This window comes from Oryctolagus cuniculus, chromosome 16, assembly GCF_964237555.1.
Source record: "Oryctolagus cuniculus chromosome 16, mOryCun1.1, whole genome shotgun sequence".
NCBI lineage: Eukaryota > Metazoa > Chordata > Mammalia > Lagomorpha > Leporidae > Oryctolagus > Oryctolagus cuniculus.
The window spans coordinates 48,015,993-48,160,171 of record NC_091447.1 but is presented as its reverse complement, the minus strand read 5'-3'; the positions used below and the strand labels follow the sequence as shown (position 1 = coordinate 48,160,171).

Sequence of the window (144,179 nt, the reverse complement as noted above, 5' to 3'; positions counted from 1 at the left end):
AAGACCTCTCTCTCTCTCTCTCTCTCTTTCTCTCTCTCTCTCTCTCTCTCTCTCTCTCTCTCTCTCTGCCTCTCCTTCTCTTTCTGTATAACTCTAACTTTCAGATAAATAGATAAATCTTTTTTAAAAATTAAAGGAAGAAATGAAAAGGAAGAAGGAGGGAGGGTAAGAAGGTGGATGGGAGGGAAGGTAGGGTGGGAAGTATTACTATGTTCCTAAATCTGTATACATAAAATGTGTTCACCTTAAAAATTTAACAATAAAAAACATTTTAAAAAGCCAGGCTTTTGAATGCTATCACATAGGACTGACTATATTATGACTCACAAAGATAACAACCACTAAGCAGCACAGGAGCAGAGTGTGTGTCTTTTCACATTGCTTTTTTGGGAAACATTCAGATTTCAAACATGCTAAAATTTGATAGATATGTAACTCTGATTGTTGAAGAGGAAATAATAATTGTACTCATTATGGAGTTCAGGTCCCAAATTGTGCCCATATTTCAAACAATACAGAAGTGAGACCTTTCAGTACTAAATTGATTGCTGTTCTCTGTTAACTATTTACAGCCTAAAACAGAAGATGAACTGTTTGATTAAAAAGAAACAAAAGTCATACATCTAATTCTAATATTATAAAATACATTATTTAAAATACTTTGTTTTTAACTGAATTTTTAACTGAATTTCTCTTCCCATATTTTTGTAAAGCTGGTATTACATCTACTGTCCTGTCCCAATTAGTTTTATCTTAAATATATCTGTAATGCTATTATTTCTTTGAGATATAAAAGGTCACTTTCCTTTTCTAAAACACAGAATTATTCAACACAGCTTAATAACTGCAGTGTTAATGTAATCCTTACTATGCCTCTGAGGGAAAATGCTTCTTGACATAGATTCAGACCAAGCTGGCATTTGTAATGTTAATGTATTTTGCCTGAGAAAGACTCATCTGTGTCTGTGTCCCATGTGTGAGACAGATCCTAATGAGCATCTGGTAATAGTAGCGAAAGACACATTCTCATTTTCCACCCTGATTCAGAAATAAAAATTACACCTGCCATTTGCATGTTCCTTTGGTAATTCTCTGATCCTTACCATTTGTAAAATAGGCCTTGAATTTTTATACCACCAATCCTGACTGGCATGTAATGATTCTGTTTCTTATTTAAATAAGATGGCCTAAGTCATTTATATGTATGTTCTGTTAAAGTATCATTACTTAAAAAAATAAAGTAACCAAAATTGCCTGAGCTAGAACGCGATCTACTTTTTCATTTTAAAATGAGAAAGAAAAAAATAGTAACTCAAATATTATATCCTCAGGATTACAACTTGGGCTTGAGTCTTATTCATAGATTGAAATATCACGATGTGACTTCAAACCTATTCAAAAGTTAGGTAAATTTTTTCTAAGCTATGGAAGATGTTGTATACAACTTTGACCCATCATCAGAAATGGAGATTATTAAAATCAGAAACTGAATAAGACATAATCTTTTACTTGCTTCTCACTCTCATACTTCAAGTTATTCTCAATTTTCCTCTGTTCATAACTGCCATAGTTCAACAGAATAAATGTTGATCCTACCATTAATCTCCCAGAAATGACATGGAATGTATAAAATTGAGATGCCTATGAGCCTATTAATAAATTGAATTATTATTGTTCTTAAAGATTACATCATATATACCATATTTTTAAACTTTTTATGGAAATTGATTTGATAAAATTGTTTATCTTATAAATAATATAAGCATATTATATGATAACATATCAAATAATAAACTAGTTCCCTTCCTAACTTCAGCTTGCTTAGCCTAGAATTCATGGCCTTTCAAGACATAGCCTCAATCCTGCTTTTCATTTGAATCATTAACCAATTCCCTAGGTCACCTACAATCCTGCCAGGTGCAGATACCTAAAGATACTCTTGGACTCCCGCACCCTTGCCCATGCTCTGTGTTCCTTCTACCAGGAATGACCTTTCACTCCTCTCTCCAGGGTTAGCCTGTGGATGCAGATCAAATGTCACCTCTTCAAAGTGCTTTGCTTAATTGCCCCAGTTGCGTAGGGGCATTTAATTTATACCATTTGGATTAAATTCGTCACATTTTTATAAAGACTTTGGAATCCAGGGAACTTTCAATGTACTTGTTGGTATCTTCTGTGATTAACACAGATGGTGTTATACCATATCATATAACAGAGTAAATATATATATATACCACATCATATAACAGAGTAAATATATATATATATACCATATCATATAACAGGGTAAATATATATATATACCACATCATATAACAGAGTAAATATATATATACCATATCATATAACAGAGTAAATATATATATATACCATATCATATAACAGAGTAAATATATATAGGTATATACCCCATATTATATAACAGAGTAAATATATATATACCATACCATATAACAGAGTAAAGATATATATATACACCATATCATATAACAGAGTAAATATATATATATATACCACATCATATAACAGAGTAAATATATATATACCATATCATATAACAGAGTAAATATATATAGGTATATACCCCATATTATATAACAGAGTAAATATATATATATACCATATCATATAACAGAGTAAATATATATATATACCACATCATATAACAGAGTAAATATATATAAATATACCACATCATATAACAGAGTAAAAATATATATATATATACCACATCATATAACAGAGTAAATATATATATACCATATCATATAACAGAGTAAATATATATACCATATCATATAACAGAGTAAATATATATATACCATACCATATAACAGAGTAAATATATATATATACCACATCATATAACAGAGTAAATATATATATATACCACATCATATAACAGAGTAAATATATATATATACCACATCATATAACAGAGTAAATATATATATATACCATATCATATAACAGAGTAAATATATATATATACCATATCATATAACAGAGTAAATATATATATACCATATCATATAACAGAGTAAATATATATATACCATATCATATAACAGAGTAAATATATATATATACCATATCATATAACAGAGTAAATATATATACCATATCATATAACAGAGTAAATATATATATATACCATATCATATAACAGAGTAAATATATATACACCATATCATATAACAGAGTAAATATATATATATATACACCATATCATATAACAGAGTAAATATATATATATATACACCATATCATATAACAGAGTAAATATATATGAGAGTAAATGGATAAAGGTCTGATCTATGATCTTTTTTTGACACTCTTATATTCATAAAGAATTCCCCCACATTCTTTCCACACTAATCTTAACTTTATAGGAGGAATAAATGATTTTCAAAAACTCTCTTTTGCATTACTATAACACACTTCCTGACCAACTCGTCAATTGAAAACAATTAAACAAATTATTTTTAAATACATTTATGTGTTAACAAGAAAGATCAGCCAGAAACGAAGCGGAATTGGGAATCTAGAGAGGTAAGCTAAGCTTGAATCTTTCACTTGAGGACATCTGCTCATGAAGGTGAACTTCGGCTTCTGTGTCTGCAGGTACCAGGAGATAAATCCTGGGAAGAACAGACCAGCCTAGGAAGCTAATAAGAGATGCCTTAATAAATCAGGAACCCCAAAGGCCTAAACCCTTGAGGTATACGTGAACTAGAAATAAATCCAGGGGACAGCAAGGAAAATTGCCTATTACAAAACATGGCATTGGGTGGAAAGAAACATAAAATTGCCCCCTTGGAATTCATATCCACAAGTTGGCCCTCACCTGAATTTGAGGCCCAATCTCATGCTCCCTGGGCATGTCAAAAATCACCTCAGACAACAAAACTGATGATGTTTCTGTGTTGGCAGAGTTCCCCTATTCCCGCCACTCCACCATGTTTGGCAGAAGCAAATGCCAATTAATACTCAATGGAAATATAAATTGTCAATATAGTCAAAATGATCAAACACATAAAATGTCAAAAAAATGAACTTGTTGAAATTCACAAGACAAATGAGGAAGTATGTCATCTGAAGTGAGAGATAACAGAAGGCAAAACAGCAGAGTTGGACATATGAGATTTCAGATGCTGAAATTATAAAATGCAGCAGGAAGGGAGAGAAGGAGGGAATGAAATAGAACATTTAGAAATTCAAGATATAATACTAATCAAAATTAAAAACTAAATACATTTTCCTTTACCATTCTCTTGATAATGTTTTTGATGAGTAAAATTCCTTTACCTGATGCACAAAACAACCACGACTGAACATGGCAGCGTTGAACTTAGTGATAAGAGCATTCCATTTGAGATATGGAAAATGATCAGAATGCCCACTTATTCAAACATGACTAGAACCGCTATTCAGTACCAAAAAGAAATACAATAAAATACACAATAGAAATAATGGAAAGGAAAAAATTAAACATTATTTGCAAATGATTTTTTTAAAATTTTTTTGAGAAGCAGAGTTAGGAGAGACCGACAGAATTCCCCTCTACTGGATCACCCCCCTAAATGCTCACAACAGGTAGGGCTGGGTCAGGGCAAAGGTTAGGAGCAAAGAGATAGAAACTCAAACCAGGTCTCCCACAGAGGTGACAGGAACCCAGTTACTAATGGAACCATCACTGCTGCACCCAGGGTCTGGACTGACGGGAAGCTGGAGTCAAAGCCAGAGCTGGGAATCAAACCCAGGCCTGCAATATGGGACGCAGGCATCTTAACTGCGAGGGTAACTCTGCCTCCTGACACAATTTTTTAAAATATTTTATCTGAGAGGCAGAGCTACAATGAGAGGGAGAAACAGAGAGAAAGGTCTTCCATCCACTGGTTCACTCTCCAAATGGCCGCAATGCCGAAGCTGAGGCAATCTGAAGCCAGGAGCCTGGAGCTTCTTCCAGGTCTCCCATCCAAATACAGGGGCCCAAGCATGTGGGCCATCTTCTACTGCTTTCCCAGACCATAGCAGAGAGCTGGATTGGAATAGGAGCAGCTGAAACTAGAACCGGCAGCCATATGGGATGCTGGCACCACAGGCGGAGGATTAACTCACTGTGCCACAGTGCCAGCCCCCTGATATAATTTTTAATTAAAAAAAATCCAACAGAATCTATAGTGTTTGGCCTACAGTTAAGATAATCACATTCCATATCAGAGAACCTGAATTCAAGTCCTGACTGCAGTCAGCATTCTAGCTACCCACCAATCCTGGGAGGCAGCAGTGATGGTTCAATTAGTTGGGTCACTGCCACCCATGTGGATAACATGGGTTGAGTTCCTGGATCCTGACTTCAGCCTGGCCCATTCTCAGCCATTTTGGGCATTCGGGGAATGAACCAGCAGATATGAACTAACTCTCTCTCTCTCTCTCTCTCTCTCTAGCAAATAATATTAAAAAAAAAAAAAAACAGGTTAGTAGGGGTCGGTGCTGTGGCTCACTTAATTAATCCTCTGCCTGCAGCGCGAGCATCCCATATGGGCACCAGGTTCTAGTGCCAGTTGCTCCTCTTCCAGTCCAGCTCTCTGCTGTGGCCTGGGAAGGCAGTAGAGGATGGCCCAAGTGTTTGGGCCCTGCACCCGCGTGGGAGACCAAGAGGGAGCACCTGGCTCCTGGCTTCGGATCAGTGCAGCACTGGCCATAGCGGCCATTTGGGGGTGAACCAATGGAAGGAAAACCTTTCTCTCTGTCTCTCTCTCTCTCACTGCCTAACTCTATCTGTCAAATAAATTTAAAAAAAAAAGTGATTAAATATACAGAGTAAAAAAATCTATATATAGAAACCTATACACAAGGAGCAGATATTTGGAAAAGGAAGTTTTTAAACTAAAATAACAATATATGGAATACTGAGATATAAATTTAGTAAAAATATACAAGACCATTATTGACAAAAATATAAAACCATACTGAAATACATTAAAGGAGACCTACATAAAGATTTATATAATTTCATGAATTAAAACACTGAATACCAAGAAGAAATTAAGTTATAATTGATATGTAAAGTAAATTTAGTGAAAATAAAAACTCCAACAGGATTATAAAATGCATGCATGTTTAGAAATTAACATGTTTAGTACAAAATTTTTATTGAGGCTAGAAGGCCAAAAATTGTGAAGATGTAATTCTATTGAGTAAGAAAAAAGTTATGAAGACCTTCTCTACTGTCAAGTTACATTATAACATTACAGAAGTTAAAATCAAATGGTATTGACATGATTGACAATTAGACAAATGGAACAGAATAAAGAGTTTAGAAATAGCAATATATTAATCATTTGATATATGATCATGATGGTATTGGAAACTGGTGGAAAATAAATGGACTTTATACTAGGGCTGGAACAACTGGGTATCCATAGGGGGAAAATGATATTGTATCCATCCCCACCTGATACTATAATAAACAATCAATTTCACTTTGGTTAAATATCTACATTCTACTGTAAAATCTATTATTAGAATATAATACAGGAAAATATTTCATATCCCCATTTTGGAAAAATTTCTTAAATAAAATGTACACACATAGAGGAAATTATTAATACTGAAAAATAAAATTAAGAACTTTTGTTCTTCAAAAGGTACCATAAAAAGATTACAAACAAACAAAAATACACAAATCAGAACAGCATATTCCTAGAAAAAGAGTTTGCATCCAGAATATATAACTAATTCTTTTGAAACACTAAGAATGAAAAAAAAACTATGAAGTCTTTGAACACACGTCCAACAGATTTAACTTATCGACTATATACAAATGCTTTCTAAATATCCTGCTCAGTGTCCTAGCCACATGTTTCAACTAACTTAGCACTGAAATCATCTTTTTCCTTAAACCATTCATCCCAGCTGAAAACTTACAGTTGCACTGGACATTCAACTTACTTTGCTTTCCATGTTCCGTTATTCACTGAGCAGTCAGTTCTCCTCGTAATTTCCATGTGCTATAATGATTCACAGCCTCATTTTCTTGAACCTCCGTTAAACTTCTAATCAGTTTCTCTGCCTCAAATGTTTATTCACGTCCTTCCTGCTTCCTGTTTAACAGGTCTATATCATCTCAACCATTATTTATGTTCAAATGAAAACGCGTTTTGTGGGGAGCAGGGCCCATCTCCTGTAACATGGCAGGGCCCGTCGCCCGGGAGACAAATAAGTACTGAGACTACGGACAAATAAGTACTGAGGTTACCGAGACTAGACTAAACTACTGGAACTGCTAAGACTAACTCTACGCATCTGATCTCCCACCATATGGCGCTGAGAGGGAGTAAACAACTTCCACACAGCTGCCTCACCAATTCGACTAACAAGCTGCAGGAGCTGATCCTGCCCCTGATTGGAGGAGAGCAGCGTGCTCAGCGCGTGGGGAGAGAACGCCAGCAGAGTTGGGATTGGTGGGAGAGGACTATAAAGGAGGAGAGAGACAATATGCAGGAGGAACATCTGAGGAACCCCTGAGAGAGCCGGCAGTGTGCCGCTCCTCCACTGAAGCGGGGGAAGCGGCAGCTAATCCAGGGAGGACCGGGGGAAGAAACAACAGCAAATCCTGTGGGGAGCAACCCGGACTAGACTAAGTTACTGGAATTAAGACTTATTCTATGCATCTGCTCTCCCACAATATGGCGCTGGGAGAGGAGGAAACAGCTTCTACACAGCTGCCTCCAGTTCAACCAATAAACAGCAGGAGCTGACTCTGATTGGAGGAGAGCAGCGTACTCGGCGTGTGGGCAGCCGAATTGGGTTTGGCGGAGGAGGACTATAAAAGAGGAGAGAGACGGCATGCACCAGGAACATCTGAGGGAACACCTGTGCAGCCCCCGAGAGAGCCGGCCGGCGGTGTGCCGCTCCCCCGCAGAAGTGGGGAATGTGGCAGGGGGAACCGCCCTTCCACGGAGGTGGAAGGGTCGGCAGCCAACCCGGGAAGAACCAGCAGCAAACCCGGGGAGGGCCGAGCAGACAAAAGAACAGCGCAGGGTCCTGTGTCGTTCCTCCACGAAGACGGGGAGCGACAAATCCGTTGCCGCTCCTCCGCGAGCCTGCGGAGCGAGCAACACGTTTAATCATAACCATATAATAAAATATTGTTAAATCTGATCTAGAAATAGAGAGTGGATTTTTAGTTATACAAGTCATGGTAACAATATACACCAGAGGAGCCGGCACCGTGGTGCAGTGGGTTAATCCTCCACCTGTGGCGCTGGCATCCCATATGGGCACCGGTTCTAGTCCCGGCTGCTCCACTTCCAGTCCAGCTCTCTGCTATAGCCTGGGAAAGCAGTGGAAGATGGCCCAAGTGCTTGGGCCCCTGCACCCACCTGGGAGACCTGGAAGAAGCTCCTGACTCCTGGCTTTGGATCAGTGCAGCTCCAACAGTTGCGGCCACTTGGAGGGTGAACCAACGGAAGGACGACCTTTCTCTCTGTCTCTCCCTCTCACTGTCAGTAACTCTACCTCTCAATAAATAAATGAATAAATAAAATCTTTATATATATATATATCAGAGTTAGAAGCCAAATTTAATGAGTATAATGGACTATAATGCACTACACAGGGACTACATTTAGTTAGCCACATAAAAAAATAAAATTATATACCTAAAACACCATATATGTTAAAAGGTGGGTGAATAAATACCTAAGAATAAAATATTTTTGAAAAAAAAAAAAAACAAGAAACTAAGTGGAAGGGGTTTCTTCATGAAGATAAAAGTATGTAAGAAAAGATGACAAACTTGACTGTATTCAATTCTTTTTTTTTTTTTTTTTTTTTTTTTTTGACAGGCAGAGTTAGACAGTGAGAGAGAGACAGAGAGAAAGGTCTTCCTTCCATTGGTACATTCCCCAAATGGCCTCCACGGCTGACGCTGCGTCAATCTGAAGCCAGGAGCCAGGTGCTTCTTACTGGTCTCCCATGTGGGTGCAGAGCCCAAGCACTTGGGCCATCCTCCACTGCCTTCCAGAGCCACAGCAGAGAGCTGGTCTGGAAGAGGAGCAAACAGGACAGAATCTGGTGCCCAACCAGGACTAGAACCCGGGGGGCCAGTGCCGCAGGCGGAGGATTAGCCTAGTAAGCCAGGGCACCGGCCGACTGTATTAAAATTTAATACTTGTGTTTACAAGCAATAATCTCTTCAAAAAATGAAAAAATAATACACAAAGTGAAAGAAAAAAGCTGGTATCACTAATTACTATCAAATGAGTAGTTTCCAGAACAAGACTTTTTTAAAGATCTATTTGTTCAAACCAATGATGTTAAAAAAAAGAAAAAAAGGATAAATAACCCAATGAAAATGGATAAGCGTCCTAGAAACTGACAGAAATGGGACCATGAATGACCTACAACTATGAGAACTCAGGGACAAACAAATTAAAGTGATGCCGAGCTCCCTGGATCGACAACAGCTAAAAAGTGACAATATCAAGTATAGGCTGTGGTTGTGAAGCAAATGGAAACACGGATGGCTGTTGGGATGTAAATTGGTACAACATTCTAAAAAAACACTATGATAAAGTTGGTGCACTTACACTATGACCCAAAAATTACACTCCTATGCATGCATGCCCTGCAGAACTATTTGCATGTGAGCACAACAATACTTGTGAAAGAATGTTCATACCAGCATTGCGCATTATAGAAAAAATATGGAAACAACTCACATGTTTGTCAGCCACACAAAGGAAAACCAAGTTACAGTATACACCATGGAGTTTCACACACAACAGTAAATATGAAAGAGCTATAGCAACACAAAGCAACATAATATTAATAGGTAGAACCCCAAGAACAGAATGTTAAACAGAAAAACAAGTTATAGATAATGCAAAAGTTATTCTATTTATATAAAATACAAATACAACGTGTTTACTGCACCACATGAAATTTTTTTTAGTATATCAATGTTGTGAGTTTGTCACATTCTGAAGCCTGGCAATTTATTTAGCTAGAAATTTAAAAATAATTGTATTACTTTATTATTTTCCTGGGGGTCAGCCAAGTAGTTCCATCAATCCTTTTTCAGAAACCAGTGAGGTATAAATTAAAAGGAAGGACAACAGAATGAAGCATGAATGCTAAGTGAAAGGTATGCTATTTTTTTCTGTGGTGACAAAATCAATACATTTCAATATTTCACCTTTATTTTCGCTTTTTAAAAAGTTCAAGCAAGCAATCTTTTATTTTTTCTTACATACCTTTATAAAATGGTCAAAATGTCTACCAGAGAATAGAACAATCAGTTATGTTAATAGCAGCATTACAGTGGAAAGCAATGAACCATGTCCAAAGGCCTGGTTTCTAGTTCCAGTTCCACAATTAGTTGTGTGTCCTTCAGGGAGTCACACAAGTTCACTGGGCTTCAGTTTTCCCTCTGTTAAAACAGAGATAATCATGCCTGCTTCAGAGCATCCCACTGAGAATTAAAATTATATATGCATATTTATATACATATATATACACACACATGCAGATATACACACACACAAATATACATTTTTTAAGTTCCTATGTGGTACCCAACCTACCGTAGGCATTCAACAAATAGCAATTCCCTGATACCGTAATTGTTTTACTTGATCATTGGGATCATTTAAAAATAATGTTTTCCTTTCTTATTTTCTTTTTGTTTGTTTGTTGGTTGGTTGGTTTTGTTTTGTTTTGTTTTGTTTTTTGACAGGCAGAGTAGACAGTGAGAGAGAGAGAGACAGAGAGAAAGGTCTTCCTTTGCCGTTGGTTCACCCTCCAATGGCCGCCGCGGCCGGTGTGCTGTGCTCCTGCTGATCCGAAGCCAGGAGCCAGGTGCTTCTCCTGGTCTCCCATGCGGGTGCAGGGCCCAAGCACTCAGGCCACCCTCCACTGCACTCCCGGGCCATAGCGTAGAGCTGGCCTGGAAGGGGGGCAACCGGGACAGAATCCGGCGCCCCGACCAGGACTAGAACCCGGTGTGCCGGCGCCGCTAGGTGGAGGATTAGCCTATTGAGCCGCGGCGCCGGACTCCTTTCTTATTTTCTATGACAGCCTTCTGTCAATTTGATGACATCATCATGTCCTGTCATTTGTTTCTTGTTATTTCATAGAGTTTCTCATGACCCAGATCCCAAAATCCTAATCCTGTTCACCTTTAGGCTGCCACTGACTGCTTACTATGTAGTATCTCTTTTATCAGCTTATGAAAATAATTGATCTGTACCAATTCCTGGTACTTCATAACTGCTACATTCAGATTCCTACAGTGTCCAGGATCACCTGCCTCTGGTGCTTCAACTGCTGAACACAAAGGACTGTCTGCAACTAGTACCAAGGATCAAGCCCAAAAACTGAACCCAGAAAATGTGTTAACCCATACATACAAAGAGTCTGCAAAAATTTCACAGAAATGAATTTAATGGAAAAACAATGCATTGATTTCATACTTTTGCATCAACAATAAACTTTCTCTTTAATTCCACTTTTCCACAACCTGTTTAGAGTCCCCTCATATGTCATAGTTTATGCATTATTCCTAGCAGTTAAATGTGTTCCTAATTTCTAAATAACTAACTCAGAATGGAGCATTGGGTGCAAACTATTACTAAATACTTTATTTAAACAGAATGAGTCCAAAAGACTTCTTGCCTTAATCAAATTTCTATATCCATCTACCAGAACTTTTGACTTCATTTTTACTTTCATAGTGTCCAATACAATGATATGCACCAAGCATACCTCTACTTCTAATGCACTACTTCTAATGAAATGAACTTCATCCCAAGAAAGCAAAAGCTCCTTTAGATGAACACCTAAGCTATCCTTGAAAATAGTTTCTCATCTACTCTGACTCTAACTTGTCAGTATAATTAAGATTTTGATTGTCCTGGTCAAGACCATATCTCTGTGTTACAAATGTCATGTAAGGGTGACCTTCCTAAGTATTAAATAATAAGAAACACAAGAATGAATTATCAATAGATAATTTGGCCAATACTTAGGGGATACCAAACAAATTTACTTCATCCTTAATAATTCCTAATTTCTGCTTATTCTAAAGCTATTATAGTAATAGCCAAGCTATGACTTCAGTTGACTCTGGTCACAATTTCTTCCATGATGTAAAAATATCCCTTTTACCTTAAAGGATTAGCTGTGAAACTTAGTGCTTATGGATCAGGGAGCTTGTGTGTTGGGAGGAAATTTTTCATGCACACCTCATGTTTATTTCCATCTTTGGAAGCAGGCACTGACAGCCTTTTACTTTAGACTATCGTTTCAAAGCTGGCTATGTAGAAATAAATCTCGGGGAATAGCAGCAGCATGCTCCTCTTGAGCCTGGGGTAGTTTCGCTGTGCATTCAAACAAAAATAATGTCCCCCTCTGGTTCAAAGTTTGTACAAGTTCATGAGCTTAGAGTTCCTCAGCTGTGACATACACTTTGAATACGATTTGGCCCCCCAAAATCATGCAACACTTTAAACCCCAAAGTCATAAATGAATGGTACTAAGAGAGTGGATATAGTGTTTAGAATTGGGGCCTAGTAGGAGTTCCTTAGGTCACTGAGGGCATCCCATCGGAAGTTCTTTCTCACGTGAAGGTTGTCATAAAAGCCCAAGTTTGGGCCCAGTCACCATGTGATTCTCCCTCTGCATGCTCAGCCATTGCCATCTACCACCCTCATCAGAGGCCAAACCAGTGGGACCATCTGATCCCAGATGTGAACCTCCAAAACTGTGAGCTAAATAAACCTTTTCTCTACATAGAGTTGGTTGCTCTGGGTATGTCATATAGCATCAGAAAGCTGAATAATACACCTGTTGTATAGGCAGCACCCATCTCAGGCCATCAGCATTGCTCCATGGGACTTGAATGATATAGGGAATGGGCACTAACATGAAGATAACCCTGGCTAAGGTGCCAACAGTAATAAAATCCTTAGTCTCTATTTGTTGGTCTCTCGTGTCTTCTTGCCTGTATCTCTGAAAATGTGACAAACTGAAGTTCTATAATTAACTTGAAAGCAGGGTAAAATCTCAGACCCCTCATATTTCTTGATAACATGATACAGGAGAAGTCCACTCCAAAAAGGAGGACAGAAAGAACCCACACCTGAATGTTCAGGGAGAATGCAGGAAATAGGAATGACGAGGAAATTGAAAAGTAAGACAAAATGTCTATACCTCTCCTTCCCCTCTGAGAGTGAAATACCTACACAGATCTGAGGGGAATGGAGATCAGTATAAATGTCCATAAGAGCAAGCAGGATCTCAAGGATGCCAATGTGGAGTCAAGACAAGCTGAAGGCTTGCTTCCCCGGGGCAGCAGATGCGGGGGTATGTCCCTCAGTTCTTTCCTTTAAGACTCAGACATTCATTTCCTCCAGCAGGTGAGTGTTGAGGTCTGAGAGTTCACAGCCACTATCTCTTAGGGAACTATTCTCAGCTAAAGAGTCACATCACTAAGGAAATGCCCTTTTCAGGTTGGGTTGGATTGAGAGGAGCGACTATCATCCAGTGATTTGTCAGTGCATGTGTAAAAATGTCCATCACTCTTGCTCTAAATAAGAACGACTTATGGTTCATTCCAGATTCAGAACTTAACCACAGCATTGGCTGAGCCTTTGCTGCTTTGCATCACAGCGCAGTCCTGCTTGCATCACTTCCACACAGGCATGGAACTGGGAGTCCTCCTTCATAGATTTCTGGAAGGAAATCTTCCTGTGAGTCTATCTCCTGGCAGTCTTACCTGAACACTCGGGCATACGCTGTGAGACTTCATGCCTCTGGAAGGAGTACCACATGCAGCCTCATCCAGCCTGATGCAGAAACCACATGCTTCCTGGTGTAAGACTGACAAGCCTGAAGCAGCAGAAATCAAGGGGCCCAAACGCTCCTACACGCCGTGATGAAGGGGCAGGAGTTGGCAAAAAAGCTGCAGGATCAGCCAAAGTGCAGATTTAGGAGTGTGGGGCCATCACATGCGACTCTTCATCTCTGGAAATGTACGACCAGGACCAGGGTACATGCCAGTATGATGTCAAAATGACCACCCAGGCCTACGTGCACTTCACTTGACTCTAGGTAGAATACCAGAATAGCAATCCACAGCAGAAGCCAGCTAAAATCCAGAGACTGCCACAACCTACAATTATGGTTCCTATAACCCTAAGCCTCAAAGATAGCCAGATACCAGCCGGTGCCGCGGCTCACTAGGCTAATCCTCTGCCTGCGGCGCTGGCACCCCGGGTTCTAGTCTCGGTCAGGGCGCCGGATTCTGTACCAGTTGCTCCTCTTCCAGTCCAGCTCTCTGCTGTGGCCAGGGAGTGCAGTGGAGGATGGCCCAAGTGCTTGGGCCCTGCACCCCAGGGGAGACCAGGAGAAGCACCTGGCTCCTGGCTTCGGGTCAGCATGGTGCACTGGCCACAGCGGCCATTGGGGGGTGAACTGATGGAAAAAGGAAGACCTTTCTCTCTCTCTCACTGTCCACTCTGCCTGTCAAAAAAAAAAAAATACCCAGCTACCATTTTGGAAAGGGTCAAATAAATTTAAAGTCTAAAGAATCTTAAATACTTGGAAGAGAATATTTTGAAAAGAAGATGCATATACTAGAAAGTTTTTGTCTTATTTCTTCCTCCCCCACTTAGGCTATAAGATGGAATAAGAAGCTTTAGCCTACATTCATTGGCAAACCACATACAACTAAAATAAGAAAAAAAACACAAATAAAAAATAAGATAAAACATAAAAAAATTTAAAAATTTTTTTAAAAATCAAAAAATTAAAAAAAACACATACAAGTAAATTTTCAACCATTGGTAAACATAAGTCCACAGCAATTCTGTGAAGAAAATTACAGTTTTAAATTCTAATATCAGGGTGGGGGACTGGCTGAGGTGTGGGGAGCAACTCGGACTAGACTAAGTTACTGGAATTAAGACTTATTCTATGCATCTGCTCTCCCACAATATGGCGCTGGGAGAGGAGTAAACAACTTCTACACAGCTGCCTCCAGTTCGACCAATAACCTGCAGGAGCTGATCCTGCTCCTGATTGGAGGAGAGCAGCGTACTTGGCGTGTGGGTAGCAGAGTTGGGATTGGTGGAAGAGGACTATAAAGGAGGAGAGAGACAACATGCACCGGGAACATCTAAGGGGAACATCCGGATAACATCTGAGCAGCCCCCGAAAGAGCTGGCCGGCGGTGTGCCACTCCCCCACGGAAGTGGGGAAAGTGGCAGGGGGAGCCGTCCTTCCACGGAAGTGGAAGGATCGGCAGCCAACCCGGGAAGAACCAGCAGCAAACCCGGGAAGGGCCAAGCAGACAAAAGAACAGCGCAGGGTCCTGTGTCATTCCTCCGCGAATGGGGGAGCAACACTGAGGGGAGATACTGTGGCATGGAGAGTAAAGCCACCACCTGTAGTGCATGCATCCCATATGGGCGCTAGTTTGAAACCTGGCTGCTCCACTTCCAATCCAGCTCTCTGCTATGGCCTGGGAAAGCAGTGGAAGATGGCCCAAGTGCTTGGGCCCCTGCACCTGCATGGGAGACCTGGAAGAAGCTCCTGGCTCCTGGCTTTGGATCAGCCCAACTCTGGCCATTGTGGCCATGCGGGGAGTGAACCAGTGGATGAAAGAACACTCTCTCTCTCTCTCTCTCTCTCTCCCCCTCTCTGTAACTGTGCTTTTCAAATAAAATAAATAAATCTTTAAAAAAATTCTAATATCTGTAAATGATAGTATCGACACAAAACAGTAGAATTTGTTTTTTTTTTCTTTTTTTGACAGGCAGAGTGGACAGTGAGAGAGAGAGAGACAGAGAGAAAGGTCTTCCTTTGCCGTTGGTTCACCCTCCAATGGCCGCCTCGGCCGGCGCACTGCAACCAGCGCACCGCACCGATCCGATGGCAGGAGCCAGGTACTTATCCTGGTCTCCCATGGGGTGCAGGGCCCAAGCACTTGGGCCATCCTCCACTGCACTCCCTGGCCACAGCAGAGAGCTGGCCTGGAAGAGGGGCAACCGGGACAGAATCCGGCGCCCCGACCAGGACTAGAACCCAGTGTGCCGGCGCCGCAAGGCGGAGGATTAGCCTAGTGAGCCACGGCGCCAGCTAAAACCGTAGAATTTGTATGAATGTTTTGGTGGTCATCTGATCCAATAATATTTTAAACTAAATATATAATTCTAAATTCAATTCCTTGAGAACTTTACTTACATTTGAATTCCTCCAGGAACTAGCATAGTGTAAGATGAATAACTATTTCAATTTCATCAGCCCACCATCAATCATTTTGGAATTTATAGTTCCACTTGGTGTCTAAGTTTTTTGATTTTCAAAAGCATTTAATAATACAAAAATAACCTCAAGAGGGTCATTTTATTAGCTCTTATTACGGAAGATGTTCTCAGGATTAGCCTAAGAGTGGGAGTAAGAGACGAGAGCAGAGCTCTGGGAAAGAAGAAATAGGTGAAGAGGGGAAATAATTAACAGATTAAATAAGCAATTTTGCATCACAATGTTACCTTGGGCCAGCCCTGAAACTGAGTATGCAATAAGTAATTTTACTCCTAACAAGGATATTATTAGTACAACAGATGAGGTAATAAACTAACATTAATGAGAAACAGCAAAAGGAAAACAGTATCTCCCCAGTGATGATGTGATTCACTCTTGATTTAGAGTACCTGTCATAGGTAGAAAGATGTACCTCTCTCCCCCAAAGATGTCCATATCTTAACCTCTGGAATTTGTGAATATGTTACCTCACATATCAAAGGAGACTTTGTGCTTGTGATTAGGTTAAAGACCATTCTGTAGGGTGGGAAGAATCACTGTGTTCTTAAATTTGTATTTATGAAATGCATGAAGTTTGTATACCTTAAATAAAAAGTTTATTGGGGGAAAAAACCATTCTGGATTATCCAGAGAGGGCCCAATGAAACCATAAAGGAAATTAAAGAAGGAAGAAGTGGAGAGAGGTGTCAGAGTCAGACGGAGGTGCTGTGAGAAAGACTTAGCAGGTAGCAGGCTATTGCTGGCTTTGAAGAAGGGAGGGGAAAGTGTTTTTCCCTGAGAAGTGGGAAAGGCATCTCTCCCACACCCTCGAGAAAGGAACACAGCCCTGTCAATGCCTTGAGTTTAGAAACCTGTGAGAACCATTGCAGACTTTCAACTTCTAAAACTATAAGACATGGTCTGTCTTGCTTTAAGCCACTAAATTTGAGGTCATTTGTTATAACATCAATGGGAAAATGTCTTCGCAGGAGACCTCTTAAGATGTAAACATAATCTTGAAGGGATCACTTAATCACTTAAGAAGAGAAACAAGTCTTAGGCCTGGCACTTTTTCAGGTGTCACAGCCACCAGGAAGCATCCCCATGTGGAATGTCCCCACCAGGGGCCAGTCTGACTGAGAAGCCACAGTGGAGTCCCTGGGGAAGATAAGAGGCCAGACAAGCACATGGTGTGGCTAAGGTCCTGAGATAGAGAAGGAGCCATGGAGCTTTTATATTTCCATTTCTGTGATAAATCTTTAAAATTACAAAGAGTGAAAAAGGAGCAGAGTAGTAAATACTCAGGCTTGTGGGATAATGAAAATAAAATAAATCATCTGCAACCAACTTCATTCCACAATGACTTTAATAATTTACAGAATAATGGCCTATCCTAGATATGAGTATGTTTCTTGAGTTTTGGAAAATACATACACTCTTACATTTCATAGAAAAAAAGGGGGCAGATGATAACTAATTATTTATTGACCAAATATTTCATAAATAGTAAATACGAAGCCAAGCTACAGACAACCAGAAAACAGTGAATATATCTATTTTTCTATTTTGCATTTTAAATTAAAATTAATGCCAAGAAAGAAATTGAGGCCTCAAACAAGGGAAGGAAGGCCTCCTCAAGTCTCTTCAAACACAGCAGGAAGAGTTCCCTGTGCAGCAAGGGAGGCTCTGAGAAACTCAGGAGTTCAAGATCCAGCTTTGTCTGAGACTACCCAGATCCCCCATCCCAAGTTTTCCCAATCAGTGTCCTAACTTTCAGTAATAGAGTAGCAAGTCTGTAAATTCAATCTGTAATCTTGCAACCTACACAATTAAATTCCAGAATAACCTACAAAATCAGACCAGTGGTGATGAGATAGATTCTTTTACGGTTACTTTAAAAACTCTCTGGTTCTCTGGCAGTGCTTCACATGAGAGCTGAAAGAACTGAAATTGTCATTTTCTCTCTTTAAGCTCTCCAGCACAATTAAAAGCAGTCAGCTTAATGCCTAGTTTGTGTGGTTTTCATTAGCGTACTACCAAAAAGACAGGACATGACACTTTATCTCCAAGAGATTTGCTTCAGGAAACACTTCATCACAATCAAACCATAAGAGATCATTAATTAATCATGATACCAATGCATGTCATGGATTATTTGGAACTCATTTTTTCTGGCAAGGAGTTGAGCAGTGCACTTAGGCTGAGCACATAAACAAACCATCTCAGAATTCCATCTTTCAGGGTGTGTTTCTAGGATCATTCCTATTACCGTGTACTGAGATCTAGTCAGGAAGACAGATACCAGAGTAGGTCCCTAAAAGAGATAATTAAACATAAGGAATCAGTTACACAGATGGTACTGAGCTAAATGAGCTACCTAGAAACACTGAGGTTATACAGAGATAGGTGAAGCTCCACCCTTTGGGCCAGACGAAAAAAAGAGAGTTATGAATGTCAGAACTGAAAAGCTCAGAAGAGGTGGGACCTGAAGAGGCAAATGAAGTTAGACAAGTGAGGTTTGGAATTCTGCAAGTTCCAAAAGAAGTTTACAATAAAATGCCAATGCTGGAGCCTCGCAGAAGGGATAACAATTAAACAGGATGAAAAGCCCTTCTTTACTCCCCCTAATTTATAACATCCCTTTTGGGCCACCACTGGCCGACCCTAACAAAGAATTCTGAAAAGGTAGTTTGCAGTCCCAGCTGCACTGTCACAGAGTCAAGATTTAGAGCAACAGGGAAACAGCAAAGTAATGGTGCACTGCCGAAAGATATTTCTCCTCTCTCTGTTGGCCAGAAGTTAGTCTCCTGGCCCCATCAGTCTCAGAGAAGGTGGGAGATCGTTATCTAATCCAGGATGTCATGTGTTGTTCTATAATGAACAGAAGAATGGATGTTGGGGACAGTTTGCTGTCTTTGTCAATAAAAGTGAAATCATAGCCTGTAGGAATGTTCTCCTCCTGAATATATCATACAGCAGGTTATTGGACGTTATTAAAATCCTTTAGCTCTTGCCTGAAAACAGGTTATGATTTACGCTGATGATGAATCTGATTTTTCTGAGTGGCTTCTAGTTATTCCATGCCAGGCACTATTTCCAAAACTTGGATCACTGCCTGTTAATAAATGTACATGGATTTTATGGATGACCAGATTGTTAGGCCATACCCAAATGGTTAGACACAGATTATGAGACTGAATCACAGAGAAAAAACACTTGTATTACAATGCAAATAAAGTCAAATGACAATTAAAGAATTGTAGAAAATATCAATAACCTGTATAATGTCAAGCAGGACTCAACATCCAGATAATGACCTCAATATAAAATCACCTTTTACAAGCACGCTTTAAAAGAGATGAAAACTTCAAAAAAGAAAATGCATAAAGGACATAAGTAGACAATTCATGAAATTAGTGAAATATTCAAACAATTAACTGATACCTAGGAAAAAGAGGAGCTTCAGTCAACCAATGGTAAAAGCAAAATTTTGTTAATTCAGTGATACATATCAAAACATGAAAGGTGAACATTTTGGCATAATAATTCCACTTCTAATAATTTACCTTAGGAAAATCATAAGTATATATATATAAAGATGTTCATTATGGTCTTGTATATATTAGTAAAACAGACATAGTTTCAATATTCTCTTGGTTAAACACATTAATTTATTTGGCTGCTATGGAACTATTAAAATTAATTTTTAGGGGCAGACAATTAAGACACCATCTGAAATGCCCCCAGCCCACATCACAGTGCATGGATTCAAGTCCTGGCTACTCCACTTCTGATCCAGCTTCCTGCTAACATGCACTTAAGGAGGCACTATAGAGATTTACTGTGAGCGACTGCAGAGTTCTGCTATGGTCTGAGTGTGTTCCCCAAAGCGCAAGTGTGGGAAGCTTAATCCCCAATGCAACAGTATTGAGAGGCAGGACCTTGAAGAGGTGACAAGACACAAGGGCTTTGCTGTCATGAATGCATCAATGTCATCGTCGCAGGAGTGAGTTTGTTATTAAGGGAGTGAGTTTGTTGTAAAAACAAGTTTGTCCTGCTCTTGCTCTCTCTTGTTGTCTCTTGATCTTCTGCCTTCCTCCATAGGATGATGCAGTAAGAACTGCATGAATGGATTAATATTGTTATCACAAGGGTAGGTTTGCTATGAAAGCTAACTCAGCTCTCTTTTGCTTTTTTTTTTTTTTTTTTTTTTTTTTTTGCCATGTAAAACCTTCTTCCATGTTATGACACACCAAGATGTGATCCCTCAATCTCAGACTTGCAAGCTTTGAGGGCCATGAGCCAAATTAACTTCGACTTTTTAAAATGTACCCAGTCTCAGGTATTCTGTTATAACAGAACAAAAAAGACAAAGACAAGTTCCTCAGCTGTGTTTTTTCCAAGGCTTAAATCATGTAGATTTTTCTTTTCTTCTCTCATCAAGACCTCTGTGCAGATGGTTGTTCAGAACGGAAGTTTGCAAGGATAGTAGATAAATAAGTAAAACGACAAATGTTTTTCACTATGATGTAATTTACTGACGTATTGAAGCTACTTAATGATGTACAATGGCTAGCAGAACTTGTGGGCTAACAACTAGAGCACTGCACAATGCTGTCCTCCGGCTGAGCAGAAGGGAAAGGAGGAATGAGAGAAAAAACTGTAAGTCCTTAGGATTTGCTCGAACCACTCAAAATGAGTGACCTGTGGCATCATTCCTTATTAATTAAAGGGACATGCAGGAAAGAGTAACAACATTCAGGAAGGAATAAAAAATGGGCCTATGCCCATGTTGTTTCTTTGTTACCATCTTCTTATGACAACATTAAATTAGAAAAGGTGGCCCTCAGGATTGGTGCTGTGGTGTAGCGGGTGAAGCCACTGCCTGCACTGCCGGCATCCCATATGGGTGCTGGTTTGAGTTCCAGCTGCTCCACTTCAGATCCAGCTCTCTGTTATGGCCCGGGAAAACAATAGAAGATGGCCCAAGTCCTTGGGCCCCTGTACCGCGTGGGAAATCTGGAAGAAGCTCCTGGCTCCTGGCTTTGGATCAGTGCAGCTCCAGCCATTGCAACCACTTGTGGGGTGAACTAGTAGATGGAAGACCTCCATCTCCCTCTTCCCCTCCCCCTTTCCCTCCCCCTCCCTTTCCCTCTCCCACTCTGCATTTCAAATAAATAAGTAAATCTTTAAAAGAGAGGTGGGGGGGGAGGGGAAAGGAGGGGAGGAGAAGGGGATCTTGGGAAAACTTTGTGTGATGTATCAAGGGATAGCCCACGATTACTCAATTACCTGGGCCACTCTGAGTTGTATAAGCTTTTCTGCCATTGAAGTCTAGCAATGTCATCCTTCAAATCATTCTTTCCAACTTCTTCAGAAAACTTTTTTTGTGGTATTTTCAGTATAGGAGAACGCAATGTCTCTACTTAAAATACTCTTCGTTCCCATTGATGATTCCTACTTAAACAACTTTTACAGTACCTGTGCTCCCTTTCTGCTACCCCACCATCTCTCAGTCCAGTTTTGGTAGAAACCTGAGATTTTTTTGTGTGTATTTAATTTGGATTATTTAACCACTTTCTAAAGTGATTTTCTGGTTCCTGTCACACACATATTTTGACTCAAAGTTCTCAGAAATGCATCATTTGTCTTTTAAGCCTTTTGGCAAAGGAGCATAGTTACTAAGACACTCTACGGAGAAGTACCTAGGACTGATGCTCAGCTCTGCTCCCAATGCCAGCCTCTTGCTAGTGGAGACAGCAGGAGGCAGTAGTGACGGCTCAAGTACCAGGGCTCCTGTCACCCACATGGGAGCCCTGGATTGAGTTCCCAGCTCCTGGCTCTGGGCCAGCCACTGGGGGTGTTTGGGGAGTGAATCAGTGGATGGGAACAAACTCTATTTCTCTCTCTCTCTCTCTCCCTCTCCCTCTGCCTCTCTCCCTCTCCCTCTCCCTCTCCCTCTCCCTCTCCCTCTCCCTCTCCCTCTCCCTCTCCCTCTCCCTCTCCCTCTCCCTCTATGTGTATGTATGTGTCTCTCTCTGCCTCTCAAATAATGTTTTAAATTTAGAACAATGTAAAATTATCTAAGCCAAAAACCTTTTAGAATTATTTTGGAGCTTTGAAATAAGCAAGAGAACATTTCCTTAATGTAACATTTTCTTCCTATGGAAAAGACAACTGCTCACTATGCAATGTGTTCTTTTCTGTTGTCTGCTTTGTGTCTGAAAGGATAGCTGCATCCAGGCTCAAAAAATAACCCCTTTATTCGAACAGTAGATACATCCTTGGACTATATTTTCTGAGCTCTTCTTACCTATAATAGGGCCATATCATTCAATCTACTCCAGTCTCCTTGAATTTTCACAGCTTTTCTCCCTTCCTTCTAGAAAAAAAGAGAAACAACTATCCATTTCCAAAGTGGAAACTGCTCAGTAAGATCGCATGTCCTAGGCTTCAAAAGAAAAAAAAAAAAAAAAACTTGATGTGCTAATAATCAACTACAAAGTTTTAATTATGATTCAACTTACAAAATTACATTTATAAGTTTTCAGTTTTTATTGGAAGGAATGCATCTATTATGATAGAAATAAGGTTCTGAACCTTCAGATCGTACCCTATCTACAGCAAACAAAATGATTAGTAACTTGCAAATCATTAACGTTCATAATCCATACTCTTTCTACCCCTTTTAAGAGAAATATGCGACATTTTCACTTAGTGAGGAAGAAATATTTTTTAAAAATACAGCAAATATCTTAGTGAAATTATGGCAATTTCTCCAAAGAAAAAATTAATAAGTGACTGCAGTGACCAGTAGCAGAACTAGCTTGCCATCCCATAGCATTCAAGTCTTTTCAAAGTCTTCTGTAATTCCACATAAAATAGACAAGGGTCTGACAGGTAGAATCTTTGGAACCATTACATAATTTAGTCTACTGTAATCATAGGAGCAGGTAGATTGAGGTTTTAAAAGAATTTGTATTAATATAAAGAGACTAGATTTCAGATGGTTGTGGTCTATTGATTGTGACAAATATACGAGTACAAGATGTTAATAATAGAAGAAGCTGGGTATGGCATATATTGGAACTCTTTGTACTGCTTCAGTTTTGGTTTTGTTAATTTAAAAATATTCTGAAATAAAGTTTTTTAAAAAATGGGGGGAAGGGAAAGTAGAGAAATCTCAGACCCAGATGAAAGGCAAATATTTTTAAGAGGTCCACTTGTAGGTGAAGAACCTGGCCACATTTCACTGTCACCTCACAGCTGAAAACTGCACTCACTACTATAAACTCTTCCATTAGTAAGCGCTGGGACATATGGAGGTACATGATTTTCATGTACAATCCTGAGATTTTGTCTTGGTTTAGAAGTGATGGGGGGGTGTCTCAGCCCGTGACCTCACTTCCTCTCTGGAATTCTGGTATCTCGCAGAATCTTAGCCATTGACACTGGGAAAAGACCCCAGACAGATCAGACCACTGCTGACATCACACCACCAAGGATATATTTCCTAGATCTCTACATTGCTTTCTCAAGAACTATCTAAGGAGTCAGCACTGTGGGGTAGCGGGTAAAGCCACCACCTGCAGTGCCGGCATCCCATATGGGCAATGGTTTGAGTCCCGGCTGCTCCTCTTCCAATCCAGCTCCCTGCTAAGGCCTGGGAAAGCAGTAGAAAATGGCCTAAGTTCTTGGGCCCCTGCATCTATGTGGGAGATCCAGAAGAAGCTCCTGGCTCCTGGCTGCTCGGCACAGCTCCGGCCATTGCAGCCAACTAGGGAGTGAACCAGCCGACGGAAGATCTCTCTCTCTCTCTCTCTGCCTCTCCTCTCTCTGTGTAACTCTTTCAAGTAAATAAATAAATCTTTTAAAAAAACTAGCTAAAAAGGAAAAAAATACATTATAAACAAATACCAAAATTTAATAAAAGCAATATTGAAAAATAAAAAATAGAGAAATACACACCAAGGTAGATTCAATATATGCCCTATGTTCAGACTTTGATTGCTTAAACTGAGTTCTAGCTTTCTACTTGCAAAAACTCTTCCAAAATGTAATCCAGATATATACAGGAGAAAATCCATCTGCTGCTCTACCCACCTTCTGCCATCTCCTTCCTTCTTCTCCCCAAGGGAAGGGGAATTGCAAACCAGATTGATAAGGCTCAAAATACTCATTTGGCCACATTTAGGAGTACAGGAATTCACTGTGCATTTAAAGTGCACACAGATTCTCTCTTGGCCTTCTTTCCTCTTGAGGCTGCGCATGAAAATCAACCTGGAACTTCCACCACGGAAGGGAAGACCCGGCCTAGGTCTGCAGGAGCTAATCATTGTTCTGACTACTGTCCCTGCAGCTGTCTAGAAGGCAGTTATGATATAAGATGAAGATTAGTGTTGAAAGAAGCAGATGAGTGGCCCTGCTTAGGTTTCAAAAATAAATATTTATGGGGTGGACATTTGGTACCCTTACGATGTCGCTTAGGATGCCCACACCTCAAATCAGAGTCCATGGTTCAAGTCCCTGCTCTTCTGCTTCTGACCCAGCTTCCTGCTAACATGCATGCTGGAAGGTGGCAGATAATAGCTCAGCACTTGAGTCCCTGCCACCCACATGGGCGACCTAGATTCTGTTGAGTTCTTGGCTTCAGCCTAGCCCAGTCCCAGCTGTTGCTGGTATTTGAGGAATGAACCAGTGGATAAGAGATTTTCTCTCTCTCTCTCTCTCTCTTTCTCTCTCTCTCTCCCTCCCCACCCCCCTTTCTCCTTCTCTTTCAAATAAAATTAAAATGAGTGAGAAAAGTTAAGATAATAAATAAAATTGATAAATTGGAGTATGTCCAGAGGAAGGTAACTCTGGAAAACACTAATGTGGGATACTTGAACCACATAAATTGCCCGGGGATAAGGGCTTTTCCCCCTTCTCATCTCTTCTCATTGAAAGATGAACAGTGGGTCAAGAAGGGAGCCAAGAAGGGTGAGGCAGGAATTAATTCTGCTGGCTAATCAGACCTGAATCCTCCATATGAGCATTCAGACCATACAAATGTACTCTTCTCACATGCAAAGCCCAGCCAGAAGCACTGTCTCTCTCTCACTCCCATGTAGGTTCTCTTGTTGCCATCAAGGTTATGTTCCTCATGATTCGAAAGCACAGATTGACAAGATTTGTGGCGCAGAGGAGGGGACACAGTATGATTTACCCTAGGCCCCATACCCTACAACCCCAGCTCAAGTGTTGCCCACTTCCTAGAACTAATTAGAAAAAACACAATTAATAACACGTTAGTCAGCCTTTGGAAATGCCTCATAGGTCAGCAGCCATGGGCCCTGCTGAGTTTTATGCTTGAGAAGTTGACTAACTTGACTTTTTTTCAAAAGGCAGCGTAGTAAGGGAAACACTTCTTTCTTTTCCAGGTAATGTATAATAATATCCCTTAGAGTAAGTCTGTAGCTAAAATAAGAAGTGCAAAGTTTTCTCCCTAATATTCGTCCAAATGATCTTCAAAAATCCTTGATTTATAATTCATTTTTTGGGTTGGTTTTTTTTTTTGCTTTTTTGTTTTTGTTTTTTTTTTTTTTTTCAACAGGCAGAGTGGACAGTGAGAGAGAGAGACAGAGAGAAAGGTCTTCCTTTTGCCGTTGGTTCACCCCCCCCCCCAATGGCCGCTACAGCCAGCGCGCTGCAGCTGGCGCACCGCGCTGATCCAAAGCAAGGAGCCAGGTGCTTCTCCTAGTCTCCCATGCAGGTGCAGGGCCCAAGGACCTGGGCCATCCTCCACTGCACTCCTGGGCCACAGCAGAGAGCTGGACTGGAAGAGGAGCAAGAAACTGACCCCATTAACATAAATTTCTTAGAATGTATGTATGTCCTCATAAAGAGTGAAGTTCGAAAAGTTCTCAAAAAATGGAATTAAATTATAAACTTCATTTGGGGCTGGCACTGTGGCATAGCAGGTTAAGCTGCCATCTGCAGTGCCAGCATCCCACATGGGCACCAGTTTGAGTCCCAGTTGTTCCACTTCCAATCCAGCTCCCTGCTAATGTATCTGGGAAAGCAGTGGAGGGTGGCCCAAGTGCTTGGGCCCCTGCACCCATGTAGGAGATCTGGAAGAAGTTCCTCACTCCAGGCTTCAGCCTGGCCCAGCCCTGGCCACTGTGGCCCTTTGGGGAGTGAACCAGCAGATGGAAGATTTCTCTTTCTCTCTGTCTCTCCCTCTCTCTGTGTAAACCTGACTTTCAAATAAATAAATATATTTTTAAAAAATAAAATAAAATTTAATTTATTGGGTACATTAGCTCCAAGTTTTCTAGTTGGTTCTTTTATGTGATCTCTGTCTGCTGAATTTCTCATTCATATCATGAATTGTCATCCTACTCTCATTGAATAGTCTGAATTTTCTAATATTTCAAAAACTATACTTCAAAGTACTCTTTTGAATTCTTTTTCAGGCAATTTGTCAATTTTCACTTGTTTGTTGTCTGTTGCTGGAGAGTTATTATGTTCCTTTACAGGCATCATATCAACCTTGTTTTTTCATGTTTCTTGTGTGCCTTTGAAGGTTTCTGTGCATCCAGTAGGTCAGTTTCATCTGTCATTGTTATAGGGTACTTTTGTAGCAAGACGTTCTACTGTCAATATATGTGTCCTTGGATGTTGGTTGGCTATGTTGTGTTGGCTCTGGTTCCAGACGGGTACTTTAATGTAGTGTCCATGTAGCCTCCTCATTTCTAATCATTGTTGGTGATGCCTACATGTGTCTCCATCACCTGCACTACAGGGATCGTGGGACTGCACTTTCAGTTGTAACGCACCTTCCTTAGGCAGGGCAGATTCACTGGAAGCTCTGTGTATGATGAAACCAACTGTGGGTTCAGGTATCACATCTGTTTCAGTTGGTTGTATGAAAGCAGGACCACCCCTATCAGCATAGGTGGATGTGGTGCAGCATAGTTAATAATGGTATGAAGGTGCCTGTTAGTATCTGAAGGCTGGACAGGTATCTTCACAGTATCTCTGGGGACCAACCTGCTCAGGGAAGTTCTGCCTGTCTCTTGAAGTCAAGGGTAGGTAGGCAAGGTCAAATACCTACTTCTCAAGGCTTCAGTAGGATGAACTGCTGTGAACAGGCTGCTCAATTCCCTTTCTGGGATGCAGGAAAATTGCTTGTTGCTTCCCAGAGAAGAAGATGGAAAATGGAAGTCCACTTGCTTCCCAGAGAACTTGGTGAGCCGAGCCACCTGGGAAATCCATTTTGTTACATTCCAGGGTTGTGATAACAGGTCTACTTGTCTGCTTCTCTGGGCCACTTAGGGCTAGTTGTCTTGTTGTTTCCTGGGGCCATTCAGCTACTTTCTGTAGACTGTTAAGGCTGAGCTCTCAGGGTAAGGCACTCAAGTTTTTCCAAGGGCTGTGGGAGGGTGGGCTGGGCCTCTTGGCATTCTCATAAGGCTGAGTCTGAAGAGTTGTAGGTAGGAGTTGCCTCACAGGATCCCAGGTAAGCAGTCTCAATATGGCTCCAGGCAACAAGATGGATGAGGGTACATCATGGGCTGGAATCCATCTCAGGAGCAACAAAGTGGTGTGGCAACCCAGGCATTTCCTAAACTGGGCACAGGGCCTACAGGGGCCCCAGGACTCTCCAGCAGTGAACAGAGATAATTAGTTTTTAATAATTAAATCAAATCTTCTTACCCAAGCATATGCTATACCTTTTAATTTGTTCATACTTTGGTTTTATGTTATATTTGCTATAGTTTTGTTCACATAGATCCTTCATTTGCTTTGTTAAAATTTTTGGTAAATTTAACTAGCAAAATTTTAGAAGCATACTATATTTTCCCATATCATGAAACTCGCTTTGGTCAAAAGAACAAGACAAAAGTGAGAACATGCTAGTTCCAAGGCCAGATCTCAATAGCCCTTTGCCACAGCCATGAAAAGAGCTTCCTTAAAACTGCTATGCCTTCAACTTGGAGACAGATCCTGTAGTATCACCATACAGTCAAGCTCAGCTAAAAATTATGGGTGAAAATACTTCACAAGACGGTCCATGCAAAGCTCCCATTGGCCATTCCCATCATCCTCTTGTGAGGAAAGTAGCCTCCTGTTACTTCTGACAAAGCTGTCATGATCTTTGCTACATGCTCAAGTACAACCAGCCCTGCTGTTTTGACCACAGCAGCTGGATCAGATACTCCTGTATATGCTAAAGACAGATATGATCTGCTTAACATTAGGAAAAGCTGATCTTTGAGAGGTAGAGGTAACACAGCAAAGAAGAGTGGTTCTCAAACTTGAGCCGGTATCAATATCATGATGAAGACAGCTTGCTAAAACAGATTCCTCAACATTTCTGATTTAGTAGATCTCGGTGGTACCCAAGAATTTGCATTTCTGACAAGTTGCTAAGGGATGCTGATGCTGCTGGCCTAGGGACCACAACTGAGACCCACTTCTACAGAAGCACAAAGGCCAGCTTTGGAGTCAGCTAGATGTAGTTCTCAGTCCCTTAACTTACAAGCTAAATGACATGAAGTTGTTATTTTACTTCTCTATTGTCTCGAAAGAATTTTTCAGTTTTCGGCTGGCACCACAGCTCAATAGGCTAATCCTCCGCCTGTGGTGCTGGCACACCAGGTTCTAGTCCCGGTCGGGGCACTGGATTCTGTCCCGGTTGCTCCTCTTCCAGTCCAGCTCTCTGCTGTGGCCCGGGAGTGCAGTGGAGGATGGCCCAAGTGCTTGGGCCCTGCACCCCATGGGAGACCAGGAGAAGCACCTGGCTCCTGACTTCGGATCAGCATGGTACTCCAGCACGCTGGCCACAGCGGCCATTGGGGGTGAACCAACGGAAAAGGAAGACCTTTCCCTCTGTCTCTCTCACTGTCCACTCTGCCTGTCCAAAAATTAAAAAAAAAAAGGAATTTTTCAGTTTTCTTCACTTGTAAAAGGGACACAACACACTGTTTCTAGCATATACTGCTCTCTTCTCTATTATACTGTAAATTTGGAAGGCAACAACAGTGCTTAGCACTGGTACCTGCTCCTATAGGTACTTCATATTTTGTTCCATGGGTAAAATTTTTGATGAAGAGTAACAAATTATGCATCTTGTCCCAGGATTTAAGTGAAATTGATGTTTGACATCTGCATTATCTACATACAAGCAATTATATTTCAATGTTCTTACCTTTAGAATCCAATTCTGGACTGTTAAATCCCTCAGTGCAAAATAGCTGTGCCTTTGTCTCCCATGACTCTCAAAATGAGTGCCATATGCTCCTGTATTACCATGAAGATAATATGGACAATGATGTTCAATTAGCTGCAGCAAATAGTAGATTATTATCTGAACAGATGAAAGAGGACACTCCAAATTTAATCCTTTTAAACTGAGAATTTTCAAGAGTTGGTGTAAAAAAATCATGAAAAGAAAAATAATACATTTTATAGGATATGAGATATACTTAAAACTCATTAAAAATCAAAAGTGGGTACAAATTTAATAAGCAGATGATTCTAAGTAGTAGTCCCATTATAATTCATAAATTGCTGAATGTTAGGATTGTTAATTCTCCTTTATTAGGGATAGCCCTATTGTTACAGACAACATAATAGAAATGGAATCTATCTATTTTTCATGAAGGCCCTTACTGTGATTTTTCACAAGCTTCTTTAGCTATGCATTAACACATAAATAATTACATGATTTGGATTCATAGAGTTCTCTCAGAAAGACTCCTATGTCCTGAAAAATTATATCCAAAGAGATCCTGAGTGATAAAAGATTTCCTACTACAAAAAAAATCCATCTCCAAAAGTAATTGGGAAATGAGAACCAACAATAAAACAAGAGGCAGATAAGATATGTCTTAATTAAATATAAATAGAGTCTTAAATATTTTACATGCCTTTTGAAGGACTTGTTTAAGAAGATGGTTATTTTTATTAAAACATATTCATGTGTTTGCACTGGGGCTTTCTGAAGGACATTTTAAAATGGGAATCTAGTTTGACTGAATCCAGACTATTAGAAAGAAGTAGCTCTGATTTAAGATGAATAAACAAAATTTTTAAAGACTGAGATAACAGGGGCCAGCACTGTGGTGCAGTAGGTTAAGGCCCCAGCCTGCAGCGCCGGCATCCTATATGGGTGCCAGTTCAAGTCCTAGCTGCTCCTCTTACAATCCAGCTCTCTGCTATAGCCTGGGAATGCAGTAGAAGATGGCCCAAGTCCTTGAGTCCCTGTACCCATATGGGAGACCTAGAAGAAGCTCCTATCTCTTGGCTTCAGACCAGCTTAGCTCTGGCTGTTGAGGTCCTTTGGGGAGTGAACCAACAGAATGTAAGACCTCTCTCTCTGGCTCTGCCTCTCTCTCTGTAACTCTGTCTTTCATATAAATAAAATAAATCTTAAAAAAAAATTTAAACTGCTTTGAGCCATCATGCAAAGACTTAAGATGGAGAAGTCCTGTTTAAAGCAAAAATGAAATGGACTGATTCAGGCCATCAGGGTTAATAATCCCTTTCCCTTGACTGTGGGCTGGATCTAGCAACCTGCTTCTAATGAACAGAAAAGGGCAAAAGTGACGACACATCTTAGATACTCTGTCTTACTATCTCACTCACTCCAAGCGAAGTCAACAATCATGATAAGAATAGCCTTCTGGAGAGCTTCACATAGCAAGGAACTGAGTGAGGGAGGCCAAAAGACAGCAAAGAACAGAAGCCCTCAACCCAATATCCCAAAGTAGCTGAATCCTGCCAGCCATGTGAATAAGCCTGGTACTATGTCTCCATCCTTTGAGCCCCAGATAAGACTGCTTCCCCATTCAGCAGTGTAACTGGAACCTCATAAGAGATCCACAGAGGCATCTAGCACCTGACACATAGAAAATGCAATCATAAGTGTTATTTATTTAAGGTACTGAGCTTTAGGAGTAATTTGTTAAGCAAAATTAAAGCAAGGGATGGTTTAGAATCCTAAAGAGAAGCTAAAATAGAACTCACAGCTGTAGCTTAGCACTGATTCAAAGGTTGAAAGGAAAACGCAATTTTGATGTGTGCAGCTCAAAGGATCAATCCTTAGATGAGAGAAAGATCTGAGACAAAGGAGTAATGGTGGCAGAAGAGAATGAAAAGGATGGATCCAAGTGCTATATCCTTCTCCAGTAACTCAGTAAAGTAAGAATTCACTGTTAATTTCATGTAAAGTGTTTGCTTTGAAATTCCTTTGTGAATTATGAACATTTAGCTGTGCCTTAGTATCAGCTGTTTGGATTATATTGAATAAAAGGCAGAGAGCGAAATGAGGACACAAAAGAAGAAAAGGCAGACTATGGACAGGTCTGCTCCAAAGAGCTTAGACTTTGAGAAAAAATCCCCTCCTTGGGCTTCATCCAGCAACAATCACAAGAACAACCACCACAAATCCACAGTAGTATTTATTCTGTTCTACAGCTACTGATAGTCTTTCTTCTGCACCAGACGATGAGAAACTTGGGTAAAAACTGGACCTTATTTATTTACAAAGGTTGTTAAAAGTTTCACAGAAAATGTGACTTATGAAAAAAAAAAAACTATGGATTTTCAAATTCTTCAAGTCCCCTTGCATGTTTTCCAGCACACTTTGTCAGAGTATAGGACATAGTAGGCATTCGAGTATTTTGTAAATAAGTGAATGGATGGGCCAGCGCCGCAGCTCACTAGGCTAATCCTCCACCTGTGGCACTGATACCCCAGGTTCTAGTCCCAGATAGGGCGCCGGATTCTGTCCCAGTTGCTCCTCTTCCAGTCCAGCTCTCTGCTATGGCCTGGGAAGGCAGTAGAGGATCGCCCAAGTGCTTGGGCCCTTCACCCGCATGGGAGACCAGGAAGAAGCTCCTGGCTCCTGGCTCCTGGCTCCTGGCTCCTGGCTTCTGGCTTCTGGCTCCTGGTTCCTGGCTCCCAGCTCCTGGCTCCCAGCTCCTGGTTCCTGGCTCCTGGCTCCTGGTTCCTGGCTCCCAGCTCCTGGCTCCTGGCTTCGGATCAGCGCAGTGCGCCAGCCATAGTGGCCAATTTGGGGGTGAACCAACAGAAGGAAGACCTTTCTCTCTGTCTCTCTCTCTCTCTCTCACTGTCTAACTCTGCCTGTCAAAAAAAAAATAAATAAGTGAATGATGTATTAGTAACTAGTGGATTAGGGTTCCTTCTATCACACTGTCATATTGAATGCATCAGATCACATAGGAATGGGATCTCTCAATTTAAGAGATAATATACTAGGAATTTCTGGGTCCATTTAAGATAGCATAATCCCACTGCACCCTAACTCTTCTTGTTGATTTACAACTCAAAAAAGCAACAGAGGACTCTGAAAACAGGTAAGAGCAGGCATGCCAAGGAATGAATCGAAAAATCAAAGAGCAACCCTTACAGCATTGATTTGCCCTGCTTACCCTTGAGGGCAGCCCAAATCCTGGAACTCTGCAGCAGCTGTGAACGAGAAAATCTCCAGGAGAAACATTCTCTCTGATCACAGGGCTGGGTTGGGTACTGCTCGAGTGTGTGGGAGAATACGCTTTCTTTTCTTTTTCTCTGTCCCTATCCTGCTCCCAATCAAGTCCCCATGTGATGGCAGTGACAGTGGTGGTCACAGGCTCCTAAAACCCTCAGAGAAAAGCCTTATTTCCAGCTGGAAGACTGGGAAAGAGCACACTCATACTCCAGAGTGTAAGAGAGGCCCAGGGTATTTCTTCCTCTCTTGCCACCGTGTCCCAGAAGAAGACCCAATTATGGGCCATGCCCAACAGTGTGGACAGGCTAAAACTCAGAGGGAAATTGCAGCTCTCTAACTAGAAGTCTGGGAGAAACAGATCCCTAAAAACCAGGGCGATCCAGGAGACATGCTAAAGGAGATTCTCTACATCTGTGTGCCTCTGTGTGCGTGGACACAAATGCCAGGCTCACTCCCCAGATGTGCGTGCTGAAGACAGACCCAAAGGGCATCTTGAAGGCTTTGCAACAGGACTACAGGATGGACACACCACATCCCAGACTGGCAGCCAGGGGCTCACCGTGGGGTGCCTCCAAACAACGGCACACTCTCCCAAATCTGACTCACTGCCCGTAGCAGGCAGACAGGGCTCATGGACTGAACCCCACTGGGCCGACTGCCTGCAACAACTACCAGAAAAACAAAATCAGCCGTTGCCAGAGGAGTTTCACATGATTTGGAGGTTTACATATTTACATAATACCCAGAAGGTTCAGGATAAAATCCAAAATCGCTTGGCATCCAAAGAACAAAGAAAATCTAAACAGCTCTGAAGAGAGACTGCAATCATCAAATGCCAAGCCCAGGATGCCAGATGTTAGGATGATCTGACAAGTATTTCAATGTGGTTTTTGTAATCATCTCTAAGATGTAGAGTTATCTTCTCTGGCTACTGGAATTGCTGAAATAAATACTTTTCGTCTTTCACCAAGAGGGCTTATGCTTTCCTGCTGGTACCTGTGACAGACAAACCTGTGAGCTTACAAGCAGAATAAAATCTCGGAGCTTCCACAATTCCTGACTTGACAGCTTAACAAACAACAAGAATGAAGAAGAAATAGCACTACAGATCCAACAGATAATTTAAAATAAACAAATGAAGGAACACTGCCAAACAATTATATGGCCACTGACTCAACAACTTACATGAAATGAACCCATTCTTGTGTTTTTCAAACAGAAAATATCCAGGAATACATAAAAAGGATAATACATCTAACCACATATATTTTCTCTCATCCTAGAAGTATCAGAATGCTCTAAAACTTGAAAATCAACAAGTGCAATTCATTGTATTAACAAAATAAAGAATAAAATACAGGCACAGGCATTTGGGCAGTTAAGATGCCACTTGGAACGTCTGAATCTCACATGGGAGTGCCTGAGATTGAGTCTAGGCCCTGCTTCTGACTCAGCTTCCTGCTAATGCACACCCTGGGAGCCAGCAGTGATGCCTCAAGTACTTGAGTCCCAGCAACCCAAGTAGGAGACATAGATTACTCAATTGTCTCCTGTCTTCGGGTGAACCAGTGGATGGGAGATCACCCTCTGTGTGTCTCTATGTCTGTCTGTCTATCTTTTCAAATAAGTCAAATAAATAAAAAAATTTTTAAAGAAAGCATATGTGATCCTCTCAATGGATAAAGGAAAGGCATTTTTACAAACTTTTACTAAAAATAAAATCCTATTTATCAAGAACAGTATGGGTTCCTTAAAGTGAATGGAAAGACTAAAGAGGTCTCCTTTAGATATTATATAATTTGTTTGATTATATGAATACACACCTTCAGAGACTAAGAACTATGGTTGGACTAATTTTAGATGAGAAATCTAGGTAAAAGTTGGAAGCCTTAGAAACCACTAGCACCTTAAAGTCTGCTCCGGGTACACTCACTCCACAGACACTGGCAACACAGGAAAGTAGTCAGAACCTAGCTCTGATGCCTGCCTGACTGTGGCTCATCCCAGCCCCAACATAAGTGCACTTGAGGATACACTTAGGTCACCTCTTGGTTTCTTAATTGTAGTGCCTACCTAAGGGGACTGATGAGGTTAAGGGAGTTAAAATGGACAAAGCTCTCGGAGCAAGTTGGCTGGAGACAAATAGACAGCTTACTCCCTTCTACTGCTTGTGGCCTCTTCCTCCTGCTCCCCTCCAGTCCCTCTAAATGTAGTGGACCTTACTGAGATCTACTATGCAGTAGGTGCTGCACTAAATGCTTCACATGCATCATTCCATTTAATATTCCAAATATTACTGTGAAACAGTCATTGTTTTCATTTTTCAAATAAAAAATATTGATTCATTTTATATATACAGACACACACACATCACCACCACCACCATCATCATCAATTAGGTTGCCATCATGTCTTCCTTCATTTGTATGAGTCTTTCTGTCTTTGTGGGTAATCTTTCCTAGGTCTGACCCATCCGTTATAGATCATACAGGTAAATTCACAAAGGTAAAATCTATTTCCCTTCTTTTAAAATTTCTTGGGTGGTGATCCACTGTTGCCCCCATATGCCATCTACCTGACTACCAACTATTTTTCCCTTTAAATATGTAATTTTATAGACTTCCTTTGAGGATAAAATCCTCCTCCGCCCCCAGGTCCAGTTACTTTTGCCTGAGGATGGATGTGTCATGGACAAGTGCAAAACTCTGGATCAGCACAGTATTTTCTGGATGCAGAAGTAGGCATTCTTAGAGCCAGTGTGCAGACAGTTTTCAGTAGCCATTTTACATATTAACAGCAGAGCCATGGCATCAGTGGGTAGATCAGACTCTCCCTGGTGTTTGGAAGCAGAATTGACTCTTTTGGAATGTTTTCTTAGAGAAAAGTTGATCAATTTTTCTGTCCTTTAAGCAATGGCTGTGTCAGCAGAGCTGTTTTGGAGCCTAATTTCATGATTTCATAGCTATTCTGGGAAAACATGAACATACTGGAAATAGAATGGGGGAGGGTATGCAAGTGATGACTGCAAAATAGAGACAAGCCAGACTGTTAATGATTTCTGTGCTGCTCAGTGGAAATGATCTCCCATGTAATCCATTGAAATAGCTTGAATCTAGGAATAACAGGTTTCCAAATTATGATTACTTGTCAAGTGATTATAAGACATAATCTCTTCCTGTCATTAAGAAAAATCTAAGGTCTACTTTAAAATAAATAATCATTATTCAACGTACATTTTTACTGACCAAATTTTTGCCATGGTCCCTATATTAAGAAAGTTGCAATTCATCTCACATAAGAATAAATTAGATGTACAGCTACCACAATCTCAGAAAGTCTTTCAAAATAAGCAGCAAGAAGAGGCAGACATTAGGGAGCAATGAGAGCAGAGCTGCTCATGATGGTTAACAGTTCAGAGCAATCATTTTAAGTGGCTCCTTCCCATACCAACATTTCCATTCATTTTTTTTCTACTACTTCTGTTCATATTTTTGGCTGGTTATCCAGAGTTACAAATAAATTTGACTTTTTAAAATATTTTATTACACGTATCCTTGAAATCTGAATTTCTCAAAATATTTTGTTTGTTTCCTATTTCCACCTACCTGCCCCCACACACACTGTTCAGCATTCCAGAATCTGGCTTCTGTCTCATCTTTATCATCATCATCACCAGTGAGCTCCACGTCACTGGTTCAACTGACATTTCTCAGTTTTTGGATTTCATTACTTGATTTCTCAAGGCCCTAAAAACATTGGACCAATTATTTGCTCTTTCCTTGGACACTTGGACTTCATACTCCCCTGTGATCCTCTTCTTTCTAAGTATTCCAGCTGGTGTCTTCTGTGCAGTCTTACCCTCTTCTACCTAGCCATTAAATGTTGGGATCCCCTCTGTCTAACTCCTCACTACTTTCTTCCCAGGAAATTTCACATTAACACAGTGGTTTGATACATCCTATCACACCAGCTCTTGCATGCAGATAAACTGAAAATTTATATCTTTGGTCTGGATATAAATCTGAGACCCATATCCTATTATCCAGCTGTCTAATTGTGGCACTGATTAGCACTGCTGAGACTCCATCTCCAAAAATCGCCCATCATCCAGTGGCAAAGAATGTGGTGAGCTCATAGCTTTTGGCTGTCGGTTGCGTCAGAGTCCACCACATTTTCAAGACAAAGTCATACTCTTCTCAGGAAGGCAATAGTAACAAAGCAACCTAGTGCAGTGCCAAGGCCTACTCACATCTGCACAGTGCAAGTCTCCTCTCAAGGACAATCCTTGTTCCACTACTACACACTGGGCTGACAGAGACTTTGTCAGCCATGTCTTCATGACCTGATGGCTCCTCCTGGCCAGTCCTGCTTCCTCCACCTTTCTTTCATAGATGTTGCTTCTCAATAAACATTTGAAATTTCCAACTCCACTTCAGCATCCACTTCCCAAAAAACTTAACATTTTAAGCCAGAATTTCTTCAAGAAAACCTACATGGATAGACACATAGGGAGTCCAAAGAATGAAGATCTTCGTGGCACATATTAATACCTTCTAGAAAGAATCCACTGTGGAAGAGGGGCTAAACACAGGCAAAACAAGTTGGCTGGCTCTTGTTAGACTTTCTGAGCAACCGGTTCAGTGCTGGCTGATAGCTGGCTGATGACAACGAGGTAGTCAGAGTAACAGAGATGTAGTCTGTGCATAGATCCTACAGCCTAGACTCCCATGTCTTCAACTAAACACCTTACTTGACAGCAACAGTAATCAGAGCTGAGCTCCGGTTACAGCACTATTCTTCAGAGAGATTGGTTACTTGGCAGCAAGTTGATGGTATTGGACCCCTTCCATTATAGAAGGCCAGTAGTTCTTTCTCATAGGAATAGCCTATGGATTTGCCTTTTTATCCTTCAAAGAATTAGCACCACTATGCCTAATTCACAGGCATGGAATCTCACACAGCATAGGTTCAGACAAGAAAACCCACTTTACAGCGAAGGAAATCTGGGGTGAGGCAATATCCACGGGAGACAGTGGTCAATAGCATACCTTACCACACAGAATCTGTCAGATAGTTTCCGGATATGACAGCCTTAGAAAGGCGTAGCTGAAGCATCAGTTTTCAGGAAGTACCTGTCGCTCCCCCTCTTCGTGGAGGAGCAACACTGAACCCTGCGCTGTTCTTTTTGTCTGCTCGGCCCTCCCCGGGTTTGCCGCTGGCTCCTCCCGGGCTGGCCACCATCCCCTCCACCTCCGTGGAAGGGCAGTTCCCCCTGGCCACATTCCCCACTTCCGCAGGGGAGCGGCACACCGCCGGCCGGCTCTTCTCGGGGGCTGCACAGGTGTTCCCCCAGATGTTCCCCTTAGATGTTCCCCATAGATGTTCCTGGTGCATGCCGTCTCTCTCCTCCTTTATAGTCCTCCTCTGCCAATCCTAACTCGGCTGCCCACACGCCGAGTACGCTGCTCTCCAATCAGGAGCAAGTCCTACAGTTTATTGGTTGAACTGGAGGCAGCTGTGCGGAAGCTGTTTACTTCTCTCCCAGCGCCATATTGTGGGAGAGCAGATGCATAGAATAAGTCTTAATTCCAGTAACTTAGTCCAGTCCGGATTGCTCCCCACAAGTACCCTGTTAAATGAGGCAACATGGGGCCCGTACTGTGGCATAGTGAGTTAAGCCACCATCTGCAGTGCCAGCATCCCCTATGGGCATGGGTTCAAGTCCCAGATGCTCCACTTTCAATACAGCTCCCTGTTAACACATTGGGAAACAAGTGGAAGGTGGTCCAAGTGTTTGGGCCCCTGTACCTACTTTGGAGACCCAGAAGAAACTCCTGACTCCTGGCTTCAGTCTGACCCGGCTCTGGCTATTGTTGCCATTTGGGGAGTGATTCATTCTCTCTCTCTCTCTCTCTCTCTCTCTCTCTCTCTCCTCTCTCTCTCTTTTTCTCTATCACCTCTCTCTCTCTCTCTCTCTCTCTCTCTCTTATGTGTGTGTGTCCTTCTCTCTCTGTAACTCTGCATTTCAAATAAATAAATTTTTTAAAAAAAGAATGAGGTGTCATTTTTTTAGGATACAGTATATACTTTGAGTAGAGACATTTCCGTGCTCCTGTGTCTTCAATAAGAATTCAGGAGTTCAGGAGCCAAGCATGGAAGAGATGGCCCAGCTTTCCAACACTCCCACTGATGCACTGAGGAACTCAGGCTGTCCAAACTCAACTCTGAATTCTGCGGGGAGCACACCCTCGCTGGGGCTACAGCAAAGATCCTATTGAACTAAAAGCTCCACAGCTTTTTGAGCTCTTTGTGTCTAGCTCTAGCTGGCAAGGTGAGAAGTTATAATATCATCACAGGCAAATGGCCATAATCAGTAGGACGTACAAGGCTTGATAACACAGTCACAGTGGGAAAGAATAAGCACAAAACTCAGGGGACCCACTTGGGTGCCTCTTGGCTTCTCTTTTCCCTATTTAATGAATGGAGATGTGCAACGACACTGGCCTGAGAAGAATATGACTACCAGGCTCTCTCTCCTTCAGGAAAGAGAAGGCTTACACCACCAGATAGCCCACCAAGAGCAGCAGAGATCTTAGTTGTGGTTGTAAAATAATTCCAGTAGAGAAAATCAGTGAAAGGATTGAGTCATCAAATGATAGGCATGCTAAATTTAAAAAAAAAAAAACTGGCACCGGCACTGTGGCATAGTGGGTAAAGCTGCCACCTGCAGTGCCAGCATCCCATATGGTGCCAGTTCCAGTCCTGGCTGCTCCAATTCCAATCCATCTCTCTGCTATGGCCTGGGAAAGCAGTAGAAGATGGCCCAAGTCCTTTGGCTCCTGCACCCACATGGGAGACCCAGAGGAAAACCCTGGTTCTTGGCTTCAGATCAGTGCAGCTCCAGCCATTGTGGCCAAGTGGGGAGTGAACCAGTGGATGAAAGACCTCTCTCTCTCCCTCTCTCTCTCTCTCTCTCTGCCTCTCCTTCTCTATTTGTGTAACTCAACTTTCAAATAAATAAATAAATCTTAAAATTAAAAAAACAGTGTCATAGGGTCCTTTGGGTTTAAAAAAATTTTTCAAAAAAAAAAAACCTGTACCATATGGGTCAGGACCATCTTTATGTTGCAAACAATTTACTTTGAGTAACAGAGCATTAAGTCTTGGTCATTTGAACTATTTAGTCTTGTTGGATTGTTTGTACTTAACTTGTAAATTTACCTTGGGTTTATAAATGTGCATTAAGCACATGCAAAAGCAGCTTAAACCAAGCTTTATGTTTGCATTTAAAGAGTAATATTCATCATCATTGATGGTCCATGAGAACTGGTTTCTTTGGGGGAGATCTATGTATACATTACTAGGGTTTTGAGAGAAAACACTACACAATAGTATTACTTGAGCAGCTGGCTAATTCTCCTTAAATTTTCTCTGATTCAGAATAGGGTCAGTATGGAGCCTGGGCTAAAACAACTCTCAAAGAGAAATTACATGGCTCTGGGGGCAGGCACCAGAGGGCCAAGAATGGCTCAGTGGGAAGCCATCATCAAATTTCTGCCCTACTGAGCTTTCTTAATCCCAGAATAACAAAAATAATATGTGACAATTTGTTACCCCTACATGATTGCCACTCATCATGAAAAGTTAAACTTTCTCTACATGAAAATCGGGTTTTTTTTCTTGCAGGTATCCCACATGGACTTCTTTCTCTCATGTTAGTGTTTTGGAGTTTCGTTTAACTCATTTCTAATAGGAAACCTGAGTGTAGTCTCCTGTATCACTTGGAATACAATATATTCAAAATTCCAAATAATGGATCAGGCATTGTGGGACAGCCAATTAAGTTGCCACGTGAGTTGCCCAAATCCCATATCAGAGTGCAGATTCAAGTCCTGGCTACTCTGTTCCTGATCCAGCTTCCTGCTAATGCACCCTTACAGGCAGCCAATCACGGCTCAAGTACTTGAACCCTGCCACTCACATGGGAGATCCTGATGGAGTTTCGGGTTCCTGACTTTGACTTGGCCCAGCCCTGGCTGTTGCAGGCATTTGGGGAGTAAAACCAGCAAATAGACGACATCTCTGCCTCTGTCTCCTTCTCTCTTCCCCTCCCCCTCTCCCTCTGTCACTCTTTCAAGTAGATGAAAATAAGTAAATATTTTTTTAAAAATCCAAATAATGCTATATAATCATCAATGAACTAATCCATCAAATATCCTATTTTGCAGTTAAGTTCCAAGAAATAGAAGCCTAAATGATATACTGTGATCATAACGTGTCACTCTGACTACCATGACAACAGAAACAAGCTAATTATATTTGAACAATCCATTAACAGTATAGACTGTATGACACTGAAGAGTTGAGGTGGTGACCTACATCAAAGGAATCAGTCTCAGTGACAAACAGCTGTGCCTGATTCAGATGTTTCCATGGAGAAAGGCTGAACAGAAGGGAACACCTAGGTTTCTCTCATCAGTACGGAATCAGGAAGTTAGAAAAACACAGGCCAGACTGCCTAACTAAAGTGAACAGACACATTAATTTCCTGTTTTCTCACCTGACTGTGTGAGAGAAAACCCAACTCCCATCCTAAATGGTAAACCACAGAAACCCTTGCTCAGAACAATACTTTTAAAATTAAGGGGAACAATAAACTTTAGAATCTGTGGACTGGAAGGGATGGAATGGTGTCATCTGACCCAACTCTCTTTTTCCCAAAAAGAAAATAAAAGAGCTATTTCAGAAAAATAGGTATTGGATTCTTTTTCTGAAACAAATAAAATCATTAATTAAATTACAATAACATTAAAAATAAATAACTTTCAAAGGACACCTGTTAGGAAATTCTTTTATCTAATTTCCTGTGTGTGGTCAGAGTATCTGGATGGTTCCTGATGATACTTTCTCACCACAATGGAGCCAGGAAGACTAGGGAAGTGTGTGGAGACTGGCATGCCACCGGTGCTGGCATGCTTGATCAACCTGAGTTACCTAAAGGAGAAAGCCATGATGGTCATCTGGAGGGAGCCAGTTGGATAAGCAGCTGCCAGCAGGGTGGGCACTGCTGCGAACCATCACAGGTCTGGCTCTCAGCTCTACAAGCTCATTGACCTAATCCACTCTGTGGTACCATGGAGCTTCTCACTACCCCAGATCACAGACTGACACACAAACTCAAATCCAAATATATTAATTTGCAGAGGAAATCATTTGCTGCCACTCATTCCAATGATCTACATCTTCTTTACCCATGGGAATACTTCACAGGAAGACAAATTATTATCAAAATATTCATTGGTAGCCATTATCATGGGGAATGAGTGGAGCAAATTTTTTTTAAAGATTTTTTTATTTACTTATTTGAGAGGTAGAGTTACAGACAGTGAGAGGGAGAGACAGAAAAAAGGTCTTCCTTCCTTTGGTTCACTCCCCAAATGACTGCAACGGTCGGAGCTGTGCCGGAGCTGTGCTGATCCGAAGCCAGGAGCCAGGTGCTTCTTCCTGGTCTCTCATGTGGGTGCAGGGGCCCAAGCACTTGGGCCATCTTCTACTGCTTTCCCAGGTCACAGCAGAGAGCCGGACTGGAAGAGGAGCAGCTGGGACTAGAACTGGCGCCCATATGGGATGCCGGCACCGCAGGCAGAGGATTAACCTACTGCTCCAGGGCGCCGGCCCTGTAGAGCAATTTTTTATGCTGTCTTTGGACCAAGGTATTCTCTTTCCATGATCTTTGTCTCTGTGAAGTTTCAGGGCTAGCCCAGTAGGCACCATTCCATCTGACATGTTCTTTCTTTAGCTACTAAATACATCGTGCAATATCAGGTTAGAGTTCAATGTTAGCTGCCAGGCAACCACTGTTCGTCTTTAGAGAAGATTTTGCTACTCTATTCTGAGATCCTGTTAACATTTTAACTCTGAACAGACAATCTGAAGTCTTTAAGAAGGAAAGGACTTCAGATATTAACACCACATAGTAATCTTGAATTTCAGAAATTCCTCTTTATTTAGTCATCTTTGTTTTTGGGAAATATGTTTTTTTCAGTAGCACTGCATTTTTAAGAAAGACATAGATAGTTAGGGAGTGCTAGTATTTGGATATTGGATACCAGTTTGCTTCTATAATTAGTACCCAGACTGATAGGTCAGAAGCTCAAAAACAAACGCAGATGCAAGATCAAGAAAAGCAAGAAGAACCAGAAACTTGAAAAGCAAACAGAAGTCATGATCATGAATAGTGAAAGCACCAACAGCGGGTTGTTTTGAAAACTGGGAACCAAAAAAATCAGAATAGGATTTGGGCCACGCCATTGCACAATTCCAAGGGGTACCTTTTATATCACTGTCTATTTGAATGATGGCTGCACACAGACAGTATTTCAAAGGTCCTAGGCATCAGAGTAAGATCAGAGGCCTAGCTAGTGAAGAATAAAGATGTAAGAGGAAGGGCAAAACAGGAAGACATAAGATGTGAGGCTATGGCACTAACAGGACTTTAAAAATTAGTTTGTCTTATTAGTCAGGAGGAGTTGCTCTACAGCTCTGCCAAGGAAGGAAATAGATTCTCCAAGTATGATTGGTTTGTGATACAAACTGAAGTGAGTTACATCCCCTGCTGCAGTGGGAACAGTTGGGTGAGGAAGATGACAAATTCCAATAGGAAGAGCTATTTATAATTAGAGTTTCATTCCAAGTTTCACACTTGATCCAGACTGTTTCCAAACACACATTCTGAACCAGCCTGAGGCACCATTGAAAAAGCTTCTGTGGCCAAGAAACGTTTGAGAAATGAGTATAAAGTATTCTCTGAGTGGGAATTCATAATTTTCAAAAATTTACAATTATTCATGCTTAAAAGGCTAATCCAGATTATTTGAATACGAGATACCTTTTAAAAATAATATTAATATTCTGTGGGATACCCTTTAGGAATTCGCAATGATTGTTACGTGGGACAACTACCGGATTCTCCCTTACAGGACTGATAGTACACTTAGGTTATACTGAACCACTAACCAGAAAAATTGAGGGGAAAGGAGATCGGGGGAAGTATACCAATTAGGAAATGGTTTGAGCAGCTGGGGCTCAACTATAATGACTTAAAACCATTAGGATTCCTCTCTGCTTCCCCTGAGAGTGCACACACACACACACACACACACACGCACTCTGGAGATATGTAGCTCAGGAATGCTCTCTGGTCCTACAAGATATGAGGACCGTGCGCTGTGTCTTTCTGCTTCACACTTCATAACTGTCCTCTCCTGGAGAACTCTGTCAATTGGAGTGGAGCTTGGGGTGCCCAGATTAAACATTATTTCTGGATGTGCCTGTGAGGGTGTTTGGGGTGAGATTACTGTTTTCAGGCAGCAGACTCAACCAAGCAGACTGCCCTTACCAAAGAGGGCAGGCATCGTCCACGCCACTGAGGGCCTGGATTGAACTGGGATTTATACTCTCAGTTTCCCTGGTTCTCAGACCTTTGGACCCAGAATGCGTCTACCCCTGGCTTTCCTGGGTCTCCAGCGTGCAAACAGCAGATCATGGAACATCTCAACTTCTTTAATCACATAAGCCAATTCCTCACAACAAATACATAGTAAGTTCCTATTGGTTCTTTTTCTCTGAAGAATCCTAATAAACATCACATTTTCACAATGGTTTTCAGGAAGAAGGAGCAAGATGAGGCATAAAAGCCTCTCCTCCAAGCTGAGTTTACCAAAAATGTAAATAGTGTACAGTGAAATATTCACATCTGGGGCCAGCACTGTGGCACAGCAGGTTAAGCCACTGTCTGCATTGCCAGCATCCCATATGGGTGCTGGTTCAAGTCCTGGCTGCTCCACTTCCAAACCTGCTCTGTGCTAATGCATCTGGGAAAGCAGTGGAACATGGTCCAAGTGCTGGACTCCTATACCTATATGGGAAACCCTGATGAAGCTCCTGGTTCCTGGCTTTGGCCTGGCCCAGCCCTGGCCATTACAGCTCTTTGTGAAGATGTGTGTGAAGTTCTGCTCACGGAGAGGGCCTGGGAACAGCAGCATTCCAATTATATGACCACATATACTACCCAGTTCTTTATTTCTAAATTACATTTTCTATTAAAAGGAAACCAGGACTTCTTGGAGAAATGACTGACTCAAGGGTCTATCAGAGAAAATACAATATGAGCCTGGAACAAGATGTTGACTCATTTATTTACTTATTTATTTTATAAACAACTATCTTACATTTTATTTTACAAAAATAAAAACCCATGATTCCATATTGAAGTAAATAATGAAGTAAATGTTCTATGAGAAATAGGATATTTAAATAGTCTGGAATCTCCCCCATAGAAGTTATTAATTACAGTAGGGAAAAATTAACTTTACAGTGGAGAAAACCAGCAGGTGCCACCTTCAAGTGGTGAAACCTTACCCAGACAGGGTAATGTGGGCAGATCATGTCCCCAGAATGTCCACATCCTTATTCCCAGAGTCCGCAACTTTGCTCCTTCCATGGCCAAAGGAACTTTGCGGACGGGATTGAGTCAAGGGTTTTGAGCTGGGGAGATGATCCTAGCCTCTCCACTGGGCTCAATGTCATCACCAAGGACAGCAGAAGCAGAAGAAGCAGTCGGAGAAGGAGACAGAATGAAAGCAGATCTTGGAGTGAGGTGACTGTTGGTTTTGAAGGGGGAGGGAGAAACTAGTCAAGAAATGACAGCGGCCAACAGAAGCTAAGAAAGGGAGGGAAACAGATTCTGCCCAGGGCTGCTGGAAGAAACGCACATGTACTAATACCTTGATTTTAGCCCCATGAAGTCAATTCAGGTTTCTGATCTCCACAAATGTAAGATAATGAGTTTAAGGTGTCCTAATCCATTAAATTTGTGCTAATTGGTTACAGCAGCAAGAAGGATTGATTACAGAGGGATGAATCAAAATCTTGGCCCATCCAATAGGATCCAGTGAGGGGAATTTGGCATTACTTCTACAATATTTCTGACAAAGTCCACGACTAAATTTAGTCGTGAGGAGACATTAGACAAATCCAAAGGGAGTGATATTTTGCCAAATAACTGGTCTGTAATTTTTCTGTGAAGGCTATGAAAGTCTAGAAAAACAGGGTTGACACTGTGGGGTAGCAGGTGCATCTGCCACCTGCATTGCTGGCATCTCCTATGGGCACCAGTGTAAATACCGGCTGCTGCACTTTTTTTTAAGATTTATTTATAGAATCACTATATTCCTAAAGTTGTACTTATGAAATTTGTACTCATTAAATAAAAGGTTTCTTGGGGAAAAAAAATTTATTTATTTATTTGAAAGACAGAGTTACAGAAAGGCAGAGGCAGAGAAAGAGAAAGGTCTTCCACCCGCTGGTTCACTCCCCAAATGGCTGCAACAGCTGGAACTGGGCTGATCAGAAGCCAGGAGCCAGGAGCTTCTTCGTGGGCTCCCACATGGGTGCAGGGGCCCACGAAATTTGGCCATCTGCTACTGCTTTCCCAGGCCATAACACAGAGCTGGATTGGAAGTGGAGCAGCTGGGTCTTGAACAGGAGCCCATAAGAGATGCTGGCACTGAAGGTGGTGACTTTACCAACTACGCCACAGCACCAGCACCTATGCTATACTTCTGATCTTGCTCCCTGTTAATATGCCTGGGAAAGCAGAAGACAGCCCAAGTACTTGGGCCCCTGTATCTATGTGGGAGACCCAGAAGAAATTCCTGGCTCCTGGCTTCAGCCTAGATCAGTCCTGAAAGCCCTGAGAGTGAAGCAGTGGTTGGAAAATTCCTCTGTTGCTATCTCTCTGTAACTCTGCCTTTCAAATAAATAAATCTTTAAAAAATAAAAGTCAAGAAAAGATGAAGGAACTCTTCCATATTGAAATAAAGACACACACATCTCAATGCAACACATGATTCTGGACTGGATTCTTTCTCTACAAGGGACATATTGGGTCAACTAGTGAAATTTGAATATCTGAGGATTAGAGGGTAGTAATATATTGATCAGAGTCATGTTGGGAAATGTCACCGTAGGAAATACACATTGAAGAATTCCTGGGTGATGGTATATCATGTTTGCAACTTATTCTCAAATGGCTTGAGGGAGAAAATTGATTATTCTGTTCTTGCAACTCTTCTTCTGCAAGTCTGAAGTTCATTCTATTTTATATAATAAAAAATAAAGCAAAATTAGGGGCGGCATAAACTTATGTGCAAGGACACTTCAAAAAGTTAATGGAAAATTAAAAGATCAGTTTATTTTGGTGGAAAAAAAGTTTAAATCCATGTATATTTTTAAAAGATTTACTTGAAAGTCAGAGTTACACAGAGAGAGAAGGAGAGGCAGAGAGAAAGCGAGGTCTTCCATCCAATGGCTCACTCTCCAAGTGGCCGAAACAGCCAGACCTGCACCGATCCGAAGCCAGGAGCCAGGAGCTTCTTGTGCGACTCCCACGTGAGAGCAGGGGCCCAAGCATTTGGGCCATCTTCTACTGCTTTCCCAGGCCATAGCAGAGAGCTGGATTGGAAGTGGAGCAGCCAGGACTTGAACCAGCACCCATATGGGCTGAGGGCACTGCAGGTTGTGGCTTAACCTGCTACACCACAGCGCCAGCCCCACCATGTATAATTTTATCATTAAAAAGTTTATGGAAAATGAGTAGTAATGAAAAAGCAATGTATGAATTTCAAATTTTTTGCACAAAAATAATCTTAATTCCATTTTCCACAAACTTTTATGTAGAGATTAAATTCTTCAGAACCCTATAAATAATAAAATTGACTTTCAGTGTGAATTAATTTGTCTAAGAGTAGGTAACTTGTAAGTGACAGAATTAACATTAAATAATGGACACAAATTTTTGGACTGGATTTTTTCCCTGTAGGAGGCTATTACATCATTTTAGGTCATTTTAAATTGTTCGCTTCTTCATTACAAAATTTTCAAGTATTTCTGTCTTCAAAGTTGAGTTTAAATCCAGTTTCTGATTCTATTTTCATTGTGTTGTTCAAAGCAGGCACATGGAGATCTTTGATCTCTTGAGGCTTTGGTCATCTAAATCCAGTCCTCCAGCAGTGGTGGGGAGAGGTTGGGGGCATGAGAAGGATGGGAAGCAGAGGAAGATTCCCTGTTTCTCCACTTTACCTCAGTCTCTGCTATTCACACCGCTCTTCCTACCTTCCGCTTGCCATCATTCTTCCCATGTGAAGACCCCAAGTGTGGTACCAAAATGCTTGAAAGGTAGAGAATACTGTAAAAAAAAAAAAAAAAAAGACAGACTATTACATTCCTTTCTTCTAAACCTAAGAAAGTACAATGAAAGGACCCATTTATCATTCTTTACTTGTTTCCAACAGTCTTTTTGAAAGTAATTTGCAGGGCCAGCATTGCGGTAGAGTGGGCTAAGCCTCCACCTGCAGCATCGGCATCCCACATGGGCGCCAGTTTGTGTCCTGGCTGCCCCTCTCCCAATCTGCTATTGCCTGGGAAAGCAGTGGATGATGGCCCAGGTGCTTGGGCCCCTGCACCCTCGTGGGAGACCTGGAAGAAGCTCCTGGCTTCAGATTGGCCCAGCTTCAGCCATTGCAGCCATTTGGGGAGTGAACCAGCAGATGGAAGACCTTTCTCTCTGTCTCTCCCTCTCTGTAACTCTACCTCTCAAATAAGTAATAACTAAAATCTTTTAAAAAATAATTTGCATGATGTCTTTTTACCCTTAAATATTCAAAGTACCGGTAATTCTACAGTATTCTCTGCTTGCACTCTGCAAAACTCAATTCTAATTTAATAGCCTTTTTTTTTGTCAACAGCTCATCTAAGTACTGACAGCTCAAACAAGCAGCATATGCTCTACATTCATTCCTATCTCAAATAATTATTTGAGCAAGCAATTACTAGTTACTAATTTGCCATTTGTCAGAAGCTATTTTTATTCATTTATTTAACTACCAAACTCCTGGTCTGGGGCTTATACTGAGATGTTATAACTTCTCCTAAGTGCCCTTTGGCTCATGTAACTAAAACTCCCGCCTCCCCACCTTCCACAGGCCTCAACCTCTGGCAAACGCTTTGATAGCTCCTTCCATTGCATTCTATTGCCTCTCTGTTCGACTGTGAAACTCTTTGCACTCAAACTTTTCTAAAAAGTGTTTTTCGGTCATAACAGGGTCAAAATCTGACTTTCATCTGATGGTATCTTTAGCCTTGAAACCTGCTATAATGGAATAATTCTTATTTTCTCCAATTCATATATAGAGGGTTAGGCCTTACCCTATTCCCACTGGCCCTTCAGCTGCCCTTATGCAACTTCCCCTTTGTGCCTCCTATGCCTTATGCCACTTACTCCTCCTACTTGTAAAGTCTGGCTTTCCAAGCTACATGATCCAGTTTTGGATCTCCATGATCTAGGCTATACCTAGGCCAATGATTATAAAACAGTGTCATGATAACTCTGGGCTTGCCCAAATTACCCTAGTTTGAACCACTATTACCTTGATGACTGGATTCCATTTTCCCTTTGTAAAATGTTCCCCAGTTAATTACAGAAGTATATGCCTACCATTCACTGTCTGCTATAATTACTGTACCACATCGTCTATATCCTTCTAGTTGTCCTTGTCTGGCTCTCTTTAGATGATATACAGAGTCCTTGAAGCTACATAAAGTTACAGTTCCTACCTAGGAAGTTTCTAAGGGGAAAATTCTAAGTCCCAACAGTCAAGGAAGGGTGGCAGTAGCACTTCATTACACTTGTAACCTACAAATTCCAACACTGTCCTACCTCCAGTGATTATTTTAGCTACATTTAGACTCTTCCCTCTCCTTGACAGTATTAACCTTTGACTTTGACATTTGTCCCTATTCATTCAATATTATGGTCTTATTTCTTGACCCCAAACTCTACCCCACCTCTATTCACCAAGACAACCATATCATAAAAGATGCCTTTTCCATTGCTAAAATTTCAGATTCTGAGTTTCATCTCACTGCTGCTTGTCTTCCACTCTCCCTACTCCATCATTATTCTCTACTCCCCAAGAGATTTTATATTCAGCTAGAAATATAATTACAGATGAAGAGGTCTCGAGATCTCTTCAAGATCAATTTATTTCTCCCTTGTATGAATCTTTGTAGCAGACTGAGACCTTAAAGGACAGAAACTACACATTTTTAAAAATTATTTATTTACTGTTTGTTTGTTTGTTTGAAAAGCCAAGGGACAGAAATGCAGAGACAAAGAGATTGAAACAAAGGATCTTTCATTCACTAGTTCACTCCCAAATGCCTGCAACAGCCAAGACTAGAAGAGGCCAAAGCCAAAATCCAGGAACTCAATCTGAGTCTCCCACATGGAAGGCAAGGACCCAAATACTTGAGTCATCACTTGCTGCCTCCAGGATATAGACTTTGGTTATTAATACTATACCCATATCGCCAGCGTCGCGGCTCACTAGGCTAATCCTCCACCTTGCCACGCCGGCACACCGGGTTCTAGTCCCGGTCGGGGCGCCAGATTCTGTCCTGGTTGCCCCTCTTCCAGGCCAGCTCTCTGCTGTGGCCAGGGAGTGCAGTGGAGGATGGCCCAAGTGCTTGGGCCCTGCACCCCATGGGAGACCAGGATAAGTACCTGGCTCCTGCCATCAGATCAACGCGGTGCGCCAGCCACAGCGCGCTGGCCGCAGTGGCCATTGGAGGGTGAACCAACGGCAAAGGAAGACCTTTCTCTCTGTCTCTCTCTCTCTCACTGTCCACTCTGCCTGTCAAAAAAAAAAAAAATACTATACCCATACGGACTCATTAAGCGTAACATTACATAGTAATGTAAGATGTTAGTAATAAGGGATACTGAGTGTGAGGCATATAAAAACTGTGTGTTATTTTCTTCATTTTTCTGTAAATCGAAAACTGCCCTAAGGAATAAAGCATTTATTTATTTTTTAAAAAAGTTTATTTGGGTAACATCTAGGGCTGGTCTCTATTTTTTTTTTTTTTAAGATTTATTTATTTACTTGAGAGGCAGAGTTACATAGAAAGGGAGAGACTAGAGAGAGAGGTCTTCCGCCCACTGGTTCACACCCCAGATGGCCACAAAAAACCTAGTCTCTAAGCCTGTGTACTTCTTTCTTCATCATATACCAATTACAAGCCCACATTTCTTAGCTTAGTATCCAAAGGGCTTGAGCATTGCAGTACAATGTCTTTGCCATTCTTGGAACGTTGCTACCTTATGAACAAGCCCATATCCTGCCAACTGCTGCAGCTGGAGTCAGCTGGAAGATCAGTAGAAAAAAAAAAAAAAAAACAGTGGAAAGATCAGTAGGAAAAAAAAAAAACTGTACAACTGCCTGCACCCAAGTTGCTAACCCATTAAGTAGTAAACTAAAAATAGTTTTAAGACACATCTCGTTATACAGCAAAGCAGTAAAGGCTAACTGATACATCTGTCCAATTACCCTACCTCACCCAAGTCATATTTACAACTGTTTTCTAGAATTCCCCTAGGCTCCACCCAAAATTTCACTCAAGAAATTTCCACCTGAAGTGACTTTACTCCCAATCTCTACTTAAGGAAATGTCATTCATGTTCTTCTTCCACATAAAGTTTCAAAGATAAATATAAAGAATGGGAGAAACTATAGCCCATATTATTTCCTCTTAGAGAGAGCACCATATACTTAAGAAATTCTGGGGGCTGACACTGTGGCATAGTAGGCTATACCTCTGCCTGTGGTACCAGCATCCCAAATGGGTGCCAGTTCATGTCCCCGCTGCTCCTCTTCTGACCCAGCTCCCTGCTATGGCTTGGGAAAGTAGCAAAAGATGGCCCAAGTGCCTGGGCTCCTGCACCCATGTGGGAGACCTGGAAGAAGCTCCTGTCTCCTGGCTTTGGATAGCCCCAGCTCCGGTCATTGCAGCCATTTGGGGAGTGAACCAGCAGATAGAAGACCTCTCTCTGTCTCTCCCTCTCTCTGTAACTCTGCCTCTTAAATAAATAAATAAAATCTTTAAAAGGAGGAGGAGGAGGAGGAGGAGGAGGAGGAGGAGGAGGAGGAGAAGGAGGAGAAGGAGGAGAAGGAGGAGGAGGAGGAGGAGGAGGAGGAGGAGAAGGAGGAGGAGGAGGAGGAGAAGGAGGAGGAGGAGGAGGAGGAGGAGGAGGAGGAGGAGGAGGAGGAGAAGGAGAAGGAGGAGAAGGAGGAGGAGGAGGAGGAGGAGGAGGAGGAGGAGAAGGAGAAGGAGGAGAAGGAGGAGGAGGAGGAGGAGGAGGAGGAGGAGGAGGAGGAGAAGGAGAAGGAGGAGAAGGAGGAGGAGGAGGAGGAGGAGGAGGAGGAGAAGGAGGAGGAGGAGGAGGAGGAGGAGAAGGAGAAGGAGGAGGAGGAGGAGGAGGAGGAGGAGGAGGAGGAGAAGGAGAAGGAGAAGGAGAAGGAGAAGGAGAAGGAGAAGGAGAAGGAGAAGGAGAAGGAGAAGGAGAAGGAGGAGAAGGAGAAGGAGAAGGAGAAGAAATAATCCTGGGAAGAGTGTTGTGCCACAGAAGGTTAAGTTGTTGTTTGGGATGCCCACATTCCATGGAGTGCCTGATTCAAGTCCCAGTTACTCTGCTTCCAACCTAGCCTCCTGCTAATATGCCTGGGAGACAGAAGATAATGGTATAAGTACCCGAGTCCCTGACACCTAAGCAGGAGCCCTGAATGGGGGATTCCTGGCTCCTGGCTTTGACCTGTATGAGCCCTAGCTGTTGCGGGCATTTGGGGAATGAACCAGTGAACAGAAAAAATCTCTCTCTCTCTCTCTCTCTCTCTCTCTCTCTCTCTCTACTTTCAAGTAAAGAAACAAATATTTTTGAAAGAAAAATTCTTAAGTTTGAAGGGCAAGAACCTGAAAGGCATGTATTAGTTATGACAGCAGCTCAACTGCAGAAACAGAAACTCAAAACGTAAATGGATTCAACAAGACAGACGTTTACCTCACTGTCATTTAAGAGTCAGAGCATAATTAGTAAAGGACAGGCATGAGGACTCCCTAGTGTCAGTCCCTCTTGCTGTTCCTGTCCCCCTCATCTGCAGTGCTAACAAGGTATCACTCCACCACAGTCGCATTACAGCCAGAAGGAAGAGGGAAAGTTCACATGCAGGGCAGGCTCATACCTTCAGGGAAAAAATAAATAAATAAATAAATAAACAGATGTTGTACATTTCAGTGATGCTCACGTCACACTGGCCAGAGCACAGTTAAACAATCATGCCAGGCTGTGCAGACAGCTAGGAAATGGAATTGTTGCCTTAGTGCTCAAATGTTCTACTATTACTATACAAGAAGGGATGAAAATCAATATAGTCACTATCACAAGTCAGCTGCAGTATATCAACCTGTTAAAATGCTTTCTTGCAGGTAGGAGATGGATTGGCTTTGTTCGTGAGAGGCAGGACAGAGAGCAGGAAAGGAGGAAACCAGGGCAATGGTGGGAAGCTATGAAACCTCTAAGTGCCCTATGAATTCATTCTAGATTCTTGGAAGGAGAAATGTTAAGGGAAGAGGAGAAGAGATTGCATTCTTCAAGCTCAAATAAAGTATATGTGGGATAAGAATGAGCGGGATTGTATGAAACTCTGAGAACCTGCCAAGGATAATGGAAAGCTTTGAGTGTGATGGACTTTAGAATTGGGCAGTTAAGAAAACTTAAATTAAAAAAAAAAAAAAACTTTATCTTGATTTCATGAGACAGCAGACAGGAGGCCCTCGCTGATTATCACCAGTTTCTTTAAAGCTTACAACATTTAAACAAACAAAGGTGGTTAAAAAAAAAGCAGCATTAAATAGAGATGGAAAAAACATGGTTTCTTTTAAAAAAAAAAAGTGTAGAGTTCCTAATTATGCCACGTATAGCAACTATAAAGTTAGCAACTTGAGAGCGCTTTAGTTGGGCTTTTCGTAGTGTTAGTTTTAGCTACTGAAAATAGACATGAAGTATGAATCACTTTCTTCACTGAAATGTAGGCTAAATGTAGCCATCACAGATTTTAAGAATATCACCTAAATTTCTTCTCAACTACATTTTGTATGCTGACACCAAGCGATCAGTACAGGAAACAGGATGACCTGGCCAATCTACAATTCTTCCAGAAAAGCTCAAGCAGACCATCATGTAGAAGGTCAGTGGAAACTACACAACAGATGGACAGCTGTGTGCTTCTCATGATTGCAAGATGCCTGATTACAAAATCATTCGTTGCTGAATAAGCCTCATTACCAGTAGATGCTCTCATGCAGCATCTGCATTAGAGCAACAGCAGTTAGACTTCAGTAAGCATAAACCAAGAGTCTTCAGAAAACTGTAGGTAAGCCTCAACGTCTCATTTTTCAAGAACATGATTTTCCAGACATTAGCCAGGTACAACACGAGATGGCCCTCTTGGAAGAAATTCCTTGTTCAACAAGTTCAGTTCTTTCTATTTTGCTGTGAGAGAAAATAAATTGAAAATATATCCTCAGCTAGAATATGCAGAACATCATTCCGTTCCATGAAGCTGTTAGTGGTACTTCAGTTTTCTGCCCAGAGACGCAGGTAACGTTGATGTCACTAATAAATGAAATATAGAATTTAGGCAATTCCCATATTTCACTGCATTAGCAATATAGTAAATACAGAAATGTCTATTATGCTGAGAACATTTCTGCACACACAATGGCTTGCAAGTGCTTATGTCAATTATATTTGGAAATACATTAGGGGTCAGGACGTTTGGAACAGAAGTTAAGATACTGCCTTGGATGTCCAAAGCCCATAGTAGAGTGCCTGGGCTTAAGTCCTGGCTCTGCTCCCAATTCAGGTTCCAGCTAATGTGCATCCTGAGAGGCCACAGGTGATAGCTCCTTGCCATCTACATGGGAGATTTAGGACTAGGTCACCATGAGGCACTGTGAAATTTAAAAGTCAGCCCAACAAAGAAGTATTTACTGAAGCAGAAGGCATTCCAAAGTAAGGTATCACAAAGCCAGGGAAAGGGGTAATCAAAAAGAGAGGCAATCATCTCAGGAGCAAATGCTGCTCATAAAGTAATTAAAATGATAATACAAAATTATTCATTGGATTTAGCAGTGGGGAGTCATTACCAATCTTTCACTGTATGTTTTGGGTAGAAACCAGGCTATAGTAGCTGAAAACATAAAAGATGGGGGCCAGCGCTGTGGCACAGCCAGTTAAAGCCCCGGCCTGAAGCACTGGCATCCCATATGGGTGCTGGTTCTAGTCCTGGCTGCTCCACTTCCAATCCAGCTTTTTGATATGGCCTGGGAAAGAAGTAAAAGATGGCCCAAGTCCTTGGGCCCCTGCACCCGCGTGGGAGACCCAGAAGAAGCTCCTGGCTCCTGGCTTCAGATCGGCACAGCTCCAGCCATTGCGGCCATCTGGGGAGTGAACCAGTGGATGGAAGACCTCTCTCTCTTTGTCTCTACCTCTATGTAACTCCATCTTTCAAATAGATAAAATAAATCTTTGAAAAAAAAAGAAAAGAAAACATAAAAGATGGAATAAGCATAGTCCTGGAAAGGGATGAGAACAAGAGTACAGAAGAAGGGATTCGGTTTGACTAGGAAAAAGAACATCTGTAGGATCGATAGGAAGGAGTTGAGGAGGAGTATAGGTAAGTGCATACATGAAGGGACAGACGATTGAGGGAGTTCACGCCCCCCAATCTCTACAAAGGTCACTTGTTGGAGAAACCCTTTTCAGGGTCTGAGAAGTACTCTGAAGGCCTATTACAGAGGCGAACGCAGGAACAGCCCTTCAAGCCGATAGGATATGGGCTATGACATTTAAGGGTTCACTGAAATCATTTTACTTTTTGCTTATAGAACAATAAAAGAAAACGGAAGCATTTTACTTTCTATTTAAAATCTAATGAAAACAAAGGATTTGTGGCTGGCGGTGTGGCACAGTGGGTTAAACCACTGCCTGCACTGCTGGAATCCCATCTGGATACCAGTTCGAGTCTTGGCTGCTGCACTTCTGATCTAGCTCCCTGCTAGTGCATCTGGGAAAGCAGTCTAAGATGTTCCAAATGTTTGGACCCCTCTACTCAATGGGAGACCCAGATGAAGCTCCTGGCTCCTGGATTCAGCCTGGCCCAGCCCTGGCTGCTGTGGCCATTTGGGGAGTGAAACAGTGGATGGAAGATTTCTCTCTCTGTAGCTCTTTCACACACACACACACACACACAAAAGATTTAAGAATGTCAGGTCTCAATACCAATTGAATATGGGAATGGTAGGCAAATTCTGGTTATTTATTGCATCCTACCATCAGTTATAAGATACCTACTCTAGGGAGATCAATTTTTATCATTTATTCAATTTATTACTTTATCAAAATGTTATTGCAATGAAAAAGACATACAAAACATTTAAAAGCAAAAGACTTCAAATTTGTTTCCAGTATCATCCATTGTGAGAGAGAGATTTCACATAGAAAACTCTATTTACTTTGACCTTTTCAAATAACATGGTCATTTATAATATGTGTGGGGACACTGTTTTATCATATATTTCTCCTATAATTGGTCTACACTGATAAAACAGCATGGAGTCCTGCTCCCAGAGAAATTTCTGTGAAAATTTATTATAGGCTCAAGATCATGGGTATTCTCAATGAACAATTCCATGGCAGATGGCTTTTTGGCAAGGGAAAAAAAAGACAGCCATATCATATGAAAATGGACTCCTGTTCCACAAAAATAGAGCTTGTCCAGTTGTAATGCAAATAGAGAAGGGAGACTCACCTTATTTCAGGCAATAATTTCATGTCTTGCTACACCAGACTGAAACAACATAGAACCTAATTCGGCATAAATGTAAGTATCTGGTAAGAAATAAATGGGGTGGGCATTTGGCACAGCAGTTAAGACACTACTTGGCCTGCCGGTGTCCTATATCCAAGTGTCGCTTCAGTTCAAGTCCTGGCTATGCTTCTGATTCCAGTTTCCTGCTAATGTACACTCTGGAAGGCAGCAGCAGCTGATGACTCAAGTAATTGGGTCCCTGCCACCCACAAGGGAGTCCCAGACTGTTCCTGGCTCCTGGCTTCAGTATAGCCCTGATCCAATGGCATTTCAGCAAGAGACCAGCAGATGGGAGTCCCTTAGTCTATGTTTCTCTCTGTCTTCAAAATAATTTTTGTAAAAAGAGATGTCAACAAACCTGAAAAAAGCTATTAGTAATACTATGACTGCTGTAGTCACGTCTTTTTTTTTTTTTTTTTTTTTTTTGACAGGCAGAGTTAGACAGTGAGAGAGAGAGACAGAGAGAAAGGTCTTCCTTTTCCATTGGTTCACCCCCCAAATGGCCGCTACAGCCAGCGTGCTGCGCCGATTCGAAGCCAGGAGCCAGGTGCTTCCTCCTGGCCTCCCATGCGGGTGCAGGGCCCAAGCACTTGGGCCATCCTCCACTGTACTCCTGGGCCACAGCAGAGAGCTGGACTGGAAGAGGAGCAACCGGGACAGAACTGGCGCCCCAACCGGGACTAGAACTTGGAGTGCCAGCGCCGCAGGTGGAGGATTAGCCTAGTGATCCACGGTGCTGGCCACATGTCTTCTCTACCCTAGGTTTGTTGGAATGAAACAGCAGGTAAGATATTTCCATCTATCACTGTATCTCAAATAAACAACACTAAGAAAACACTTAGTGTTTTGCCTTGAAGGCAAGGATCTTGTCTCTTGCTCTCCACCACACTACCTGTACATAGAACAGTAGTCAGCACAAAGTAGGTGCTCAGGAAGATCTGCTGAATGAAATGAATAAATTAGTACAGCACCAGTATGCAAACTCTTGAAAGTTAAAATAAAGGCTATAGGGATTCCTTGTTTCTTTGTCACTGCATATTTTGTGCAAGAGAATTAGGTATATATTGAAGAGCAGGGGATTAACTTGATGTAAATCTTTAAATGCTACAGGGCATGTTCATATTTGGATTTCAAAGTGTAATCCTTATCCCTGTGGTTTTATTACTGGTGAAATTTGTCCTTGGTCTACATAGCCTATCACTAGCAATGCAAGCCACAACATTTCCTACTACTCTTGAAACTGCTACTCTTCAAAGAAAAACAAGATCTTGTTGGACAACAGAGACATCTGCTGGTTGACAATGACATAATTCTGTCCTTAAACTACTGCATCCAGATGAAAATGTGAACAATAAAGTTTAGAGTAATACAGAATATGTTTTGTTGTTAAAATATGATAAAGTAACCTCTTTCCACTTGAATAACATGTAACTGCTTTATTCCAGAATTGCCCAAATAGTGATCTAAAAACCCCACTGTGTGCTTTCCTATACTCAGTATTTACTGCCAGTGAATAGAATTGGATAGCTTCTGGATCTTCTAGTTTAAGACACTTACTTGTCTTTAACATAAACATTTAAGTATATACTAAGTTAAGGGACTGTGTCATATGCTGGAAAGCCAATTCTGTGAAATGGCAGACGGCCCCTCATGCTCTGTCTGGTCTTAGAGGAGTAGGAATACTACTCAGCCCTTAAAAAGCAGCAAGTTCTGCAATCTGCAACATGGATGAAAGTCTGAGGACATCATGCTAAGTGAAATACATGAGTCACAGAAGCACAATTACTACCTGATTCCCCTCACATGAGGATTCTAACAGTCAAATTTGTGGAATCAAACTGTGGAATGGTGGTTAGGGGCTAGGCAGAGGGGCAAATGGGAAGTTACCAATCAACCTGCATAAGTTCCAAGCACAATGAACAAGTTTGGAGATCTGCTGAACCATACTGTACCTGAAGTCAACAAAAATGGACTATACACTTAAACTGTTATTAAGAAGGTAAGTCTCAAGTTAAGTTGGTTTTCCTACAATAGTTTTTTTTTTTTTTTAAATTCAGTTAACATCTGCAAGGAACTTAGCCTACCACCTGCCAGTGATGTACTTTCACTATTTATATATAATATATATATTATAATATGTATAATATATATTATATAGGCCAGCTGTGCCCTACAAACACACTTTCCCACGCTAGCTGGAAAGAAGTCCTCCACCCCCACCACCTATTATGATTTCTTCTCACTTTCAAGTCCCTTTTAAATATCATCTCAGAAAGGCCTACTCTGAACTCCCCATGTAAAGTTCAGCTTTAGAACACTCAGTTTGCGTCTTTCTTAGAACTTACAAAAAAATGACAATTTTTGATTGGCTCACTAATATATCATCCCCCTCCTTTCCACACCATACTATAAAGGAATGATCTTTGAGTCTGGCTCTAGATAGTCCATATTAATGAGGTAACCTCACTATTTTCTTTGGACACCAAAATGTAAAGGAAAGCACTTACCCTCACTGTCTTAGAGTATTTGAAGCCTAGCTCCCCACTTTCTTAACTGGAAGAGGAACCAATTTTTGCTAATTAAATTATTAAATTCCATTCAGTTCTCAGTAGAAATCTACTGCAAACAGAAAAGGCAGTGGAGAAGGTATGGTGAGGTGGTGACCAGGTGGAGGGATTACAGGGTGTGGAGAGGAGATAAGGACACCAAGTGGAGGACAGGAAAGTGTTCTAAGAGTACCAGAGACCCTGGAAGAAATTCTACAGGAAGAATCTGAGACAACAGATGGCCTGAAAAAGCCAGGTTGTGGTCTACCTAGGACAGTGTGCTAATTCCTCGACTAGCATAGGAATTCCCATCAGTTCTCCAGAAGTTGCTGAAGAATTTCCAGGCTATGCCCATCACCTGCATTCACAGAACCCAGAGACTGTAGCAAGAAAACTACTCTGTAACTGAATTTTCCTTTTACTAACAAAAGCCTTTATTAGCATCTTTTCCTGAGTCATACTATCCAGCACATGAGATGATAATGAAACAGAACTTGTTTCTCAGTAGTTAAAATAATTTCATAATATATCAGCCTTTCTTAAAAGATAATTTAATCATTATTCAATCACTGACAAGATTCATGAAAGTTAAAAAAAAACCTGGAGTTCAACAGTTAATCATAACTAGAAAGTAAATCAAATATCATGTACCTGTCCTATAAATATTTTTATAAATTCTGTCTCATGGTTTTTCTACAAAACACTCAATTCCTAAGTAAGTAAATCCTAGGTTAATACATAGAATCTCAAGCATTCCCTTATATACAAGTTGACTAAGTAGTGAAGAGGTGATAACTGCAGAAAGTTGCTGTGATTCAGATTGTGTTATAGTCAGTAAATTGATTACTCGTTACAGGCATACAGGTGTTACTATGAAAATAGAATTTAAATAATGTACTATGCTCATATTAAAATATAGCTGTCTTCCCAAGAATGACTAACTTTAGAAAAGAATATGAAGGAAACTAACCCAGAAAGGGATAATTTAATTATGAGGACAAAATTGACTTCTTATAGGGAATTAATATCAAGAGTACAGATTGATGTAAGGCTTTGCAGAAGAGAGTGGGCAGCTAGACTATAATTTATAAATATCACCATTTTATGCCTTGTGAAAAGAATACTGTATGGTTATACCTGATGAAAAATATGGCTCATTAAGAACTACTTCATCATAATTGTTAATATCAACAATTTTATGTATAAGTTATTACTTCATTAAAACTGTTGAGTAGTTTTATTGCTTTCTGGTTCCAGGGTTTATTAATTTTCATTTTTATTTTACTGCCCCTATTTTGCTAAGGTAAATGAAGCTTACAGAGGTGAAGTACCATACAGAATATTAAGCAACAGAGCCAAGATTCACATTCAGGTATGACCCCATGCATACCACAATAGTATCCTCAGTTTTGCTTACATAAATATTAGTTATGTATTCATTTAAAAATGGAGCATGTCATCACACATTGATAATAAAATGGCTAACACAATAAAATATTGCTTCCAGCATATTTGAAAATCAAATATGTTTCCCAGTTTTGAATCTGGAAACCAGTGGTAATAATTAGTTTCATTATGTGAAAACCAACGCCAGTTTATTGTGTGCACTAGAACAGAGTAGCTCAGAACATAGGCTCTGAAGTAGATTCTTCAATTCTGACTTTATCACTTAGTTTCTGCATACCTTTGGACATATTCCTTCACTTCTCTTTGGCTCTTACGTAAAACGGGATTCTTTGTAGTAATTGTAGTGACGCATGTGGCACTTACAAACATTAAATGAGCTTACTACAGGTAAAGAAAACTGACACATAAGCACTCAAGGAATGTTGGCTCACATTGCTCAAACCCACAGGTTTATGCAGCCCTCCCACACTTATTTTTTTTTTTTTTAATTAGACAGGCAGAGTTAGACAGTGAGAGAGAGACAAAGGTCTTCCTTCTGTTGGTTCACTCCCCAAATGGCTGCTACAGCCAGTGCGCTGTGCCAATTCGAAGCCAGGTGCTTCCTCCAGGTATCCCATGCAGGTGCAGGGGCCCAAGCACTTGGGCCATCCTCCACTGCCTTCCTGGGCCACAGCAGAGAGCTGGACTGGAAGAGGGGCAATCGGGACTAGAACCCAGCACCCATATGGGATGCAGGTGCTGCTGGCAGGAGAGTAACCAAGTGAGCCACGGCACCAGCACCCAACTTCTTTAAAAAAATTTTTTTTAATTTTTTTATTTTTTGGACAGGCAGAGTTAGACAATCAGAGGGAGAGACAGAGAGAAAGGTCTTCCTTCCATTGGTTCACCCCCATATGGCTGCTGTGGCCGGTGCACAGCGCTGATAGGAAGCCAGGAGCCAGGTGCTTCCTTCCTGGTCTCCCATGCAGGTGCAGGGCCCAAGGACTTGGGCCATCCTCCACTGCACTCCCAGGCCACAGCAGAGAGCTGGACTGGAAGAGGAGCAACCGAGACAGAATCTGGTGCCCAGACCAGGACTAGAACCCGGAGTGCCGGCACCGCAGGTGGAGGATTAGCCTAGTGAGCCGCGGTGCCGGGCTTAAAATTATTTTTGAAAGCAGTTTTAGGTCCACAGAAAAACTGAGTGGGAAGTATAGAATTACTCCTACTATCATCATTCCTCACCAGAATGGTACACCGGTTACCATGAAACTTCACTGACACTCCAAGAACAGCCAAAGTCCAAAGTTCACATTAGGGTTTATTCTTGGTGCTATACATTCTATGGGTTATGGTAAATCTATAATGGCATGTATCTAACATGAGGCATTTTGCTGCCCTAAAAGGCCTCAGTTCTCAGCATATTTACATATTTATATTATATATGCATTATATGTAAAGATATATCATATAAATTATCTCCTTTCCCCTAAATCCTAACAACCACTGATATTACCATCCCCATGGTTTTGCCCTTTCCTGAATTTCATACAACTGGAATTATACAGTATACATTTAAGATTCTCCCATGTCTTCTGATGATTCAACAGGCCACTTCTGGCCGGCGCCACAGCTCAACAGGCTAATCCTCTACCTGTGGCGCTGGCACACTGGGTTCTAGTTCCAGTCAGGGAGCCGGATTCTGTCCCGGTTGCTCCTCTTCCAGTCCAGCTCTCTGCTGTGGCCCAGGAAGGCAGTGGAGGATGGCCCAAGTGCTTGGGCCCTGCACCCCAGGGAGACCAGGAGAAGCACCTGGCTCCTGGCTTCGGATCAGTACTGGGCGCCTGCCACAGTGCGCCAGCCTCCGCTGCCATTGGGGATGAACCAAAGGAAAAGGAAGACCTTTCTGTCTCTCTCGCTCACTGTCTACTCTGCCTGTCAAAAAAAAAAAAAAAAGAAAAGAAAAAAAAGAAATAGTCCACTTCTTTTTAGCACTGAATAAAATTCCATCACATGAATGTACCAGTTTATCCATTCATCTACTGTAAGACATCTTGGTTAACTTCCAAGTTTCAACAATTATAAAAAAAGCTGCTGTGTATGTATATATAATGTGCTGGTTCTTGTGTGGAATTTTCACCTTATTTGAGTAAACAACAAAGAGCAATTTCTAGGTCATATGAAAACACAGGTTTTGTACAAATCTGCCAAACTGGATATACCATTTCGCATTCCCACCAACAGTTCATCAGAGTGCCTGTTGTTCCAAACTTGCCGGTATTTGGTATTGTCAGGGTTGTGGGTTTTAGCCATTCCAATAGATATGAAGTCAAAGTTCAATCCTTTGCCTGTGGTGCCGGCATTCTATTTGGGCGCCAGTTGTAGTCCTGGCTGCTCCTCTTCCAATCCAGCTCTCTGCTGTGGCCTGGGAGGGCAGTGGAAGTTGGCCCAAGTGACTGGGCCCTGTACCCGCGTGGGAGTCCCAGAGGAAGCCCCTGGCTCCTGGCTTCAGATCAGCTCAGCTCTCCACGTTGCAGCCATTTGGGGAGTGAACCAATGGATGGAAGACCTCTCTCACTGTCTGTAACTCTACCTCTCAAATAAATAAATAAAATCTTTAAAAAAAAAGTTTCGCTGCAAAAAAAAAATTTGAAATTCATTTTACACAATATGCATCTTTCATGAGCTTTTAGAATACTCCCCGTATGTACATTTGGCTGGAAATCCAAGCAAATCTTTATTTTTCTAAACTAATTTCAATGTGTAGTTTGCGTATTTTCACCCAGCGTTTTCTTTGATGAGTGTCACTTTACACTTGTATTCAAAAGAAACCAGGATTGCACAAGGCAACTGAAACTGCTAGTAGAGAAAAATAAACCACTGACTCTTAGCCTCAATTACTTACAATTGAGGAGGAACATTCACCCATTCCCCAGAGCCTCCACTTGACAACATCACAGCCAACGGATATTAATCAAGTCTAGAAGTGACTGCCGTGACCCACAGAATACACAGAACGTGGCATTTTATAAGTCAGTCAAGTGAGGCTGGAAGCAGAGGCAGAGCAAGCAGCAGGGCTCGACCAGTCTGGAAGTGCAGGGTCGGCGAGCAGCCGAGACCGGGGCGCACCCTGGGGGCAGGTCTTTCCTCCACCTCTCCAGGACACGGAGCAACTCAGAGCACGACGCTAGAGCACCTTCCCGGTCCGTCCAAGACCGAGCCCACGCTCGCAGCAGGCGCCCTTCACCGCGACGCGAGCGCGCCTCAGCCTCCGCGCAGCGGCAACGCGGGCCCAGCGGGAAGCCCCAGACTCGCGCGGACCCGGGTGCCCGCGCCACACGGGCGGCTCCCCTCGCCGCGAGCCACGGGGATCCACGCAACTCGGCCGGCGGGGCCTAACGTCCCCCGGAGCCACAGAAGGGCCTCCAGCCCGGCACAGCAGCGCAAGAACGGCTGCCGAGAAGCCCTAGCAGGAACCCGGGAGCAAGGAAGCCCAGCACCATGGCGGCGCAGCACAGCAGCGGAGCAGCCTGCCCCGGGACTTTTTTCGCGCGTCGACTTGGCCGGAAGTGACGCCAGCAGCCGGCGCGCGGGGCCGCCCCTCGGGAGAGGCGGGGGGCAGGGGGAACAGGCGGGGGCCGGGGGCGGGGCGCGGCCGTAGCTCCGTTTCCGGTGGCTCGTCGCGCTCGCTCACTCCAGCTGCAGCCACTCTCGCCCGTGGCTGCTTCCTCCATCCTGGTATTTTTTGGAGCCTCCATCCTGGTTCTTCCAAAGTGCCCGGACCCAAAACAGGAAGTAAGTGCGATGGAACCTTCAGGTCCCAACCGCCGCCAGGGCCGCTCCGCCCAGCGGAGCCTGTCCGGCCCCCTTGCTGCCCGCTCGCTGCCGTCGGCCGGCGCAAGCTGCGGGCGCCCAGGCACCGCGGGCGGGGTCGGAGCCGGGCCTTGGTGACGCGAAAGCTGCCGTCTCCGCACGCTCAGGCCGGAGCCTCCCTCTCGGGGCCCGGCCGGCGGCGGTGGCGGCTCGAGCTACAGAGCAGGGGGACGAGTGGCCGCCGCGACACGGCTGCGATCCGGCGGGGGCGGAAAATGGCGGCGGGTTCGGAAGAGCTAAATGGCGCCGGGACCCCTGGGGGGTGGGGTGGGCCGGGAGCTCGGGGGCAGAATTGGGCCGGGGAGCGGGCACGGGCAGCGAGCCTCGCTGGTTTTCCCGAGGTGGTCCTTTCTTGTTTCTTTGTTGCCTTTTCCGGTTTGGTTCTGGGGTGCGGAGGCGGAGCGGTGGGCTTGGGCAGGGATGAGGGGGTGGGGGCAGGTCTCGCCGTAACCCCCCCTCCCTTTTTTATTTTTTATTTATTTTTTTTTGTTTTTTTCCCCCTTTTATTTTTTGTGGGCATCTTGCACTGTTTTCGCCTTGGGGGTTCCGCCTGGCTCGGTGGTTGGCGGTCCAGACCGGAGACCCGGGGCCGCGGGTTCCTGTCAGCCGAGTCTCTGAGGAGAGCGGCGCGGGCTGCGGTGCGGGGAGGGTGCCGGGCTCCCAGGAAGTTTAAGAGAGAAGAGAGCACCGCCAGTCCGCTCGGGCCTGTGGACGGGGGCGTCGTGGTGCGGACCTCCGCGGGGACGCGGGTGCGGGTTTGCCTCCGTGCCCGGCGCGGCCCGGCGCGGGGGGCTGTCGGGGGCTGCGTTTTGGTGACAGAAAGGCTCGCCTGGGGAGGCAGGGGCGACGCCCCCTTCAGGTGTCGGCCTGGCCTCGCCCCTCTCCCCGGCCGGAGGCGAGGCCGCGCGTGCTGGGACGCCTGGGTGGCTGCAGGGGACGCTGGATTCTCCGGGGTTCCTTTCTGCTCGTGTGTCTTAAGCTCAAAACCAGTGCCATTTGGAACTCTATTCAGTTCGTAGGGGACAGTCTTGCTTGAAGCTTGTGAGTTCCAGTCCAAGTTAGGAAAATATTTTTCTCTCTATGTAGAAAGTTCTACAGACATAAAAACCCGTCTTTGTTTTTCAGCTGAGAGCCTTCGTATGCTTCAGTTACATCGAATTTCTTTCTGTAAGCTGATGGAAGTTTGTGTGTGAAGGTTGTTGGTTTTAGACCTTGACCACCACTTGAAAGACGGCCATGGTGGTACACCAGAATCTTAGCTTTTTGCTACGATGGTGTAGTCGTGAGAAGACTTAGTATATTTAAGATTTAGAAATTTAGTGCTTAGGAAAAAAGTAGGAGGTTAAAATTACATTCTCTAACATTACAAAAATTGTCCAGCTAAGAGAATACAGCTTGATGTGAGACTTAGGGTTTTTTCCTCCAGTCACAAAGCACAAAAAACAGCCTGTGTTTGGAGGGGGAAAAAAACTTGTTACAGTTATGAATGAAGAAAACACTTTCCATTATTTGTGATATTTAATGATTTTTAATTTCCATATATTGGGTGTTTTGTGTGCCACCAAACAAGCTAATTTTTTTCCCACTATTTTAGTTGATAGGCTCATCCCAAAATATGCTTTTTGGGACTGATCTAGAACCTGCATATTCTGCGTGAATATCTTTAATTGATTGCAGTTGAGCTAGATGGTGCAGCCAAAATGCTATTGCCTTGTCTTCAGCAACATTTAATCAGTAAGTACTGGGCATTCTGTACTTCTTAAGGATTTAAGTCCACATTTTTAGCATTTGCATGAATAAATATGTATTGTCCAAGCATTTTGCACTTAGTGCTCAGGATTTAGAAATATTTTGAGAGGAAGAAAGCACAAAGTTTTGAAGTTAGCATTTGAGAGTTTGAAAGCAGAGCATGACTGGGAAATGGTTGCCGATAGGAAAACCATATCAAAAGAAGCAGGTGTCCTCTTTAGTGGTTGTTTGCTTTAAGTTCTATTTCCAGGTTAAACCCCCCCCCCCTTCTTATTTTTTAAATTATTTTTTGGATGGAGAAAGGTTATCATTCTGTTCTAAGATTACTTTTAAGAGGCGGAAGCTGAGTGTATTTTGAGTATATTTAATAAGGTTGGTTAGAAAGCACCATGTAGTATTTAAAGAACAGAATACTACCCTTACTCACTTGATGCTTCTTTTTGTTTTTTTAGCTTCATTTATTTGCCCAACAGCTACAGACTTTTTTAAAATGATGTTCATGTTCTGAAAATAACATCATTGAACAATTGTTTTCATTATGCTCCAATAAGTACATAGGCTTAAACTAACAGCTGTGAAGATAGAATATAAAACAAATATCCCTAAGAATCCAGTCTGATGTTAATGTTGAAGGAGCTTAAAAATGTTTTTGACTTTTCACTTTTTATTTGTTGAGCTCTTTATTTGGTGGCTCCAATAGTCTTTGACTATGTAAATTTAAAATGTTAACTAAAAAAATAGTATTTTTAAAAACCACAAATGAACACACAGTTTAAACAGTTTTTGAAAGTGTTGAAGTTCTTGGCCGGCGCTGCGGCTCACTAGGCTAATCCTCCTCCGCCTTGCGGCGCCGGCACACCAGGTTCTAGTCCTGGTCGGGGCGCCGGATTCTGTCCCGGTTGCCCCTCTTCCAGGCCAGCTCTCTGCTGTGGCCAGGGAGTGCAGTGGAGGATGGCCCAAGTGCTTGGGCCCTGCACCCCCTGGGAGACCAGGAGAAGCACCTAGCTCCTGCCATCTGATCAGCAACACACCGGCCACGGCGGCCATTGGAGGGTGAACCAACGGTAAAGGAAGACCTTTCTCTCTCTCTCTCTCTCTCTCTCTCTCTCACTCTCTCACTCTCACTCTCTCACTGTCCACTGCCTGTCAAAAAATAAAAAAATTAAAGTATTTAAGTTCTAAATCATATTGGGGCTAGTGATCTGAATGCATGCTGCTCTGCTTCTGATCCAGCTCCCTGCTCATGCACCTGGAAAAAACAGCAGAGTACTTGGGCCCCTGCCATCTACATGGAAGCCTAGGGTGGCATTCTGGGCTCCTGGACCAGGCCTGATGAATTTGACCATTTGGAGAGTTAACCAGCGTATGGAAGACATCTGTCTGTGTGTGTGTGTGTGTGTCTCTGCCTTTCAAATAGATTAGTCTTGAAAATAAAAACACACATACATATCTCTGTTGCAGAGATCAAAACTTTAGAACAGCACATTCCACATAGCCTGTTTGACAGAGATGTTACCCTGCCTTCTCAAAATGAATTTTCTAGTAGTCTTTTACCATCACTTTCAGCATTGCTTTCTATTAAGAAAAGAAAAATTCCCTCAGACGAGGTACACTTTGAAATGCTTTACAGTTTCAATTCTAAAAGGTTTTTCTATTTCTTAAGTAATTTTAAGATCTGAGAAAGTGATAAACTTAGTGGCCAAGTGTGAAATACAGAATACATTATTAAAGGTGTGTGATACTTGTTTGCTTTCACATTATTTCTCCCTTTGTCTCTGTGGTAGTTTGTGAAGAGAAGTTTTGCAGTAGAAATTGTAAATGGGTTTTGATTACTTTGTTCCATAAAAGTACAAATAAAGAGGAACCTGTTTATCATGTCTGGTTGTTTTTTTTTTTTTTTTTTTTTTTTTTTTTTTTTTTTTCCAAGTTTATGGAAAGAGCCCATCTCATGACTGAATGCTAGAAATAAGTTACTGGGAGAAAACACCCTGTGGGTAGGTGTTTGGTATGGCTATTAAGATGTCACTTCAGAAACCCATATCCCGTATCAGAGTGCCTGGTTGTGAGTCCTGGCTCCAGTCCAGATTCAGCCTTCCTGCTAATGCACACCTTGGGAGGCAGCAAGTGATGTCTCAAGTACTTGAGTTCTGGCTCCTGACTTTGTCTTGGCCCTATCCTGGCTATTGCAGGTGTTCGGGGAGTAAACAGAGGGATGGGAGATCTGTTTGTCTACCTTTCAAATAAGTAGAAATTTTAAAGAATGCACTAGAAGGCTCTTTATGAACAATATTTTTGTTTTTCTAAGTCTTGTTTTTTAAGATGGCTTTTTGATTATGTACTATGTTAGATTATTCCAAGCACTAGTCAAAGCTAATTGTTTGTTTACCATCAGCAAAAGAAATACTCTGTTTATTTACTGCCTTGTGTATTTTTTTATTTAAAAAATTTTAGTATTTTTGAGTGACAGGCAAACACAGGGCACACATCTGCTGCATGAGTCAAGCTAAACTGATTTAGAAACTGAATTTAGGCCTCCCAAATAGGTGGCAGGGACCCAACCACTTGACACCCAGGATTCACCTTTGTAGGAAACTGGAAACAGTAATGATGGGAGTGAGTGTCCTAGCTGGACCAAATGCCTACTCCTGTGTGTTTTTTGGAATCTGCCATAGAAGTAGGCTTTAAAATTAACTTCAGAAGTCTGCATTTGGTGTGGTGGCTTAAGCTGCCACTTGGGACACTGCATTCCATATCAGAGTTCCTGGGTTTGAGTCTTGTCTCCTTCAGTTCCAGCTTCCTGCTGATGTATATCTGGGATGGGAGGTATTGTGATGATTACCCAATCACTTGGGTCTGTGTCACCCACATAGAGGGACCCAGGTAGGGTTCCAGGTTCCTGGTTTTAGCCTGGCCTACTCTAGTCTGTTAACAGGCACCTGAGAATGAAGCAGCAGATGAAAGACCTGTGCATGTGTGTGTGTCTGCCTTTCAAATTTTTAAAATTTTTTTTTAATTCATTGTAAATTAGGCGATTGTGATCTTAAGAGTTTTTGGTGGTGCCTTACATAGAAGTACTATTTAGAATGGATAGAATTCATAATCACAGACTGGGTGAAAAGTAAACCTTTCAATAAGCAATATGACTTTATTGCCAAACCAGGAATGAAATTCTGTGCCTTAAAATGACTCACCTTACTAAGTAATTATCTTTACTCAAATAATAGTGATGTTTTCAGTAGATAATTGAAGCCTACATTTTAAGCAGTAAGCCTTTTAGGATATATCATTAATTTTATTGACGTTTTATGGTCATATTTTATCATATTGAAACCAAGCAATAATAAACATTAGTTAAGTACTTTAATTCTTCTTGTTTTATGTTCATTTATAGCACTATTTCTTCACAAAGTTTACAGAGGCCCAAATCCCCAGGAACCTGGAACCATAGTCCAAAGCATTCTGCCTCAAGTGTGAAGTCTCCGTTTTCTTAACTTTGAATAAAATTGGTAGTCTTAATGATGTTAACTCTGGCCTTGTCTGCTTTTTTTCCCTCCCTCCCTGCCTTCCTTCCTTCAGTTACAGAGAGATAAAGAGAAAAGAGATCTGTCCACTGGTTCAGTCCCCAAATGGCCACAATAGCCACTACTGGGCCAGGCTGGAGCCAGGAGCCAGTAGCTCCATCTCAGTCTGCCATGTGGGTGGCAAAGGCTCAAGTACTTTGGCCATCTTCTGCTGCTTTCCCAGGTGCATTAGCAGGGAGGGAACTGAATCAGAAGTGGAGCAGCCAGGACTTGAACTGGTGGTGGTACAAGATGCTGGCATCTCAGGAGATGGCTAATTCACTTCACCACCCATGTTCAGCAAATAAGAATTGTTGTCAGTTACTTACCACTAAGATTTTCTGTTTAGCAGACTTTGATTCTTTCAGAATAAAAATACCTTAACAGATCTTTCAAATTCTTTCATATACATTATTAAGGCATTGCTTATGTGCAGTGGCAGGTATATTGATCAGTGTGCAATGTTTTCAGTAGTATAACCTCAACAAAATGTATAAATAATTAGTTGTTAAATAAATGCTATGACCCACTGAATATGTGGACCAAGTGGATTGGAAAATGCTTCTTATAGTGAGAACTTTATTTATAAATTTATAAATTAAATTTATAAGAGATAATAGTGTGATCTCAGTGTTTAAAAATATAGGTAAAAGGTTGGGAGGTAATCACAAGAATATCGGGTATAGATAATTTTTCTTACTTTGTTAGAAAATACATCTGAAAATTCCATATGTCCTTATTGTCTTATTAGTTGAATTATGTCAGAGACTACCTGTTAGCCAGTTGTTTGTCAACCTTTAATTCACCCAGTAAAACTGTGAAAAACATTCTGTAGTTTGCTAGGTTTCCCATTATAAGAAAATCTTACAGCACTGAATTTTTTTCATACCATATAGTCTCATCCAGTCTTCCAGTTTAGTATCATGACCCTGAAGCAGTTAGGATCTGCACATGCTAGATCCTGTGATTCTCCTTATCATCACTAATAGTATCTGTTCTACATTTGTGCTAGTGTTCTGCTTGGGAAAAGATAAGAATCTGGTTATACAATTAAGGCCCCCCCCCCAAAGTATCAAGAAATGCAACTTCTTTATTTTGTTTTTAGAGGTTATTCAGCACTTAGTTACCCAGAAAGTCAGGACAATATATTGGCTCAGTGGATGGAAATACCACCTAAGCTAATCTGTTGAAAAAGAACTTTACATCAGTGCTAGAATGGAGAGTATCATGAATGACTCATTTCTTTATTTAAACCATATTAAAAAATAGGTCCAAGAGTTATTTCATTATACTTGTCCCTTTTTATTCTAGGTTATTAAATAGGATCATTTTGTTCATTGGGAGTTATTAATGAAAACAAAATGTATTTTTAATATAAATATACAAGCTCCATTATAAGTTGGTGTTGTGCCACATTTCAGGAATCTTTTCTTAAATTTGTTGGGATTTTATTGCTATTTAAAGATACTCATCAAATGATGGGACATGGTAAAATACCACTTCTCCAATTAAAATGGCTATTAAAATTTATTTTTCTTCCATTTTGTCTTTTCATTTTTAGTGTTAATGGTGCATATAAACAACCTATTACAAAGGAGGAAGCCAAAATCAAAATGGGCTGTTTTATTTATTTACACCAGAAATTTGTTGGCAGAGTTGGAGGGCTTCATTACATTTCCCTGATAAACAAGTGGGGAAGAGTTCAAGAAGTTGTTCCTATTCTTATAAGCTGATTTATTCCTGAACATTTCTCAGTCTAACATCAGATGTAGTCTTCCAAGTAACAAATGTCTTGGCCCCACTTGATCTCTCATTCTACACAGTTTCAAAACTAAAGCTTTTGAAAGAAGCACCTGTGGATTTTTCCAACAATTCTGTGTATGCCAGTAGAGCTTCTATCCCCTATATGAAAACTTCCTAAGGTCATGCCAGTTGTTTTCTATTGTGCCACATCATACTATCAGCTTTTGATGCAGTTGACTACTTAATGCTCACGAAAAACACTCAGATTTTTCAGTTAACACTTAGTTTCCTTCCTATATAACATTAGCTAGTCCTCCTTAGTTTCCTTTGTTTTCCTCTTGACGTCTGAAAGTACTAAAAATAATCCAGGCTGTCTTCTGTAATCTCTAGATATTCTTTCAAAATAATTTGTATGCCATTAACTCAAGTATAGATCTAATACTGATCTGTTGAGATCAACTCGTGTCTATCAACTTGACATCTTCATTCAGTTGCCTGTATCTTATATTTCATTACTGATATTGGTATTAATTTTTACATTAAATTTATACCTTGATTTAAGTGCCTCAAAACTTTGTCAGCTATTCAAGCCCAGAGATGAGGCATCATCATTTTTTTTTTTTTTAAGATTGATTTATTTTACTTGCAAGTCAAAGTTACACAGAGGAGAGAAGCGGCAGAGAGAGAAAGAGAGGTCTTCCCTCTGATGGTTTCACTCCCCAGTTCGCCGCAACAGCCGGAGCTATGCCAGTCGGAAGCCGGGAGCCAGGTGCTTCCTCCAGGTCTCCCACGCGGGTGCAGGGGCCCCAGGATTTGGGCCATCTTCTGCTTTCCCAGGCCACAGCAGAGAGCTGGACAGAAGGTGGAGCAGCCACCCATATGGGACTTCAGGCCAGGGCGTTAACCCGCTGTGCCACAGTGCCAGCCCTAAGGAATCATCTTGAAACAGGTTCTGCACACAGTCACTATCATATCTTCATTCAAGTCCTGCCTCCAAATTCCAACCTCTGTCCAGCCTCTTTGCTTCCACTTTTCTAAACTATAAGAGATGTCTTAGACCTCAGATATTTATGTCTTAGTCCCTTACACATTATAGTCCCTTACACATTATATGTACAGCAGTCTGAGTGTTCTGTTAACAACGTAATTTGTATTCCACCGTTTAAAATCCTCCATGAGGGCCGGCGCCGCGGCTCCCTAGGCTAATCCTCCGCCTAGCGGCGCCGGCACACCGGGTTCTAGTCCCGGTCGGGGCGCCGGATTCTGTCCCAGTTGCCCCTCTTCCAGGCCAGCTCTCTGCTGTGGCCAGGAGTGCAGTGGAGGATGGCCCAGGTGCTTGGGCCCTGCACCCCATGGGAGACCAGGAGAAGCACCTGGCTCCTGCCAGATCAGCGTGGTACGCCGGCCGCGGCGGCCATTGGAGGGTGAACCAACGGCAAAGGAAGACCTTTGTCTCTCTCTCTCTCTCACTGTCCACTCTGCCTGTCAAAAAAAAAAAAAAAAAAAAAAAAATCCTCCATGAATGTTGAGGCCTTTTAGTATCTGTCCCTGTGCTCACCTTCCCTCATGCTCAAAAGCCTTTGCCATTCTGGTTGCCTTTTTCCCTTCCAGCAGGCCAAATCAGGTCCAGCATAGGGACTGTGCTGTTCTCCGCAGTAGTGTATCATCGTTTTGTGGTTGACAGTGTAAAAATAGCCACTAATCATACAGTTCTGTGTTTAATTTGCAAAGCAATGTAGAATTATTTACCAAACTCTCACTAGGGTTTCAGAACTTGTAAAAGGAGCCCAGATTGCTGACTTAAAGCTGTACATTTCATGAGATCACCTCTAATGAATGTAAGTTGTCCTGGATGAAATGGTTTCTTTCATCTAACTTCTTCAGACCCCTTTTCCGTTATACTTAGAATATCGGCCGACGCCGTGGCTCAATAGGCTAATCCTCCGCCTGCGGTGGCGGCACCCCAGGTTCTAGTCCTGGTCGCTCCTCTTCCTGCTAGCTCTCTGCTATGGCCTGGGACTGCAGTGGAGGATGACCCAAGTCCTTGGACCCTGCACCTGCATGGGAGACCAGGAGAAGCTCCTGGCTTCAGATCAGCACGGTGCACCGGCTGCAGCAGCCATTGGGGGGGTAAACTAACGGAAAAGGAAGACCTTTCTTTCTGTGTCTCTCACTGTCCACTCTACCTGTCAAAAAAATTTTTAAAAAAATAAAGAATATCAGCATATCTTTTCAAATCTACCTTTAGTTTTTCTTTTTTCCAAAATGTTAGATTTTAGGTCCTCATGATAATGCCAAGCGAGTAACCATTTTGCACCTATCAGATGAACAGGTGTTTTGTTTTTTGCTTGAAAATTTCTTTTCAGGTCAGCATCCTCTAGTTCACTCCCCAAATTTCTACAGCTGCTGTAGCTGGACCAGTCTGAAGGCATGAGCCAAGAAAAACTTCTGGGTCTCCCACATGGGTACAGGGGTCCAAGCACTTGAGCCATCTGCTGCTGCTTTCCCAGGCCATTAGCAGGGAGCCAGATTAGAAGTGGAGCAGCCAGGACTCGAACTGGCACCTATATGGGATGCCACCATTGCAGGCAGCATCTTTGCCAATATGCAACAATGCTTAATTTCTTTAAGAAAATTTAAAATTGGGGGCAACAAAAATGCCCAGCAATAGGGATTTATGAATATTGTCAACGTTCAATGCAGCATGATACAAAAGTCTTGTATTAAATGTCTAAGGTGATTTCCTTAATACTTTTCAATGTGAGTCGACTCTAAAAAGCAGTATATAAATTTGCACATAAACTGTAGCCTCACACAGTAAAGGATAAAATCAAAGGGAGCTATGCAAGAGAATGAAAATGCATGCTCATTTTTGTTTATGGATTTTAATCTTTTACATTTCCCCATGTTTTGCAGTAGATATTACTAACCAGCTTTATTTTTTAATGTAGTAAATTCAGAAATGAGAGAAGTATGAAATCTGATATCTAACTTGAGGTTTTTCTGGCAAGATGTATACCTTTTCCATTGCAGATTTATATATATGCAGCAGTTCTCAGTATTGAACTACCCTGGAGTGGTGTGGAGGGATGTTGCAAAAATGGAAACTTTAATCATTTTTGTTGAAACATCCCTTAGGAACCTCAAAACCTATACTTTTTCAGTTCTTTGGTTGAACTTTGCCCTGACAATGAGAAACCCATTGAAAGAAGCCTTTGAAAATGTAGTCATTTCAAATTTCTTAAGATTTCACATCATATTCAAGAACTTGGTTGTAATATACCTTTTCGTGCCTGATTGTTTATAAAGCTTGTTTTCCACAGATCCCTAGTAGGGTTGTTCACCTCAAAATGATTTCTGAGTGAATAAATAATGTATACTTTTTAATGCTTTAAGAGGAAATGTAGCATTAAAAAGAAGTTGATAAAAATTATAAAGAAACTATAGTTATTTGTAACATGTAAGATGGCATAGTTGACATACATAACCAGGTCATCTTGCCTAATGGTTCCAAGGTCTACTTCATAGAAGCACTAGCATAGCTTAGCCTATTTTTTCAGAGAATGACTACCTGGTGAAAGACAGCTTGGGTTGCAAGGAACTGGCCGTTAACCTAGTACACGATTGCAGTTCTATCCTTCATTCATTACAGAATACTTGCGCAGGCTAATTTCCAAAAGGTCTAATTAAAAGGACTCTGGTTTTGTCTTATTCTTCTAGAATGGAGACTTCATGGAAGCTTGAGAGTGTCATCACAATACACATTGCCAGCACTCAGTTTTTGCTCTTATTAAACCTTATTGCATAATGCTATTATTTTTTCAGGGTTTGTACAGATAGGAACATGGGGGAGAAACAGTTGGGATAACATGAAAGTGATGCTGGTGGCTAAGAGAAGGCGACTTGGTTCTGTGGGAAGGGCTGTACCTGCTCCATCCGTTGTCTAGGTAAGCCTGCCTTTGTTACAAAGACTACCTCATAAGTTGCCTTTTAGAAATAACTAAATTCTTGATTTCCATTTATCATTATTTTGAGAGTGGCATCACCATTGTAAAGTAAGTGATGTCCTTTTCCAACTGTTAATTTATATTGTAAAATCTTAATGAATTGTTGAATCTTTACCATGTAAATGTTAATATATTTAATTTTCTGCTGAAAGAAAAGCACTCATTTGGTAAATTCTGTGTATGAATTGACTAATGTATGGTGTATATGAGCCAAATAAATAGTGATTAATTAAATACACATCAAGGCTTATATGCTCTATTTTGCAACAAAGTATGTTGACCAAAAATTAGTGTTGTGGCAATAACTTTGTTAAGCACTTAAGGTGACTATGAAGACTTTAGCCAGACCACTGATGATAATCCATCACGTTTCCCCTTATGATCCATAAGATTCTGTGACCTAAGACTTTAATCAATCTGTCTGAACAAGAAAAGGTAATATGCTATGTATCTAAAATAGCAGGTAAATGCACAATTATGTATTTAGAAGTAGCACCTAACTATCAGAAAAATAGTTTGGTCAAAGAATCATTTTTAGTGTTTTATTTTTAAGCAATAGAACTTGACTACTGTAAACAGTACTGGAAACCATTTTTGAATCAAAATAACACTTATGATGTATCTTCTGGGGAATCAGAAGTTAAATGCCTATTTAAATGTCACAAGGCTGTGAGTAAAAGCATAACCAAAAAGAGTTTTGCTTATTTGACAAATGACTTTAAACAGGTCTTCTTTCATTGATTGTGATGAAACAACTCTTTTTTTTAACTAAATACTGTAAATTTTAAAAATCAGAGTAGTTTCTTAATTATGTCTGATTTTAAATGTATATAAATTTAATGAGACATTTCTGAAATCTGAACTCTGCAGTTTCACATAAAGAACAGTATAGTAATAAATTCATAAATTTGCAGGGTATTTGGTGGATGGAAGGTCTGAGAAGGCTATTTTTTATATTTGTATCTGGAAATAATTTTTAAAATTCTAATCTGGAGTCTGTTCTTATGCAGATTTGAGTATGAGCACAGTTGAAGAGGATTCTGACACAGTAACAGTAGAAACTGTGAACTCTGTGACTTTGACTCAGGATCCAGAAGGGAACCTCATTCTTCATTGCCCTCAGAATGGTAGGGGAGTTGCTGACATGAAATTGTGACTTTTTTTTTGGATTTTTTAATACCTTGTCACCTTTGACCTCTATTAAGGAGATGGTTTGGACTGGCACAATAGAAGAGGAAGTGATGTCTTTGGATCATAAATTCATCTTCATTTACATTTTAAAATATAGTTTTACATGTCTAAATTTATCATAAATGTCAGCTATTTGCAAATCTCATTGTTTATTTTATAAAGAGGGTCTGTTGAAGCTCAGAAGATGATGGTGAAGTAATTACAGCACACTTCTTTTATACCTTTTGGTGCCAGCAGTATATTTAACACATTGGAAACATAGACTTAATCCTGCCAGTACAAATAAATGTTTATTTTGTTGGAATCTGTTAGAATGTTTTATACAACTATTTGAATAGAATTTATTATTGACCATCTATAATACCTTCAGCTTTGAGATTATTTTGTTGCTTCTCTCTAAAAAAATTTTTACTTATTTATTAGTCAGAATTACAGAGAGAAAGGCAAAAAGAGATCTTCCATCTGGTTTACTCCCCAAATGGCCACAACAGCCAGGCTGAAACCAGGAGCCAGGAGTTTCTTCCAGGTATCCCACATGGATGTAGGGGCCCAAGCACTTGGATCATCCTCCACTGCTTTCCCAGGCACATTAGCAGGGAACTGGATCAAAAGTAGAGCCGCTGGGACTCAAACCGGTTCCCATCTGGAATGCCAGCACTGTAGATAGTGGCTTAACCTGCTGGGCCACAGCTCCCTTCTCCTCTCATCCCTCTCCCCATCCCTATTTCTGTATTCTTTAAATTCATCTTTACTCAATGTAGATTCTTTTTTTCATTTTGTATGTAACCCCCAGATTATTTCATTTAAATTTGTGATTTTAACTAGCACGCACCTTTAAAGATGACTCAAACTTCTTGTCTTTATTCTGCATTCTCAGTGCCTCTCATAGGCACCTTAAATTTATCATATCCAAAGCAATTTTTTCAGTTTCTAAAGCTAGTTTTCTATTTCATTTCTCAATTAGTTAATGTCCCAGATCGTAAGTATTCCTTATCTCCCTCATTATCTTCCTTTCATTCTATCATGAAAACTTGTTGATAGTATTACATTTTCAAATCCATTCCTTCCTCTCTTTAAGTCCCTCTTCCTTAGTTCAGATTCTCATTTCTCATTTTTCATCTGGGTGTCTCAGTCTCTTAAGTAATCTCCTATGTTTAATTCATTGAAACTACAGATGAAATTGATTATGATGCTCAATAGTATGAGAAGGGTTTTTTTTTTTTTTTAAGCTTCCTATTATTTTTAGAGTAAGTACTAGTTCTTAAATTTGGCTTGTAGGCGTCCCGTCATTTCAGCTTTCCTCATGGCTTCTCTACCTTCCACATCTCATATACCTGTGTTTCCGCAGTTCATAACTGTTTTTGTGTTTTATGTCTCAGTCTGCACATATTGCTGCTACTGTCTGGAAGAATAATAATTTCACCCTGACTTCCTTTCTCTTGCAAATTTAAGGCCTCTTCAGGAAATCTTCTATCACCTCTGGTATAAATTAAGTGCATCCCCTTTGTACTCTCTTAACAACCTCTTCATTTTTCCTTCATAACTCCTGTTACAGTGTGTTGAAATTGTTAGTCATCTCCACTACATTGGAAGCTCCTTTACTGAGTGTCCTTTATTGCTCTGTTCTTAGCACTTAGCATGTAGTAGGCATTTATTAAATATTTTTGAATGAATGAAATAACCAGGCTTGGTCTTCATATGTGAAATATTTGGAAAGCCAAATGTGATGGTTTCAAAAGCGGCACCTTTGTTCATAGCTGCTTGTCATAAGACTAGGAGCTAAGTATTACACTAAATGTAGTGAAGGCAATGACCTTTTGAATCGTGTTTGTACAAGTGAGTTAAGTTAGAAATGAGCAAGACAGTGCTATAGACTCATTAGTAGTTAGAGCTTTTGTTTTTTCCTTATTGGTTTTGAAGTTTTTGTTTGGTTTATTTTTTTCCCTTCTATTAGAAGCTGATGAAATAGACTCAGAAGATAGTACTGAACCTCCGCATAAGAGACTTTGTTTGTCCTCTGAGGATGATCAGAGTATTGATGATTCTGCTCCTTGCATATCAGTTGTTGCACTTCCACGTAAGTCACCATATATTAAAAATGCAGACTTCCCCCTTGGAAGTAAAATTTTAGCTTGTTAGAGATTCAGTTGGCCATTCTAGGTAGACTTGGACATGTTACTTTACATTTAGTGAAAAAAATAAATAAAACCTCTTAACCAGCAGTTAAGAAGTGCTTATTTGCCATCCATAACTCTAAATGCTGCTTTTATGTGTATTGCCCAATTTAACCTCAATCTATCATTATAGGTTCCATAAAGAGCCTTTCTAGAAATTTTTTTTCTGGTTCCAGTATTGTGGCGTGCTGCACATGTGGGTGGGTTTGAGGCCCATCTGCTCCTCTTCCCATCCAACTCCCTGCCAGTGTGCTTGGGAAAGCAGCAGAAGATGGCCCAAGTCCTTGGGCCCCTGCCATCTATGTGGGAGACCTGAAAAAAGCTCTTGGCTCCTGGCCTCTGGCTTTGGACCTGCCCTGTTCTGGCCATTGCAGCCATTTAGGGAGTGAACCATTAGATGGAAGATCTCTGTCTCTCCCCCCTTCTCTCTGTAAAACTCTGCCATTCAAATAAATAAATAAATAAATAAGAAAAAGAAAAGGTTTTTTTTCCCTGATTGTGCTCACCTCCAGGAAAATCTTTCCCAAAGTTTTTAAATGTACTGTATTTATGTCTTTGCTTATCCATAAAAAGAATGAGATTTTTTTAAATTACCTCCCCGCCCCCATCCATATTTATTCTCATTGGCCAAGCATGTTCTACAGTAGGTACTCTTTTATTATCCTTATTTTATAAATGAGGAAACCGAGGCACAGGGAAATATAATAACTTATTTAAGATCATATATTACGAAACATGTTATTTCAAGTGGAATACCATTGGCAGAGGGTTATAACAACCAGTGCAAGAAGAGAGTTAAGTTTTTGATTTGCTGAGCAAAACGTGGAATCTTATTGAAGGGTGCAAAGCTGAAATGAATGTCTCAGTATGTTAAAGATGGAGATGAGGCACAGTGTTGTTTGGTTACAATTAGCACAAAGCAAAATTTTGTCATATCACAGTTGATTTTTGCCCTGAGCATCAAGAAAAATCACATCTTCAATTAAGTCTATGTTTTTAACAGAGGAAGTCATTTCTTAAACATATAGACATGTGCCATGTATTTAGAGTTAGTAACTTGTTAAATTGAATAAAAGAGAAACTGCTGTATTTCAGTTTAATGTGACATCTATTGAAAAACAGTGTTAATGTTGATGTTAATGGTAATGGACAAGCATGCCGTAGTTCTAATTAATATTTCCTCCTAATGGTGACTCATGTTTTTTAAATTCTTCACTAATTTGGCTGTCATTATGTTGTGATTCCATTGTAAAACTTGATTGGCCTGTCAGAACTGATACAACCCTATGGACATTTTCTAAACTAGAATATTTTTGTAAGAGTATTTTTGTATTTATTTGAAAGGCAGAATCACAGAGGAGAGAGACATGAAGAAGGAGAGAGCGAGATCTTCAATCTACAGGTTCACTCCGCAGAGTAGTAACAGCCAGGTCTAGGCTGGGGCAGAAGCTGGGAGCTAGGAACTCCATCCTAGTCTCCCAAATGGGTGGCAGGGACCCAAGCACATGGACTGTCTCCCACTGCCTTCTCCGGCACAGTAGCAGGAGGCTGGATCAGAAGTGAAACAGTTATATGTGAAGCAGCACTCTAATATGGGATGCCAGCATCTCGAGGCTAGCTCAACCTGCTGTTCTACCATACCACCCACTAAACTAGAATGTTTGAACAATCATATTCATGGAAACTATGAGTCACTAATTAAGTAGACTATCTTGATCATGACCTTAGGTTCAAACTACATTTGACATTTTGTTGTGTTTCATGGCGTTAAAACTGACTTTGTGCTCTCATTCACTTAACCTGAGAAGATACTGATATGTTGACCTGAAAGCACATGAGCTACTTGATATTGGGTCATAGCATCATCACATATGGAACATATTCAGGAACCTAATATTTAGCAGTGAGACTGAATTTATGAAAAGTGGACTTTGAGGCATTTTCATGTTCCCTGGATCAGTAAATTAGTATGTTGATAAATGAGCTCAAGACAGTTTCTAAGGTTTTCAAGAAACATAGAAAAGCATGAAAAGTATGAAGTAAAATATTCAGTACCATCATCTGAGGCTGGACTTCATGGTGACAAATAGTTTTTAAAATATGTATATTTAGGGGGCCGGCGCCATGGCTCACTCAGTTAATCCTCCACCTGTGGTACCTGCATCCCATATGGGTGCTGGGTCCTAGTCCCAATTGCTCCTCTTCCAGTCCAGCTCTCTGCTGTGGCCTGGGAAGGCAGTGGAGGATGGCCCAAGTGCTTGGGCCCCTGCACCTGCATCGGAGACCAGGAGGAAGCACCTGGCTCCTGGCTTCGGATCGGCACGCCAGCCGTAGTGGCCATTTTGGGGGGGAACCAACGGAAGCAAGACCTTTTTCTCATTCTCTCTCACTATCTAAGTTTGCCTGTGAAATAAAAATAAATAAATAAATAAATATGTATATTTAATTTCAATATTCAAGTTTTTTCTAATTGTTTTATATAACTGATAAATTTTATCTCTGGGCCTTAAAAATCCTCTCAGCATCTTGCTTGAATTATCATATTAATCACTAACATTCTAATCTCTCTTTGCAGTTACATAACATTACATTTACCCTAGCCTCCATTCAGAGTTACAACTGTATGGTGATTAGGATATTCATTCAGGGATAGGGAGCCTTTGTTCTGCCAAGTTCCATTTGGATATTTATAACATTCACAGGCCACACAAAATTATTAACTTAAAAGTTAACCTGCTATAGATTTATTGAATTTCACGTCCCACCTGCAATTGCCTTGGTAGGACCTGATGCAGCCCTCAGGCTGTATGTTCCCCACCTTGTTACATGATTCTTTTAGAACCTTAGCCTGTTATTCCGTTACTCATTTTATATTCTTGCCTTTACTATTATTTAAGTCTTTTTTTTTTTTAATTATTTGACAGAGTTTACCTTCAAATCCTTTTTCATTCTTTCACTTCATTTTTGTTTAGTGAAACCATAACCCTATCTAAATCTATTTTTGCCAGTTTATCTCATTGCCAGTGCAGCTAATTGAGCAGGATTAGAAAAACAGCATGAGCAAGCTTTTTGGTTTCGTTCCTGATCATTAACCTGTACAGGACTCAGTGCTGCCTGCAGTCACATCATATTTATGTGTTCTTTCTCCCATTCTGAAATGACCATCTCATAGATCCTGAAACTGCCTCCTCCACCTCTCTTACTCTGAACTGATAACCTGTGAACATTGAACAAAGTGATTTCTGTTAAGTTCCCACTGTGAAACATGTACACCCACCTGGATCCCTGTCTGTATATTCCATTCTTATCCATTATCTCGCTCTTTTGTTTGCTACATTCTTTTCCCTTTTGCTTCTCAGGTTGTTAATAGTGCTTTCTCTTTGAATCATCAGTTGTTCATCCTCTACTGAACCATCCCTGTCTATATGACAAACATGTCCTTATTTTTCCTTTAAAATAAAATGTCCTGTTTGCCAACTTTTTCCATGCAATTAAAACAGAATACCTTGAAAAAGTTGCCTATATTTTCCTCTGTGTCTTATTTCATTTTTCTTTAAATGCACTCTGTTCAGGATTTCATCCTTTTACTAAAACTCTTTTCCAGTCCTCCAGAGATCTTCTGGTTGCCAAATCCAGTGATCTTTTTATTATTATTTTTAGTTTTGTGTTACTTGATGTGCCAGCAGCTTTTGACAATATTCGTCACTTCCTCCTCCCTGAAATAGTTTGTCGGTTCGCTCTGAAGAACACATTCCACTGGTTTTCTTCCTACTTTTCTTTCCATTCCATAGTCTCCTGTGCTGACTTAGGTACACCACCTGTAGCTGTAAATGTAGAACACCCAGTGACTCAATATAAGACTGCTTTTTTTTCTGTTTTTACTCATTTCCTAGCTGGTGTTAATCCAGGGTTTTAAATACTTTCTGTAGTACCTCCAGTTTTTTTTTTTTTTTCCTATGTCATACTTAAACTCTAGATATTCAGTAGATATCTCAAACTAATATATTAAAAACTGAGCTCCTGAAACTTCATAAATTCTTAAACTTACTTCTTCCTCATTTTATTAATGGTAAATGCATTATTCCAACAGTTTAAATTTTAAAAAAATGTATATGTTGTGTCATTGTTGACTTTTGAGTTCTTTTCCTATTTGGTTTACTTGAAAATCATATTGCTAATACTATCAAAATAGAACCGTAATTTGAATTAGTTACCAGTTGTCACTTGCCTTCAAGCTAGCGTAAGCCACTGACCTCTCATCTGGATTATCATAGTAGTCTCTTAACTGACCTCACTGCCTCTCAGACTGTTTTCCGTATAGCAGCCAAAGTGATCCTATTGAAATGAAAGGCAATTCAGAATCCACCAGTGATCATGGGAAACCCAGATAGGGAGGGTGCCAGGCTCCCAGTTTCGGCCTGGCCATTGGCACCATTTGGGGAATGCACCAGCAGATGGAAAGTCTCTTTCTTTGTCTTTCCCTCTTTCTCCTTCAAATAAAATATTTTAAAAAAAAAATCTGTCAGTGGTTTCTCACCTCAGGTTAAAACCTTTTACTGTGGCTTACCAGGTCCACATAGTCTCCGGTTCTTGTTGTCTGCTCTGGCCACACTGGCCTCCATGCCATTCACATGATCACTTCAAGCAGGCCACATTTCAGAACCTTTGCACTCAGCTGTCCTTGAAATGCTCTTACTTAGGATGCTTGCTTAACCAGCTTCCTTCCTTCCTTCCTTCCTTCCCTTGTTCCAAATCTAGATTCTTTTCTTAGCCTCCTATCTAAAATTTCAAACACCCTCTTCTACTTCTTGCTTTTTTTTTCCCTCCTGTCACTATGCAGCATAATACCTGTTTATTTTGTATCTTTCCCCACTAGAGTATAAGCTCCACAAAGGCAGATATTTTTTTTGCACGCTGTTGTATCCTCCACCCATGGCAACACCCTTAGTACATACCAAGTAAAAAATACCTCTTAAGCAGATGAATATATACATGTGAGGATGTAGTGACAAGGAGTGTGTTAGGAAATTAAATGGTCATGCTTCTCCCATAGATAATTCTTGAATAATTTGATCCTGCCATTATTATTCTGGTGATGAAATCTTCTCTTGCAGTTTCAGAAAATGATCAGAGCTTTGAGGTGACCATGACTGCAACTACAGAGGTGGCAGATGATGAAATCACTGAAGGGACTGTGACACAGATCCAGGTATAGTACATCATTCAGATGGCCTCAGGAGGATACTCCTTCACATGTTGCTTAGGTGGTAAGGTGTTGAAAACATGTTCGCCTGGCAAAGTAGAGAGAGGTAAGACTTAATTCAGGTTTCTAGTCCCCATATAAGTCTCGGTTCTAAGCAAAGATTCTTGTTTTAAAGTTTTTTGTTTTCTCTTCTCTCTGGTTCCTTCTCTAAATGCCCACACCAGCAGGAGGTGGGCCATGCTGCAGCCAGGAGCTGGGAATTAAATTTGTGTCTCCTACATGGGTGGCAGAGACCCAAGATGCATTTGGCAGGAAGCTGGATTGGAAACAGAGTAGCCAAAACTCGAATCAGGAACTTCAGTATGGGAATGGATGACCCATACTGCACCAAAGACAGATTTTAAAATGCATTCTATGTGGAGTGGTTTGCATCTGTTGGAGCAGGAGACAATACATGCGCATTTGTGTGCATTGATTTCCCTGGAGCTGTTGAGACCAGTTAGGACAGTAGTTACTGTTCAGTCTGGTACTTACAGGACTAGACACACACTGTCACGTGCTGAGAGGGTGGGTAGTAGTCAGCCTTTCTGTTTGTTGTGTGAACTACTTTGTGTCATGTAAGCCCTAGCTAAATGAATTTTCCCACAGTAATCAGAATTCTTTGCTTCTTAGCCTGAAGCTTAACTGTTTTACTTAAACATATACTCTGTGCATTTCTTTTTTAGTAGCTTTTTGTTTCATACATACATTTGGTAAAATATTATTTCTTGGAAGAGGGAATGACGGAGAGACAAAGTGATTTTCTGTCTGCTGGTGCAATCCCCAGATGGCCACAATGGCCCCACCCTGGCTGTAACCAGGACCTAAGAACTCCATTCTGGTCTCCTGTGTGGGTGGCAGGGACCCAAATATTTGGTCATCGTCCCCTGCTTTCCTAGGCACGTTAGCAAGGGGAGTTGGATGGGAAGCAGAGCCACCAAGACTCGAAATAGCATGCCATTATAGGATCTGGTGTGCCAGCATTGCAAGTGACAGTGTAATCTACCACAACACCAGCCCAGCATTTTTTCTTTCATGAAGCATCATATGTATGTATATATGTGTGTGTATATATATGTACACACACACACACACAGAGTACTTTTTGGTGACAAGAGATTTTCAATAGGTTGAATACTTGTTTTTAAATTTCTAAGCCCTGTATCTGTATTGCAGAATGAAATCCTCCAGCCAGTTCACTAAGACCTTAAAGAGTGACAGCAAACTAAATAAAGCCTGAGTAATTTTAAAAGATATATATATATTTAGGCCGGCGCCGCGGCTCACTAGGCTAATCCTCCGCCTAGCAGCACCGGCACACTGGGTTCTAGTCCCGGTCGGGGCGCCGGATTCTGTCCCAGTTGCCCCTCTTCCAGGCCAGCTCTCTGCTGTGGCCAGGGAGTGCAGTGGAGGATGGCCCAGGTGCTTGGGCCCTGCACCCCATGGGAGACCAGGAAAAGCACCTGGCTCCTGGCTCCTGCCATCGGATCAGCGCGGTGCGCCGGCCGCAGCAGCCATTGGAGGGTGAACCAACAGCAAAGGAGGACCTTTCTCTCTGTCTCTCTCTCTCACTGTCCACTCTGCCTGTCAAAAAATAAAAAAAAGATATATATATATTTAAAATAATAGCAGTTATTCAGCATGATAGCCTTATTTGTAAGGTTTGCAAAATGTGTTCTGCTAAATATATAGACCTCTTTTGGAAAGTGGTGATCCACCACTTTTATTTAACTTATTAAAAGATCATCCAAGGGTATTTTCTCCATTACAGTTCTTAAAAGTGGTATTGTATGTATGAAGGTCTTTTTGGTAGCCTTATGTTATACCTTTTACTGATATATAACTCCTGTGTCATATCTTACAGAATTTTGGCATTAAGAACACAATGGGGACTTAGACAACATCTAGTACATTGCATGCCTCAGCTTCATAAAGGTTTCTGTTAAAGATTCATTCATTCATTCATTCATTCAAAAGGTAGAGAGGGGAAGGGAATGAGAGAAGAATGGAAGGAGGGAGGGTGGGAGACAGTGGTTTACTCAGCTGTGGCTGGGCCAGGTCAAAGCCATGAGACAAGAACTCCTTCTTGGTCTCCCATGTGGGTCACAGAGACCCAAGTGCTTAGATTGTCTTCTCCTAGGTGCATTAGCGGAGAGCCACTGGTACTCAAACCAGCACTCCCATGTGGGATGAGGACTATGGGCTCACAAGGCAGCTTAACTCAGTGCACAACACTGGCCTCAAGGTTTCCCTTAAAAACAAAAAATCTAGGGGTCAGGCACTATGGCATGGTAGATTAAGCTTCTGCCTGAAGTGCTGACATCCCATATGGGCACCAGTTCAAGTCCCAGCTGCTCCACTTCCGATCAACTCCCTGTTAATGGCCTGGAAAACTGGTGGAGGATGCCCCAAATGCTTGGGCTGCTGCATCCACGTGGGAGACTGGAAGAAGCTCCTGGCTTTGGATCAACTCACCTCCGCTGTTGTGGCCATTTGGGGAATGAGCCATCAGATGGAAGACTTACTCTCACTCTCTCTAACTGTACCTCTCAAATAAATATATTTTTAAAAAATCTAAACATTTTATGCACAGATATAGGGCAGATTTGTCTCAGTGATTTCTTCCTCTTTGCCTATTTTATTAGCACTGTATAGGTATTCATAACAGTGTAAGAATAAGGCAACAATAGAGACAGGGATCTTCTCATTGTGCTTTAGTTGTTTGCCAACAGTTCATTGAGCTTTCCAAGTAAGATGGATTTCAGTTCTTAAGGTAGAAGTTCAGTTTCATGGAGCCGGCACTGTGGTGCAGTAGGTTAACGCCCTGGCCTGAAGCGCTGGCATCCCATATGGTTGCTGCTTCTAGTCCCAGCTGCTCCTCTTCCGATCCAGCTCTCTGCTATGGCCTCGGATAGCAGTAGAGGATGGCCCAAGTCCTTGGGCCCATGCACCTGCATGGGAGACCCAGAAGAAGCTCCTGGCTCCTGGCTTCGGATCGGTGCAGTTCCAGCTGTTGAGGCCAATTGGGGAGTGAACCATCGGACAGAAGACCTCTCTCTCTCTCTCTCTGTGTAACTCTGACTTTCAAATAAATAAATCTTCAAAAAAAAGTCCAGTGACATAGCTGACTAGTTTATCTCATCAGGAACTGAATTGGGTTGAGTGGTCACCAAGCCTGTGAGTCTAACCATGTCCTGGTCTGCCAGTGATAAGCTCATACCTTACATAATGGCACTGTTTAAGTCTTCCTCACTTAAACTATAGTTCTTTCCAAGGTCAACTCTGTTAAAAGCAGCTTTATTATATTAGGTATCTAGTCTGTAACATAAAAAGTTCCTAGTAAACGTTGCACAACAGACCACCTCAATTGCAATAGTAGTAGTAAGTGCACTTAGTAGCACCATGTGGTTCTTGGGAAAGTGCACTCATGAGGCTGTAAATCAGCTCTAGAGGTTAGCTGAAACAGTTGTTAGAAAACAACATGCAATTACATCTTCTGATTCAGCTTGTTAATCCTTTAAATTTAGCAAGAAATTGTGTTACAGATGATTGTGTATTTAGGCAACAAAGTACTTCTCAAAACATTAACAAATCATAACAGTCAACCCTTCTATTAACATCTGCTATCAGTTACAGCTCTGTGTCATCTCATTTTACACATATAAATACACAAATTACTTTGTTGACTTAAATACATGCTATAATACTTACATAAAATAGAAGCCTACCCAGTTACTTGCTTAAGTAAGTAAAGGTCATGTTAATGTAAATAGTTGTGTTATACTGCCATAATAAAAACAAGGAAATTTGTGTATGTGCAGATTGGATATATTTTTACTATATAAAGAAATGAATTCTATATTACTTTATTAAAGTTTTATAATGCTTAGCATTGGAGAAAGAGGTGATTCAGGTTGGCTGTTAAATCAAGTTGCTACCTTTTTCTTATTCTTACCTTTTCAAGATTTTACAGAATGAGCAACTAGATGAAATATCTCCCTTGGGTAACGAGGAAGTTTCAGCAGTTAGCCAAGCATGGTTTACCACTAAAGAAGATAAGGACTCTCTGACTAACAAAGGTAAGATACACTATGAATTTTAGTGTCCACTGGAAAAACTGAAGATAGAAACGCTTGCAGTCAGTTGGAATTTCATTGTTGATTGGGGAGTTCGAGTAATTGAGCTGCTCTAATTGAATTAAATTTGGCCCTGAATGATTTTGAATGAGACTAGGAAACGAAAATTGTTTTTCAGTGGTTAAAAGCTATCTTCCTCTTTCTGATTCAAAGTAGATTTTATCTTAAGTTTTGAACAAAAGTACAGTGGTGACATTTAAAAAGAAATTGCCATTGCCGGCTGGCACTGCGGCTCACTAGGCTAATCCTCCACTTGCGGTGCCGGCACCCCGGGTTTTAGTCCTGGTGGGGGCACCGGATTCTATCCCGGTTGCTCCTCTTCCAGTCCAGCTCTCTGCTGTGGCCCGGGAGTGCAGTGGAGGATGGCCCAGGTCCTTGGGCCCTGCACCCGCATGGAAGACCAGGAGGAGGCACCTGGCTCCTGGCTTCGGATCAGCGCAGCGCTTAAGGGGTGAACCAATGGCAAAAGGAAGATCTTTCTCTCTGTCTCTCTCTCACTAGGCTAATCCTTCGCCTTGTGGTGAAAGGAAGATCTTTCTCTCTGTCTCTCTCTCTCTCACTAGGCTAATCCTTCGCCTTGCGGTGCCAGCACACCGGGTTCTAGTCCTGGTCGGGGCACCGGATTCTATCCCGGTTGCCCCTCTTCCAGGCCAGCTCTCTGCTGTGGCCAGGGAGTGCAGTGGAGGATGGCCCAAGTACTTGGGCCCTGCACCCCATGGGAGACCAGGATAAGTACCTGGCTCCTGCCATCAGATCAGCACGGCGCGCCAGCCGCAGCGCACCTGCCGCGGTGGCAATTGGAGGGTGAACCAACGGCAAAGGAAGACCTTTCTCTCTGTCTCTCTCTCTCACTGTCCACTCTGTCAAAAAAAAAAAAGAAAAAAGAAAGAAAAAAAAAAGAAAAAGCAATAAAAAAGACATTGCCATTATTTCTTGTGAGAGCTGAGGTCAAACCTTTTCAGGAGTCTGCTAACTGTAGTCTAAGCAGTTTATAGGCTCAAAGTATAAGCGGTCTTCAAAAAGTTGGTGGAAGATGCAGTTATGAAAATAAATGAATTTCTTGCTCCAAATAAACTGGCCTTTTCCAGTTCTCAAGAATCTTTATGAAGGGCCCTTGTGACTTACACGCTTACAGTGTTGATGTGGTCAAAAGCATAACCAGGGAAGCTGCTACAAAACCTGTAAGGATTGTATATATTCCACACTGAAGTAAGGAAAGGAATCAGAAATAACTAAATAACTAAGTTGATTGGTTTCAACCATCATACAGTAAATACTCTTTAAGAAGACATTACTCATTTGATATACAGTGTGTTATTTACCTTGCCTTAGAAACTTTTGTAAATGTTCTTTTCCCATAAAGGTTATTTTTCGTTGCAAAGTGTTGCAGAAACTTTTGATCATGGTTTGGCTTTTTAAAGTCTGTTTTAGCAGTTTTACACTGCTGCTGCTGAAAGGATAAGAGAATATTTTTTGGAAATCTTTTAATTGCTATTGTCTCTTATGGTGAGATAGATTGTTACTTAAAAACCAGAGATTAGGGAACACTTACTTTGTTTTGCAGAATGAAGTGTTTCCCAACTCTAGATTTTTAGAAAAAAGTTACAAAAGTGATTTTTACTTGGTAATCTTTCCAGTTTACAGATGAACATGAAATTAGCCATGTTTTATTCTCCCAGATAATTTAATCAAAAAACAGATCTTTAGTGCTCTTCCCAAGGAAATAACTTCTTAAATAACAATGTTTCTTTTAAAGGGCATAAATGGAAGCAGGGGATGTGGTCCAAGGAAGAAATCGATATTTTGATGAACAATATTGAACGATATCTGAAGGTACCTTATGGCGTATTTTTGTTTTTCACCAATTTGTTTACTGCCAATTGTAAAAATGGCCATGCATCATGTTATACGTATTTAACAGGAACCTTTCATCAACTTTTGTTAGATGTTAACTAAGCTTAATAATTTAAAGTGTATGATTATAGTGTATTTTTAAACTAATTTTGAATTTTCAGTTTAGAATAATTCAAGATCTTGAAGCCTAATGTTTTCAGGCAATCTCTACAGTAGAGTTTAATTTATATTGTATGCATTCTAACTTACATATCTTTGAGTTTATGCTGTCCTACTAATATTTCCCTTTAAAAAAAAATTAGGGCCTGGCACTATGGCTCAGTGGGTTAAAGCTGTGACCTGCCATACCAACATCCCATATGTGCACCTATTCAAGTCCCAGCTCCTCCACTTCTGATCCAGCTCCCTGCTAATGCACCTAGGAAAGCAGTGGAAGGTGGCACAAGTGCTTAGGCCTCTGCACCCACATGGAAGACCCAGATGAAGCTCCTGGCTTCAACTTGGCCCAGTCCTGGCTGTTACGGCCATTTGGGGAGTAAACCAGCACATTGAAGGATCTCTCTCTCTCTCTCTAACTCAACCTTTAAAATAAATAAGCAAATGCAAATACATCTGGGGGGGGGGGGCGGTGGTATCAAAGGTGGATGTTTTTTGCAGTAGCTTAAGTAGCTGCTTGGGCCACCTACATCCCTTATTGGAGTGACTGGTTCAAGACATAGCTACACCACTTCCCATTCAGGTTCTTGTGTGCGTCCTGGGAGGAAAGCAAATGGTGGGTAATGTACTTGAGTGTCTGCCATCCTTGTCAGAGGCCCAGATGAAATAGTAGCCTCCTAGCTACAGTCTGGCCTAGTCAACTCTGGCTGTTGCAGGCATTTGGGGAATGAACCACTGGATGGAAGATCTGTGTGCCTGCCTTTAGTATAAAAGGAAAGTAAATTTTTAAAAATTAAGAGAATTTATTCATGTTCAGACTTGCTAGCTTCGTCTTCTTTGTTAAATAATGGTGATGCTGTGAGGTCTACCTAAGTTCTGAAAGGGAAGAACTTGTTCTCAGAATTAGGACAGTCAGGAAAACTTTTAGAACAGCAAGGATTTGAACTAAGTCTTAGAACTCGGACTGGAGTACACTAGAGTAGGCTACAGTATAAATGCATCAAGGCAAGGACTCAGAGATAAAAACCAGAGTGCATTAAATTGACCCCCCCTAAGTTGACCAGAAGAAATGGCCTCTAGAAAACTGGGCTGTGAAATCCAGGCCAAAGAGTTAGAACTCTGTCCTATAGGAAATGAGAAGCACTGAAGAATTTAAGAAGAGTTGATAGCTTAGTTAAATGTGAAACCCATGGTTAGATCTTAACTCTTCTCATGGAAATCTTTCCAGAGATGTGCTGACTGTCCCCGTAATGAGTTAGATGCAAATGGTGCATGTCTTGAGATTCAAATTTGTACACTGCTAGCATTGTTTGGGGAAGACAGGAGTCCAGTATGAGAATATTTCAAAAAGTTCATGGAAAAACATTTTTTAATTTTCCATGAACTTTTTGAAGTACCCTCATTTATTTAACCATTCTGCTGTTAGATACAGAGTTAACGATTTTGTTATAAATGAAGTGCTGCCTGAAATATACATTCTTAAGCTTAATTTTAATTGCAACCTTGCCAAGGTAAACCTTGTAAACTGTAAAAAGTTTTAAAATGTTTAACTCCTTTTTTTTTAAAGATTTATTTATTTATTTATTTATTTATTTGAAAGGCAGAGAGAGAGAGAGATCTTCATTCCTCTGGTTCATTCCCCAAATGGCCACCGCAGCCAGGCCTGGGCAAACTGAAGCCAGGGGCCCAGGGACTTGGTTCATGTTCTGCTGCCTCTCCCAGGTGCATTCAGCAGAGAACTGGATTAGAAGTGGAGCAGCTAGAACCAATGTCCATATGGAATGCCGGCACAGCAGGCGGTGGCATAACCTGCTGCACCACAGCTCTAGCCCCAAAACTTTTAAAACCGTCATTTCTGTACAATGAAAAAAGATCTTTTTCCATCAAGGGTAATGAAACAGAGAGAAACAGAAATAGTGATCATTGAAAATGTGTCCACAAGTTTGTTAAAGTTATCCACTAGTTACATATGCTTCGGTTAAAACTAGAAAATGTTGTGGGGTTAGATAGGCAGTAAAGAATGTAAGAACATTAAATTTTGGGGATTAAGATGGTTTCTTGTCTAGGATATTAGCATAGGTGATCTCCAAGGACAATTCCACCTCATGATTAATGGGCAGGAGTGTGACTAAGATGTGAAACCTTTCAGAGGAGCCAAAGCAGGCCAGTTGAGAATGGCAAAGACTGTTAAGCTCCAGTGGTAGATAGAAAGACAGGGAGAAACAGATAAGCCAGTAGCCTGTTAGAAAATCTGGTGACTGGGTGTTGGAGAAGAGAAAGGAAACAGTAAAAGCAGCTTATGAGTTTTTATTTTGAGTGATTGAGAGAATGATGATAGGATTGGCAGAAATAGGAAATGTCAAAAAAGTGCACTGCACTTGGAAAATAAAATTGATTTGTGACCAAGTTTTTATGTTATGGTATTCTTATAAAAACACTGCAGAAGTCATTTTTAAGCTTCAGAAAATGTCAGTTATATTTTCCAATCATATATTCCATATTTTGGGTTAAAAAAAAACTGCCAGGAGCTTTAAGAGAGGCAGAGGAAGCTTTGATTGCATTGTGCGATCACCCACCCACGTGGTGTCTGACATGTACAGGTCACGTATAGTATGGATTACTCATTCCACAGTTAATGGTACATGGGCTTCTTTTTAGTTTTTAGCTATTACTTTATATAAATCTGATGGGGTGAATAGCATTTCATTGTGATTTTATGTGTTTCTCCGATATTTTCATGTTCTTAATGGCAATTTGTGTTTTTTAAAGTTCTTATGTCTTACCAGTTTTTCTATGCAATTTTTTTTCTTTTATTAGACATTCTTAATGTATACCAGATACTGATGGTTTATTGGTCATTTGTGTTACAGATAATCTTGTCCTAGTAAGTGTAGAGTCTTGTTTCCTCTTTAGTTGTCATTTCAAGAACAAGGATTCTTAATCTGAATATCACACTCACCATTTTATGCATGCTGGTTAAGAAATCTTCCCATCTCAAAAACATGATAGTACTATCATATACTATCTTAGAAATAATTATAATTTTGCATTTCATGATTTTTCTTTCCCATTGAGTGAGAGATAGGGTTTCAGTTGTTGTTTTTTCTTTATGAATGACAATTGTCCCAACATTGTTCATGGACTTTTTTCCCAGTCTATCATAGTATCTATTCCATCCTAAATCAAGCATCTACAGATTTCTTTCTAGGTTTTGTAGACTTGTTTCCAGGTTCTTTTTATTAATACCTGCAGCAGTACAACACTGTCTATAAGTCCCACTATCTGATGGGGCAGGTCTCTTCATGAATATCTTAGTTATTCTTGACCCTTTACTCTTGTGTTAATAAATTTAGAATGAGCTTACGGAGAAAGAAAAATTGAAAGTATTATTGGGACTACATTGCAGCTGTACATCATTTTGGGGGAAACTAATACCTTTACATTACTTCATCTACCTATTGAAGAACTTGGTATTTTTACTTAGTTCCTCTTAATATTTTTCAAACTTTTCCTCCATGGAGGACTTTCACAGTGTGCCTGAAATTTAATCCAGGTGTTTTTAATATTGATATTCTTGTAAATGAGAACTTTAAAAATAGGTATGAGCTTTATATAGAAATAAATTGACTTTGTTGATTTTTGTATCCATCAACTTTGCTAAAATTTTTTTTAATCAAAAGATTTTTTTCATAGGTTTTTGGGTATCTATATGGAGGTACTTCAGAATTTTTATGGAATGTGGAATTAAAAGATGAGTTTATTTTGATACAAAAAATTAAAGTTAATACACAGTTTTTTCATAATATACATTTTTCCATAAACTTTGGAATGCCCAATGTAACATTATCTACAAATGATTCTTTCTCTGGTCTTGAGACTTTCTATATAATTTCTTTTATCAGGTTATCAGCAATTCCTAATTTTCTAAAAGTTTGATCATACTCATGTGACTTAAATTTTATGAAAGCTTTTGCTAAATCTATTGAAATTTTTACATTTTTTCACAAATGTTCTGATGTGATTAATTATCAGTGATTTTTTGTTCCTCCTCAAATTAATAAAGCTTATATTCCTGGGATAAATTCATTTTTTGCACTGCTGTATTAAAACTGTCTTTCTCTGGTTTTCTGTAGATGTTATGCTAGCCTGATAAAATGAGAAAGAAAGTATCCCCGTTACTTTTTTTTTTTTTTTTTTGTGATCAGAATTGTGTGTCTCTTGAGTAGGATTTACCAGTAAAGTCATGAGAACCTAGTGTTCTCATTGTGGGATATTAATAGCTAATTAAATTTTCTTGATGGTCTATGCCTATCTGATTTTATGTCTCTTCCAGAGTCAGTTTGGTAAGTTGACTTTTTCTATGAATTTATTCATTTTTAATCCAGCTTCAGATTTACTGTCAATATTCTTTAATTAGTTGTCTAATCTTTTCAGTATCTACTTAGTTCCCATTTTTTGTTTCTAATATTTGTTTTTAATTTATCAAAAGTTTATTTCAAATTTTATTGATTGATTTTTTCAAAGAATAGATTTCTAGATTTGTTTACTCTTTCTATGGTTTATTTGATTCTTGATTCCATTCATTTTGCTCCTTTGATTTGCTTCTTTCTTTAGATTTATTTTTAATTTCTTTAATTTATTGAGTTTGATAGCTGATAGCTTATTTTTGGAGTTTTTAAGTATCACTTTATTGTCTTGTAGCATTTTACGTTTGTATCTGACTTAATTAGTAATATATTATTTTAAGTGTCATGAAATTTAATGTTAAAGCAAATTTTAGAAGCATAGTATATCCATGTGCATTTTATCAGAAATCCCTAAATCAAAGAAATGTAACCCATTTAGGCACGCGGAATAAAAGATGCCACAGAAATCATCTTTGAGATGTCAAAAGACGAAAGAAAAGATTTCTACAGGACTATAGCATGGGGTCTGAACCGGCCTTTGTTTGCAGTTTATAGAAGAGTGCTTCGCATGTATGATGACAGAAACCATGTGGGAAAGTATGAAAACTTGTAATGCTGCATGTTTTCATGTAATTAGGGGAAATATTTAAAATATTTTTAAATGTCATTTTTTTAGAACAGTCATGATCAAGGCCTTAATTGGAGACAGCTATAAATTACTGCTAATATTTTCATCCAAGTCCATTAGAGAATGTGATGAAACTTCATTATAATAAGGCCTCCTTTAGAAATTTAAATCACCTTATGTTAGTAAGACTTAGCTGTAGTAAAGTAGCAAAGAATTGTGGTGGTTAAAGATTGAGATTTAGGTCAGTGACTTTTTCTTTCTTCTTTTTAAATAACCAGAATGGAAACGCAGTATTTCTGGAAATAGTGTGTGGATTTCTGTTGTAGGCAGCATGAGTGGGAAGGCAGTGAGGTGATCATGTAGTTGACTAGCATGTTGTTAACCCCTCTCTGGGATGCTGCCAGGTACTGGCGCCGCTTTTCCTCTGCCCCTTCAGCAGCCTGATCCTGGGAGCACACTGCAAAGCTCTGAAAGGAATTCTGTTTTTATAACTGGAAAAAGAGACTTTTTAAAATGGCATATGAATGACTTGTTAACTTTTCAGAAAATTTGCATGCAGTATAGCGGTTACAGAAAGAACAGACTTTCAAATAACTGCGACATGAACATTTCAAAAATACTATATTGGCTGTATTGAGTACTTGCCCACTGAAATAAAGAGCAAGAGTATGGCAGAAGTCCATGCTAGATAGAGGAAACTGAGAAAAATTTTTGTTTTTTTTTGTTTGTTTGTTTTGGTTTTTTTTGTACCTTCAGAGGTATAAAAATTTGAGATTTTATTTCTAGCTTACAGTGTCATCCATAAGTCTTTGGGAATACTTAGAATTTCAGAGTACTTAATCCTGATTTTGCAATAACGGAAGAATTAGGCAGCATAAGAGTAAATATATGCTTTAAATAGTGAAGTTTCCTATAGAAAAATTGTATAGTATTTACCTTCATTTTAATTGAGTGTTTGGGTTTTTTTTCTTTTAAGAAAATAGAAGCATTTGTTACTTTTATTAATCTACTTTTAAAATGAGTTACTTTAGAAATATCAGTGTGCTACATGATTTGACATTAAATTCCCTAAATAAAATTAATTTATGACTAAGTTTTTAGCATTCTTTAATTATCTTTTTAATGTCCCTTAATTTCCAGATATACACCTGAAGAAATTGAGAAGCTCAAGGAGTAAGTTTTAAGTTATTTTTCCATTAATTCTAATTGTTTTTTATGTCTTTTTTTTAGTTTTAATTTGAAAATTTGAAGAGATTTTTGGCAGACTGGTATAATTTAATCCTCATAGTTGACCATAAGGAAAGTTCATCAGGTCTATCCTTGAACGAAGTAACCCATGCCCATAATATAGAAATTGAGTTTTCTTGTTGTCAGTCACCAGAACCTTCCTCACACCACTGCCAGGGGTTCTAGAAGAGCTTATAGATGGCCATATTGGGCAGCCTGAAGACCAAATTTAGGGACTCAAACCAAACTTGTGCTACATTCAGTTTATAATGATGATTTGTCAAATTATTTTGCTGAGAGTCTGGGCTGTCCCTACCTTATAAAGGCTATTGAATCTCAAGGAACAGAATTTTGCTTTATTGAATTAGGGCCATAAAATATGGTTTTAATGGATTATTTCAATCATAAAGAAAATTAAAGGTAGATCCTGTTGATAATGATGAATTTTTCTGATGTCTGAAGAAGAGCTTGTTCAATGTATGCTCAAAAGGGAGAGATTTGGGGCTTGCCTGGGGAGATTGTGTCAATAACCTGAGGGGAAATCTGGTCTTTTTGAACACATATCCAAGTTACTTATTTCTTCTCTGACCCAGGAAAAAGGCAATTGCTGCCTGTTTTTTTTTCACCCACAGACAACTGTGGACCCCCAAAAAAGGCCACACTTTCAAACTTTGGCTCTCAAAGTATTGCTGCCCACAACTTCCAAACCAGTCAAATGGGAAGAAGAAGAATGAAGAATAAATGATGAAATTAAAAGGGAGAAAACAGTTGAACCAAATGCTGATTGGCAGACTCTTGTTTTAGGCTCCGGATAAAGCATGGCAATGACTGGGCAACAATAGGGGCGGCGCTAGGAAGAAGTGCATCTTCCGTCAAAGATCGGTGCCGACTGATGAAGGATACTTGCAACACAGGTACTGTGAGTGCTCCTGGTGGCATTTCCTGTCACCATTTGAGCCTCCTGCCCCTTCAAATACTGTCCTCTCTTCTAGGAAAATTTTTAGGTCCTTCACCTCAGTTCAGGTTTCATTTTCTGGTCTTCCCTTTTTCTCCAGCCTACTAAAATAAACCCAACTTATCTTTGTTTTTGTGCTTTTGTGTAAGATGATACTGTACACAAGGACACAGTATCTCCTTGGTTCCAAGAGGATTTAAGTCTAGTGTATTTCAGTTTTGTAACAGTTCAGAATTGCTCCTGTCAAGAAAGTATTTAAGACATACAAGGGTACTTCATAAAATTAATAGAAAGTGGAATTAAAAGATGTGCATAGTTTTTTCATGATGCATGTTTTCCATGAATTTTTTGAAGACTACCAGAATTTAGCCCTATCAGATTAACTAATGTGAATAACAGCTTATTAACTCATGTTTGTGAACAACTTCAGTTGCAGGAAAGTCTCAAATTAGGAATAAGTAGTGCTCAAAAGGTTGTATGCATTTTACTTATTTCAACTCAGGGTATATTTTTCCATATGTAAAATTTTTAATTGGTATTTCAGTCCCCAGGCCAGAATACAAATACCCCTTAAGGTACACACATGTACTGAAGATACTATTAAACCTAAGCTTTGTAATCAAGAACAGTGTACAGGCTCTGCCATTAACTGTCACTAAACCTTTCTGAGTCCCACTTTGTTCTGTAAAGAGGTGAGAATACATGATCTTCTAGTTCACTTTTAACCCTAATATTCTTGCAAGAATCCACAATCTGTGTTCAGTCTTTGGATAGTTCTCAAGCTGAACTTCAGATTCTAAAGCATGCATTTTTTTATCCTTAACCACCTTATTCTTCTAAAGTCAAGAATGTTTCCTTCATACCTATTCTATCACTATTAATAACAAGACAGTAAGAACATAGATTTCAACTGTAAAATTCTGTGTTATGGCCAATGTAATAAACAAAGTAGGAATGGAAGCTTCAGATTTGGGTAGGACCCCATCGGTTCCATGTTTAAGATATTGTGAGTCCAAAACTCACAACTTGGAAAGAGACTGCTATTCCCTGATTGCCAGCCTGAGAGATTAATCTGCCTGCTTCCTGTTCACGATGCAACATATGGCTTCTGATGACTTTGTTTTATCCTGTGTGCCATACCATGGAACAGCAGTGTCATTTTTCTGTTCTTTCATATTATGCTAAGAAAGCAAAGCCTTGGTCTTGAATTCATCCACAGCATAGAGAGCTGTATCAAGCCCAAAATAAATACTCAGTATTTGTGAATGAATGGATCCTGGAAGCAAGCACATGGTCTTTTTGAGTTTTTCTAAAAGTTTTCAACTATTAGTAAAATGAAAACAGGCTTTTTAAAAGTTCTTTTATTTTCCTGCTTAAGTTCCATAACATAAAGACAAAGATGAATTTCAGATTTTATGGGTTCATGGGTTTGATATTTAGGCTTATAAGTGCAAAAAATCCAGGGATACAAATATGTATGAATAGTATTGTCAGATTTTATTGTGTTTTGGTTGGTTTTTGTTTGTTTTTTCATTTTTTTCATCACAGTAGCTTTTGGAGTTGGGCTAATTAGGAAAACGAGACAATATAAACCTAGTTTTTACTAAAATAGATGAGAACCCAGAGATATCCCACTTGTTTCTCATCTTTAATTCCTAAAGGTAATGGCTTTTTGAAATTATCCTCTTCTACCAAGCAGGGAATCCTAGGTGAGAGTAAGGGAAAAAAAAAAAAAAAAAAAGCACAAGCTTCTGTGTCCCATGAAGCTACCACTAAGTCTTCCTGGCTCATTGTTTGTAAAGTACTTGGTGTAACTTGAGAAGACATAACCCTTTATAGTATGTTTTGGCTACTTTTCCTTTCCTTAATGAAAAGGTCAGTACTTTCCATCAGGAATCTATTTTCTTTTATACTGGGCTGGTAAAATGCAGCTTAGTGGGGCCAGTCGGAAACAGACCTCAGTACTACTGCATACTTCCTGTCAGTCCTTGAAAATACTGGGCAGAATCAGATTTGTCAAAGGAGAAGTTAGCAGTGGTAGTCCGGATGATTTCCTTCTTTCAGGGAAGTGGACAGAAGAAGAAGAAAAGAGACTTGCAGAGGTGGTCCATGAATTGACGAGCACTGAACCTGGCGATATAGTTACACAGGGTGTGTCATGGGCAGCCGTGGCTGAACGAGTGGGTACTCGCTCAGAAAAACAGTGTCGCTCTAAATGGCTCAACTACCTGAACTGGAAACAGAGTGGGGGTACTGAATGGACCAAGGAAGATGAAATCAATCTCATCCTCAGGTTTGTTTCCTAAAGCTTTTAATGACCAAAACTGCTAAGTTTAATGGCTGTGACTGTCATGATTGACTTTCCTCCTTTGGTTTCCTTAGTTGCCTAATATCTGGAAAGCATCCTTCCCATAGAATGCCACTGTTTAAGATCCTTGGTATTTCATATTGAGCTCTTGTTTGTTTTGTGTTTGTTCTTTTTAGTGCGTTTAGTTCCCTGGTTCACCAGATTGAAGGTGTGGAGACTGAAGTCCTGTCTATATCCACAGAACAGGTATGGCACAGGCCGCGGCAGTGCAGCTTTTCCACTGTCCCACCAATGTGCCTCTGTCTGAGTTAGCCTAAGGGGAACATGGCTAGGGTAAGAGGGCTGTTCAGTCTCCACACCCTTCAATCTTTGGCTGCTGTGCTAAGATTGCCAGGAAGGAGACTCCCATTCTACAGTTACCCCACATATTCGAAATGGACCAAATTGAGTACTTTAATTTCATACAAATACAAAAATCACTTTAATAATACCAAGTTTATTTTTTTTTAATCAGTTGGTTTAAACATGAAGAAAATCTGTAAAATTACCCGTAAGAAATTATTTATGACCCTAAAATAAGAGACTGTCATTGTGGCTGTTCTCTACTGAAAATCAAAAGCTTCATAATTAAAAGCTAGAAGACACCAAACAAGCTTTTTTTTTTTTTTTTAAGATTTACTTATTTGAAAGACAGTTACAGAGAGGCAGAGAGAGGTCATCCATCTGTTGGTTCACTCCCCAGATGGCCTGGCTGTCGCTCTGAAGCCAGGAGCATCTTCCAGGTCTCCCATGTGGGTACAGGGGCCCAAGAACTTGGGCCATCTTCTTCTGCTTCCCCAGGCCATAGCAAAGAGCTGGATCGGAAATGGAGCAGCCGGGACTAGATGGCCAAACAGGGTTTGTTTTTGTTTTTGTTTTTTTGACAGGCAGAGTGGACAGTGAGAGAGAGAGACAGAGAGAAAGGTCTTCCTTTGCCGTTGGTTCACCCTCCAATGGCTACCGCGGCCTGCGCGCTGCAGCTGGCGCACCGCGCCGATCCGAAGGCAGGAGCCAGGTGCTTCTCCTGGTATCCCCTGGGGTGCAGGGCCCAAGCACTTGGGCCATCCTCCATTGCACTCCCGGGCCACAGCAGAGAGCTGGACTGGAAGAGGGGCTACTGGGACAGAATCCGGCACCCCAACCGGGACTAGAACCTGGGGTGCTGGCGCCGCAGGCGGAGGATTAGCCTAGTGAGCCGTGGTGCCGGCCCAAACAGGCTTTTAAAATCTGAGATTTTATTGCACAATTATGTTGGTTACTTTTTGGTTGCTACTTTGTTTTTGTCCATTGTCATTGTATTGGAGTTTAGCTTTTAATCTTTTTTTTCAACTAGCCATCTTTATAAGTAGCTCATTTCTAAAATTTTTTTTTTTATAAGTGGAAGGCTCAGATTCAGGAAATAGCTAATGTCATAAAAGCCGCACTATAAAACACTGCAGAATACTTTACAACTAAACCTGTTTTTACTGTTTTTAACTCCCTTTCTTTTACAGTTCTTCATCTGGTTCTAACCATTTACAATTCAGTCCTTGTTTGTACCTTTAACAAAAGATTGTTGATAGTGGTGTTTCTCAGCTCTTAGCTTTGAAAGCAGTTCTGTTCTGGAATCCTTCCCCATGTGCATTAACATAGTATCCCACTGGCATAGCTTCCCAGTGCCATCATCACCTGTGGTCAGAGGAGAGTTCATATGGAGAAATAAATTTAACATCTGATACATGTTTATTTTTTTAATCTGTAGGATAGCGGAGCTTGATGTGGCTGATGAAAATGACATAAACTGGGATCTATTAGCTGAGGGATGGAGCAGTGTCCGTTCACCACAGTGGCTTCGAAGCAAATGGTGGACCATCAAAAGGCAAATTGCAAACCATAAGGATGTTTCATTCCCTGGTAATGTATTATTTGCTAAGTCCTCCCCTCCTCAGCATACTTACTCATTAAGAATTAGGGGTTAGAAGTTCTTACCTCAAGTAAAGAGCAAGCTCAGCAAATGCATTAAAACTTGGGAAATTATCTTTTATTCCCAAGAAAAAGGTTCATAATTATTGTTCATAATTGTTGTTTTACACAATCCTTGTTCCTCCACATGAATTATGAATCAAAAATTTCATGTTTTCATTTTATACAAAGATGTTTACAAAACTTAAGTTACTATGATTTTAATTATCTAGAGAAATTCTGTGGCAATTTATTTCGTAAAACAAAGCTTCTACAAATTGCTAATTTAAGGTAAATCTAGCACTCTTAAATTGGATTTGCTTAAAGTGAGGTATAACATGCTTTTCATTATGTTGCCTGTTTGGAATTCAGACACGTATAACACTACAGTTTCCATTTTTCCAAAGTAAAATTAAATGGTCTGATTAAATGAAAACTTTGATGTGATGAAAATGTGACTCTTAAAAATTAAATATCCAGTTATAGATAGTGAATTTATCATGAATAGAGAGAATAGTGTAGAGTACCTCGGTGTGCAAGAACTGCAAGTGGTTGCATATTCCTGTTTGGAAAAGGTCGGCTGCTACCTCTAGGAGTTGTGAGGAGACCCACAGTTAAGTGCCTAAGAGTTCCTAGAGAAAATCATCTACACTGGTCATTTAAAAACTAAAGATGCTTAAGCATTAAGGCTATAATAAGACTTTCATCAAGAAGGTCTAGAACATAGCATGTTCTTCACAAGGTCCACTGGTATTTTTTCTCTATTAATAAATTATAGATGGCAAGAACACTATTGAAATTTTTTTTTTTTAAGGATTTTTTTATTTGAAAGAGTTACAGAGAGAGTTAACAGAGAGGTCTTCCATCTGCTGGTTCACTCCCCAGATGGCCACAATGGCCAGAGCTGCACTGATCTGAAGCCAGGTGCCAGGAGTTTCTTCTGGGTCTCCCATGTGGGTGCTGGGGCCCAAGGACTTGGGCCATCTTCTGCTGTCCCAGGCCATAGCAGAGAGCTGGATAGGAAGAGGAGCAGCCGGGACTAGAACTGGCACACATATGGGATGCCGGTGCTTCAGGCCAGGGCATTAACCCACTGCACCACAGCGCCGGCCCCCTGAATTCTTTAAATATTATAATGGGTAGTGTTTCTAAAAATTTCAGGATACATTATTTTTTTTTTAAGTATTTTTTCATTGTTATCTTGATAAGCTCTTATATCCAATATACAATTATTTATTACAAATAACTCCCTTCTTACCCCCACCCCCCCTCCCTTGTTGCTTAGATGGTGATCTGTCAGAGAATCAATGTTCATTTTGTCTACCCATCTCCCTTCAGTCCTAATAAAAGGTCTTAAACAGTTACATGAAAACCAAAAAAACAACCCAACGCTTTTGGAGAATAAATCAGGATCCGCAGTTCCCAACAGTAATTCCAGTTCCAGTGTACAGCATGTTCAGATCAGAGTCGCCCGCCTGGATGATAATGCAGCCATCTCTCCAGGTCCCATGACAGCGTTGCAGATTCCAGTCCAGATCACCCATGTCTGTAAGTGTTTGAAGCACAACACTTTTTGCCATTTGACCCTTTAGGATTTTGGTGGGTGGCTCTGTCATCTTTCAGTCACTTAGAATGTTGATAGAAATTTACCATAACTCAATTGCAGGCTAAGGTATTTTATGTTTGGCTTAGTTAATATGTACACAAAGAGTGAATATGTGACATGGATTACTTAGAACCAACTGTCCAGCCATTATAAACCATCCTTCTAATTTTTATAATTAATGATTTAATAGAAAAGTGAAGCAAACAAACAGAGTTCACAAAGTAGCACATCATTGGTAGAAATTTCACCAGAAGACAAATTGGAGATGGATTTGAGATAACATGAAGAAATGAGTTTTGGCAAGCTTTAAAAGATTTGCTTCTGGGCCGGCGCAGCAGCTCAATACGCTAATCCTCCACCTAGCGGCGCCGGCACACCGGGTTCTAGTCCTGGTCGGGGCGCCGGATTCTGTCCCAGTTGCCCCTCTTCCAGGCCAGCTCTCTGCTGTGGCCAGGGAGTGCAATGGAGGATGGCCCCAGCGCTTGGGCCCTGCACTCCATGGGAGACCAGGAGAAGCACCTGGCTCCTGCCTTCGGATCGGCGCGGTGCGCCAGCTGCAGCGCGCAGGCCGCGGTAGCCATTGGAGGGTGAACCAACGGCAAAGGAAGACCTTTCTCTCTGTCTCTCTCTCTCACTATCCACTCTGTCAAAAAATAAATAAATAAATAAAAGATTTGCTTCTGGAAAGAAAGGGCTCGTTTCCTATGGGAAAATTTTGTATTCTTCTGTATTAACCTCTGACAATTTTGTCTTTAATGAGATTATGGGAAGCCAGCATAGTTTTAATCATGTACCTTTATCTTTTTTTGGTCTGCATAAACTGTTTGCCTTTTAAAAGGCCATTACACAAGATTATGGTGATCTGTTTGTGATTCTCACCCAGCCAACTGAGGCATTTGTAGTGAGACAGATCATTACAGGGACTACCCTTGACATTATAGGATGCTCAGTGTCCACCAATTTCACCCACTAAATGTCAGTAGTGTCATTTTGACAAATAACACCGCACATTTCCAATTGTATTCTTAATCTCCTCGTTGAGAATTACTGGGACACCTATGAGTGATGTTAATACCAACCATCAATATTTGCATTGACTGTCAGAGTCACCTTGGAGACATCTGAACTAATCGTGCCTCTCAAAATGCTAATTTGAGTTTGGTTATTTGCTTTATCTTTCTACAGTATAATAAAGTATGAAGAATTTATTTTCTTTGGCCCTGCTTGTCTTTGTTTCAGAAGTCAGAATTGGAAAGCACCTCAAATTACTAGTATGATAGCTAGTAGCCATAAATGGATAGTGCATGAAGATTGCCAGTGTTTTCCCTAGCTGTTAGGTTGACAGTACTGACTGGGAATACAGCAGACCTTTTTATAATGTGGGTTTAGTAAGAATTCTACAACCCACCCATTATTAACTTTTGGAATATAATCTCTTGATTCTTGTTTTTTTTAGGTTAGGAGACAGGAATCGACAAATTTTTTCTTTATGTAAAAGGTCAGATAGTAAAAATGACTGACCCTTTGCAGGTCCACATACCTGTGGAACATTGTATTTTTAAAAAGCCCTTTTAAAATGCAAAAGCCATTCTTAGCTTTGAGCCACATTGGTCTTTGACCATAGTTTTGCTCACCTTGATTTAGTTTGCTTATGTGGAATTACCTGAAATTATTGAGAATGATGTTAAGAATCCAGCATAGTAAGAGAAGTAACAATAATCCAGTGGTAAGGGTGTTAGCTTCTTTTTAATGAGAAATGTTATGGTCAGAATATAAATAACAATAAGCACTATATATTAAAACTCATTTCCAAATCATTTTGGGGTTTTACGTACATATATGACTACAAGTGTTATTACTAGTCTTTTTTTTTTTTTTTTTTTTTTTTTTTTTTTTTTTTTTTGACAGGCAGAGTGGACAGTAAGAGAGAGAGACACAGAGAAAGGTCTTCCTTTGCCGTTGGTTCACCCTCCAATGGCTGCCATGGCTGGCGCACTGCAGCCGGCGCACCGCGCTAATCCAAAGGCACTGCGCTGATCCGATGGCAGGAGCCAGGTGCTTCTCCTGGTCTTCCATCGGGTGCAGGGCCCAAGCACTTGGGCCATCCTCCACTGCACTCCCTGGCCACAGCAGAGAGCTGGCCTGGAAGAGGGGCAGCCGGGAAAGAATCCGGCGCCCTGACCAGGACTAGAACCCGGTGTGTCGGTGCTGCTAGGTGGAGGATTAGCCTATTGAGCCACGGCGCTGGCCCATTACTAGTCTTAATCATTTTATAACCTTGAACATTCATCAAGTCTGAGCCTGGATTGATACTCCAGGCTGATCTGATCTCAGTGCTGTTCAATTCCCCAAATGTGATCTAAATTAATAGCATCTTCCATTTCCTATGAAAGGTCAGATAATAAAATGTTTTGGGCTTTTACAAACCTCATGTTGTTTGTGACAAGGACTAACCACAGTTAAAGTGTGAAAGCAACCATAGGAAAAAATGGCATGGCCATGTCCCAGAATTGGCAGTGGGCCATCGGTGGCTGATCTGTATGACATCTCATATAAATCCATTAGCTTTTTTATTTCTCATAAGAAATTTAAACAACTTCATGTTTCCAGGCAGATTTTAAAATTGAGACAGTTAAATACACTGGAAAAACTTCAATTTATGAAGCATCTTACTGTCCTCATTCTTAATTACAGCTTCAACAGACTCCCCTGCTGCTACTGTTGACTCAGAAACAATAACACTAAACAGTGGAACACTACAGACATTTGAGATTCTTCCAGTGAGTAATACTCATGAAATAGATATTAGCCATTTTTTTGTATTTTAGAAAATGAAGTGTTATTTTCAGAAATGCTGTTACATAAGCAGTTGAAATAGTTTGAGTCAGATGGATATTTGACTAGACATAAACCACACTTTCACTTTTATAACTTAATCTTCCCTCATCTGTGTATAACTCATTATGTCTTTTTATATATGAAAATGACAGTGCTATATTAGGGATTTGTACTGAGTCATAAATTTGTAACCAGAAATGTTTTTTACTTGAGAGAAAGTTTGTGTATAAATCATGAGCTATTGAAAAGTCCCAGTCGTAAGTCATTAGCCACTTGGGAAAATTCTTTAGATTCCTAAAAAAGTAGGTTAAACAGGGTCAACAAACAATCCACAAATTCTACTTACAAGTTACCTAAGAGAAATGAAAACGTGTCCACATAAAAATTTTTGTATGAATGTTCATAGCATTCATAGTATCTGAAAGATGAAAACAACCCAAATGTCTGAAAGCAGATAAATGGAAATTATTTTCATATAAACAACATTGAGCTCAAAGGAATGAAATACTGGTGTATCTACAAGATAAAGATGAGCCTTGAAAACACAATGTTAAGGACCCTAGAAACAAAATTAGTACATTCAGTCCTCAGTTTTGAGTTTTGAGAAAACAACATGCATTCAATTGCAAGTGTACTTGGAATTCTGAATATGATGTGCACTGGGTCAGCGTCACATGGTGCAGTCCTCTGTCATGCTGCAATGCATAATGACAGGGTGAACAACAGATGCTGGACAGGGTGCTGTGTTGCTAAACTGGTGTTTGGTAGGTTGAGTACTAAATGCATTTTTCTTAAAGTATTTTCTACTTATGATGGGCTTATTTGGATATTAACCCTATCATAGTCAAGGAACATCTGTATGTGACTCCTATGTAGGTGAAATTCCCAGAACAGGCAAATCTGCAGATAGAGAAAGTAGATCCCCCTCTGGCTAGGGAAAATGAGGCATCGGCTGTTAATGTATGTGGGTTTCTTCTGTCCCTTTTCTAAAATAAGAATTAAGTTTACTTTGTACCTTTGTAATGAAATATAAATATTTTCTAAGTTAAATTGAGATTTATTTATTGTGAAGAACATCAGTCTCCTTCCATCCCCCTGTAAGCAACATATTTGGAATATACAGACTAAGTATACTAAGTTACATATATAACATACATGTACATATAAACTACTTCAAATGCCTGACCCATGTATGATTAATACATGCAACCTTTAGCAAAATGATTAGCTTTTGCTTTTACAGAAAAGGAAAGAAATTGAGTCCCCTCTGGGTACTAGGTACTTTTATAATCATTTCTAAGCCTAATAGCCCTTTCCATGAAAGGCAGTTATCCCCACCTGTATTCAAAGATTCAGTACATAGGAAAGTTTTTTGGCTGAGTCCATAAGATTACATTGGAATGAAAAACAGCCTACATGATTTTAACCTTTATCCCTATTTAAATACAAAACAGGGTGGCAGGACAGTGTTCTTGTATAGGGGATTAAGCTGGTTTGTGTCCTGGCTGCTGCACTTCCCATCCAGCTCCCTGACAATGCACCCAGGAGAGCCATGAAAGATGATCCCAGTGCTTGAGCGCTTGAATTTCTAGGCTTCTGGCTTCTGCCTGGCCAAGCCCTGGCCATTGTGGCCATTTGTGGAGTGAACCAACACATGGAAGATAATTCTCACTCTGCCTTTCAAGTAAATAAAATAACCTTTTAAAACAATTAAAAAATTTTTAATAAAAATTTTCTTCTGTACATCAGAATGACCCTAACTCAGATTATTGTATTTATAGTTGTGAAAGGTTTATCAGTGAATAATTGTTATATTTTTTAAATTTCAAGATTAGTAGTTGACCAGTAGTATTATCAGCTAATCAGTTTTTCAAGTCAGAATCTGTTTTTCTTCAGAACACTGCTGTTATTTCTGTACATCTCCCCTTAATATAAAAAATACTTCTTGAAATTAAAAATGTTCAAAGTAAACACTGCTGATATTGAAGGTCTCCCCCCAACTGGGAGGCTGCCACTTTTTATGTGCTAAAGAGAGGTGACTGGGTGTGCTGGGTTATTGTGGCTCCTGTGGCTGTCTTGGTGCCCTGAAACAGTTGAGACTAAACCATGGGAACAAAGGGCTGAGCCCAGCAGGTTATGTATATTTGTTTTTCAATACAGAGACAAACCAGCAATCTGCTGCAACTCTTTTATTTTTCTTTTTCCTTTAGTCTTTCCATTTACAGCCCACTGGCACTCCAGGCACCTACCTACTTCAGACAAGCTCAAGTCAAGGCCTTCCCTTGACTCTGACCGCTAGTCCCACAGTAACCCTGACAGCTGCTGCTCCTGCTTCTCCTGAACAGATCATCGTTCATGCTTTATCCGTATGTTACAAAAATTACTTGACTTTGAATGTCTTTTACAGACTTGGATTACTTGATAGCAAACATAAGCACCAGAAATACAAGGTCATTATCTAAACAATTCTTCCTGCTACTATTGTCCTAGGTATAGTGTTTTGCACCATCACTTTTCCTTCACTGGGATATGTCTCTCTTCTGACTCGCCTTATGAGAGAAGGATGTACATTAGAATAAGGGATTTAGGAGAGCAAGAATGGATAAATAACTGGTTCTAGAAAAACAGTGATTAAAAATACTGTAGTTCCAGAGGTGAAGGGGACAGTGAGAATGCCATCTATGAATGTCATTTGTTGATTAACTTTAATCCAGTGAGTGCTTTTTAATTTTGTCATAATTTTCCTCAACATTTTCCAGCCAGAGCATTTGTTGAACACAAGTGACAATGTCACACTACAGTGTCACACGCCAAGAGTCATCATTCAGACTGTTGCTACCGAGGACCTAGCTTCTTCCATATCCCAAACAGAACTGACAGTAGATGGTGATATTCAGTCATCTGATTTTCCTGAGCCTCCAGATGCACTAGAAGCAGACACCTTCCCTGATGAAATCCATCAGCCTAAAATGACTGTGGAGCCGTCATTTAATGATGGTCACGTATCCAAATTCAGTGACCAAAATAGCACAGAACTGATGAACAGTGTTATGGTCAGAACAGAAGAAATCTTGGACACCGACCTTAAACAGGAGGAGGAATCTCCCTCTCACTTAGCCAGTGCGTATGTTACTGAGGTAAGTTAAGCTGCACCTGAAAGAACAGCCTGTTGCAGGCATCCCTTGAGCCTCAAATCTGCAGTCTAGAAAAAGCTCTGCAAATATTTAAGACATTTTGAGATACCTTTCTTTGTTCTTTAGACTCAAAGCACAAATCCCTACCCTCCAACACCACAAATTATCAGTGAACCAGTAGTGTTGTTGCTAACAAAAGTGGGCAAAATTGTCTTGTCACAGTCAAGGTGATTAGTACCATGCTGTCATGTTCCTCACTAACACCTTGCCCCTCTCCACCCTGCAGCAGATTGAGAAATGTTTACAGAAACCTACTCCTGAGAGTGGTCAGGAACAGACTTTGATTGGCTTGGGGGACGACCATCCACAACGATGTAAAAAGAATTGGTTCTGATAAGGTCCTTTTTGTTAACATTTGTTTTACTATGAGATTATTACGGTTACTTTGTCCACTTTTTCAAGGTAGTAACCATTGTTTATATTGTATTTTTAAATGGGATATATTCGAGAGTAAGTCGTGTCAAACTCAGATGTGCTTGAGATCTTTCTTAGGGAAACTAATGAGGAATATGAGTTAGAATCTTTTTTTTTTTTTTAATATTGTTTAGGATTTAGAGTCTCCCACCATAGAACAAGTTGATCAAACAACAATTGATGATGAAACAATACTTATTGTTCCTTCACCACATGGCTTTATCCAGGCATCTGATGCGATAGATACAGAATGTGTCTTGCCTTTGACAACACTAACAGGTACTGTAATATGATTGTAACTATGTGCCTGATATGTTAAAAAGAAATCAAGCAATCAGAAATTTATAATTCTTCTTTTGATCCAACAATATATTAGTCTTATATAAGACTAACTGGAAACTTAACTCATTACAGATCCCATACTGCATCATCATCAGGAAGAATCAAATATCATTGGATCATCTCTGGGCAGTCCTGTTTCAGAAGACTCAAAGGATGTTGAGGATTTGGTAAACTGTCATTAGGTAATTCTTAGAAACAGATAGTTGAAGCAAAGAAGCTACACTGTCAATTACCATATCTTTAAAGGAGCAGGAGCAACTCCCACAAGGCTTCATACACCATTCCTCTGGCTTTTCAATAGCTACAGTGCTTAAGCCATGCACACTGTTGCTGCTGTGACCTTTTTACCTCCTTTAAATGTACCATCTGAGGTCTGGTTTTATGACAGTGTGTAAGCTGGAGTATGTGAGTCTTAACTGCACAGATTCCCATGTTTATTAAGAGGGAATTTCATTTACTCAGCTCCTGAGAAAAGTTTCTCACCAGAGCTTAACTGCTCTGGTTTAAAAGCAGTAAGGGCACTCTATCCAGCTTCAAAGTAAGCCTGGTTGTATGTTGGAGAACTCATTATCAACATGGTCTGGAACTTACTATTAGCTTGATATTAGACCAGCAATCAAATACAGAAACCTAGGAGGTGACTGTATGGCAGTTATTAGCCCATTGCTGGCAGTGGGAGCTGGTTTAGGCAGGGTATAGAGGAAAGCATTAAAGAGTCAAGAAAATTCACTACACGTTTTTATTACTTTTAAAACAAATATGGGTAAGAGTAGTTAACAAACCCACCGGAAACTTAGCAGTTTCCAGCCCCTGCTAAGAAACCACTGTTATTAGTTCAAAAAGTAATTTTACCACTTTGAAGTAAAACTAAATTAAATGGGGGAGAGAAGTAATGTTGCCTGTCCTTGATACCATGACTGTTTATTATTACTTGTTTTGCTATATAAATTACCCCTGAAAATAGGTGGGGGTGGGCACTAGAGTTTACAATTAATTTAGTGCATTAACTGGTTGGGAGTATGGTATAACTTCTCCCTCTCAGGCAGTTTCAAAACACAAAATTTGCTTCTATTAACAAAAGGAAACAAAGCAAGAGTCATTCCTACACTAGAAAAAAGTTAAGCCAAATTAGCCTCTAGGGCTTTAATGAGTATGACCCCTATAGAAAAGTCACAAAAATCTTGTATAAATTATTTTATTTATTATTGTAATTAGATCTTCACAATCAAAGTTGTCTTTTCACCGTCTGTGTTTTGTTAATGTGAAATTGTAGTTTAAGCAAAAGTTGGTTGCCTAGGGAACAATAATTGTATATTCAGTTTAACAGAAATAAAAGAATATTTGTCCTAAAAATGATTGTTTGTTACATAGCCTTTTGCCATGCATTTACATTGTATGTAAAAAAATCTTAATTTCAGAAGTGAAAATTGTGCTATCGAAGCTTTAAGGGCTGGAATGTTTACGTGCAACATTTCTGAAAGAAAAAGCAAAGTGATCTGTGTGTCTCCCTTGCAATAGGGAATTTAGATTTACAGTTAACATGAAAATCATGTATCAGATTTAGAGGAGATCTTCAGCATACCTTCTCCAGCTATTTTTCACTGTCCTAATACACAGTTTTGAAGAGTCCTGGTAGGTATTTCTCCTTGGCAGCCTCACCTTCCCACATCATGGAAGTACAGGTTCGCACATATACATAACATGATGATAGAAAATAAGATGTAGTAAATTAGATTTCTAAATTTCGGTTCTAAATCTCCTTGTCGATACCAGTAGATCTAAAAGAAGAATTAAATAGAAGTTTTAAGTTAATAGTTATTAGGCCAACTTTTTATCTGTATTTATTTCCCTAAATCTTAGCCAGAATTTAATTCTTATTCCTTGTAATTCAAGCAGTACTACCTGAATTTCCACACCCAGGAATCATACTCATTCCTACTTTGTCAGTTTATTCTGTTCAAACCCATACAGACAACCTGTTACATGGTAGGAGAAGCTACCCTCTTAAATGTATTGCAAGGGAAGACAACTTTTAAAGTTGATATTAGGCAGAACAAAATAGGGATTAACATAGTATATATTTAAAGTAACTCAGTGTTAATCACACAGAAGGGAATAGGAAGGCTCCCAGAATAGGATGCACCAGTTCTTCAGGTTGGAGGGATGTGGTAGGATCAGTGAATTACCACATTCGGAAATACCTCCTAGTATAACTTTAACTCAAAGTAGCTAACTACTATTAGGAGTTAAACCCTATGTAAGTCAAAACACTTGTTTTTAAGAGTTTCTTGTTTTGATTATTTTCAAAAGGGATATGAAGTAATGGTCAACTAGTGGATGCACGAACACGTTTACACCACTACTATCTTGTGTTTCTTTGCATTAAAGGGTCTATTTGTAGTAAAAATCAAGCATTATTGTGACAAACACAGCTGGCAGCTTTATGTTTCCCAGGAAATTTTGGTATTGGTAAATACACATTAAGATGTGTTACTTTAGAGATCTAGAATGCTTTCCCCTTAGGAACAATAAATGGCATTTCCTACAGCCTGTTAAGCCAGCACAAGGGAACACATGTTTGGAGTTAAGAGAATGAAAACTCAGATTTCAAAAAGTAGCGTGCAGTCAATAATAAAGAACTGGAACATCCTTTGGCAAAGGGGGACAACTGGGGTTCAGTGCTGGGACTCTGTCCTAAAGCACATTGTACTTAAATTGTAAATAATACTCACAAGTATGCAGGCAGTAATACTGCTCAAAGAGATGCATACAGCAAAAAATATATTCAGCGGTTTTGGAGGTAGCTGCGGGAAAACAAATGCGCTGATCAGCGTTACCTGTAGGGTAAAGTTACATGAGGTCACCAAGGGTGTTCCCAGAAATTACTTAGCTGAGGTTTAGGCAAGGCAACACTGCAGAACGCTTCACCGTGTAAAACTATATCTGGACAAGGTTTGCTTTCTGGAATGTTAATATAATTTTATTAAATTTTCAGATATACCTCATTTTGTACTACTTACTCTTTGAGATAAAAAATATCCATAAAACTAGTTAATTAGCAAAAAAATAATTTAAATCACAATCCCTGGATTAATGACTATACTTGAAAAAGCCATAACCATTTGTTATTTTGCATGCTCCTACCAAAAAATGAATATAGTCAAAGCTGGTGGTGTTTAATAGGATAAATACTAGATGATGGGTTTCTAATACCCTATATAGCTCTGTCTACCAGATTTCAGCATTGAAACCCTTTAAGAAGTAATGGGGGAAAGTAAAATGCTCTTAAATGTAATGAAAATGTACCTACCAGCCAAATGTCATTATCATCAAACAATGGGAAATCAGCTGTTTTTATATTACTAGGAGACCATCCAGCTCTGTTACAGTACACAAGATGAAACATTACTAGACAGTAACCCATTCCTTTTTCAACTTAACCAAAAAGTAATGAATGTTGTTTAAGACCAACTTCACAAATTAACACCAATGGGGAGTCATGCTGGGTTTACAACAGGAGCTGCTGGTGCCAAGAATATTTTTACAAATTTATTAAGCAAGCAAACATGGCCAGCTCAGTTCATTGAAAGCCCAGTTACCTGACTTGCACTACTTCACAAAATGTACTGGGGAGCAGCAGTGAAAATCAAATCAGCCACTCCAGTTGTCGGTTGCGGTTTTGTGCTAATGACATGGAAAGCATTCATACCGACTCTGACTAGAATGCTTCACACACTCAAGTATTTGCCCCTCACAAATTGATCTGAAACTTAACCACAATTCTCAAAATTTTGACCGAGAACCTGGGTGAAGCACAAAAGATACTTACAAGAATCAGTAAGGATGTTAAGCTGCCAACAACTAAATGGATGATTCGATCCTGAAAGAGAAAAGAGTTTAAGCTTCATGAATTGGATCCATGGCAGAATAGTATAATGACAGGCAGTAGGATGGTTTATAATGAAGATATCAGCATCCTATGCTCTGCGCTAACATGCTGGACAAGGAAAAGTGAACTGAGCTTTATGGTCAGGGGGGCTGGCACTATGGTGTAATAGGTTGAGTTTCCACCTACAGTGCGAGCATCCTAAATGGCCACTGGTTTGTGTCCTGGCTGCTCTTCCAATCCAGCTCTCTGCTGATGGCCTGGGAAATCGATGGAAGATGGCCCAAGCGCTTGAGTCCCTGCACCCAAGTGGGAAGACCTGGAAGAAGCCTCTGGCTCCTGGCTTTGGATCAGCCCAGCTCTAGCAGTTGCATGAGCAGAAAGAACGGCACAGAGGCACTTGGTGCCAGAGCCTTGGTGAAAAGTATCAGGAACCATACCTGATAAAAAGTACCATGATCAGTTTGGATCTGTATTTGGGATACAGCTTAGATGTCCTTGGTAAAAACCATACAGCAAGTTAGAAGCAGCACTGAAGCCAGGGGTTCTAAATCTAAATCACCAGTTTCTGGTGCAGGACTAAAAAATCTGGGTTCGTAATAGTTATTTCCAAAGGGGCAGGCGTGTGGCTCTGTAGTTAAGATGCTTCTGGGAATACCTGAATCCCACATCAGAATGCCAAGTTTAAGTCCCAGCTCCTGTTCTGATTCCAGCCTCCTGCTCCCACACACTGGTACAGGCATAGCTCAGTTCCTGTGCCCTGCCACCCATGTGGGAAACCCTAATTAAGTTCCAGGCTCCCACTTTTGACATGACCTAGCCTGGCTATTGCAGCCATTTGGCGAGTGAAACAGCAGATGAAGATCTCTGTCTCCCTTGTTAAAAAAAATTCTTTACAGAACTTCAGAACAAGGTAAAGGTTTAAGACCTGACTCAAACATACTGTAATAAAATTTGAATACAAGTGGTTGTATTTCTGAGGAGTCAAATTTGAGTCTTCAAAGAAAGGCTGTTTTGTTAACAGATCAGGAAACAACTTCAAGATATGGGAAAGGCACAGGGAGGATCACATAACAGCAATGAACCTTCATTTCCAAGTCAAGCAGGCAAACTGGAAAGCTAAGTATGTGTAGGGTGTGCCTGATGTAACCCAGGGCAAACCACACTCTGCACACCAAGGCCACTGAAATGCAAAGATTAGAGAATAAAAAAACAATTCCAGCCACACCCTTCTTAAACATAGCAGGCTGAGCAGACCATAACCGTGGCCTTAGCCAGAGACACCTGCATGGCCCACAGGAGGCTGAAATGAGAACCATTTGTTAGAGACCCAGAGGAAAGGCTCTGCTCATTTTTCCCCACACAGGACAAAGTAGTGTGTATAAAATAAACATGCTATCTCAAAGTTGAAACAAACTCTATGGGAGACCTTTATTTTCACCTTGTGCAAAAGGATCAACTATATTTTCTGCTGGCCTCAGAATCAAGAATGTGTGTTCTCCCAACACATGTCTGGCATGGCAGGTTAAGGTCCAGTTTGGGAACCCAACATCCCATATCCAAATGTCTGGTTTGAGTCCAGCTTCCTGCTAATGCACACGCTAGGAGACAGCAGGAGATGGCTCCAGTATTTGGGGAGGTCTCAACAATGTGAGAAAAACTGAAATTGAGGCTTCTGGCTTTGGCCTGGGGGCACTTTGGAAGTACACAAACAGATGGAAGACGTGTGTGCCCGCCACCCCCACCCCAACTCTATCTGACTCTCAGTTTTCTAAATCCTGGGATGTAATGGTATATGACTACTTTACAGACAGCAAGAGGCTCAAGGAAGTTGAGACCTTGTCCAAGGTCTCAATACCACTAAGTGCTATAGACAGGATTCAGTACCAGCCCAGCATTCCCCAACAGAGAAGACTCCATATTTTCTTCTCACTGAAGAGCAGCCTAGAATGCTACTCCAAGCCTAAAGATGGCAAGTGGCAGATGGCATCTCACAAAGTGTTGACAAGTAAGTGGTTTTAAGAATGAAGATTTGGATTCTGTCCCGGTTGCCCCTCTTCCAGGCCAGCCCTCTGCTGTGGCCAGGGAGTACAGTGGAGGATGGCCCAGGTGCTTGGGCCCTGCACCCCATGGGAGACCAGGAAAAGCACCTGGCTCCTGGCTCCTGCCATCGGATCTGCGCGGTGCGCCGGCTGCGGCGCACCGGCCACGGCGGCCATTGGAGGGTGAACCAACGGCAAAAGGAAGACCTTTCTTTTTCTCTCTCTCTCACTGTCCACTCTGCCTGTCAAAAAAAAAAAAAAAAAAAAAAAAAAAAAAAAAAAAAAAAAGAATGAAGATTTCCTTGGGGCCAGTGCTGTGGCAGGTCAAAGCCCCACCTGCAGTGCTGGCATCCCATATAGGTGCTGGTTTGAGTCCCGGCTGCTCCACTTCCCATTCAGCTCTCGGCTATGGCCTGGGAAAGCAGTGGAAGATGGCCCAAGTCCTTGGGCCCCTGCCCCTGTATGGGAGACCCGGTGGAAGCCCCTGGCTCCTGGCTTTGGATTGGGCCAGCTCACGCCATTGCGGCCAGTTGGGGAGTGAACCAGCGGATGGAAGACCTCTCTCTGCCTCTCCTCCTCTCTGTAACTATGACTTTCAAATAAGTAAATAAATCTTTAAAGAAAAAGAATAAGAATGAAGTCTTTCCTTAGATTATTTTTTCCAGGTTGCTGTATTTATCCAAGTAAGCATGACTGGTTTTAACTATTCTGATGAAAATATATCTAAACTTAGCAAGTTCTTTCCTGCCTTCTAGAGAGTCTGACAAAATTTTCAGGTCATCTACATGAGTATCCATAATTCTACTGTTTTATTGCCATCACCAGTGATCCCCCTCTGAGGCTCCCAAGATACAATGCATGATTTAGGAAACACAAAATGATTCTTGCGCTATTTTCTTTCTACAAGATAAGGCTTTTGCTTCTGGCTTTCTACCAAGGTAACCATGATTTAAGAGAAACAAAGGAATAACAGAATTAATTGTGGAAAACCTCCCACTCCTAATGCTTTCTTCTGAAGTCCTGCTACTCAAAAGTACTGTCTGTGGCCAGCAGCATCAGCCTCACCAGGAGCCTGTGTGAAAAGCAAGAGCTGGCCCTTTGCCCCAGACCTGCTCAAGCACAGTAGGCACTTGAACAAGTTCTAGTAATCTGTTCACCTTTCATGAAAAGCACTGTTCTGAAGTTTAAAGTCTGACTGAACTATTTTGGGTTGTAATATTCAAATTCATAGGGTGGAGAACCTTCTCTGAGCTCAAAGATTATTTTTCAGGCCTTCAGCAGCAATGCCAGCTCCAGCCTCCAAGGGGATAGCAGAATAATTAAATAGTTAATCAGCATTTCAAAGGACAGTCTGGGGTTTAATATGCTCCAAATGAGAACCAGAGTACACAGAAAAGTGGATATTACATTTAAACTTGGCTGTTTCCACAGCTAGTCTGTTTATTCAGTTACTTCTCAGAAAAACTATCTCCTCCCAGTTTTGTTTTCTTTTTTTTTTAACCCTAGTTCCACCTTCCAAAAGGGTGCTCCTGTAAACCTTGTACAGTAGCTCATTTTCACTCCCAAAGCAAGCTGGCCAAGTTAAGAATCAGCTTGGATTCTTTTTCAGGTTCATTTATTTTCATTTACTTGAAAGCCAGAGTGACAGATCTCTTGATTTGCTGGTTCACTTCCCAACTGCCCGCAACACCCAGGGCTGAGCCAGACTAAAGTCCGAAGGCTAGAGTTCCATCCAGGTCTCCCACATGAGTGGCAGGGTCCCAGGCACTTCCGCGATGCATTAGCAGGAAGCTTGACTGGAAACAGAGGTGTCAAGACTGCAACAACACAAGCTGTACAACACCCACCCGGAGCCTGGTTTCTTAACTGCTGACAAGACATGATACAGAGTTAGGATGCCCCTCCCAAAGACAAAATATTCGGCAGCAAGCTTAATCTTCGTATACATACACACATGCATAAAAATAAAATATGTATGTATATGAGATTGCTTCAAAAAGAAAAAAATGGAGTTAAGGTTTATTTTGGTTCAAAATAGGCATTTTCCATGAACATCTGAAGACCCCTCATATATACTAGAAACAAATTTCACATATTACTTATAAATCATTTAATAATTTGAACACCTGCTATAACTCAGATGCAACAATGAGTAGAACCACCTCTTCTCCAGAGCTCAGGAGGCCACTATGGAGAAAAGAGGGAGGTATCTTGGGGAAGCAGGGACAGATTACAAGTCAAAACCTGAAGGAGGACTAGCAGATGCGGAAGAAGGGAGGGAGGCACTCCACGGGGACCCACGGGAGAACACAACCACTGCTGTTTGGGGCAAAATAAATACTTCCATGAGCTGGGATGCAGCACACAGTGACATCAGCCTGAGCCTGAGGGAGTCACATCTTTGTCTTCCTTTAAATTGGGGGAAATGGACAAATGATTTGCATCTGGGATAGGAGAGAATAAGCCCAAGAAGCAAACAAGGGATTCTTTGTTTTCATTTGCCGATAGGGAACTAGGCTTATCAGAAGAGTTGCCCAACATCACACAGTAAGGTGGGTTCTATGTCTCCCATCTAATGCTTGCTTTGGCAGCACATACACTAAAATTCTCCTATCTGATGGTCTTTGTAACAGACAAACCTGATGAGCAGTACAAACGGCCCAAGGATCCTTCAGCTAATACCTATGAGCCTGAATTTACAACCAGAGACCAAGGTTCTCAGGGCATTCTGCTAGCTGGCTAGCTAGCTATGTGTTCTCAATTCCTCGCCCCATCTGGGCGTACCAAACGAGAAGATGGGGCTAAATGAGAGCTGGTCCCCTACAGTTCTGGATCGTCAGCTTTGGGGTGCACTTACACCAAAGAAGCAAGACCACTCCTCTTGTGATCACAACATGCTGGGTGGGGGTCCTACCTGGTCAGCCATTGGGCAGCACCTTGGCACCGAACAGAGAACCCCACACTCGTTTCAAATGCTCAGGCACAAGGATGGCTCTGGGAGGAAACTCAAAAGCCAGCTTTTGACCCCAGCTCCTTGGAAATAGGCTGCTCTAGAGTTCAGAATGCTAGCAAGTAGAAACAATGTACTCAACCTTCCATTTCCATGGCAATTTATATTTTGCCTACTTCCAAAACAGACTTGAGGGACTTGGTGCTACCATAATCCATTTAAGCAACAACAAAGACCAAAGCAAAATTTCTAAAGGGGTTTGGAGAGTACACATTTAATTAGAAAAAATTTAGCTGAAGAAACTACTTGTGATCCAAAGACCAATGTTAGGGGCCAGTGCTGTGGCATAGCGAGTGAAGCTGCCACCTGCAGTGCTGGCATCCCACATGGGCACCAGTTCAAGTCCCGGCCTGCTCCTCTTCCAATCCAGCTCTCTGCTGTGGCCTGGGAAACCAGCAGAAGATGGCCCATGTCCTTGGGCCCCTGCACCCTCATGGGAGACCCAGAAGAAGCTCCTGGCTCCTGGCTTCAGACTGGCACAGCTCCAGCCATTGCAGCCATCTGGGGAGTGAACCTGCAGGTGGAAGTTCGTTCTCTCTGTCTCTCTGCCTCTCTGTAACTCTGCCTTTCAAATAAATTAATTTAAAAAAAAAAAAAAAGTCCAACATTAGAACAGTAGTCCTTCCAAACTGTGGTTCTGCTTTCTGTGGTTTCACTGACGTGCGGTTAAGCGACCCAGAAATATTATGTAGAGAGTTCCAGAAATAACTTGTTTTACAGGTTATTTGCAGGCGAAGGCAGGTGTTTGGCCTAACAGTTAAGATGTCATATGGGACGCCACATGCCCATTAGAGTCCCCTGAGTTCTGCTTTCAGCTCCTCCTAATATGTGCCCTGAGAAGCGGCGTGACAGTTCCAGTATCTGGGTCCATGTTGCCCACATGGGAAACCTGATTGAGTTCCTGGCCCCACAGCCCTGAGTGCTGTGGGTATTTGGGGAGTAAACCAGCACACGAGAGGTTTCTCAGTCCATCTGTCTGTCTCCAGGGTGGAAAACATGTCACAAAAGCTCTGGAAATGGCCCACCAAGAACCCTGACAGACAGCCCTCAGAGACTAGACAACAGGATGTGACACATGGGAGGGGGCTGCTCCAGGCCCTGTCCAGGTATTTAACTGGGTTCCACCAGAGCTGCATGGAAGCACCTAAACAAGAGTTTCCCCTTGTGCTGTCACCAGAGAGAGCCAGAGGGACAGAACACACACAGGTGGGAAGCACGCAGACAGCCTGGCTGCACCAGCCAGCTCTGGGGTAGAGTGAACTCTGACCTTAGGTTTGCTGTTCTGACATGTCCCAGAAAACCCGGGACTTTGGACTCTCCAAGAGCACAGGCTGCACCAGAAAGGACTGGGAGGCGCACCCACCCTCCACATCCCCCTGGCTGGGACCTCCACTCACACGTGGCTCTGCGTACCCACCTGCCCCCCATTCCTACCCACACAAAGTTAATGCGCAGATACTTGTTAATTTCCCTTTATTTCACAGATTCACATTCAAGATTCGCATCTTGCAGTTATGAATATTTTTATACATGTATCCCACCAGATTCTTCTCACAGATGTATTTTCATTGAAGCACCAGTTATGGATATCAGGACAGCAAAAGCAGAAACGAACCCATGTCACGTGTTTAAGGGGAAAATAACCCCTGGAGATGGTACCCAGAGGAATCAACATAACTTAATCTGCTCCAAGCCTCAGAACAGGAGGCGCAGCTCGAAGACCATGAGTTCAGAGCCCCAAAGTTCTGACTTACGCTCCTGCACGCACTTGCTGTGGCCTTGGCTAAGTCAATGAACCCCTATGCCCCAGATTCCAAGGTCACGCAATGGTCTAACATGCAGAATCGCTCAAGGATTAGGAAATAATGCGTGTAAAGGCCTTCAACATCCACTAGGGGTCAGTAAATGGTAGCTATTATGGTACCGCTGGTATTTCTACCCTATCTACTGGAGAGCCTTACAGCTTACTGGGAGTTGAGCTAGCTCCGTGCCTGGCCCCAATTTCTAGAGTAACCCCAAAATCAAAAGCATTTCATCACTCCCAGAGGGACACTCAGGTTTGGCAACACACATGTTCCTGTAAGGCTCAGAAAATAGTCACCATACCTATACACAACCTATGGGCTGATCATAAGGAAGAAATGAGTCAATTCTATTACTCCAGACCAGCAAAAATTATGTCTACAGAGAGGAAAACTCTAGACCATCAACTTTGAAGAGGCCAGGCTTCAGTTTACGTTTTCTTTCCAATACTGTGCTGCACACTCACTACCCTCTTGGCTTTACATAGTGCAGAGGGAGAGCAAAGGAAGCACTTTCAACCCAGGAGAGCTTGAACACCACTTCCTGTTTTGATCAGCAGCGTGCCCTGGCTCCTAAACGCCAGTTTCAGCCTTCTATTGGTTCAAAATGCCCCAAGATACAGGTTACTTTTTCGCGATCCTAAACTCTCACTTCACGTAAAACTGAAAATACATAAAAATTAAGAACTGGATAAGGCACTATGCCTATTGCTGAGAAGGCTACAGAGATGTGGAAACAGGCTCATACTCCCGAGACAAGATCTAGCCAAGTCCCTCACTGCACAAAGAGGAAGCGCCAGGGCACATCTGACAGCCAGGCTCACAGGAGAAAGGTTCTAAAGGGGAGAGCCAGGCAGAGCGGAGAAGAGAGGGCGCTACACAAAGAACAGCAGTTGCAAAGAACAGGGAGGCAGCTAAAGGAAAGGCATCCGTGGAGAGGCGCCGGCCTCACGGAGCAAGGGAGCCAGTGGACTGCAGCCCTCCCTCTGTACTGAAATCCCCTGGTTGTCCAGAAACACTGTGCCTGGGTGTGAGCCCCACGCCCAGACACTCCAAGTCCACTGCTCTGCGGTGGGGAGAGAGAGAAAGCCTCCAGACGAGGATGGAAACAAGTCGTGTGCTTATTTGTCCCGAGCAGCTTCTCTCACTCAAGTAGTCTCGAGATAGGCTGAGAGGAGACAACTGTCTCTAGTCCCTTCCACTGGGAAGCTCCGTCAGAAGGGAAACCAGAAGCCTGCACTCACCAGAAACCAGCCTTAGGGGCCTGGGGCACAGAGACAGGAATCGGAATCACAGCTTTGTTCTTAATTAAGCAGCAGAAAGCTAAAATAATAAAGGAATAGAGCAGCACTCAAATCTGTGCTACTGGCCGGCGCCGCGGCTCACTAGGCTAATCCTCCGCCTTGCGGCGCCGGCACACCGGGTTCTAGTCCCGGTCGGGGCACCGGATTCTGTCCCGGTTGCCCCTCTTCCAGGCCAGCTCTCTGCTGTGGCCAGGGAGTGCAGTGGAGGATGGCCCAAGTGCTTGGGCCCTGCACCCCATGGGAGAATAGGAGAAGCACCTGGCTCCTGCCATCGGATCAGCGCGGTGCGCCGGCCACAGCGGCCATTGGAGGGTGAACCAACGGCAAAAGGAAGACCTTTCTCTCTCTCTCTCTCTCACTGTCCACTCTGCCTGTCAAAAAAAAAAAAAAAATCTGTGCTATTATTTACACGAGCTAAATGCTCCAAGTATGAATTGTTTGACTAGGTCCACCTGTCATGAAAAGACCTTGTCTTCCACCAGTTTTGCTTGCTTACTGGGGGAGGGGAATGCAGGATGTTTTAGCTTTGGGAACCCATGATCTGAGTCTCATCCTCTGTCATCTGCTGGTAGCTCAGCGCCTGCACCTCCTCCCAAGTCACTCTCTCCTCCTCCATCACCTCCAGTAAGAAACAGACAAAAACCCTCACCACCTTCTCAGAGGAGGCATCACCTCTTTGTTATGTGACCACTGAACACCAGCAGAGTAGGCTGACCCAGAAACCGTTCTCACTACAAACCCAGCTTTTCCCCTGGCACAAGCTAGGACAGGCTTTGCTTTCTTCTGAGATAACCACCCCACCCTCAGATCACCAGGCTACAGGGGCCGAAACTGACTCCAGACCAGCAGGCAGCCAGCTGGCAAGTCCAGAGATCGGGACGGACTCACATGCCCCGAGAGTAACTCCAACGCCCTTGCAGAGAGTGCCCAAGCTCTGCTGTGCTCCCGCAAACTTACAGGCGGCTGTGGAGAGACAGGGTGGAGTGGGGAGACAGACGTCCAGGTTTTAGGGCACACCAGGGGAAAAGAGGAAGAAAACTCCTCGGGCCACATTTCCCAGAGGGTTTTCTGTAAAACTTGGCCTTGTGAGTGCTACTGTAGGGGAAGTTAGAGCCCAGTAAGGCCTTGTGCTAGGGCTAAGAAAGCCACACCATGGAAACTGCTAAGAACTACTCGCCCTCACCAACAGCCACAATGAAAACGGGCACACTTAAGTTTCTCAAAGTCTCACAGTGAAGAACATTTCACAGACATGACTACAAAACCCTAAGAAGGGGTCGGCGCTGTGGCGCAGTGGGTAAAGCCGCCGCCTGCAGTGCCGGCATCCCATATGGGTGCCGCTTCAAGTCCCGGCTGCTCCACTTCCCATCCAGCTCTCTGCTATGGCCTTGGGACTGCAGTAGAAGATGGCCCAAGTCCTTGGGCCCCTGCACCTGAGTAGGAGACCTGGAAGAAGCTCCTGGCTCCTGGTTTCGGATCAGCGCAGCGCAGTGGCCATTGTGGTCATCTGAGTAGTGAACCAGCGGACAGAAGACCTCTCTCTCTCTCTCTCTGCCTCTCCTTCTCTGTGTAACTCTGACTTTCAAATAAATAAGTAAATCTTTAAAAAAAAAAACCCTAAGAAGTCACTTCCATTAGACTCTCACAGTGTGGGCCAGCACTGTGGCATAGTAGGCTCAGCCTTTGCCTGCAGTGCTGGCATCCCATATGGGCAGCCGTTCTAGTTCCAGCTGCTCCTCTTCTGACCCAGCTCTCTGCTATGGCCTGGGAAAGCAGTGGAAGCCCTTGGGCCCCTGCACCAACATAGAACCCAGAAGATCTAGGCTCCTGGCTTCGGATCAGCTCAGCTCCAGTCATTGCGGCCATTTAGGGAGTGAATCCACGGATGGGAAGACTTTTCATTCTGTTTCTCCCTCTCTTTCTCTCTAATTCTACCTCTCAAATAAATAAATGAAATCTTTTTTTAAAAAAAATCTTATGGTGCAGGCCGGTGCCGCAGCTCACTTGGCTAATCCTCCGCCTGTGGCACTGGCATCCCAGGTTCTAGTCCTGGTCGGGGCGCCGAATTCTGTCCCGGTTGCTCCTCTTCCAGTCCAGCTCTCTGCTGTGGCCCGGAGTGCAGTGGAGGATGGCCCAAGTGCTTGGGCCCTGCACTCGCATGGGAGACCAGGAGAAGCACCTGGCTCCTGGCTTCGGATCAGCGCAGCGCACTGGCTGTAGCGACCATTGGAGGGTGAACCAATGGAAAAAGGAAGATCTTTCTTTCTGTCTCTCTCTCTTTCACTGTCTAACTCTGCCTGTCAAAAAAAAAAAAAAAAAAATCTTATGGTGCAAAACGGTAGCACCAGCCATATGTGGTTACTGGGCACCTGCAATGTAGCCAACTGACCTGAGATGGGCTGTAAGTGTAAAACACTGGCTTTCAAAGGCTTAGTAGGAAAAGCTGAAATGACAGTATTTCACACAGATGAGATTAAACATAACTATTAAAATTAATTTCACCTGTTTCTGTATACTTTTTAAAACAGCTACTAGAAAATTTTAAAATATATATATATTTACATTTACACACACACACATATATATAAATAAAATGTGAATACAGAAAACACAGGCTTAGAGACTTCAGGAGTTTCTTATTAACTTGGTACCTGTACCACCAAAATAAACTTGTAAACTTTTCACCCGAAAGACTCGAACAATAACACCGAACTTGGGAATGGTTGAAAACATGAAAAAAAATCTGGAGTTGTCAGCCAGAGCCATGTGACAGCTAACTAGCAACTGAGACGAACACCTTTTGTGTCCGTCAGCGAGCCCTTCGACACTGTAACCGAAGAGCTGTTCCACGCCGCCTTTCGCTCTGCAGCTCGGTCTCTCATCATTCCTAAGTATCTTGCTTAAAGGCTGGATAAACGTGGGGGTTTGGTAAGTCAATCACCATGTGCGCCCCCAGTACAGGCGAAGACAGCAGTTCCTCAGGGACTGCCCACCGGGCACAGCACAAGGCCCACTGGACCTATGCAAGGTCTTCACATCTTCACAGAAAACGTGTGGTATGAAACACTGTGTGTGGATTTCCAATTTTCTGCACCCAAATACACTTGTAATCCCATTTCTCCACAGCCTTTGCCTGCGCTCACAGACTGACTGCTCTGGGTGGAGTTCAGTCAGCAGCTCTTGCCCAGTACACGAAGTGGGGCAGACCACCTCATCAGCTCCTCCCGTGAACGGGCCATCGGCGTGGGCCCCCAGCGGCAAGCGCCAGACTGCACCGGGAAGGCGCCGCCACTCCACGGGCTGCCCGCGGGAAGGGACGTGCCTAGGGGAGAACCACTCATGCAACTCAACAAGGCCCTTCTGTGAGGTTCCGCTTCTGGTTGTGAACAGAACAACGTCCGTCTCAGAAAGGAACGTGGTGATGGAACACGGAGAGCCCAGACCCGGCCCACTGCCCCGCACTGAGGACAGTGTCTCCCCAGACGCTTCTGCTGGGGGGGGGGGGGCGGGGGGGCTTCTTGCCATGAAAGGTACAGGCCGCACCCAGTGCGTGCAGGCTCAACTCTCAGCAGCTATAAAAACAAGGAAAAGCTCAGACCCCCACGTGCCCACCACAGGAAGGGCGCTTTCTGCTCAGAAGTGGTGGTCACCACGCCCAAGTCCCCGCTGTCGAGTGGCTCTCAGAGCCCCGGCACCTGAAAGGGAGCAAGCTGGAGACACAAGGTACCAGGGCCACTGAGGGGATCCCAGGGCCCCCAGGAATCCACTGCCCTAGCAGTCACTGCCCTCTGTGGGAAGGGCTCCAATGCCGCACCAACTCTCCTCCCACCACTGAGGTCCATCCTGCGCCCTGTTCACTTCCGGCCCTGGGCGCCTCTCCTCCCTGGCGTTCGGCAGCTGGTCAGTAAGGAGCCGGCCCACCTTCAGACCTTTCTAAACCGTGGAGAAATCACTCTGCCGGCCTCCCACAGAGAGCCACGCCAGCAATTATACCTCATTCTTCACTTTGTTCTCTAAGTAGCTTTACCTACTGTTCTCAAACTGCCCAAGTAATAAGGAGGTTGGACTAAACAGGCAACAGAGACAGATCTGCAATGGTAAAAGTCTCAGATGGGTTTCAGATGGACCTTAGGTAACAGAAAACAAAGCCGCTGGGCATCGTGGCCCTAGGTTCAGAAAGCAGCCGTGCTTGGCAGCGTCTGCATCAGTCAACAGGTCCATTCCCAAGTCCTGCACCTGTTACCACGGCGGCTACAGGGCTAAAAGAAAGCAGGTTTTGATCACTAGGAATCCAATCTGTGCGCCAATGCCCGTGGAGGAGATGCTGAACCTGCTCTTGGCACAGGGGACAAACCTCAGGCTTAAAAGTGACCAGCTGGCTGGCGCCGCGGCTCACTAGGCTAATCCTCCGCCTTGCAGCGCCGGCACACCGGGTTCTAGTCCCGGTCGGGGCGCCGGATTCTGTCCCGGTTGCCCCTCTTCCAGGCCAGCTCTCTGCTGTGGCCAGGGAGTGCAGTGGAGGATGGCCCAAGTGCTTGGGCCCTGCACCCCATGGGAGACCAGGAGAAGCACCTGGCTCCTGGCTTTGGATCAGCGCAGTGCGCCGGCCATTGGAGGGTGAACCAACGGCAAAGGAGGACCTTTCTCTCTCTCTCTCACTGTCCACTCTGCCTGTCAAAAAAAAAAAAAAAAAATGACCAGCCGCTCCTCTGCACAGCCCTGCCCCAACCCCACCAACGTGTGCCTATCATCCCCATCTAACGCATTCCTGGGATTCCCAGGCTGAGCTCAGCCACGGCTGCAGAAAACCAGCATCTGGACCAGGGCCAGCTCCTCAGGAGCACGTGGTGCCGACCAGGCAAAGCCAGGAGAGCACAGGTGCACCTTCCTGGACATCAACCTGAAACGTTTTCTTACCAACACACTCGGAGAAAGCGAAACCCACGTGGATTTCAACAAATGAAGGAATCCAGCGGCAGGCTGGCAGCTTTCAAATTCAGACCTGTGCCCCAGACTGTGCAAGTCCCCATCCCGTGAGCCTGAGGCGTCTGCCGGGGCTAAGAGATGCCGGCGGCTCCAGACTCGGGCCTCTCCAGAGGCCCGAACGCACTTCACCGCGGGAGGCGGCACAGAGCAGCAAGGCCACTTTCCAGACAGGGGGTCGGGGGCAGCCAGGCACAGGCAAACTCTGCCCAAACCACTCACAAAGTTAAGAGGGCACAAGAAGCGTTCTCCCGGCCTGCTGGCCGGGGGCATGACAAATTGTGAAGTCAAAGGCGAAAGCTCTCAGAAGCCTGGAGTACTGTGAGGTTGGCTTGCCCGGCCCCAAGGACCCTTTGATCTCGGGCCACTTCCCGGAATCCAGGCCATCTTCAAAGAGGCCCTCGGTGCACGGGAACCCCTCGAGGACGCTGTGTACACACGGCCCGGAACTTTCCCAAGTCCACCCCAGTCCGCAGGGCTCGCGGCCCAACCCGAGGGCAGGCCGGACGTCTCGAGCGGGCACTCGGCTGGCTGGCGGCAGCGGCTCTTCCCGCCCTCGAGCGCCCCAGGGGGCCCGCGGGGACCCCCGCACGGCCCCGCGGACACGCACTCACCTTGGCAGACGTCTCCCCGAACAGAGGTCTGTTGTCCAGGCCACTGGTGCCGTAGGTCCTGGCGGAGAAGTCCTCCATTTTGGGGCTTCCTCGCTCTCCCCAAGCCACTCAGCAGCGAGCCGGCATCGCTTCCCGAGGCCTCACGGCGCCCGCATGGCGGAAGCCCCCGGGGGTCCTCACGCGCGCGAGTTGCGGCCGCTCCGCCCGAGCGCCGCCGTCCTCCTCCTCATCCCGAGCGGCTGCCGCACAAGGGAAGGAAACACACACGCGTGGCCGCGCCGGCCGGGGCGCCCCCGCCCGCACCTCCCGGCCCGGGGCACGGCTCCCGCCCGTTCTCCACCCTCTCCGCCCAGGGAAAGTTCTCGCAGCCCCTGCGCCGCCCCAGCCCTCCGCTCCCGGGCCCCCGCACGAGTCGAGTTGCCCGCGCGCGCCGAGCAGGCTCGGGTCGCCGCCGGGACCGCACCTTGCACCTTGCACCCGTCCCGCGCGGCTGTAGCGTCTTCTTCCCGGGAGCACGGCCCGGGCCTGCCCAGCCCGCCCGCCCGCGCCCGCAGGCCGGACCTCGGCGCCCCCCAGCCGCCCGCACGCTGGGGAGTCCCGGCCGCCCCGCCGTCGGGGTTCGCGGCCCAGGCTCGGGGACGCCGCGGGACGCGCGCGGCAGGACAGAGCCGGCGCCGCTCTGGGTCCCGCTCAGCCGCCCCGGCCGGGACCCGCGGCCACCGTCGCCGACCGGCCCGGCCCGCCCAGGCCGCGTCACCGGCGAGGCGGCCAATCCCGCGGGCCGGGGCGCCGCATTGGCTGCGGAGCTTCCGAGGCGCCGGCCCGTTCCCCGCAGCGACGCGGCCCGCGGGCCCGGAGGGCTCAGGCGCCCGTGGCCGCGAGCGCCCCTCAAACGGCCGGGGCGCGGCGGGGGGCGGCGGCCTCCTGGGCTGCCTGGACGCGTGTCTGGCGTTGTTCTGTCACAGGGAGACTTTGTGTGCGAGAGCGGCGGCGAGGTGCTGGTGCTCGGTCCTCCTGCGCCTCGCGCGCTCAGTCCGCCGGCGACGGCGCTGACTCAGCGCGTTCCGGCGGCCGAGAAGGGCGCTGGACAGGCCAGGAAGGGGAACGCGGCGGCGCTTGCCGCTCGGGTCATCTCTAAATATTCCGAAAGAAAGCGTGAGGAGCGGAGCGCCCGGTTCGCGGTTGTGCGCAGGGAGAGTGCTGGGGCCGCTGCCGCCGGCGCCCCGGTGCTCGGGACGAGGGCTGCACCGGGAACCACGCGGGTTTGTGGACCACACCTGGCACCTGGGGACGGTGCGTGTCTGCCCTACTAGTTAAAGTGTTCGCTCCGAGGGCTGCGTTCAAACAGCCCCCACCCAGTTCTATTAAAAGTCTGATTAGGGGCCCGCGTTGTGGGTCGCTTCCGATGCAGCCCCCCGCCAACGCCCCTGGGTTGGAAGAAGACCCAAGTGCTGGGACCCCTGCACCCACGGGGGAGACCAGGATCAAGCTCCTGGCTCGGGCTTGGGTCAGCGCTGGCTGTGCGGCCAAGCCTAAACCTGTGGAAGATGTCTCTGTTTCTCCTCTGTATCTCTGCCTCTCTCTCTCTCTCTCTCTCTCTCTATATATATATATGTATGTATATATATATTATACTTATTATATTAATGTTTATTATTATATATAAATAATTTATTTGACAGAATTATAGACAGACAGAGAGAAAGGTCTTCCTTCCGTTGGTTCACTCCCCAAATGGCCGCTATGGCCCGCACTGTGCCGATCCAAAGCCAGGAGCCAGGTGCTTCCTCCTGGTCTCCCATGTGGGTGCAGGGCCCAAGCACTTGGGCCATCCTCCACTGCCCTCCAGGGCCACAGCAGAGAGCCAGACAGGAGGAGGAACAACGGGGACTAGAACCAGCGCCCATGTGGGATGCTGGTGCTGCAGGCAGATTAACCAAGTGAGCCACCGCGTCGGCCCCAGCTCTGCCTGTCAAATACATAAATCTTAAAAAAGTTTGATTAGGCCTACAGATAACTTTATTCACTCACATTCAGCCATATTCAACAAAATTCTTAGGAGTATCTGCTGTTAGCCAGGATAATAGAGGGATGGGGTACTACAGTGATAGAGATGGGTTTGGGCTGCATTCCCAAACACAAGTCCCAAGACCATATTACTGAAACATTAAGATCCAGAAAAATAAAATTTGGGGAAATATAATTCTGTACTTTAAAAATTATTTTAAAGACATTTACTCACATTTTTTAAAGAGGACTTATATTTGAGAAACATAGTAATGGGACAGAACACCACGTAGGCCACTTGATACAACAGGCATGGAATATACGTATTTTTTGCAAGCATAAACCGATATACCATCAACCTTCACACAGGTATAGCAGTTATGAGCAGATAAATGTATTCATAAATGGAAAAAAGTAAAATTGTAAATGCATGTCATTACGGTTGGTGATTGTGTGCGCCCAGCCTGGTAACTGCAATCGTGTGGAATTCCACGAGAAGCAGCCTAAGGCTCTGTCCAGATCACTAGAAAACCGTGATGGGGGAGGGAGCAGGCACTCCCTTAAGTGAGAGCATGCCATTTGGGAGTAGCTGGTTTTGATGCTTGGTTTCCTGTTACTTCAGAACCTGAGAGGCAACTGTGATGGCTCAGGTAACTCGGCTCCTGCCACTCACGTGGAAGACCTGAATGGAGTTCCTGGCTTGGCCCTAGCCATCATGTCCATCTGGGGAGTGAATCAGCAGATGGAAGACATATCTACCTATCTCCATGACCCCCACCTCTCTCCCTCCCTCCCTCTCCTTTCAGATAAAATCAAATTAAAAAAAAAAAAAAAAAAAAAAAAAAAACAGTAGGCACTCAAATGGTGGCTTCCTGTATGGTTACAAAGCGGTGAATGGGACACTGCTGGTGCAATGGGGATCCATGGGAAGGTCTCTCTAGCCTCAGAAGCCTTGTTGAGGAAGCTTCTAAGTCAGGGCTCACAAGGAGAACAAGTCAGCCAGGCCAGAGAGGCCAGCTATTGGTGTAAAGCGAATTTGAGCAGGAAGGTCGAGTCAGATAGTGACCTTCTTAGTCTAGAGCTGCTTATCCTCTTGTGTCAATAATTTTCTTTGCCTCTGCTGCATTTTTCCTAAAACCCACCTCCTCATGATTACTACCTCCCATCCCCCCAAAGTCCCACTTGCTATGGCCTTGGCTTGCTTTGGCACCAGACTTGGGGGAAAAGGACCGTGCAGCCCCAGTGCCCACCACTGCGTATCAGGCTCAGTCTCTGTTACACCATTGAGAGGCTCACAGAGAAGTTTTGAGTGATTCTGAGCTGTACTAAGCTGTCCGCCCCAGCCAGCCTACAGGCAGGACCACTTTTAAGTTCCGCTGCTTTCTGCAGAGTGGAGCACAGGACTGGTGAAAGAAGACCACGTATGCAAGTCAATGGCAGGTTAACCAAGGTCCTTGCTACTCAGGGTGTGGGTAGACCCGCAGCATTAACACCACCTGGCAGCTTGTCAGAAATGCAGAATTTCAGGCCTCATCCAAGATCTGCTAAACCATAATCTGCTGTTTATGGATCCTCAGGAGATTCATACGCCCACTGAAGTTTGCAAAGTACTTTTCATGTACCTCTATTTTTGCACACTGAAGCAATGTGATATAATTGACCCTTCCACTTTTTATTCTCTATTTTCCTTTCTTCAAATCTCTGCATGTTCATTCTGCTTTAAGCCCTCCTTCCCACTGCACATTTTGGATTTGTCCACACCCAGAGCTTTATCGTGTTTGAAATCAGTCCACACAGACCCTTTGGTAAGACCACCTTCCAGCCCTTTGCTTCTCTCACTTGCGCCCCTAACACAGCCCTTTAGGGATTGCAGTGTTTCCGGTCCTTGGTCTCTTGACTTTGTGCTGGTGGGTCTCCTCCCCTGTTTTCACTTCTCCTAATTTTCCCCCTAATTCAGACTCTATGTCCTGTCGCCACAGTGCCTCCTTAGAATTTCCAGTTCCCTTGCCCACTTATTTATCACGTCTGTGCAGAAAGTCCTCTGAGGTGTTAATCTTTCTTCCTTCTCAACACCTGTGACCAAGTTGAGGGAGGGGAACCATAAATGCCCAACTGGAGTAATCTTAAACCAAGGCCAGCCAATTCAGCTGCACCCTTAAAGCCGCTTGGAAATCCTGGGGTGCCTGGGCAGTTCTCGCCCTGTTGTCTCTTCCCTCCAGCTCAGCAGATGACTCGGCCTGCACTTTCCAGGGAGAGACAGCAGCCATCGGTGGGAATTCCCTCAACTCCCCAGCAAGCCTGTACGTGCACCCATGCCTATCCTCTCTCGTTTCTGCTTCCCGCCAGTTGGAGTGGAAGAGATGTGGGTTCAGCTCAGATTTCACAGCCCACTGCACCCCACAGTCACAGAGGGATCATTCTTTTATGAAAAGAACTTAAACAAGGGCAGGCATTGTGGCCCAGCAGGTGAAGTAGCCGCCTGCAACACAGGCGTCCTGATATGGGTGCTGGTTCAAATCCCGGCTGCTCCATTTTCATCCAGCTCTCTGCTAATGTGCCTGAGAAAGTGGAGGATGGTCCAAGTACTTGGACCCCTGCCACCCACACAGGAGACCCTGATGAAGCTCCTGGCTCCTGGCTCCAACTCTGGCCTGGCCCAGCCCTGGCCATTGCAGCTATTTGGAGAGTGAACCAATGGATGGGAGATTCTCTGTATGTGTCTCTCTTTCTCTCTAATTCTTCCATTGAAATAAATATTTTTTGAAAAGCACTTAAACATATTTGGTTTCAATCTTTTTTTTTTTTTTTTTTTTTTTTTTTTTTTTTTTTGGACAGGCAGAGTGGACAGTGAGAGAGAGAGAGACAGAGAGAAAGGTCTTTCTTCCTTTTGCCGTTGGTTCACCTTCCAATGGCCACCGCAGCTGCCGCATCACACTGATCCAAAGCCAGGAGCCAGGTGCTTCTCCTGGTCTCCCATGCGGGTGCAGGGCCCAAGCACTTGGGCCATCCTCCACTGCACTTCCGGGCCATAGCAGAGAGCTGGCCTGGAAGAGGGGCAACCTGGACAGAATCCGGCGCCCCGACTGGGATTAGAACCCGGTGTGCCGGCGCTGCAAGGCGGAGGATTAGCCTAGTGAGCCACGGCACTGGCCAGGTTTCAATCTTGTTAAAGTAGAAACCTTGCACTAAGCCTGTGTCTCCTTTGGCCACCATGCTCTCTGCACACCCCCTGTGGGACTCTTGGCTGCCTGTACAGCCATCTTTCTCGTCCTTCATCCTTGAAAACACCAGAGGTTCACTTTCAGAGACGCCCTTGCAGCTGGAGAGGGGATGAGAGGGTTTATGCCGAGGAGTCTCAAGGGTGAGGCAGCAGGGCTTGTGGAACGTTTCCCTGACAAAAGAAGAGAGACACGTGAGGACAGCGAACCTTCCAGATGTTTCTGTGCAAGGACATGGTCTTCGAACATGTTCCCAGCACCTAGTGGCCTTGGGGAGTGGCCAAGAGTGTCCTGGAGAAGCCAACAAGTGTCTACACCTGGAAACAGCCCACCTCTGGCTTCTCCTTGTGTATCACATGTGTGTTGAGCAGACAAGGAAGAAGGGCTGTATACTGCAAGTCACTTTAATTTGAGGTAGTCCCATGCTTAGAGCTGAAAACACATCAATAACATTTTTTAAAGTAAAAATGCTGTAGACAATCCGTGTGGATTGTCTCCACCCTCTTGCCTCCTACTCTGCCCCAACCCCCTGCAGTCTGGTTTACTCACAGGAGGGTCCAGTGAGGGCTGCTTGCCGTGTCCAGCGGACACGTTTCAGTCCTTGTCCCACGTGGCCTCTTGGCAGCAATTAGCATTAAACATCCTGCCAAACGCTTTTACAACAGCAGTTCCTCTGCTCTCCATCTGCACACCTCTTAAATATGAGCCCCCAGGGTCCTCTTGCCTTTCCCACCACATGTTCTGGAGGGACTAACCACCTACATCTGTGGCCTCCATTAATAACTATGCCAGTTCCCCAACCTGCACAGACTTCCACACTGTGCCAGGAGCCATTTTTAAGTTAAGTAATTCTATTCAGTGCAGGTGCAGCTTAACTGTGCTTCTCTTTTGAGGTCTCAACAGCAGCTCTCATTATAGAGAGTGGTGGCTCTCAGTTCTGGTACAGCATCTCATATGGGAGTTATTTAATAGTCTGGAGCTACGCCCACACCAATGACCTTCAGATCTCTGGAGATGAGCCTCAGACAGGAGCATTACTTTGACAGCTCCCTTCTACTGTCCACTCCCCAAATATCTGCCACCAGAAACTCAATCCAGGTCTCCCATGTGGGTGGCAGGGACCCACATCTTTGAGGTGTCAGGGGGTAGGGGGACAGCAGGGTTGTTTAAAGCTCCCTAATGATTCTCTTGTCCAGCCAAGGTAGGGAACCACTGATGAGGTCAGGAGTTCTAGTGGGGCTCCTCACTCCGTCATCTGACAGGGAAACAGCACAGACCTTGAAGTCAACAGACCTCTGTGTGAATCCTGGCTAAGCCCTCACCAGATGCACCAATTTGAGCGAGTTTCTCAATCCCTATGAGTTCAGTTTTCATTTTTGTGAAATGAGCAAACAAATCCTTCCTCTGTAGGGTTTTGAGAGAACAAAATAGTTTTAAACACCCACCATACTGTTAATACTCATAAATTATGCATACTCCGTATCTACTAGAAAGAACATAAGGACAATTGTAGCAAGATGGAAAACGTGTGATTTAATGTTAAAAGGGAAAGTAATATAAAGTGCAATCTGCACAGTGTAATTGCATAAGATATCTACACATGTTGCAACATAAGAAAACACATGTATTTCAATTTCACACTCAATCCCGGACACAGACCTCCTAAATCCCTTAGAACAACCTGGGTGACAGCAGCACATTTTGTCAAATGAATTGAATCTTGTAAGACCCCAGATAGCCTGGTCACCAAAAAGACCAAACCTTGACTACAGGCCCCAAACTGTCAGCCTCATCTCCCTTCTTTGAGGGAAGGGAAGGACTGGAGATTGAATTACTAATTAACCATGCCTACATGATGAAGTCCCCATAAAGATCCCCAAAAGACAGGGTCTGGAGAGCATTTGGGTTGATGCCAGGAAAGTGGCCCAGCCCGACTCCCTGTGGGCCTCCTGCTTGTGCATCTGGGGCCTTTATAACATCCCTTGTAATGACCCAGTAGTGTTTCCCCAAGTGCTGTGAGCCACATGCAAATGATCAAACCGGAGGAAGGGGTTGTAGCAACCCCCAGTCTGTAGTCAAGTCCGATAGAAGTGTGAGTAACCTGGGGCCCACTATTGGCAATCAAACCTGAAAGGCCATGTTGTGAGACGGAAGCCTTCACCTGCAGGGTCTGCACTAACCACAGGTAGACAGTATCACAAGTATTGATGGCCGGTGCCATGGCTCAATAGGCTAATCCTCTGCCTGCGGTGCCGCCACACCGGGTTCTAGTCCCGGTCGGGGCACCGGATTCTGTCCTGGTTGCCCCTCTTCCAGTCCAGCTCTCTGCTGTGGCCCGGGAGTACACTGGAGGATGGCCCAGGTCCTTGGGCCCTGCACCCGCACGGGAAACCAGGAGAAGCACCTGGCTCCTGGCTTCGGATCAGCGCAATGCGGCGGCCATTGGAGGGTGAACCAACGGCAAAAGGAAGACCTTTCTCTCTGTCTCTCTCTCTCTCTCTCTCTCACTGTCCACTCTGCCTGTCAAAAAATAAAAATAAAAAAAAATAAGTATTGATAGAGAACAAGTTTGTTTCTTCTCTTTAGTTAGTGTCAGAAGTTGAGAGTAGAGTGAGTAGAGGAGAAACAATTTTTCTTCTTTTATGTATGAACCAGCCCCAGGAGGGAAGATGGAAACGGTTCACACCTCTGTAAATTAGTCTTTCTCCCTCTCTGTGTGTTTTCCCGAGCTGTTTTGAAGGCTCATACCTTTGTGAGATCAGAAAACTGGCAGTGATGTGTTCGTGCTGCGATATTCTTTGCCTTCCTTTCTTAGGACATGTTCAGTAGTGACAGTGGCATCATATGAGCCCCAGTAGCTAAGGGCGAAAGTATTCAGAAACTGAGCCAAAAATCAAGAGAGGGTGAGAGGAGCAGCAGCATCCAAAGATGCCGTAGGAAATGAGAACTGAGTGCGGGAGAAAGTCACTTAGCTGCGTTACGACAGGAGTGATGCAGTCGCCCCAATACGCAAATTTACCCCAACACGCAAATATCACAGGTGTGTAGAATCATACACCAGAACTGCGGGTAGGGGCGTTCTACTGAGAGCAGGATTTCGAAGTTTTCTCTCTTCTCAGCACCCATGATCAGACACCAGGGAGCCTGTGCCTGGGTCTCGCTGAGCTAGGCATCTCTCTCTCTCTCTCTCTTTTTTTTTTTTTTTAAGATTTATTTATTTATTTGAGAGTCAGAGTTACACAGAGAAAGAAGGAGAGGCAGAGAGAGAGAGAGAGAGAGAGAGGTCTTCCATCCACTGGTTCACTCCCCAATTGGCGGCAACAGCTGGAGCTGCGCTGATCCGAAGCCAGGAGCTTCTTCCAGGTCTCCTACGTGGGTGCAGGGGCCCAAGGACTTGAGCCATCTTCTACTGCTTTCCCAGGCCCTAGCAAAGCTGGATCAGAAGTGGAGCAACCGGGACTCAAACCGGCGCCCATATGGGATGCCGGTACTGTAGGCGGTGGCTTTACCCACTATGCTACAGCGCGGGCCCCAGCTGGGCATCTCTTAAAGAGCAGGAAGCAGGCAGAGCACCTGCTTTCAAATTCCTGCTCTGAGTGTGGATCCCATGGCCTCACTCAGGGCACCTCGAGAAATATATGCAAGAAAGAAAAGCAAATCAAGGTGGAAGAAAGACTGCAGTACCAAAGAAAAGCAACCCAATTTGAAAGCAAACAGCGTCCAACAACACAGGAGCCAGATGGGAATGCCTGCTGGGGAGCACACAGGCCGAACAGCCCGGGATGTCGCAGCTGGCCACAGAGACTGTGAAAGTGGCATTGTGGCGATCTGTTCGCATCTGTCTGTCTATACTCCTGTCTGTACTCCTGAGTGTAGGGAGGCTCTCAGGGCCCACTGATAAAACCATTTTTGAACAGAAAAGGAAGGTTTCTATATGCCCCTCGCAAATCAGGCAGGCGCGGTGGAAAAAGCAGTTCAGTAAGTGGGACACTGGTGTGAGCTGGGCAAAGTCAGCTTGTAAGAGAAGTTACCTGTGACCCCCCTCAGATCCAAGATGCTGACGTGCGAGGAAAATAAGTACAGGATCTATTTCAAATGTAAAAGGAAAATTATTTTAGATTGACCAAAAAGTTAAAGAGGTAGTTCAGAGGGTACTATGTACTTGCCAACCAGCCTTTCCCAACTTCAACATCGTATAACACCATGGTACATGTAACAAAATAAAAAATTGGTGTTGGGACAATGCTATTAACCAAAGACTTTATTTGGAGGTTCTGGTTTCCACTGAGGCTGCTGAGTAGTGAGAAGCATGAACCTCCAGCAAGTCTCAGAGGCTCTCTTATATCTGCTAATGAATAGGGAAACACCCTCGCTCACAATCGAGTGAGATGCAGCCGATGCAATGGATTTTGTACTCTGAATTGCTGTTCACTGGAATGAGCTGCACTGGATAAAAGGTCACTTTTAGATATTCTAATAATTGACTCAACACAGCTCTGAAACACAAAATCTACCACACACTTCCCAAACACTGTTATCAATTCAAAAGGGCAAAACTCGCACAGAGATTAAACAAATATGTTCATCTAAACCCATCCTCCCTGATCAAGTAGACTCATGAGCAGATAAGCAATTCACTGAAGACCCTACAATAATGTCTAGATTTTTCATGTGTGTGTGTGTGCATGTTGTTTTTAATTAATTATTAATTTTATGAGTTAGAAATTTGAAAATAAATGGCCAGCCACCACCTGCAGTGCCAGCATCCCATATGCGTGCTGGTTTGAGTCCCAGCTGCTCCACTTCTGATCCAGCTCTCTGCTATGGCCTGGGAAAGCAGTGGGAGATGGCCCAAGTCCTTGGGCCCCTGCACTCACGTGGGAGACCCAGAAGAATCTCCTGCTCCTAGGTTCAGATTGACCTACCTCTGGCTGTTGTAGCCATTTGGGGAGTAAACCAGCAGATGGAAGACATTTCTCTCTGCCTCTCCCTCTCTCTATCTATAACTCTGCCTCTCATATAAATAAATAAATCTTTAAAAAAAAAAAGAAATTTGAAAATAAGATACAAACAGAAGGTAAGTAATTTTTTTCACATTTTGAACTCTATTTCTCAAGAAAGCTTAGGGGGAAAAAATGGAAATGACACCAGTAGGCATTTTGTTATTATTTCTTTCAGGATCTAGGATATTTCTGGTAATAATTTTGAGTAAGTTACTTCACACTCAGGTATAGCTTTCAGGTGATGTGTGTACTAGGCCCTAGCTTTTTTTTTTTTTTTTTCTTTCAGTTATTCATTTAACCTGAAGAGCTGCCACCGTGTTTTGCTGTGAGGTAGCACCATGGAATAGATTGCTTTCTTTAAGCTCTCTGTCACTAAAGTCACAGAACTCCGGCCACGAGAGGGAGGCCTGCAGAAGAAAAAGAAAGAAAACAAAGTAGACACAAATGCGGTTCTCACGAGCAACGTGGCTACAGCAGGCTTTTACAACGTGGTGTTACTGCTTTTGTGTGTGTGAAGGCAGGGTTTAAAATCTTATGGGCCCAGCGCCATGGCTTACTTGGTTAATCCTCCGCCTGCGGCGCCGGCATCCCATACGAATGCCAGGTTCTAGTCCCGGCTGCTCCTCTTCCAGGCCAGCTCTCTGCTGTGGCCTTGGGAGTGCAGTGGAGGATGGCCCAAGTGCTTGGGCCCTGCACCCGCATGGGAGACCAGGAGAAGCACCTGGCTCCTGCCTTCAGATCAGCGTGGTGCACCGGCTGCAGCACGCTGGCCACGGCGGCCATTGGAGGGTGACCCAACGGCAAAGGAAGACCTTTGTCTCTCTCTCTCACTGTCCACTCTACCTGTCAAAAAAAAAAAAAAAAAAAAAAAAAAACAGTGGGGAGGACTTTTTCAGGACCCTTGCTATGGGGTTTGCAGTGGGAGAGACAGACAGAGATTGGGCTCAAGTCTGAGGACAGCAGGGGCAGATGGGAATTCATAGCTAAGGAGCAGAGCAGAGCCTAGGGGATGGGGAATAACTAAGAGGGAATGGCAGGGGTCAGGGACACCCTGGGGAACCACCCCACAGTGTTCTGCTAAAGACAAGGCATGGTGACCAGACATCACCTGGGGCCTGGAGGACCATGAGGACCCTGGTCAGATGTTGAGGGCAGGGACTTCTTGCTAAGTTGACTTAGCGGGGTTCTTTGCTAAAACTGGGTTTTACAAAGAAGTGCGCAGATGGGACTAGGAGAAGGCTCAGGAGTCTGGTCAAATGGAGACTCCTTATCACCTGTTTGTGTCCTCCCAGAATGCATTGTTCAAACCCTCACCCCTAATGTGACAGTGCTTGAAGGTGGGCTTCACAAGGTAATTAGAGCATGAGGTGGAGTCTTCATGCATAGGGCTAGGGCTCTCACAAAAAGAAACATGAGAGGTGATTCTCCCTCCCCCTCCCCCTCTCCTCCCCCTCCCCGTCTCCCTCTCCCTCTCCCCGCCACTAGAACACAGCAAAAAGGCGACCACCTGCAAGCCAGGAGGAGGTCCCTCACCAGAACCCAACCATGCTGGCACCTGTACTGGACTTCCAGCCTGTGTGAGAAATAATGGTTTGTTGGTTCAGCCACCAGTCCCAAGGATTGTCAAGGCAGCTCCAGGTCCCAGAGCCTACTTGTTTACAAACAGGGTCTTTGCAGGTGTCCTCAGGACAGCCCCTGGACTGGGGTGGGTGCTAAGGCACTGACTAATTCTCTTAGAAGAGAAGAAGGCTACAGAGAGGCACACGGAGAAGGCAGACTTGCGAATCTGAGGCCAGGACTGGGCAGTGTGGCCACAGCCAAGCAACTCCAGAGCTAAGAGGGAGGCACGGAGTGGACTCTCAGAGCACCTGAAGGAGCAAACCCCACTAGGCAGACTGCGGACCTCAGCGCTGAGAGAGCACACTTCCGTTGTTCGTGGCCCAGAAACCTCGCGTGTTTCTCCTGGGAATTGTTTCTCTCTTCCCTGAGGATGTTACAAGAGCTTCAAATGGTGGCAAAGTTTTCTCCTGTGAAGAGCGAGACCCTGAAGAACTGCAAGTGAAAAGGTTGCTAGGAGAAACATTTCTAAAAATACAGAGTAGGAAGCCCGTCACCTGCCAAGTGTGAGACCTGCCTATAGAACACGGACACCGGATTTCCAATAGACACACAGAGCTTTGGGGTCCTGCTTCAACACTGTCCTCAGACCACACGCCTGAACCGAGTCGCTACATCCAATCATAGTTCTGAAAGTCTTCTTCCGTATTCTCCTAGAAGCTGTTGGCAAGTCAGGCAGCAAAGCAACGCCTTTACCGTCAGAACATCCAATCTTCATTATTAAATGATTTAAATTACAAAGATAGAGATAAGTATTTGGATTGGACCTCATGCAATTTATTTTTTAATTAATTTACTTATTATTAATTATTTATTATTTCTTTATTTTCATTTGAAAGGAACAGTAACAGAGAGAGAGAGGGGTTGTCAATCTGCTGGTTCATTTCACAGCTGGGAGTGGTCCAGGCCAGAGTTTGGAGCCTAGAACTCCATGTGGGTCTTCCAACTGGCTAGCAGGGACCCAAGTACCGACCCCTCACCTGCTGCCTCCCAGAGGGCACGTTAGCAGGAAGCTGGGATTGGGAGCGGTGCCAGGACCTGAGCCCAGGCACTCCCACATGGAACGCAGGCATCCCACGCAGCACCACTGCCCATCCCACCCATCTGATTTTTAAATTAAATATATGAATGTATGTATATATTTATATATCCTCAGAGAACAAAGAGCTTTTACTCACCAGTTCAACTCACTTGCAAAAATTAAAAGCCTAATAATAGCATGTCCTGACAAAGATGCAAAATGCTCTAAAAATCGGGGCCAGAGTTGTGGCCCAGTGGGCTAGGCCACTGTCAGCAACACTGCAATCCCGTGAGTGCTGGTTTGAGTCCCAGCTATTCCACTTTCGACCCAACTCCCTGTTAATGAACCTGGGAAGGTAAGAGAAGCTGCCACCCACATGGGAGACGCGGATGGAGTGTCTAGCTCCTGGCCCAGCCCTGGCCATTGTGGCCATTTGGGGAGTGAACCAGTAGTTGGAAGACCTCTCTCTCTCTCTCTCTCTCTGCCCCTCAGATAAACAAATGAACCTAATTTATATGTGTTATCTCATAAAATATTCTGCAAGTCTCACATTCTGCAAGCAGGGGCGAGACTGGAAGAGCTGCTGGGCGCATTACGTAGTGAAGCTGAGAGGCAAAAATCCGCTACCTCAACGATTCTGACCTAGTGTGGGAGACACTCGTGCAGAAATGCGCCTGAACCGTGTTTGTGAGCAAACGCGGGAGTAAGCTGTCCGTCACAGAACAAGGGATCAGCAGACAGAGCGCGCTCACGTAACAGGTGACGCCAGTGGAAGTGAGGCGTCTCTGTGGTGGGCATCCGCGCCCCCAGGACGATAGGCTCAGCCACGTGGAGAACAGAGAGAAGGGAAGGCGCCCAGCCCCTGCGGGCTTGTCGCTGCAAGCGCAGGCCGTGCGTGCTGCACCCCGCGGCCCTGCCCGGAGAGAGGCAGAGCTCTGAGGCCCTCGCGCTCCCCCTGGCGGCCAGAGCTCCCGGCGTGGCTGGAGTCAGCGGCCCAGGGTGGTAACTGGTAAAAGCCCCTTGGCTGCCTTCCCTTCTCTGCCTCAGTTTCCCCCACCCCACTCTCACTTCCCAAACTACTTGCATTAGAACCCGTATCTGAGGGTGTGCTTCAGGGTAACCAACACTAAGTAGCACAGTAGTATATTGTGTAGAAGAGACTGATGGTTCGATGGTCAAGAGTATAAGAGGTAGAGCTGGCCTGCCTGGGTTGGGACCAGGATCTGCCACGTAGAAGCTGTGTGACTTTGAGCAAGTCACTTAACCTCTCTGTGCCTTGTTTATTATTTTCTGAATGGGGATGATAGTCATATTTACCACTTATGGTTGTTGTGAGGAGTAGAGTTAATATTTGCAAAGGCAGCAGTGATGGCTCAAGTGCTTGGGTCCCTGCCACCCACATGGGAGAGACCCTGAGTATCAGGCTCCTGCTTTCAGCCTGGCCCAGCCCTGGCTGTTGCAGATATCTGAGGAACAAACCAGTAGATGAGAGCGCTCATTCTCTCTCTCTTTGCCTTTCACATAGATAATTAAAAAAATAATAATAAAGCAATCAAAAAGACCTGGAAAGGCAATTTTTTAAAAAAATTATTTGACAGGTAGAGTTATAGACAGAGAAAGAGACAGAGAGAAAGGTCTTCCCTCCATTGGTTCACTCCCGAAATGGCCGCCAAGGCCGGAGCTGTGCCGATCTGAAGCCAGGAGCCAGGTGCTTCTTCCTGGTCTCTCACGCGGGCGCAGGAGCCCAAGCACTAGGGCCATCCTCCACTGCCCTCCCCCGGGCCACAGCAGAGAGCTGGCCTGGAAGAGGAACAACCAGGACTAGAACCGGCGCCCATATGGGATGCTGGCGCTATAGGCGGAGGATTAACCATGTGAGCCACGGCGCCAGCCCCTGGAAAGGCAATTTAAAATATTATCTTTTTAATGAACATTGCATATAAACCCATAGAACATTAAATAATTATTGTGTGATTTAAAAAAAAAAACTTATGATAAAAGAATATGTTCACACTACCATCAGCCATTTATAACCATTGCTAACATCTAGAAGTATCCATATGCCCCGGCTGGAATTCTGGGTCCTCTCGTGGACACGTCAAGTATTACAAGAACCACGATATTCTAGGATTGTTTTCCAACCAATTAGGATGATGAAATCAACAAGAGGTTGACAGCTGAATTTTTTAAATGGAGTGGAACAAAATGGAATAGATAAGAGTATATCATATCTATTAAGATTATTATTTCATAAGACTTTTATTTCAGATGTGTGTATGTATCACACAATGTAGACAACAATCAAAATGTTTACAAACTGACATGATGCAGGGCGAGACCAGACCACAAGTGACCAATACCACTGTAAGGGGCAGGCTGTGAGGTAAACGTTTAAATACAAGTCATAGCAGAGGAGTTTGAAAGGCACTGTTCTAGAAAACACCTCAGTAAAGTTACTCGTAATTTTTTTTAAAAGATTTATTTATTTATTTGAAAGTCAGAATTACACACAGAGAGAGGAGAGGCAGAAAGAGAGAGAGGTCTTCCATCCAATGGTTCACTCCCCAAATGGCCGCAACAGCTGGAGCTGCACCAAACCGAAGCCAGGGGCCAGGAGCTTCTTCCGGGTCTCCCACGTGGGTGCAGGGGCCCAAGGACTTGGGCCATCTTCTTCTGCTTTCCCAGGCCACAGCAGAGAGCTGGAGTGGAAGTGGAGCAGCCGGGTCTCGATCCAGTGCCCACATGGGATGCTGGCGCTTCAGGCCAGGGCGTTAACCCACTGCACCACAGTGCCGGCCCCGTTACTCGTAATTTTTAATGACCACACAGTATTTGCATAACCGTGCTGTGATTCCTGTCACCCCGAGGTTTCTCCCCTCTTTCCTCTGCAATACTCCAGAGGAGAGCACATGTTTCTACAAGAGAGGCCCTGGGTAATCGGCACACATTCGCACGTCTCTCCCCATCTAAGACTCACATTCCCACATTCATCTCGTCTCTCTCACTGATGCACACACACACATTGATCATTACCAGTTTTAACTATTTGCCTATCCCTGACTGCTCAGATTGGCGAGCTGGGGGTAGGGGAAGCAGATGGATAAGAATGTGCCTCTGGAGCTGGACTGCCGCGATGAAATCCTTGCTCCACCTACCCTACGGATAGCCAGGTTACTTAGCATCTGCCTGCCTCGGTTCCCCATCTGTAAAATGGGGTGATATTAATAACGCTACCTTCCACGTCGGGTTGTTTGTGAGGTTTGAATGAACTAACCTATGTAAAGTGCTCAGGTGAGTGTCTGGGACATACTAAAGCTCGATTAAATGTTAGCTGTCACCAATATTTAAGTTATACCCGGTATTTAAGTTATACCCGGCTTTCCTCTACTACAGATGAAACCAGCGATGCAACAGCATCTTTGTAGCAAAATCTTTGCAAAACAGACTTAAGGCTACTTGTGATTGCTAGGTGAAATGTACACATTTTTAAAGCTTATGCAAGTTTTGCTGAATTATC

The 144,179-nt window shown here is 42.6% G+C and overlaps 2 protein-coding genes and 1 long non-coding RNA gene across 11 annotated transcripts; 1 reads left to right on the top strand and 2 right to left on the bottom strand.

The window, feature by feature from the left end:
- Window positions 1–47,099: 47,099 nt before the first annotated feature.
- LOC127492632 (uncharacterized) lies at window positions 47,100–64,156 on the bottom strand. The gene is made up of 2 exons (XR_007922265.2): window positions 63,478–64,156; window positions 47,100–48,059 (listed from the first exon to the last, which is right to left on the bottom strand). It is a non-coding gene; the product is annotated as an uncharacterized lncRNA (long non-coding RNA).
- A 29-nt stretch (window positions 64,157–64,185) lies between these two features.
- DMTF1 (cyclin D binding myb like transcription factor 1) lies at window positions 64,186–111,508 on the top strand. Of its 5 annotated transcripts, XM_070059436.1 has the most exons (19): window positions 64,241–64,367; window positions 66,040–66,179; window positions 75,323–75,444; window positions 76,515–76,631; window positions 78,650–78,772; window positions 83,984–84,078; window positions 88,076–88,190; window positions 90,004–90,080; window positions 95,103–95,260; window positions 96,432–96,464; window positions 97,323–97,432; window positions 99,538–99,766; window positions 101,562–101,713; window positions 103,100–103,309; window positions 106,062–106,147; window positions 108,416–108,571; window positions 108,965–109,342; window positions 109,948–110,092; window positions 110,228–111,508. In XM_070059436.1, the coding sequence occupies exons 4-19, from the start codon at window positions 76,523–76,525 to the stop codon at window positions 110,335–110,337; spliced, it is 2,286 nt and encodes a 761-aa protein (XP_069915537.1). In that variant the 5' UTR covers window positions 64,241–64,367; window positions 66,040–66,179; window positions 75,323–75,444; window positions 76,515–76,522; the 3' UTR covers window positions 110,338–111,508. The 5 variants fall into 5 exon arrangements, with proteins under 5 accessions (XP_017199821.1, XP_002713886.1, XP_008260021.1 ...); XM_017344332.3 differs by lacking the exons at window positions 66,040–66,179; window positions 99,538–99,766 and adding an exon at window positions 99,958–100,027 and having other exon boundaries at window positions 64,186–64,367; XM_002713840.5 differs by lacking the exon at window positions 66,040–66,179 and having other exon boundaries at window positions 64,186–64,367.
- On the bottom strand, window positions 101,265–128,517 carry TMEM243 (transmembrane protein 243). 5 transcript variants are annotated; one of them, XR_007922262.2, is made up of 6 exons: window positions 128,260–128,400; window positions 127,797–128,035; window positions 113,985–114,035; window positions 112,888–112,992; window positions 111,738–111,933; window positions 111,335–111,448 (listed from the first exon to the last, which is right to left on the bottom strand). XR_007922262.2 is itself a non-coding variant. In XM_002713839.5 (5 exons), the coding sequence occupies exons 2-5, from the start codon at window positions 127,872–127,874 to the stop codon at window positions 111,811–111,813; spliced, it is 357 nt and encodes a 118-aa protein (XP_002713885.1). In that variant the 5' UTR covers window positions 127,875–128,035; window positions 128,260–128,517; the 3' UTR covers window positions 111,335–111,810. The 5 variants fall into 5 exon arrangements, 3 of the variants coding, with proteins under 3 accessions (XP_002713885.1, XP_051708969.1, XP_051708970.1); XR_011382992.1 differs by lacking the exons at window positions 111,335–111,448; window positions 128,260–128,400 and adding an exon at window positions 101,265–101,488; XM_002713839.5 differs by having other exon boundaries at window positions 111,335–111,933; window positions 128,260–128,517.
- Between the last annotated feature and the right edge of the window lie 15,662 nt (window positions 128,518–144,179).

What these genes read in the sequence shown, in the direction of transcription:
- DMTF1 (XM_002713840.5), top strand. Translation starts at nt 76,523, where the DNA reads ATGAGCACAGTTGAAGAGGATTCTGACACAGTAACAGTAGAAACTGTG. An exon ending in GGACTCTCTGACTAACAAAG is followed by an intron (nt 88,191 to 90,003) that starts GTAAGATACACT and finishes TTTCTTTTAAAG; the next exon opens with GGCATAAATGGAAGCAGGGG. An exon ending in TCATCGTTCATGCTTTATCC is followed by an intron (nt 108,572 to 108,964) that starts GTATGTTACAAA and finishes AACATTTTCCAG; the next exon opens with CCAGAGCATTTGTTGAACAC.
- TMEM243 (XM_002713839.5), bottom strand. Translation starts at nt 127,874, where the DNA reads ATGGAGGACTTCTCCGCCAGGACCTACGGCACCAGTGGCCTGGACAAC. An exon ending in TCGGGGAGACGTCTGCCAAG is followed by an intron (nt 114,036 to 127,796) that starts GTGAGTGCGTGT and finishes TTTCTCTTTCAG; the next exon opens with GATCGAATCATCCATTTAGT. An exon ending in TAACATCCTTACTGATTCTT is followed by an intron (nt 112,993 to 113,984) that starts GTAAGTATCTTT and finishes TTTACCCTACAG; the next exon opens with GTAACGCTGATCAGCGCATT.